This window comes from Pan troglodytes, chromosome 20 (genome assembly GCF_028858775.2).
Source record: "Pan troglodytes isolate AG18354 chromosome 20, NHGRI_mPanTro3-v2.0_pri, whole genome shotgun sequence".
NCBI classification, from domain to species: Eukaryota; Metazoa; Chordata; class Mammalia; order Primates; family Hominidae; genus Pan; species Pan troglodytes.
This window is the reverse complement of record NC_072418.2, coordinates 23,858,965-24,003,143: the sequence shown is the minus strand read 5'-3', so window position 1 is coordinate 24,003,143 and position 144,179 is coordinate 23,858,965. Positions and strand designations below refer to the sequence as shown.

The 144,179-nt window shown below is 42.8% G+C and overlaps 1 protein-coding gene and 1 long non-coding RNA gene across 2 annotated transcripts; both read right to left on the bottom strand.

Moving 5' to 3' along the window:
- Positions 1-29,227: 29,227 nt before the first annotated feature.
- On the bottom strand, positions 29,228-64,852 carry ZNF429 (zinc finger protein 429). The gene is given in 5 exon segments (XM_024351789.3): positions 29,228-29,557; positions 29,559-31,174; positions 39,902-39,997; positions 40,802-40,928; positions 64,760-64,852. Coding segments are annotated over 4 exon segments (1,953 nt in total). The 5' UTR covers positions 40,836-40,928; positions 64,760-64,852; the 3' UTR covers positions 29,228-29,350.
- Positions 64,853-67,612: 2,760 nt separating this feature from the next.
- On the bottom strand, positions 67,613-79,640 carry LOC129135341 (uncharacterized). Its single transcript, XR_010153782.1, has 6 exons — positions 79,552-79,640; positions 77,227-77,265; positions 76,684-77,125; positions 76,201-76,412; positions 72,164-72,314; positions 67,613-69,243 (listed from the first exon to the last, which is right to left on the bottom strand). It is a non-coding gene; the product is annotated as an uncharacterized LOC129135341 (long non-coding RNA).
- Positions 79,641-144,179: the final 64,539 nt, after the last annotated feature.

The following is a 144,179-nucleotide window of genomic DNA, read 5'->3' as shown; positions in this document are numbered from 1 at the left end:
AAACATTTACAAAAAAATATATATACGTTTGAGCATACACACTCCACAGGAGACTGATTTTTTTTCCCCTGAATTTTTTAAATGTGTCCCAAGTGCGGTCTCAAGTCTACCCCTCATCCCCCATTCCTCCAGCCTAACTTGGGCTTGAAGTAAAATACTAAATTTCCAGTTCCTTCTGACAATCCCAAATGCCAGCCTCCTTTCCCTAGTTCACATTGTCATCTATTTGTCCTCTAGTGTATATTTTCAATACTGTATTTTTTTTTACAAACCATTGGATGGCACATTTTAAAAGATTTGTTTTCTGTTTGTAAATATTTCCCATGAGAAGAAAGCAAAGAATAACCCCTGACACTGTGTTGTGTAAAATCTCTGTGCCTCTTTTCCTTTTACCTTCCCTAGGCAGAGAGATCTTACCAGAATGCTTTGGGGTAAAGGTTTTTTTTTGGCGGGGGGAAGCTTTATTGGGTGATGTGTCCTCAACCACCCTTTAGTTTTTTCTTGGTCATCGGTTTCAGTACTGTCTGTGAATAAACCATTATATCAGCCATGGCTATGTCTGCTAGAGTGTCTAGGGAATCTCAGGTCCTGGGTCATTTTCTTTCATAGGACAGCCTGACGTATGGAGTGTAGCCTCTCAAGGAAGCAGATGGATGCACTGGGGCTGAGAGAAATCTGCTGGTGTGCTCTTCCTTTAAAAAAGTAACCCCTTGAGACATTAACATTGTTTTCACCCAACCCAGCTTTCATATCTTGGTGACACATTGCTTGTCAGCCAATCAGAGGCTGGTATTAAGGGGAAAACAGAAATAATTTCTGTCCCCTGGATTCTCTAAGATTTGTGAAAGAAAAAATAGTATCCCCCCTAAAAAAAAAACAAAAGAAAACCTGACCCCAGAGAGATGCTGCAAAAATTTCCGAAAGTAAAACCTGGGACACTCACTGGAACATAGTGCAGTGTCTCCTGAGAGGTTAGTCATTGAGCAGTTAAGTGAGCAGGCTGGGGTGGGAGAATCTCTCACGTGATTGGATGACCTGACTTGACACATGAGTCAGACATATCTGTTTTTTAATCAGCACTGCTACTCCCTGGGTTCGTCACCTTGAAAAGATTTGTTCACTTATATTGATTTCAATTTCTTAAACTGTAAATTGCATTTTATTAGTAGAGCTTGAAAGGTTCAAAAACATTTACAAAGGGCATAAAAGTGGTGGGTTTCAAAAAATATTAATATCTAATCATATATTTCGTATGTTAAAAATTCTTACTTACCTTTTTCTTTCCCAGAGAGAGTTTAGGAATTTTCTCAGGTGTGTTTTCTGTAGGTGATTTCAAGCAGAATTCCAAGGCTCAGCTTTTAGAATGCTACCAAGGAAAATAATAGGGAAAATCTCCTTCGATTTTGGCTGTAGAAAATGAATACATTTCCACGAGGAAATATTGTAGATAATTGGTGAGTTACATAAATTTATAAAACATTAGTTACTCTTTCTGCAGGGTAAATTTCTGAGAGTGAATATCTCTGTTCTGTATCCTGTTATCTTGATTTCTGAGTTTCATACTAAATTTCATGAGATGAAACTTGGTACCTCCTAGAAGTTTTTCCCTATGACTAATTGTTTACTACATTATTTTTAATAGAAATAATACAATAATAAATTTATTATCTGAAAGAAATAGATACTTTTGCTGTTCTTATTGAGGTATAAAATGTAGGCCAGGTGCGATGGCTCATGCCTGTAATCCCAGCACTTTGAGAGGCCAAGGCGGGCAGATCACGAGGTCAGGAGTTCGAGACCAGCCTGGCCAACATAGTGAAACCCGTCTCTACGTAAAATACAAAGTTAGCCAAGTGTGGTGGCATGCACCTGTAGTCCCAGCTACTCAGGAGGCTGAGGAGGCAGGAGAATCACTTGAACCCAGGAGGCAGAGTTTGCGTTGAGCCAAGACTGTGCCATTGCACTACAGCCTGGGTGACAAAGTGAGACTCTGTCTCAAAAAAAAAAAAAAAAAAAAAATGTAAGCACCTTATAATTTATTTTCCATATGTGAACACTGTGTTTGAGTAATTTTACTGAATTTTTCAAACACTTAGTTTCAAAAATCAAGTGTATAACTCTGACATGGAAATTAAAGCCTGAGCCCAGTGACTCCAAGAAAAAGCTAATATTGAGCCTGCAAAAGGAGGTTATTAAAGGCCCAGTTAGTTCTTTCTGGGGAGCCTCCCCTGCAGAAGTCCCAGCCTGCTCAGCCCAGCTATAAAAGAAGCCTTAATCCTGAGGGAAGCTACAGAGCCCTGGAAAGCTGGGGACCCACAGGCAGATGCTAGTAAGGTTAAGATAAAAGGAGACTGGGAGAATATTACCAAAGATGAACTTGTTACTGTTTTGAGGCAGTTTCTTGACTTTTAAAAATAAAGTTGGATTTATGTAAGAAAATTCAGTGTACAAAGGAGCATTGCAACAGGAGGAAGTACCAACTATAAGATCTTTAAGGATTGCAAAGTTTAGGCAGACAAGGGCTTTCTTCATAGGGAGGAGCAAACAAGATTAGAAAGAAGTTGGGAGGGCAATGGCAAGTGGAGGGTAAAAAAATCAGATTTTAGATCAGAGAATATTTTTCCCTGAAGTCAGCATGTTCTTAGGAGGGATATAAAATGAAGTTTTATGTTGACTCAAAGTGAAGGTAGCTCAAAGTTCAGGAATCTGTGGGAAGGAGATAAACTTAACTGAAGTTTGCTTTATAAGTGTTTTATTTTGACCACTGAGGACAAATTCGCCTCCTCTTTTTTTTTTTTTAAGATGGAGTTTTGCTCCTGTTGCCCAGGCTGGAAATGCTATCGCGTGATCTTGGCTCACTGCAACCTCCCCATCCCAGGTTCAAGCAATTCTCCTGCCTCAGCCTCCCGACTAGCTGGGATTACAGGCATGCGCCACCACGCCTGGCTAATTTTGTATTTTTAGTAGAGATGGGGATTCTCCATGTTGGCCAGGCTCATCTCAAATTCCCAACCTGAGGTGATCCACCCGCCTTGGCCTCCCAAAGTGCTGGGATTACAGGTGTGAGCCACTGTGTCCGGCACCTTTTTTTTGAGGACAAGAAGAAAATGTGCAGAGTCTGTGTCTGGCTGTGTGATAGGTAAGAAAAGAGAGCACCATCTAAGTCATAATGGGAAGGCTGTTTCTTTCCATAAGCTGTTCCTGGAGCACACGATGGATGGATAATTTTATTAATCACAGCTATTTTCTAGGATTATGTATAAGCTTCATTTTTTCCCAGCTCTTTTTTTGGTCCTATATGTTTTTTCCATTTGACTTTTTCTGGGTTGTGGCTTTTACAATAAACTGGTAAACATGCTGAGTTCTGTGAGTAGCTCTATCAAATTATTGAACTTCAGGGAGCTTATGGGAGTTCTGAATTTTTAAACAGTAGCTTACAAGCACAGATGGGCCCAAGGGGTTTGTGATTGGCATCTGCTGTGAGGTCAATGTATTGAGACTAAGCCTGGAATCAGGTTCTGTGCTGACTCTGGGTAGGGTCAGAATTCAAATGTTAGACAATTAGTTGGTGTTGCAGAATTGCTTGGTGTACAGCTAACTCTACAGATTTGGTGACAGAGAAAAGATATGGAATCCTGGCTTGGACTAATCGCTCGGTGTCTGGGAATAGGAGGCTCTGCTCTCCTGTACACAGGCTGTCACGCTGCCCATTGTCCTGTGATTCTAGGTCTCCTCCCAGAGTGAGAGAGGATGAAAACTTAAGGAGCTCTGATGACAGTCCCCCTTTTCCCACAGCTGCCACTACAGTATTCCCACCCACTCATAAACATACCCACTAGACATTGACATGTCCACACCCCTCCCCGGACTAGACACCACCATCACGAACTTCACCATGGCATTTTTCATTCTAGTGTTTCTTGCCAAAAACCCACAAAAGTGTCTATAAGTCTGGCATATCCCCACACCCAGACACTGAATCTGCAGCAGAAACCTGTTTTCTCCACCTAGGGTTCTGGGCCACCTGTTCATAACCTCATCAGTCTACATGGACCCAGAAATAGCACAAACCAGTTCTTCTACCTACATTAGACTCTCCCCACTAATGGAGTTTTTACTTTTTAATGTTTATTTTTGGTTCAGGGGTACATGTGCAAGTTTATTATATAGATAAAACTGTCATGGAAATTTGGTATAGATTATTTTATCACTGAAGTACTAAGCATAGTACCCAACAGGTATTTTTTCTGATCTTTATCCTTCCACTCTCTACTCCAAACTGGGCCTCAGTGTCTGTTCCTCTCTTTGTGTCCATGGTTTCCTTTTCTTTTTCTTTTTTTTTTTTTTTAAGACAGATTCTTGCTCTGTCACCCAGGCTGGAGTGCAATGGTGCCATCTCGACTCACTGCAACCTTGGCCTCCTGGGTTCAAGTGATTATTCTGCCTCAGCCTCTCAAGTAGCTGGGATTACAGGCATGCACCACCATGCACGGCTAATTTTTGTATTTGTAGTAGAGATGAGGTTTTGCCATCTTGGCCAGGCTGGTCTTGAACTCCTGACCTCTGGTGATCTGCCCACTTTGGCCTCCCAAAGTGCTGGGATTACAGGTGTGAGCCACCGTGCCCAGCCTGTGTCCATGTTTCCTTTTCTTTTTTTTTTCTTTTTCTTTTCTTTTTTTTTTGAGACAGAGTCTCACTCTGTCTCCCAGGCTGGAGTGCAGTGGCACGATGATCTCGGCTCACTGCAAGCTCCGCCCCCCGGGTTCACGCCATTCTCCTGCCTCAGCCTCCTGAATAGCCTCCCGAATAGGCGCCTGCCACCATGCCCAGCTAATTTTTTTTTTGTATTTTTTTTTAGTAGAGACGAGGTTTCACTGTGTTAGCCAGGTTGCTCTTGATCTCCTGACCTCGTGATCCACCTGCCTCAGCCTCCCAAAGTGCTGGGATTACAGGCGTGAGCCACCGCGCCTGGCCTCATGTTTTCTTGTTATTATCTCTTAACTTATAAATAAGAACATGCGTTTGGTTTTCTCTTTCTGTATTAGTTTTCTAAGGATAATGGGCTTCAGCTCTGTTCATGTTGCTGCAAATGACATAATCTTGTTCTTTTTTTATGGCCACATAGTATTCCATGATGTTTATGTACCATATTTTCTTTTAAATATTTTATTTTATTTTGAGGGGAGACCCAGGCTGGAGTCTGGGCGCCAACTGTCCTGTGATGGGCACAATCTTGGCTCACTGAAGCCTCAACATCTTGCATTTAAGCAATCCTCCTACCTCAGCTCTCCAACTAGCTGGGGCTACAGGTGCACGCCACCACGACTGGCTAATTTTTCTTTCTGTATTTTTTGTAGACCAACAAATGTTGCCTTGGTTGGTCTCAAACTCCAACTTAGGCAATCCATCTGTTTTGACCTCCCACATTCTGGAATTATAAGCATGAGCCACTTTGCCCAGCCATATCATATTTTCTTTATCCAGTCTGCCATTTTTGATGAGCATGTTGATTCCATGTCTTTGCTATTGTGAATAGTGCCACAGTGAACATGCATGTGCATGTGTCTATGACAGAATAACTTATATTTCTTTGGGCATATACCCAATTATGAGGTTGCTGGGTCAAATGGTAATTCTGTCTTTAATTCTGTGAGGAATCACCACACTGCTTTTCACGATGGTTGAACTAATTTACACTCCCACCAGCAGTGTATAAGCATTCCCTTTTCTCCACAACCTTGCCAGCATCTGTCATTTTTTAACTTTTGAGTAATAGCCATTCTGACTGGTGTGAGAAAGTATTTTGCTGTGGTTTTTCTTTGCGTATCTCTACTGATTGGTGATGAGCATTTTTTCATATGCTTTTAGCCACACACATGTCTTTTTTTAAAAAGCATCTGTTCAGGCCAGACGTGGTGGCTCATGCCTGTAATCCCAGCACTTTGGGAGGCCGAGGCAGGTGGATCACGATGTCAAGAGTTCAAGACCAGCCTGGCCAACATGGTGAAACCCTGTCTCTACTAAAAATACAAAAATTAGCTGGGCATGGTGGTGCATGGCTGTAATCCCAGCTACTCCGAAAGCTGAGGCAGGAGAATTGCTTGAACCGGCACCCGGGAGGCGGAGGTTGCAGTGAGCTGAGATAGCGCCACTGCACTCCAGCCTGGGAGACGGAGCAAGACTCCGTCTCAAAAAAAAAAAAGATCTGTTTGTGTCCTTTGCCTACTTTTTAATAAGTTTTTTTAAGTTCATGGATTCTGGATATTAGATCTTTGTCAGAAGCATAGATTGCAAATATTTTATTTTATTCTGTAGGATGCCTGTTTACTCTGTTGATAGTTTCTTTTGCTGTGAAAAAGCTCTTCAGTTTAATAAGGTTCCATCTGTCAATTTTTGCTTTTGTTGCAATTGCTTTTGGTATCTTCTTCATAAAATATCTGCCAGTTTCTATGTCTGGAATGGTATTATTTAGGTTACCTTCCAGGGAATTTTTTTTTTTTTTTTTTTTTTTTGAGATGGAGTCTCACTCTGTCACCCAGGCTGGAGTGCAATGGCGCAATCTCAGCACACTGCAACCTCTGCCTCCCTGGTTCAAGCAATTCTTCAGCCTCAGCCTCCTGAGTAGCTGGGATTACAGGTGCCTACCACTCCCGGCTAATTTTTATATTTTTAGTATAGACACAGTTTCGCCATGTTGGCCAGGCTGGTTGCGAACTCCTGACCTCAGGTGATCCGCCTGCCTTGACCTTCCAAAGTGCTGGGATTACATGCGTGAGCCCCACACCTGGCCTATTTTTTTTTTTTTATAATTTTAAATTTTACATTTAAGTCTTTAGTTTATCTTGAGTTGATTTTTGTATGTGGTGTAAGGAAGCGGTCCATTTTCAGTCTTCTACATAGTGCTAGCTAGTTATCCCAGCACCATTTATTAAATAGAGAATTCTTCACACATTCCTCTCATCAGCTTTGTCAAAAATCACATGGTTGTAAATGGGTGGCATTTCTGAGCTCTCTCTATCACATTGGTCTGTAAGTCTGCTTTTGTACCAGTACCATGCTGCTTTGGGTTTCTATAGCCTTGTAATATAGTTTGAAGTCAGGTAATGTAATGCCTCTAGTTTCGTTCTTTTTGCTTAGGATTGGTTGGCTATTTGGGGTTTTGTTTGTTGGTTTGTTCCATGTAAATTTTAAAATAGTGTTAGTTCTGTTCAGAATGTTTTGGTAGTTTGATAGGAATAGCATTAAATCTGTAAATTTCTGACCACACTCTCCACAATGTCTGTAGAAATATATTCGCTAAACACGAACTTTTCAGTCAGCTGGGTTAAGAGCTTCTGAGCAGTAGACATTGTCTCCTCACAACAGGAGGGGACAATGGATGTTCCAGAAGAAGGTGTTGATTATGCCAGTGTGGCTGTTCTCAGTGCCCTGGTGTCCCCCAAGTTTCCTGCAGTCCTGAGGCCAGCAGCTTAAGCAGCAGCAGTAGGAGCCCATCTTAGGCCGGGCTCCTAGGGTCCACCTCAGGTGCATGTCTCCATGCCAGCAGGTGGAATGTGGTGGCATCATGGGGCAGGGAGAGAGCTGCACACAGGGCTGGGCTGCCACAGGCTCAGCAGAAACAGTAAAATAATCAAGTGCTGCACACTACACCTTTGCCCACTACTGCTGCCACCACCTATAATGTTTAAATAAACATCTTTTAGAGGGCTCATGTAATCCTTTATCAAGATAAGAACTCCCTGGCGGGGCATGGTGGCTTATGCCTGTAATCCCAGCACTTTGGAGGCAGAGGTGGGCGGGTCACCTGAGGTCAGGAGTTTGAGACAAGCCTGGCCAACATGGTAAAACTCCGTCTCTACTAAAAATACAAAAATTAGCCAGGTGTGATTGCCAGCACCTGTAATCCCAACTACTTGGGAGACTGAGGCAGGATAATCGCTGGAACACAGGAGGCAGAGGCTGCAGGGAGCTGAGATTGAATTAAATTCTTTTTTTTTTTTTTTTTTTTTTTGAGATGGAGTCTCACTCTGTCACCCAGGCTGGAGTCCAGTGGCATGATCTCGGCTCACTGCAACCTCTGCTTCCTGGGTTCAAGTGATTCTCCTCAGCCCCCTGAGTAGCTGGGATTACAGCCATGCACCACCATGCCTGGCTAATTTTTGTATTTTTAGTAGAGATGGGGTTTCATCATGTTGGCCAGCCTGGTCTTGCACTCCTGACCTCAAGTGATCCACCCGCTTCAGCCTTCCAAATTGCTAGGATTACAGGTGTGAACCACCATGCCCAGCCTGAATTTAATTATTTTAATTAGAATGCTTTCAAAATTTCTCAGTGTGGAATATTCAAAGCCAAACTTATAATATCCTCAGGAAGCCTTATACCTAGAAGTTAGATGGAGTTGTCAGAAAGAGGAGTTGTCTAAACCACTAATCAATAAATTTTTAAGTATAAAATAAAATCTTAACTAGTGAATCAACAAAAAAAATCAAGTTCATACTAACAATAAAAGTTAAGAAAGTTGATGGATGGCATATATTGATTGGTAAAAGTTTTAGACACTGAAAGCTCCAAGGCCAGTAGAATATCTAGGGTAGGTGCAGTGGCTTATGCCTGTATCCCAGCACTTTGGGAGGCCAAGGCAGTTGAATCACCTGGGGCAAATCACCTAAAGTCGGGAGTTCAAGACCAGCCTGACCAACATGGAGAAACCCCTTCTCTACTAAAAATACAAAAATATAGCCAGGTGTGGTGATGCATGCCTGTAATCCTACTACTTGGGAGGCTGAGGCAGGAGAATCACTTGGACTGGGGAGGTGGAGGTTGTGATGAGCTGAGATCGCACCATTGAGCTCTGGCCTAGGCAACAAAAGTGAAACTGCATCTTAAAAAAAGAAAAAAAGAATATTCTTGATCACCCAGTTAGAGCAGGTAGTCAGATAGTAATGAGTGGGGTAAGGTAGAGACCCTGGGAATGTGCCCCAGGAATGTCAGGTGATTATCAGGTGGTCAGCTCAGGATTGACAAATGGTCTCAGCTGGTACCAGGGAGGGGGAAACCTCCTAAACACAGAACACATCCTGAGCTCAGGGGCAGCAGCTGTTTCATAAAATCTCAAATATTGGGCAAGACACCCAAGCATGCACACTGAGAGGCCAAATATTGGAGTTTAACTGGTATATGACCTTTCTCTGGCACTTGATCTCTCAAGTCACACCCTTGGTTCTTTCCCAAGGGTACTTTTTTTCCTTTCAACAACCCCCCACTTATGCTTCAAACCCACTCTTCGTCTCTGGGCTGGATTATTTCTTTTGAGAATGGAAGAACCAAAATCACTGCAAACCTATATGGACCAGCCATTAGTAACACAGTAACGGTGATGAATGATTTATTTTTTATTGCTGGCAATTTATTAACTTCTCCAAATTAAAAATAAAAACTGATTTACATTTGAGAGTCTATTGTTTATTATATGAAGCTTTTCATGTCTTCAGAAATAATTGTCAATTCTTTTTCTAAGGATTAACAATTAACAGGTAGTTGTAACAACATTGCTGTGTTTATATCTCTTCAGATTATTAGATGCAAATAAGTTTTTATAAACAGAATTCTCTGAGGTAGAATTTCTCATATTTTGCAGCCCACAAATCAACATATCCCAAGATAGCTGTGAATTTGGGAACTGCAAGAACTGAGTTCAGATTTGTTCACCCTGGAAATTACAGAGGCAACTTTGCTACCCTTTAACCTTCTGTTGAAGGGCCACTGAGAAGCTGTTAATTTCAACCTGCAAGAGTTTTACCATTTTAGGGTTAGCACTGAAAATAAGAAAAAGGCAATTTTCTTATATTCACCCTATGTAATTAAGTGATAGTAATAGTTACCAAAACAAAGCAAAATGTGAATGGTGACTATTCAGACCATCTGCTCTATCTTCTCTGGATTCCCTGAAGTTTCTAGATTTCTTTTTGAATTCAATAGTATTATGATGTTAATTCTGTGCTTTTGCAATCTACAATATGAGTTCCAGCCAGGAAGTAGAGTTGAAGTTTTTTGTTTGTTTGTTTGTTTGTTTTTAATTTGTTTGTTAGTTTGTTTGTTTGAGATGGGGTCTCACTCTGTCACCAGGCTGGAGTGCAGTTGTGTAATCTTGGCTCACTGCAACTTCCACCTCCTAAGTTCAAGTGATTCTCCTGCCTCAGCCTCCCGAGTAGCTGGGACTACAGGCTCCCGCCACCATGCCCAGCTAATTTTTTGCATTTTTGTAGAGACGGGGTTTCATCATGTTAGCCAGGATGGTCTCAATCTCCTGACCTCGTGATCCACCCGCCTCGGCCTCCCAAAGTGCTGGGATTACAGGCATGAGCTACCGCGCCAGGCCTAGAGTTGAAGTTTTTTGAACTAATCACTGTTGGTAAAGCCTTTCCCTCCTGCACAATTTTTAAAGGTAGATTTGGCCAGGCATGGTGGCTCATGCATGTAATCCCAGCAATTTGGGAGGCTGAGGCAGGTGGATCACTTGAGGTCAGGAGTTCAAGACCAGCCTGGTCAACATGGTGAAACCCCATCTCTACTAAAAATATAAAAAGTACTTGGGTGTGGTGGCAGACGCTTTTAATCCCAGCTACTTGGGAGGCTGATGCAAGAGGATCCCTTGAACCTGGGAGGCAGAGGTTGCAGTGAGCTGAGATCATGCCACTGCACTCCAGCCTGGGTGACAGAGCGAGACTACACCTCAAAAAAAAAAAAAAAAAAAAAAGGTAGTTTTGATCAGTGATTAGTGCTACCCTGCCAGAAATGTGCAGTTTAAAGACAAGTAAATGAATTGGCTAAAAGCATAACTACTAAGTAGTGAGGTCACAGCAGGATCACTGCTGATTCCATTTTCTCCCTTCGGATATTTTCAAGCCTTCATACTCTGTTTCAATGTAACATTAAGAGCATATAACCTGAAGAACAATTCATGTTTCAGCTGTTTCTAGAAGTTATACTTCATTATTGGAGCAGGGGAAAGCAATTTGAAAAGTGTTATTAATTAGCCAATTTAATCTAAATTTCGCCAGAAACTCTTTAAATTCCAAATATAGGGTCCACTTGCTATGCAAATTTAGATCGTTGTTCTTATTATAATCTAGGCAAAGATGTACAAAAAAAAGAAGATAGCAGCTATTTGGATGAAATAAAAATAAAAGATGATTTGGGGGACAGGGTCAAGAGGGCCGAATAAACAGTTCCAGTCTGCAGCTCCCAGCGAGACCCATGCAGAAGACAGGTGATTTCTGCATTTCCAACTGAGGTACCCAGTTCATCTAACTGGGACTGGTTAGGCAGTGGGTACAACCCATGGAGGGCGAGCAGAAGCAGGGTGGGGCATCGCTTCACCCACGAAGTGCAAGGAGCTGGGGGACCTCCCTCCCCCAGCCAAGGGAAGCCGTGAGGAACTGTGCTACCCGGCCAGGTTACTATCCTTTTCCCATGATTTTTGCAATCTGCAGATCAGGGGATTCCCTGGTGTGCCTACACCAGCACAGCCCTGGGTTTCAAGCACAAAACTGGGTGGCTATTTGGGCAGACACCAAGCTAGCTGCAGGAGTTTTGTTTTGTTGTTGTTGTTTGTTTGTTTTGTACCACAGTGGCATCTGGAACCCCAGCAAGACAGAACCCTTTACTCCCCTAGAAAGGGGCTGAAGCCAGGGAGCCACGTGGTCTCGCTCAGCAGGTCCCAATCCCATGAAGCTCAGCAAGCTAAGAACCACTGGCTTGAAATTCTCACTGACAGCACAGCAGTCTGAAGTTGACTTGGGACGATCGAGCTTGCTGGGGGGAGGGGCATCCCCCATTACTGAGGCTTTAGTAGGCAGTTTTCTAGTGCTAAGGAGGCTGGGAGGATTTGTGGGCTGCCAAAATATGGCCAGACTGCTTCTCTAGATTCCTCCTCGCTGGGCAGGGCATCTCGGATGGAAAGGAGACAGCCCCAGTCAGGGGCTTACAGACAAAATCCCCATCTCCCTGGGACAGAGCACCTGGGGGAAGGGGTGGCTGTGGGCACAGCTTCCATAGATTTAATCCTGATTGCTGGCTCTGAAGAGAGCAGGTGACCCTGACAAGAGGGATTCTCCCAGCACAGCACATCAGCTCTGCTAAGGGACAGACTGCCTCCTCAAGTTGGTCCCTGACCCCTGTGCCTCCTGACTGGGAGAGACTTCCCAACAGGGGTCGATAGAAACCTCATACAGGAGAGCTCCGGTTGGCATCAGGCTGGTGCCCCTCTGTGATGAAGCTTCCAGAGGAAGGAGCAGGGAGCAATTTTTGCCATTCTACAGCCTCTATTTGTGATTCCCAGGTGAACAGGGTCTGGAGTGGACCTCTAGCAAGCTGCAACAGACCTGCAGAAGAGAGGCCTGTTAGAAGAAAAACTAACAAACAGAAAGCAACAACATCAACATCAACATAAAGGACCACCACACAAAAACCCCATCCAATGTCATCAGCCTCAAAGATCAAAGGTAGATAAGTCCATGAAGATGAGTAAAAACCAGTGCAAAAACACTGAAAATTCAAAAAATGAGAATGCCTCTTCTCCTTCAAATGATCACAACCCCTCTCCAGCAAGGGCACAAAACTGGATGGAGCAGGCTGGGTGCAGTGGCTTAAGCCTGTAATCCCAGAACTTTGGGAGGCCAAGGCTGAGGCAGGTGGATCACTTGAGGTCAGGAGTTCAAGAGCAGCCTGACCAAGATGGTAAAACCCTGTCTCTACTAAAATACAAAAATTAGCTGGGTACGATGGCAGGTGCCTGTAATCCCAGTTAATTGGGAGGCTGAGGCAGGAGAATTGCTTGAACCCAGGTGGCAGAGGATGCAGTAAGCCAAGACTGCACCACTGCAATCCAGCCTGGGCGACAGAGCGAGACTCTGTCTCAAAAAAAACAAACAAACAAAAACTGGACGGAGAATGAGATTGACGAATTGACAGAAGTAGGCTTCAAAAGGTGGGTAATAACAAACTCCTCTGAGCTAAAGGAGCATGCTCTAACTCAATGCAAGGAAGCTAAGAACCTTGACAAAAGGTTAGAGGAATTGCTAACTAGAATAGTCAGTTTAGACAGGAACATAAATGACCTGATGGAGCTGAAAAACACAGCATGAGAACTCTGCGAAGCATACACAAGTATCAATAGCCAAATCAATCACGCGGAAGAAAGGATATGAGACTGGAGATTAACTCAATAGAATAAGTCGTGAAGACAACATTAGAGAAAAAATAACAAAAAGGAATGAACAAAGCCTCCAAGAAAGATGGGAGTATGTGAAAAAACCAAACCTATGATTGATTGGTGTACCTGAAAGTGATGTGGATAGTATCCAGAAGTTCCCCAACCTAGAAAGACAAGCCAACATTCAAATTCAGGAAATAAAAAGAACACCACTAAGACACTCCTCGAGAAGAGCAACCCCAAGACACAAAATCATCAGATTCTCCAAGGTTGAAATGAAGGAAAAAATGTTAAGGGCAGCCAGAGAGAAAGGCCAGGTTACCTACAAAGGGAAGTCTATCAGACTAATAGCGGAACACTCTGTAGAAACACTAAAAGACAGAAGAGAGTAGGAGCCAATATTCAATATTCTTTTTTGTTTGTTTGAGACAGAGTTTTGATTATTGCTCGGGCTGGGGTGCAATGGCACGATCTTGGCTCACCATAACCTCCAACTCCTGGGTTCAAGCGATTCTCCTGCCTTAGCTTCACGAGTAGCTGAAATTACAGGCGCACGCCACCACGCCCGGTTTTTGGGCTCACGCCTGTAATCCCAGCACTTTGGGAGGCCAAGGAGGGTGGATCACCTGAGATTGGGAGTTCAAGACCAACCTGGCCAACATGGTGAAATCCTATCTCTACTAAAAATACAAAAATCAGCTGGGCATGGTGGCAGGCACCTATAATCCCACCTATTCTGGAGGCTGAGGCAGGAGAATCACTTGAACCTGACAGGCAGGGGTTGCAGTGAGCCAAGATCATGCCACTGCACTCCAGCCTGGGCAACAGAGCGAGACTCCATCTCAAAAAAAAAAAAAAAACAAAGAAAAGAATTTTCAACCCAGAATTTCATATCCAGCCAAACTAAGCTTCGTATGCAAAGGAGAAATAAAATCCTTTACAGACGAGCAAATGCTGAGGGATTTTGTCACCACCAGGCCTCCCTTAGAAGAGGTCCTGAAGGAAGCACTAAATATGGAAAGGAAAAACCGGTACCAGCCACTGCAAAAACACATCGAACTATAAAGTCCAATGACACTATGAAGAAACTGCATCAACTAATGTGCAATATAACCAGTTAGCATCATGATGACAGGATCAAATTCACACATAACAATATTAATTTTATATGTAAATGGGCTAAATGCCCCAATTAAAAGACACAGACTGGCAAATTGGATAAAGGGTCAAGACTGCGCTGTATGCAGGAGACCTATCTCACATGCAGAGAGACACATAGGCTCAAAATAAAGGGATGGAGGAATATTTACTTACCAAGCAAACGGAAAGAAAAAAAAAAAGCAGGGATTGCAATCCTAGTCTCTGATAAAACAGACTTTAAACCAACAAAGATCAAAAAAGACAAAGAAGGGCATTACATAATGGTAAAGGGATCAATGCAACAAGAAGAGCTAACTATCCTTAATATATATGCAGCCAATACAGGAGCCCCCAGATTGATAAAACAAGTTCTTAGTGACTTACAAAGAAACTTAGATGCCCACACAATAATAGTGGGAGACTTTAACACCCCAGTGTCAATATTAGACAGATAACAAGACGGAAAATTAACAAGGATATTCAGGACTTCAACTCAGCTCTGGACCAAACGAACCTAATAGACATCTACAGAACTCTCCACCCCAAATCAACAGAATATACATTCTTCTCAGTGCCACATAGCACTTATTCTGAAATCAACCACATAATTGGAAGTAAAACACTCCTCAGCAAATGCAAAAGAACTGAAATCATAACAGTCTATCAGATGACAGTGCAATCAAATTAGAACTCAGGATTAAGAAATTCACTCCAAACTGCACAACTACATGGAAATTGAACAATCTGCTGCTGAATGACTACTGGGTAAATAATAAAATTAAGGCAGAAATACCAGTGCCTGCAATTGCAGGTGCACGCCGCCACGCCTGACTGGTTTTCGTATTTTTTTTGGTGGAGACGGGGTTTCGCTGTGTTGGCCGGGCTGGTCTCCAGCTCCTAACCGCGAGTGATCCACCAGCCTCAGCCCCCCGAGGTGCCAGGATTGCAGACGGAGTCTCGTTCACTCAGTGCTCAATGGTGCCCAGGCTGCAGTGCAGTGGCGTGATCTCGACTCGCTACAACCTCCACCTCCCAGCCGCCTGCCTTGGCCTCCCAAAGTGCCGAGATTGCAGCCTCTGCCCGGCCGCCACCCCGTCTGGGAAGTGAGGAGCGTCTCTGCCTGGCCGCCCATCGTCTGGGATGTGAGGAGCCCCTCTGCCTGGCTGCCCAGCCTGGGAAGTGAGGAATGCCTCTTCCCAGCTGCCATCCCATCTAGGAAGTGAGGAGCGTCTCTGCCCGGCCGCCCATCGTCTGAGATGTGGGGAGCACCTCTGCCCCGCCGCCCCATCTGGGATGTGAGGAGTGCCTCTGCCCGGCCATGACCCCGTCTGGGAGGTGAGGAGCGTCTCTGCCTGGCCGCCCCGTCTGAGAAGTGAGGAGCCCCTCCGCCCGGCAGCTGCCCCGTCTGAGAAGTGAGGCGCCCCTCCGCCTGGCAGCCGCCCCGTCTGAAAAGTGAGGTGCCCCTACGCCCGGCAGCCACCCGGTCTGGGAAGTGAGGAGTGTCTCCGCCTGGCAGCCACCCCATCCGGGAGGGAGGTGGGGGTCAGCCCCCGCCCGGCCAGCCGCCCCGTCCGGGAGGGAGGTGGGGGGGGCCAGCCCCCGCCCGGCCAGCCGCCCCGTCCGGGAGGGAAGTTGGGGGACAGCCCCCGCCTGGCCAGCCGCCCCGTCCAGGAGGGAGGTGGGGGGCCAGCCCCCGCCCGGCCAGCCACCCCGTCCGGGAGGTGGGGGGTGCCTCTGCCCGGTCGCCCCTTCTGGGAAGTGAGGAGCCCCTCTGCCCGGCCACCACCCCGTCTGGGAGGTGTACCCAACAGCTCATTGAGAACGGGTCATGATGACAATGGCAGTTTTGTGGAATAGAAAAGGGGGAAAGGTGGGGAAAAGATTGAGAAATCGGATGGTTGTTGTGTCTGTGTAGAAAGAAGTAGACATGGGAGACTTTTCATTTTGTTCTGTACTAAGAAAAATTCTTCTGCCTTGGGATCCTGTTGATCTATGACCTCACCCCCAACCCTGTGCTCTCTGAAACATGTGCTGTGTCCACTCAGGGTTAAATGGATTAAGGGCGGTGCAAGATGTGCTTTGTTAAACAGATGCTTGAAGGCAGCATGCTCGTTAAAGAGTCATCACCACTCCCTAATCTCAAGTACCCAGGGACACAAACACTGCGGAAGGCCGCAGGGTCCTCTGCCTAGGAAAACCAGAGACCTTTGTTCACTTGTTTATCTGCTGACCTTCCCTCCACTATTGTCCTATGACCCTGCCAAATCCCCCTCTGCGAGAAACACCCAAGAATGATCAGTAAAAATAAAAATAAAAAAATTAAGGCAGAAATAAAGAAGTTCCTTGAAAGCAATGAGAACAAAGAGACAAAGTACCAGAATCTCTGGAACACAGCTAAAGCAGTGTTAAGAGGAAAATTATTGCACCAAATGCCCACATCAGAAAGCTGAAAGGATCTAAAATCAACACCCTAACATCACAATTAAAAGAACTAGAGAAGCAAGAACAAACAAATTCAAAAGCTAGCAGAACACAAGAAATAACTAAGATTAGAGTAGAACTGAAGGAGATAGAGACACAAAAAACCCTTCAAAAAATCAATGAATCCAGGAGCTGTTTTTTGAAAACATAGACAAAATACATAGACTGCCAGCTAGACTAATAAAGAAAAGAGAGAAGAATCAAATAGACACAATAAAAATGATAAATAGGATATCACCACTGATCTGACAGAAATACAAACTACCATCAGAGAATACTATAAACACCTCTATGCAAATAAACTAGAAAATTTAGGAAAAAATGGATAAATTCCTGGACACATACACACACCCTCCCAAGACTAAACCAGGAAGAAGTCAAATCCCTGAATAGACCAATAACAAGTTCTGAAATTGAGGCAGTAATTAATAGCCTACCAACCAAAAAAAGCCCAGGACCACATGGATTCACAGCCAAATTCTATCAGAGATACAAAGAGGAGCTGGTATCATTCCTTCTGAAACTATTCCAAACAATGGAAGAAGAGGGACTCCTTCCTAACTCATTTTATGAGGCCAGCATCATCCTGATTCCAAAACCTGGCAGAGACACAACAGAAAAAGAAAATTTCAGGCCAATATCCCTGAATAACATTGAAGTGAAAATCCTCAATAAAATATTGGCAAACCAATTCCAGCAGCGCATCAAAAAGCTTATCCACCATGACCAAGTCGGCTTCATCCCTGGGATGCAAGGCTGGTTCAACATATGCAAATCAATAAAATAATCCACCACATAAACAGAACCAATGACAAAAAACACATGATTATCTCAATAGATGCAGAAAAGACTGTTGATAAAATTCAACACCCCTTCATGCTAAAAACTCTCAATAAACTAGGTATTGATGGAACATATCTCAAAATAATAAGAGCTATTTATGACAAATCCATAGCCAATATCATACTGAATGGACAAAAGGTGGAAGCATTCACTTTGAAAACTGGCACAAGACAAGGATGCCATCTCCCACAACTCTTTCGTTTTTTGAGACAGAGTTTCACTCTTGTTTCCCAGGCTAGAGTGCAATGGCATGATCTCGGCTCACCACAACCTCTGCCTCCTGGGTGCAAGTGATTCTCCTGCCTCAGCCTCCCGAGTAGCTGGGATTACAGGCATATGACAACATGCCTGGCTAATTTTGTATTTTTAGTAGAGACAGAGTTTCTCCATGTTGGTCAGGCTGGTCTTGCACTCTCAACCTCAGGTGATCCACCCGCCTTGGCCTCCCAAAATGCTGGGATTACATGAGTGAGCCACTGCACCTGGCTCCTCCACTCTTATTCAACATAGTATTGGAAGTTTTGGCCAGGGCAATCAGGCAAGAGAAATAAATAAGGGGTATTCAAATAGGAAGAGAGGAAGTAAACTTGTCTCTGTTTGCAGATGACATGATTGTATATTTAGAAAACCCCATCGTCTCCACCCAAAAGCTCCTTGAGCTGATAAGTAACTTCAGGAAAATCTCAGGATACAAAATCAATGTGTAAAAATCACAAGCATTTGGCTGGTCATGGTGGCTCATGCCTGTAATCCCAGCACTTTGGGAGGCTGAGGCAGGTGAATCATCTGAGGTCAGGAGTTCAAGACCAGCCTGGCTAACATGGCAAAACCCCATGTCTACTAAAAATACAAAAATTAGCTGGGCATGGACGCATGTGCCTTTAGTCCCAGCTACTCGGGAGGCTGAGGCAACAGAATCGCTTTAACCCAGGAGGCAGAGGTTGCAGTGAGCCAAGATCATGCCACGGCACTACAGCCTGGGTAACAGAGTGAGACTCTGTCTCAAAAAAAAAAAAAAAAATCACAAGCATTTCTATACACCAGCAATACACAAGCAGAGGGCCAAATCATGAGTGAACTCCTATTCACAATTGCTACAAAGAGAATAAAATACCTAGGAATACAACTTACAAGGGACGTGAAGGACCTCTTCAAGAAGAACTACAAAACACTGCTCATGGAAATAAGAGAGGACACAAACAAATGGGAAAAAATTCCATGCTCATGGATAGGAAGAATCAATATCATGAAAATGGCCATACTGCCCGAAGTAATTTATGACTCAATGCTATTCCCATCAAGCTACCATTGACTTTCTTCACAGAATTAGAAAAAAACTACTTTAAATTTCATATGGAACCAAAAAACGAATCTGTATAGTCAAGACAATTTTATGCAGAAAGAACAAAGCTGGAGTCATCACGTCACCTGACTTCAAACTATACTACAAGGATACAGTAACCAAAACAGCATGGTACTGTTACCAAAACAGATATATAGACCAATGGAACAGAACAGAGACCTCAGAAATAACACCACACATCTATAACCATCTTATCTGCCACAACCTTGACAAAAACAAGCAATGGGGAAAGGATTCCCTTGTTAATAAATGGTGCTGGGAAAGCTGGCTAGCCATATGCAGAAAACAGAAACTGTACCCCTTCCTTATAACTTATACAAAAATATACTCAAGAAAATTTAGAGACTTAAATGTAAAACCCCAAACCACAAAAACACTAGAAGAAAACCTAGGTAGTACCATTCAGAATATAGGTATGGGCAAAGACTTCATTACTAAAACACAAAAGCAACTGCAACAAACGCCAAAATTGACAAATGGGATCTAATCAAACTAAAGAGCTTCTGCACAGCAAAAGAAACTATCATCAGAGTGAACAGGCAACCTACAGAATGGGAGAAAAATTTCGCAAGATACTCATCTGACAAAGGTCTAATATCCAGAATATACAAGGAACTTAAAAAAATTTATAAGAAAAAAACAACCCCATCAAAAAGTGGGCAAAGGATATAAAGAGACATTTCTCAAAAGACATTTATGTGGCCAAAAAACGTATGAAAAAAAGCTTATCATCACTAGTCGTTAGAGAAATGCAAATCAAACCACAATGAGATACTATCTCATGCCAGTTAGAATGGCAATTATTAAAAAGTCAGGAAACAACAGATGCTTGTGAGGCTGTGGAGAAATGCTTTTACACTGTTGGTAGGACTGTAAATTAGTTCAACCATTGTGGAAGACAATGTGGCAATCCTTAAGAATCTAGAACCAGAAATACCATTCGACCAAGCAATCCCATTACTGGGTATGTACCCAAAGGATTATAAATCATTATACTATAAACACACATGCACACATATGTTTATAGCAGAACTCTTTACAGTAGCAAAGACTTGGAACCAACCCAAATGTCCATCAATGATAGACTGGATAAGAAAATGTGGCACATATACACCACAGAATACTATGCAGCCATAAAAAAGAATGAGTTCATGTCCTTTGCAGGGGCATGGATGAAATTGGAAGCCATAATTCTCAGCAAACTAACACAGGAACAGAAAATCAAACACCACATTTTCTCACTCATAAGTGGGAACTGAACGATGAGAACACATGGAGACAGGAAGGGGAACATCACATACTGGGGCCTGTCAGGGTGTGGGGGGCAATGGGAGGGAGAGCATTAGGACAAATACCTAATTCATGTGGGGCTTAAAACCTAGATGATGTGTTGATAGGTGCAGCAAACCACCATGGCACATGTATACCTATGTAACAAACCTACATGTTTTGCACATGTATCACAGAAATTAAAAAATTTAAAAACATAAAAAATAAAATCATCTATATATTTTTATACATATATATATATACACCACGATTTGAACCCCGTTGAAGACCAATTTTACACAAAAGTCCCCTAATTAACATTGTTTCTAGGATATAAAAACTTGTGCATACATTGAGGACATTTTGCAGAAACAAAAATCCTTACAAAACTCTGTTAATTCCAATATTACAGTTTGAAATTAGCCTGCACTGACAATAACTTAAAATAAGTAAACAAAATTTCCAAACTTAGTAATAAAATATAAAAGTAATTTTAAAAAACTGAAGCAAAGATAATTGTTATAAAGACAGTACCATATATCCTACACAATAGAGTATTTCTAGTTGTAGTTTTTTTTGTTTGTTTGTTTTTTGTTTTTGTTTTTTTGAGACAGAGTCTCACTCTGTCTCCCAGGCTGCAGTGCAGTGGTGCTATCTTGGCTCACGGCAACCTCCACTTCCCAGGTTTAAGCAGTTCTCCTGCCTCAGCCTCTCAAGTAGCTGGGACTACAGGCGCATGCCACCATGCCTGGCTAATTTTTATATTTTTAGTAGAGCTGTGGTTTCACTATGTTGGTCCAGCACCAGCTGGACCGCAGGTGATCCACCTCAAACTCCTGACCGCAGGTGATCCACCCGACTCAGCCTCCCAAAGTGTTAAGATAACAAATGTGAGCCACTGCACCTGTCCTGTATATTTCTTTAATTTGAAAACTGTCAAAGATGTCTACACTCAAAGAAAAATCTGGAATAGTCTTCATATTCTCTATCCAAGGCTTCTTTGAAGAGCTCAACAATAGGATGTGTGTTGCCTTCCATTTATATAGCAAAGATGGAAGCAAAAAAAAATGGCAAAAAGTAGAATATTCAGAAGAATATTGAAATATTAAAACGAACTAGGAAACTTTTCAGAAATAATTTGGGTTTTTGCCTACTTGAGGTCACAACTTACCTGATTAATATTTTCTGTGTGTCTGTGTGTGTGTCCATATGACTGAGTTCTTATAGCCTTAGTACCCTTTTAAATTGACAAATGGTCAATTTAAAATTCCTTAAATTGCATTCAGGAAATAAAATTCCTTAAATTGCATTCAGGAAAATAAAAAATTTAGGCTTGGAGGCTGGGCGTGGTGGCTCACGCCTGTAATCCCAGCACTTTCGGAGGTGGAGGTGGGCAGATCACTTTAGGTCAGGAGTTCGAAACCAGCCTGGCAAACATGGTGAAACCCATTTCTACTAAAAATCCAAAAAATAGCCAGGCATGGTAGCTCACACCTGTAGTCACAGCTACTCGGGAGGCTGAGGCAGGAGAATCGCTTGAACCCCGGAGGCAGAGGTTGCAGTGAGCCAAGATTGCACCACTGCACTCCAGCCTGGGCAACAGAGCTAGACTCCATCTCAAAAAAAAAAAAAAAAAAAAAAAGGGCTTAGAGGCTTTAATTCGCTTAATATTTCCAGAATCTGCATAATGCGCCTCACAGAATATTCCAGGAAAACATTTTTATTAGAATCTACTAAAATTTCTAAATAGATTCTTTAGGGATTGGATTTTAAGAAATATTTGTCGGGCATGGTGGCTCACGCCTGTAATCCCAGCACTTTGGGAGGCCGAGGCGGGCGGATCAGGAGGTCAGGAGATGGAGACCACGGTGAAACCCCGTCTCTACTAAAAAAAAAATACAAAAAAATTAGCCGGGCGCGGTGGCAGGCGCTTGTAGTCCCAGCTAGTCGGGAGGCTGAGGCAGGAGAATGGCGTGAACCTGAGAGGCGGAGCTTGCAGTGAGCCGAGATTGCGCCACTGCACTCCAGCCTGGGCGACAGAGTGAGACTCCATCTCAAAAAAACAACAACAAAAAAAACAAAAAACAAGAAATATTTAATACTCTAGGTAGATACCTGAAATACTGTAAAACTCAATACATTCATTCTTCCAGAGTGTTCCTAGCATTTATAAGATGTCCAGAATAATATTTGTAGAAAATAAGCCTAAATGTATTTAGAAATGTATGTAGAAAATTATGGTATTTTGCTAAGCAGGTATATTCAGGATAAATGCATTACAAAATTCTTGCTGGGCACAGTGGCTCATGCCTGTAATCCCAGCACTTTGGGAGGCCAAGGCGGGCAGATCACTTGAGGTCAGGAGTTTGAGACCTGTCTGGCCAACATGGTGAAACTCCATCTCTACTAAATATACACAAATAAGCTGGGTGTGGTAGCGCATGCCTGTAATCCCAGCTACTCAGAAAGCTGAGGTAGGAGAATCACTTGAACCCAGGAGATGAAGGCTGCATTGAGCCGAGGTTGCACCACTGCACTCCAGTCTGGGTGACAGTGAGCGTCTCAAAAAAACAAACAAACAAAAAAAACTATGAATTTGTTTTAAACTATATGGTGAAATCGACTCCTAATTTTTATCTTTTTTTTTTTTTTTTTTTTTGAGATGCAGTTTCACTCTTGTTGCTCAGGCTGGAGTGCAATGGCATGATCTCCACTCACCACAACCTCTGCCTCCCGGGTTCAAGCGATTCTCCTGCCTCAGCCTCCCGAGTGACTGGCATTACAGGCATGAGCCACTACACCCAGCTAATTTTTGTATTTTTAGTAAAGACAGGGTTTCTCTGTCAGGCTGCTCTTGAAATCCCAACCTCAGGTGATCCTCCCACCTCAGCCTCCCAAAGTGCTGGGATTATAGGCATGAGGCATTGCGCCTGGCCTAATTTTTACTTTTTAGATACATAAACTAGTCGACACATAAACTATTTTAAATTTGTTCCCCTTTATTAGTCCTTTCAGTTTGTTATGTTTGGTACTAGAACATCCAGTTTCACAGCATCTGCTGCTTTGGGGGCTCTCAATTTGCTCATTCATTCATTCATTCATTCAGAGAAGTTTTGCTCGTCGCCCAGTTTGGAGGGCAATGGAGTGATCTCGGCTCACTGCAACCTCCTCCTCCCAGGTTCAAACGATTCACCTGCCTCAGCCTCCCAAGTAGCTGGGATTACAGGAATGCACCACACACCCAGCTAATTTTTGTATTTTTAGTAGAGACGGGGTTTCACCATGCTGACCAGGCTGGTCTTGGGACTCCTGACTTCAGGTGATCCACCCGCCTCGGCCTCCCAAACTGCTGAGATTACAGGCCTGAGCCACCGTGCCTGGCCGCAGTTCTTTATACAGCCTAGTTCTTCTCCCCCTCTCAGTTTTTAAATCGTTCTTTCTCCATTTGAACCTAAACCATATAAGCTCTACAAATTACCCTTCAATACTAACATACACTTGAGAACCACTTTTCTGTCAACTTCCCTTCCCCATCCCTCTAGTAATTTGGAATACTAATAGTGTAATTTTTACCTAAAACTGTAGTCAGTAAACGCTGCAAAGTGGTTAACTATCGTTCACTACAGATCCAAGCAGTATACATTGATTTTATCAACTAGTTAATACAAATTTAATAATTATTGCAGTCCATATTAGTCCATTTTATGTCTAATGCTAAGTCTTGCTGAAATACCTCCTCTTAACTTACACTTGCCCTAAAATATTTTTCATTTGTTTAAAAAACTTTAAATTATCTCTGGGTTACATTTTTTTCCCTGCAGATGTCTCTCCTGCTGATCACCTTCCTCCTCCTCTAATTTGCTGTCTCTCTGGACAATGTGAAGTTTGACCTGAGCTCCCCTCCTCACACCCTGTATGCATGTTCTGTCTCTGGGTCTTCTGCTGTTGTGTTCCGCTCTCGTTTTGCTTGCTGACTCCACAGAGAGTTTGTGTCCTGGTGTCCACAAAGAGTGCACGTCGAGGTCAGGAGCTCGAGACCAGCCTGACCAACATGGTGAAACCCATCTCTACAAAAAATACAAAAATTAGCTGGGTGTGGTGGTGAGCACCTGTAATCCCAGCTACTTGGGAGGCTGAGGCAGGAGAATTGTTGAACTGGGGAGGTGGAGGATGCAGTGAGTCAAGATCATGCCACTGAACTCCAGCCTTGGCAATACAGCGAGACTCCATCTCAAAAGGGGAAAAAAAAATCTAATTTCAAAGATGGTTCCTGGCCAGGTATGGTGGCTCACGCATGTAATCCTAGCACTTTCAGAAGACAAGGTGGGTGGATCACTTGGGGTCAGGAGTTCAAGACTGGCCTGGCCAACATGGTGAAACCCCATCTCTACTAAAAATACAAAAATTAGGTGGATGTGATGGCGCAGGCCCATAATCCCAGCTACTTGGGAGGCTGAAACAGGAGAAGCACTTGAACCCAGGAGGTGAAGGTTGCAGTGAGCCAAGATATTGCCAGTGCACTCCAGCCTGGGCAACAGAGCAAGACTTCATCTCAAAAAAACAAAAACAAAGAAACAAACAAAAAAATGGAATACAAAATGATAGTTTCTAACAAAATTGATATTTACCACACTTTGTGTAAGAATCTAATAGATTTTTCCAGCCAGGCACAGTGACTCAATCCTGCAATCCCAGCACTTTGGGAGGCTGAGGCGGGCAGATCATCTGAGGTCAGGAGTTTAGACCAGCCTGGCCAACAGGCTGAAACCCCATCTCTACTAAAATACAGAAATTAACCAGGCGTGGTTGCGGGTGCTTGTAATCCCAGCTATTCAGGAGATTGCGGCAACATAGGAGGCAGAGGTTGCAGTGAGTCAAGACTGCATCACTGCACTCCAGCCTGGGTGACAAGAGCAAGACTCCATCTCAAAAAAAAAAAAATACATAAAGATTTTTCTTTTACAGACAAACAATGCTAAGTGATGTAATTCTCTCACCCAGGAAAAACGTGTGCCTCTTATTTTATCAATCCAAAAGTTATATTGTTAAGCAAATTCCCCAGTTAAAACCACTTTTTCAGTGCATTAAAAAATAAACTTTCAGCCAGGTGTGGTGGCTCACTCCTGCAATCCCAACACTTTGGGAGGCCAAGTCACTTTGCGCGAATCACCTGAGGTCGGGAGTTTGAGACTAGCCAGACCAACATGGAGAAACCCCGTCTCTACTAAAAATACAAAATTAGCCAGGCGTGGTGGTGCATACCTGTAATCCCAACTACTGAGGAAGCTGAGGCAGGAGAATCGCTTGAACCCGGGAGGTGGAAGTTGTAGTGAGCAGAGATCGTGCCACTGCACTCCAGCCTGGGCAACAAGAGCGAAACTCCATCTCAAAACAAAACAAAACAAAACAAAACAAAACTTTCTCATTAGAACCTTCAAAGTACCATGTGAAATGAAGACAACAGTGAGAAAACTGTTGCCATAACACAGTAAAAGAAGTACTGTAGTTCACTGTAATGCATATAACCTTGGAATACACATAAGACAAACAAAACAGGATAAGAAACAAGAGAAGCAAAATTTCTCTTTAAATTCATTAAGAGTCAGCTTTGCAGCCTGGACAAAAATGCCTTCGCCACATGAAGATTTCTTCACCATGGATATTTTTCATCTCTGACTTGAAAATACAAACTAACTCCAGCAGGAATATTTATGGCTTATTATGGAGCGTCTGTGACACAGGAGGAACTTTCATATTTGTTTGCTACATTTATATATAAAAACATCCTCATGACTTATGAAGTCTCCCTAGTACTTACCTGAACAAATTGACTCAATTAATAAATTTACTTGTCACTTATAAAAGTGAAAAGAAGCAATAATTTTTTTAAAATGCTTATATAGGGTTCTCCAGTTAATAAAATGGAATGCCCTAACTAAATAAAATGTAAATACACTATTTTAAAATTATATCTAAAAATTATCTTGTGTGCATTACTCAATTTTATAAAATTTATTATAATCTCTGACCAGCTCACATAATGAATACTTCATAAACTATACAACAAAAAATATATAAAACACACAAAAAAATTAAGGGCCTAGCATGAGTACCAGGCAAATAAGTACAGAGAATTTGCATGGGGAGATTCTGAACTATAGCCATAAAATTTTACAGTAATAAATTCAATAAAAAGAGAGTATAGATTTGCTTTCAGCATTTTTGAGGTTTTTTGTTTTCTAGTATATTAGCAACCTTAATAAAATGATTCTTTTTGTTCCAATATTACTCTTTTCTTCAAAAAAATTAGGGGTATTCACACAAAGACACTTAATAACTGTATAATTTTCTTACATCTAAGATTTATCTTTACAGCCACACATGTGTACATTTAACTCTATGTAAATCAAAACTAAGTCTGTGTGTGTTTGCAGGCAGAGAGGCCAAATGTTCAAATAAAAATATATTACAAATAATTGAAAATATCTATTTAAGACTCAGAAATGAGTTTATTTATACTTATATATAAATTTTTATACCACAAAAATAACCATGCAGTCAATAGCAATTTAATTGTACACTTTAAAATAACTAAAAGTGCATAATTGAGTTGTTTGTAAAAGATAAATGTTACAAGTAATGGCTACATAATTTACCCTGATGTAATTGATGTAATTATTACATATTGTATGCCTGTATCAAAATATGCCAGATTTGCATAAATATATACACATATTATGTACCCACAAAAAAATAAGAAAAAAATTTAAATATCAAAAAAAGGATAAATATTTAACCTATGGGAACAATATTAACTTATCTGCCAGTTAAAGCTACTGGCAAAAGAGATTACTAGAGATGCTATTCCACTATGTTACTAAATAGCATACTGCTACCTTCATTTAGCTACACCCTTGAGTAACGTGGGATAGGTTAAAGTTGATAGCATAATAATGCTTCATTAAATGCACAATAGTCTTAACATGGTAAAAAATAAAATCAAATTTACACATAATTTAAAAATTTTGAAATATACTGCATTTTATAATATAAAAGCTCAATCACTAAAATGATTTACAATTTTATTATAAATTCGCTTTTAACTAAAAAATATTTTCTATCACTATAATACAGAGGCATATTACTCTGAACATCGACCTCATACATCACTCAATAAGTTAACCACAAAGAGCCTCTCCACTTAGATTTTCATCAAGCATCTTACATTTTAATGTCCTTACTTTTTTACAGAAGAGGCCATAATTTCCACCTAATGAGTCTATATGTGATGCAGCAATAATTGATCACATGCTTTCACATGTGAATAGGAACAATGAAACAGCATGAAGTAATTTGATACTGAATTATATCATAATTTGCTTTTCAAAAATTTTATATATATACATATTTTTAAAAGCATACTTTGGGCTGGGTGCAGTGGCTCATGGCTGCAATCCCAGCACTCTGGGAGGCCAAGGTGGGCAGATCACTTGAGATGAAGAGTTTGAGACCACCCTGGACAAAATGGTGAAATCTCATCTCTACTAAAAATACAAAAAAAAAAAAAAAAAAATTAGCCAGACATGCTGGTGTATGCCTGTATTCCCAGCTACTCAGGAGGCTGTGGCAGGAGAACTGCTTGAACCTAAAGGTCGAAGTTGGCAGCAAGCTGAAATCGTGCCACTGAACTCCAACATAGGCAACAAAGTGAGACTCCATCTCAAAAAAATAAATAAAAAGTACACTTTGAATATAACTTTGCAAAATATCTTCCACTCTTTTAAAAGTTATATACAAATAATTTAACAACTTTAGTTTTAGATTATTTTCTATACTCAGCACTTTAGTGTAATGTCTCAAGTGTTTGTGTCTTAGTTGTTTCTACTGTAAATTCTGATATTCATGTAGACTTTTCTATGTATTAAATATCATATTCTATGTATTTAATACATGTATTCAATATCATACATATCTATGTATGATATTTATGTAGACTTTTTAAATTCAATTTTGAATTAAATATTTTTATACATATGGCCATATGCAAAATATATGTTAATATAAACTCTCCAGTGTTTTCTGAGGTATAGTTTTTGGGGAAAAAAAAGTTTTTCCAAATTTATTACACTTGCTGGATTTTTCTCCAATATAAATTTCTGATGTTGAACAAAGTTGGTGCAACTGCTTCAGGGTTTTCCTCTAGTATAAAATGTGTATAACAAGATCTGTGATACAAGTAAATGCACTATAACCCTCTTTACATTTGTAATGTTTTTCCTCAGACTAGTCTCATTCACTTTAAAGGATGATATTTTCTACAAGATTGTTTGACAGTAATTGCACTTACAATGCTCTTATTAAGTATCAACTCTCTGTTGTTAAGATGTGAACAGATTTTAATGGCTTTTCCACATTTTTTAAATTTGTATACCTTTTTTCAGGTATAAATGCTTTTCTATGCAATAAGATGTGAGCATTGGTTAAAACGAGTTTTGCCACATTCTACACATTTGTAAGGTTTCTCTCTACTATGAATTTTCTTTTTATTTATTTATATATTTTTTAGACAGAGTCTTGTTTTGTCATCCAGGCTGGAGTGTAGTGGCGTGATCTCAGCTCACTGCTACCTCTGGCTCCCAGGTTCAAGCAATTCTCCTGCCTCAGCCTCCCAAGTAGCTAGGACTACAGGCATGTGCCACCACATCCAGCTAATTTTTGTATTTTTAGTAGAGATGGGGTTTTACCATGTTGACCAGGCTGGTCTTGAACTCCTGACCTCGTGATCCACCCGCCTCGGCCTCCCAAAGTGCTGGGATTACAGGCATGAGCCACCATACCTGGCCTATGAATTTTTTCTTTTTTTTTCTTTTTGAGATGGAGCCTGGCTCTGTCACCCAGGCTGGAGTGCAGTGGTGTGATCGTGGCTCAATGCAAGCTCCACCTCCGGGTTCAGGCCATTCTCCTGCCTCAGCCTCCCGAGTAGGTGGGACTACAAGTGCCCACCACCACGCCTGGCTAATTTTTTTTTTTTTTTTGTATTTTTAGTAGAGGCGGGGTTTCACCATGTTAGCCAGGATGGTCTCGATCTCCTGACCTTGTGATCCGCCCACCTCGGCCTCCCAAAGTGCTGGGATTACAGGCATAAGCCACCACACCCATCCTATGAATTTTCTTATGTTGAGTAAGTCTTGAAGACCGGGTAAAAGCTTTGGCACATTCTTCACATTTGTAAGGTTTCTCTCTAGTATGAATTTTCTTATGTTGAGTAAGTCTTGAGGACCGATTAAAAGCTTTGCCACATTCTTCACATTTGTAGGGTTTCTCTCCACTATGAATTTTCTTATGACTACTAAGGTTTGAGGAGTGGGTAAAAGCTTTGTCACATTGTTTACATTTGTAGGGTTTCTCTCCAGTATGAATTTTCTTATGTTGAGTAAGTCTTGAGGACCGGTTAAAAGCTTTGCCACATTCTTCACATTTGTAAGGTTTCTCTCCAGTATGAATTTTCTTATGTTGAGTAAGTCTTGAGGACAGGATAAAAGCTTTGCCACATTCTTCACATTTGTAGGGTTTCTCTCCAGTATGAATTTTTTTATGACTGTTAAGGTTTGAGGACTGCTTAAAGGCTTTGCCACATTCTTCACATTTGTAGGGTTTCTCTCCAGTATGAATTCTCCTATGGCTAGTAAGGTGTGAGGACCGGTTAAAAGCTTTGCCACATTCGTTACATTTATAGGGTTTCTCTTCAGTATGAATTCTCTTATGTCTAGTAAGTGTAGAGGAATAGGTAAAAACTTTGCCACATTCTTCACAATTGTAGGGTTTCTCTCCAGTATGAATTTTCTTGTCTTGAGTAAGTGTTGAGGAACAGGTAAAAACTCTGCCACATTTTTCAAATTTGTAGGGTTTCTCTCCAGTATGAATTTTTTTATGTCGAGTAAGTCTTGAAGACTGGTTAAAAGCTTTGCCACATTCTTCACATTTGTAGGGCTTCTCTCCAGTATGAATTACCTTATGTTTAGTAAGAGTTGAAGACCAGTTAAAGGCTTTGCCACATTCTTCACATTTGTAGGGTTTCTCACCAGTATGTATTCTCTTATGGCTAGTAAGGGTTGAGGACCGGTTAAAGGCTTTGCCACATTCTTTACATTTGTAGGGTTTCTCTTCAGTATGAATTATCTTATGTTTAGTAAAGGTTGAGGATATGCTAAAGGTTTTGCCACATTCATCACATTTGTAGGGCTTCTCTCCAGAATGAATTCTCTTATGGGTAGTAAGGGTTGAGTACCTGCTAAAGGCTTTGCCACATTCTTTACATTTGTAGGGTTTCTCTCCAGTATGAATTCTCTTATGGTTAGTAAGGGTTGAGTAGTGGTTAAATGCTTTGCCACATTCTTCACATCTGTAGTGTTTCTCACCAACATAAATTCTCTTATGGTTAGTAAGGGCTGAGGATTGATTAAAGGCATTGCCAAATTCTTTACATCTGTAGGTATTCTCTCTAATATGAATTTTCTTATGTTGAGTTAGTTGTGAAAGCATGCAAAATGGTTTGCCACATTTTTTACACTGGAAAGGTTTCTTTCCAGTATGTCTTGTCTTGTATCTATCTGCATTTGAAAATGCATAAAAGACTTTTACATATATATCACAGTGATACATTTTGCTCTGGGTAAGTGTCAAACATTGGTTACGTCCATTATAACCTCCTTTGTATAGCTTACAATCACCTACAGTTTTATAGCCTTTTCTTAATTGTAAGTTCTCATGTCCACGTTTATCGTATCTCCTCAGTGTCACTTTTTGGAAAGAATCTTTTATGTCTTGCTCTGGCCAAAAGTCTTCAGCAAAATGAGAACACACAACTAAAATAAAATTAAAACAACAAATTACTTCACTTACTAGACTCAGATATATATACGTCACAAACAAAACCTCTAAAGTTATAAAAACTACGTAAGCAACACAGCATAGCAAAATACCAGATTCTAATTTCTTCATAAACATATAAATATAACAAAGACATACTAACCAAAATATATTAGTGGATAATTTATCAATAAGTTATATGTGTGCAACGCCCCAGGTGAGTACAATGCAAAGAGTCACATAGAATGAAAAACATTTCTGTTACGGTTACCCAACACAGCTCTTCCTGTTCCCCAATAAAACACAGTGCCTTTGGAAGTAAATTGCCAGCTCCTGGTTTTGTTTTTAAAAGACAAGAAATATATTGGCACATACATCTTTATTTCTGGCTTCTAGGATATTACCAGATGCTGGATTTAGCTTCCCACAACATAAACTGCTGAAAGAAATGGTGGTATACTTTGGTCAGGCACGGTGGCTCATGCCTGTAATCCCAGCACTTTGGACGCCAAGGCGGGCAGATCATAAAGTCAGGAGTTCGAAACCAGCCTGGCCAACATGGTGAAACCCTGTCTCTACTAAAAATACAAAAAATTAGCTGGGCATGATGGCAGGCACCTATAATCCGAGCTACTCAGAAGGCTGAGGCAGGAGAATCACTTGAACCCAGAAAGTGGAGGTTGCAGTGAGCTGAGACCGTACCACTGCACTCCAGCCTGGGCAACAGAGTAAGACTCTGTCTCAAAAAAAGAAAAAGAAGGAAAGAAAGAAAGAAAGAAGAAAGAAGGAAAGAAAGAAAGAAGAAAGAAAGAAAGAAAAGAGAAGAAAGAAAGAAGAAAAGAAAAGAAAAGAAAGAAAGAAAGAAGGAAGGAAAGAAATGGTGGTATACTTCACAATGAGAGTTTGAGTCTGCTGAGACCAAAGGTAAATGTTACAGGAGTGGAGTGACTGCAGTACCACAGACAGGGAACAGGTGTAGCAAGTGATTACTGACTATTAGGATGATACATGAATACACTTCTTTAAAAAATAAAAACAAAGTTTCAGACAAGACACATCCTAACTACATATTTGAAAGACTGCCAGAATCTCTAACCAAGACAACTGATTTCAGACTATGCCAGGAAAAAGCTGCATTATCAAGATTGTGAGAGATAGCTTTTTTTAAATGTCCAAATCTCAAAGATTACAATGTATACAAAATATTAGGGCACCATGGCCCCATCAAAAAATTTATAAAATTTTTAGAAAGCAAAACCATTAAAAAATAGAGATGTAGAGATCATTTTTTAAAATTTAAGATAAATTGAATAACACTAAATGAGTAAAATAGGAATATAATCTACTACTGAAAATCAGAAAAATGATAACAAAAATATTAAAATTATCACAAAAACAAAATTGTGGAGATAAAAAATAAATAACTGAAAAATTATAAAAGTAAAAAAATATTAAAATGAAGCTCAATGAAGTAGGATACACACAGAAGATATTTATAACAAAACATATATAAGCACAATTGTAAAAGTCACAGACAAGAGAATCTTGGAAGCTGCAAGACAAAAGTGATGTGTCACTTATAAGCATAGTCTCATATAATAATCAGTGAATTTGTCAGCAACAATATTGCAGGTCAGAAGTAAACTGTGTGGTATTCTCAAAGTTCTGGGGGGGAAAAACAGCTGTTAAGTGAATATAATACAGTCAGCAAAACGGTCCTACCAAATACAAATTAAAACACATTCCAAAATAATCAAATCCTGAGAAAATATATTGGCACGGTATATACTCTACATATACCCTATATATCAAAGATGCTGAAAGGAGTTCCTGCTGCTGAAAATAACATGATACAAGAAAACAACACATAGGCCGGGCGCGGTGGCTCACGCCTGTAATCCCAGCACTTTGGGAGGCCGAGGCGGGCGGATCACGAGGTCAGGAGATCGAGACCATCCTGGCTAATACGGTGAAACCCCGTCTCTACTAAAAATACAAAAAATTAGCCGGGCGTGGTAGCGGGCGCCTGTAGTCCCAGCTACTCGGGAGGCTGAGGCAGGAGAATGGCGTGAACCCGGGAGGCGGAGCTTGCAGTGAGCCGAGATCGTGCCACTGCACTCCAGCCTGGGCGACAGAGCGAGACTCCGTCTCAAAAAAAAAAAAAAAAAAAAAAAAAAAAAAAAAAAGAAAACAACACATAATCATATAAAAATACCTAACTTTCTGGGAATGATATGCACATACACAAAAATCAACTTCCTTAAAATTCTTTATTCTATTTATTTCCTTAGAATTATTCCTTAGAATATTTTTATTCCTTAGAATTATCATAATGGTGTACAAAACATTTTAAATTATTATCTAAAAGTTGAAAGATAAAAGCATAGAAATTATTCTAGAAATCTGTTAATGAATATACAACATAAAAAGATAATTAGTAACATGAATAACAAAGTTGAGGGCCGATGTAATGAGGAAGAATTTTTGTATGTAACTGAAGTTAATGTTTTACCAAATTAAAATATAGTTTTATCGTTGAGAGGTTTTAGGTAATACCCAAGGTACCACAAATAACGCATCTGTGTAGACAGACACACACAAACACAAAAAGAAAGAAGTGAAAGCATATATCAATACAAAAATTAAAAAGATACAAAGCAAAATAGAAAGAGAAAATGATGGACAAAGATACAAAAATCAAAAACAATAAAACAACATTAGTGTTTTTCTTTCAGAAAATTATTTAAATATATATAAATTTAACTTTCCAATCAAGAGACATATTTTCAATAAAGGGATTTATACAAAAAATTTTAAAAATCAAGATCCATCTTGCCTTTCTACAAGAGTCAGTGAAGATCTAATGATAAAAAAAGACTGAAAGTGGCAAGATGGAAATAGAAATTTCATGTAAATATTAGCCAAATGAGAGAAGTCAAAATAATATCACACAAGCTACTGTGATATTTTATATATAAAATATACTTAAAGTTTATTTCAAAAACTGTCATATTTTATAAAATGTACTTGAAGTTAAAACTCCAAAGAGACAAAAAACAACATTAAACAATACTAGATTCATTCACTGGGAACCTATGACAAATTTGTACATGTGTATGTCTGTGTGCATGTGTGTATCTCACCTTAGGTTCCCAATATGTACAGCAAATACTGACAGAATTGAAGAAACACATAGAAACCAATATAATTAGCATAGGATATTTCTATACCCCACCTCCTGTAATAATAAGACAAGACAGAACATTAGTAAGGGAACAGAGGACTTCAAGGTAATATAAAATTATTATTTCTAACAGAGGTATAGAGACCACTCCTAAACAACATCAGGATACACACCCTTCTCAATTGCTCATATAAAATTTTTCTTGCTAGATCACCTGTTAGGCTAAAAAAGAAGTCTTAACACATTTTTTAAAACTGAAATCTTACGGATTACTTTCTATGACCAAAACGGAATGAGAGTATACAACAACAATAGAAAAAACTAAAAAAATCACAAATATATAGGAATTAGGTTACAGTGAGCCGAGATCATGCCACTGCACTCCAGCCTGGGTGACAGAGTGAGACTCCATCTCAAAAAAAAAAAAAAAAAAGTAATTAAGCAACACACTCTTGAGCTCTTGAGCATGCTTAGTTCAAAGGTTTAAATAACTAATATTGTGAAGACATTCATACTACTCAATGTAAATTTACAGATTTAATGCAATGTTTTCCAATTTCTCAAATAGAAACAGCAACCCCCAAAGTATAAGAAATATCAAGAGACAGACAACAAAATACCCAACGATCTTTAAAAAAGGAACAAGAATTACAGTTCTTGATTTCAAAACACATTACAAAGCTACAGAGTTAAAACAAATTGGCATGAGTATCAATGTGAAAAAGTAGACTAATCAAATAGAATGCAGCACATATATAAACATATATAAACTTTCACATATATGTTCATATGAAGAGTCATTTTCACACCCATTATATTGTAACATCGTTATTAAAGCCAATGGGCTGAACCAATGCAAATTTCTGTCAGCAAATTATTCAGTAGATATAATTTGAAATATAAAAATACTAAAATATCACCCACGTTTGAGGAAGCAGGAAATATTCTAACAACCATAAAGATAACAACCATAAAGATAAAGCTCAATGACATTATGTAAAATGAAATGAGCCAGCCACTTTGGAGAACATAAACATTCAAACCATTATTATAGAACAACTAGGCTTAACAGACTCCAACAAAACTTTCCAGCTGAGGCCGGGCATGGTGGCTCACGCCTGTAATCCTAGCACTTTGGGAGGCTGAGGCGGGTGAATCACAAGGTCAGGAGATCGAGACCATCCTGGCTAACATGGTGAAACCCCATCTCTACTAAAAAAAAAAAAAAAGAAAAAACACAAAAAATTAGCCAGGCGTGGTGGTGGATGCCTGTAGTCCCAGCTACTCGGGAGGCCGAGGCAGGAGAATGGCGTGAACCCGGGAGGCGGAGCCTGCAGTGAGCCGAGATCACGCCACTGCACTCCAGCCTGGGCGACACAGCGAGACTCTGTCTCAAAAAAAAACAAACAAACGAACAAAAAAAAAAAACACAAAAAAAACAACTTTCCAGCTGAAAGCAAGAGATTCTCTCCAGTCAAAAGCAAAATATCCTTATTTGCACCTGGTGTATTCTGTTAGGACACAAATCAAGTCTTACTAAATTTAGGAATATTGGCTGGGTACAGTGGGTCATGCCTTTAATCCCAACACATTAGACACCAAGGTGGAAGGATCACTTAGAGCCAGAAGTTTGAGACCAGGCCTGGGCAACATAGTGAAATCCTGTCCCTACAAATAATTAAAAACTGCACTAGCCAGACATGGTAGTGCATGTCTGTAGTCAGGAGGCTGAGATGGAAGGATCACTTGAGCCCAGGAGGTTGAGGCTGCGTTGAGCCAAAATCATGCCACTGTACTCCAACCTGGGTGACAGAGTAAGCTCCTGTCTCAAAACAACAAATAAAATTTAAAAGACCAAAATTACACACTGTGTTTTCTGGCCAAAACTAAATAAAACTAGGAACTAAAAGCAAAAGTAAAACTGGAAAATCCAAAAATATATGAAAATTAAAACATGCTCTTCAACATTTTCTTGCTTAGGGGTCAAAAATTTAATTTTTCAAATATGTCAATACAACATACAGTGATAAACACATTTAATATAATCCCTAAACAATCCCAATAGCACAGTTTTTTACAGAAATATTGTTTAAAATTGTAAAATTTGATCATAAACTATAGCCAAACACCCATGAAAAAGAACAAAGAGGCATTATACTTTTTGATTTCAAAACATATTAAAAGCTACAGTAACAAAAACAATGTGGTACTGACAAGACAGATGAAAGATGAAAGAATAGAATACACAGCACAGAAATATACCCTTCTGTATATGATCTGTTGTGTGCCATGAGCACACAACAGAGAAAAGAAAATCTCTTTAAAAAATAATATTGGAAACTGGATATCAATACAGCCTAGCCAACATGGGGAAACCCCATCTCTACTAAAAATACAAAAAAATTAGCCAGGTGTGGTGGCATACACCTGTAATCCCAGCTACTTGGGAGGTTGAGGCAGAAGAATTGCTTGAACCCGGGAAACAGAGGTTGCAGTGAGCTGAGACTGCACCAGTACACTCCAGCCTGGGCAACAGAGCAAGACTCCGTATTGAAAAAAAACAAAAGAAACACTGGTAAAATAAAGTTGGGTCCTTTCCTTGAACCATATACAAAAAACATTTTAAATAAAATACTTGGACATTAAAAAAAAAAAGAACCACTAACAAATCCCTTAGAAAAAAATATAGAAGAAACACATGACATTGGACTTGGCCGCATTTTCTTAGATACAACATTAAATGTATGAGCAAGAAAGAAAATAGAAAAATTTAACTGCACCAAAAAATTTCTGCACATCAGAGAAAACGTTCAATACAGTGAAAATGTCTCTTAGGAAATGGATGAAAATGTATGCAAATCACATGTGATATGATTTAATATTCAGAATATATAAACACCTCTTGAAACTAAACAATAAAGTTGAATAATGTGATTTTAAAATGGGAAAACAACTGAACTAAATTTTCATCAAAAAAGACGCACAACTGGAAAAAAAGCATTTAAGAACACAAGATCACTAATTTGTAGAGATATGCATGAAAATAACAATGAAAACCAAAATCACCTCACATCCATTAAGAATGGCAACTGTAAATTTTTTTAAAAACACCAAAGCTGTTGATGATGCAATGAAAATGAAACCCATGTTCATTGTGGAAAACAAGAATGCAGCCATTACTTTAAAATGTTATGTTTCTCAAATACTTAAAAATGAAAAAAAAAAATTTGGACCGGGCAAGGTGGATCATGCCTGTAATCCTAGCACTTTGAGAGGCCGAGGCAGGCAGATCACCTGTCAGGAGTTCAAGACCAGCCTGGCCAACATGGTGAAACCCTGTCTCTACTAAAAATACAAAATTAGCCAGGTGTGGTGGCACACGCCTGTAGTCCCAGCTACTTGGGAGGCTGAGGTTGGAGAATCGCTTGAACCTGGGAGGCCGAGGTTGCAGTGAACCAAGACTGCACCACTGCACTCCAGCCTGGGTGACAAAGCGAGACCCCCATCTCCAAAAAAAAAAAAAAAAAAAAATCCTCTCACATAGAGGCATCTTCTGTCTTATGCTTTTATATTTTTTAAGGATTCTATTTTCCCCTCAGTGATCTTTGTTCAAGCTTACAGTGAGCCAAAACCCTCTTCATGGCATATAATATACTGCATAATGTGACTGCTTTTTCATTGTTTTGGGGGACAAACAAGTATCTGCCTAATTTTGAAAAACTCTTTGTTAAACTACTTTTTAGATTCTCTTTTTGTATTATGTCTAAAATGTTTGAGAGTAGTGGTTTCTGTTCCAGTAGTGTTTTTTTGTTAATTTTTCTGCACATTCCACTATGTTTGTATTACTATAGTGTTGAAATATAGTTTGACATTATAAAGTATGATGTTCTTTTGCTTTGTTCTTTTTCCTCAAGATTGCTTTGGCTAGTCAAAGTTTATTGTAGTTTCATGTAAATTTTAAAATTGCATTTCTGTGAAAAAAAAAAACACTGAAATTTTCATTGGGAATTCACTGAATCTATAGATCACTTTGAATAATATGGCACTTCAAAAATATTTATTGTTTCAATCCATAGATATAAAATATTTTAAAATTTACGTCTTTTTAAATTTCTTTCATTGATATATTTTTAATTGTAAATACTTTTTACCTCCTTGGTTAAATTTGTTTTCAGAAATTTATTATTCTAATGCTATTGTAAATAAGATTGTTTTCTTCCTCTCTTCTATCAGATAGTTTAAGTGTATGGAACCATAACTTATACTTGTATGTTAATTTTGTATGTTTCTAATATACTAAGGGCATTTATTAGTTTAGACAGGTTTTAATGTACTGTTTATGGTTTTTTAAATGTCAGATTACATAATCTACAAACAGCAACTTTTTACTTGTCTTCAATTTCAATGCTTTTTTTTTTTTTTTCTTTTTTTGAGACAGAGTCTCATTCCATCACCCAGGCTGGAGTGCAGTGGCATGAGCTTGGCTCACTGCAACCTCCGCCTCCTAGGTTCAAGCAATTCTCCCTGCCTCAGTCTCCCAAGCAGCTAGGATTACAGGTGCCTGCCACCACGCTCAGCTAATTTTTGTATTTTTTAGTAGAGACAGGGTTTTGCCAAGTTGGCCAGGCTGGTCTGGAACTCCTGACCTCAGGTGATCCAGCTGCCTTGGCCTCCCGAAGTGCTGGGATTATAGACATGAGCCACCGTGCTCAGCCTATTTTCTATTTTTTGACTAATATTTATGCCACATACTTCCAGTACTATATTAAAATAGAGGCATTAACAATGGGTACAATACAGTTTTGCATTGGTGTCTGTGAATGTGAAGAAGCAAACACCTCTTCAATTTTTTATAAACTGGCCTCAGGAGTTAAGCCTCTTTTGTTGGGTCCCCAGGGTGCTGAGATGCCCTATGGATTTGTAATAGAGAGGGGTTGTAGCTTGGTCACAAGGCTGCGGGGTCTGTACTAGGGTCCACCTTTAGTTGGCTTGTTACAAGGGGTTTTGGTAGTTGTTAATCCCCATTTTATTTTTCAACAGAATGAATATTCTTCAGGACTTTGCTCTGTAGGGCAGTCATCAAGACGGGTGTTTTTTTTTGTTTGTTTTGTTTTTTTTGAGATGGAGTTTCGCTCTTGTTGCCCAGGCTGGAGTGCAATGATGTGATCTCAGCTCACTGCAACCTCTGCCTCCCAGATTCAAGCGATTCTCCTGCCTCAGCCTCCTGAGAAGCTGGGATTGCAGGCATGTGACACCACGCCCAGTGAACTTTTGTACTGTTAGTAGAGATGCAGTTTCATGATGTTGGCCAGGCTGGTCTCAAATGCCTGACCCCAGGTGATCCGCCCACCTCAGCCTCCCAAAGTGCTGGGATTACACGTGTGAACCACTGTGCCAGGCTGAAAGTTTTTTAGAACACAGTTTTTCAGAAAATATTTTCTTTGAAACATAGCTTCCCAAATCACATTGTAAGGACTGGCTTTCTTATTGGCCTTGGGACCTCTCATCTGTGTTGTCTGTTGTGTTCACTCTCACCTACCTGGGGGTTCATCCACCATTTCATGTCGCTTCATCTTGCAGGGTTCTTTTTCTTTCTCTAGACAAGTGATTAGGTCTGGCTTAGAAACAGCAATACCTGTTTTATTAAAAGTAAAGAAGATGAATCTTGCTTATATTCTGTAACTACCAATTTAGTAATGTGCTCAGTAAAGAGGATGTAATACAATATTCTAGTAAATTAATGCCCAAATGCCAATTTATAAGAGAAATTTCTAAATCTTTAGAAAATATTTTAAATTTTTAGGTTCTTAATTTCATTGCCCAGTACTACTTAATAAAAAATCGATTGTGACAATTAGATTTTAAGGTGTGGGCAACAATATTTTAGGCCACCAAATTCCTGAAATTATCACTAATCAAGAGTACATAATACAAATCAGCTCAGGAATATGGAAAGTTCAGGTGAAGATAAAACATCTTGAAGAAATTCTTTTCTACATGAACAAATCCCCAAACTTTTTTTTTTTTTTTTTTGAGATGGAGTCTCGCTCTTTTGCCCAGGCTGGACTGCAGTGGTGCTATCTCCGCTCACTGCAAGCTCCTCCTCCCGGGTTCACGCCATTCTCCTGCCTCAGCCTCCCGAGTAGCTGGGACTACAGGTGCCTGCCACTGTGCCCAGCTAATTTTTTGTATTTTTAGTAGAGATGGGGTTTCACCGTGTTAGCCAGGATGGTCTCCTGACCTCGTGATCCACCCGCCTCGGCCTCCCAAAGTGCTGGGATTACAGGCGTGAGCCACGACACCCGGCCCCAAACTTTTCTTAAAAGCAGGAATCTGAAACTCATTTACGCAAAGCATAAATTACCAAAAAACATTCTACAAAGAGGAGAAATGAAACATTTAGGGTATATTAGGAATGTTGTACTGAAGTTATTCTCACCCAGGAAGACCAAGTTTCTGTAGTTCTCTAACATCACATTTCTATATAAGTTCTGTTGTGCTGTGTCCAGGCACTGCCACTCCTCCAGAGAGAATTCTATGGCCACATCTGTAAATGTCAATGGTCCCTGAAACACACACACACCAACAGAAGGAGAGAGAAAGAGAGAGAGAAATATATTGACCAAGTGCCCATGGGTAGAATTTTTTATTTAATTCAAGGTGAAATGAGAGAGTAAAGAGAACTGCTTCTGACTTATACAAGTGACTGAAATTATTCAATAAACTAATTTATAAACAGAAATGTTCTCTAATATATTCTCTAACTTTGAGAAAATAGTGGCATAAGATCCACAACATCAGTGGACACATGACATTTTTCTAAGTGATAAAGTATAAAATTAAGGGCATGAACACAAACATACATTTTTGAGTGCTATGTTTACATCTTACAGAATGAGTTGTGTATATTTTTCAGATCAAAAAGACATGTTGAGTTAGAATTTACCTCTCACATTTTAATGTGTTCAATGAACTGAAGATTTTGTTAATGCAGATTATTTTTTCAGAAAATCTGGAATAAAGTCTGAGTTGCTGAATTTCTAACAAGCTCACCAGTAATGCCAATGTTTTTGATCCAAAAAGAATATTTTGTCAAACATTCAGTAAATGAAGGAACCTGTGTTTTTCCCAGTTTTTTTGTCCTGTAAACAAAGATGAGAGCTTTCATTTTCCAAAGACAGATATATGCAAAGAAAACCTAAGGAAGAAGGGCAGCTGCCAGATTAAATGTGATGGCATCAGCTGCATAAAGATAGTTAATAATAAAGAAAAAATAATCAACTCTATAGTAAAACAGTCTGTCAGAGAGTTCTTTAACCAAGTGAATCATTAATATCAACTGCACTAGGACAAATTTTTATGATGTGCTGGTGCATACAGAAAGACATAGCCTCACTGATGTGATCTTGCTACCTAAAAGTACATTACAGTCTGAATTTAACCATAAAGAAACATCAGTTTTATTCAAAGTTTAAGGTACTGATGACTCATGGGTTCTGTAATTTTTTTTTTTCTTTTTTTTTGAGACGGAGTCTCACTCTGTCCCCCAGGCTGGAGTGCAATGGCACGATTTCGGCTCACTGCAACCTCCACCTCCTGGGTTCAAGCGATTCTCCTGCCTCAGCCTCCACAGTAGCTAGGATTACAGGCACCTGCCACCACGCCCGGCTAATTTTTGTATTTTTAGTAGAGATGAAGTTTCACCATGTTGGTCAGACAGGTTTTGAACTCCTGACCTCAAGTTATCCACCCACCGCGGCCTCCCAAAGTGTTAAGATTACAGGTGTGAGCCACTGCACCCAGTCAAGTGTTCTGTAATTTTTAGTAGTGATTTAAAGTAGTCTTTTTTTAGCACTCTAGAGAACAGGTACCTCCTAATATATATGTATTTTTTAGAACTTTCTGGGTGATAAATGCCATCCTGTTTAAATAAGCATTTTGAAAATCCTGTTCTGCATAAAGCCAATGGAGAACACAGATGGAACCTCAACATTACATGTTCTCCATCTTTACTGAGGACCCCCACCTTTCCCTAATAGAAACCTTGAGTATCCACACCTCCTGTTTCACAGCCACAAGGGAACATTTTTAATATTGCAGATTAATTTATAATCTTGGTGAGAATTCTGCATGGCACATAAAAAGCTATGATGTAGAGAATGTAGAGAAAGATCTGGTATGTAGGAAGGAAATATTTTTCAGAGACCCTTGACTATCATAAGAATTTTAAAAAGTAGTTAAACTCATTAGGGAGGAAAAATACAAGTAGAGAAGTAAAGGCTTGCAAGTACTAAATGCATGACAGTCCAGGAGGCAGAGTGGACACAGCTCTTGATCTGGGACATGATTAGCTGAAAAATCGCCATTTATTCTTCTTTTTCCAATTTCTGTAAAATTCCTGCTCAGATGACATGCTCCAAACAAATCACACCTGCATCTTGAGACTATGCCTTTTAAAATGTCAACAGAACCTGTTTACCTGCTGCCACCACACCCACAGGCAGAAGAATCAAGACTTGCAAAAAAAGTCCACCCATTTCTGTTCTTAATAACAGACATTTAGGAACAATGCACTGTTCCATGGAGATACATTTCTTCTTTCCTGTCCTCAGGTGCCCTCCCCTGCCACAGACAACAGCAGTTTCTGCTACAATATTGGTAGTATGGACCGCACTGCCCCGTCCCTACTAAACCCAAACAAAACAGGCCCTGTAACCACCCTTTAGTGCAAAGGTGGAACTCTCATGAATGTGTCTTGAAGCTTTCATACTTGATTCTGGCCTCACTTTAGAATCACATGAGGCACTTAATTAAAACAACATGGATGCTTCTATGCAGAACCTGTTGAAAGGGCACAAGTAAACAGATTTTTGTAAATTGGCTGTGGAATTCTAATTAGAAACCCCGGCTGATAACCACTTGGCAAAGCATTGCCCCTCCAGCTGTAATGAGCTTATAAATCACTTGGTAATTTTGACCCCATTCTACATAATGTGATTCTGCAGGTCTGAAAAGGGTCCAAAATGAGTGTTTTAAACAAGTCCCATCGGTGCTGATGTAACTCCCCCTGGGCTCACCATTAGTATTAGTTAGACAAAGCAGGCACAGCACAGAGTCCCTTCCACTCAGGACTCTTGTCACAACACAAAAACTTCTGATACAAATGAAGACAACTCATCTGTACACTAAAGTATCATATTCTTTGCTGACTCTTTAAAGTTTACAGAACAGGTGGCCTACTTACTTAAAGAGCCAAAGTGGAATGGGCTCAGTCATGGCGGATGGGAGGCAGGACTAGATTGCAGCTCCGACTTGGACAGAGAAGTGTGTGGAGGTTCACAGTGTGAATTTTAGCTCCAGATTGACTGCAAGAACAAACTAGCAATCCCAAGAGGACCCACAGACCATCTGAAGGAAGCAGACTGCTCCTGCAGGACCTGAGAGACACCCCCAAGTGGGCTGATACAAGGTTGTCTGTCAGAAATTATTTATTTACAAAAAAAATTGATTATTAATTGGGTATACATCGTTAAGGTTTAGAGTATGGGTTATAGTGCACAGTGCAGCACTATTAAATTTATAGCCACTGGTGGCAATAGTAAACAGTTTCAAGAGATAACTACATAGTTCAAAGAGGAAAGACGTAATTGTGTTCTCACTTTAATGTCTCTCTGAGTTTGACAACTATTAGGTTGGTGCAAATGTAATTCTGGTTTTTGCCATTACATTAAAAGGTAAAACCACAATAACTTTTGCCCCGACCTAACAAGAGGATTTGCATTCCTCAGATAAAAGGTTTTCTGTTCTCACTGATATGTGGGAGCTAAACTACGAAAACACAAAGGCATAGGAATGGTACAATGGACTTTGGGGACTTTGGGGGAAGAGTGGGAGCAGGGCAAGGGATAGAAGACTACAAATGGGTGTAGTGTAAACTGCTTGGGTGATGGGTGCACGAAAATCTCACAAATCACCACCAAAGAACTTATGCATGTAACCAAATACCACCTGTACACCAGTGACTTATGGAAAAAAAAAAGTCAAAGTGAAGAAACCTCTCTTTTCATAACAGATTAAAGTAGCTTCTCAAAAACCTGAAAAAAAAATAGTAAAATAAAGTTTACAGAACAAACAGAAGGCAGCAATGTCTGAATGAGTCTGCATTTGAAAAATAGCATATGCACAGGTACTAATGCAATGTTTGTTAAGCAGGTACTATGTGCTCAAGAGTATGTTACAGAGCACTGTGCTGGGCATAACATACTGTGTGATTTCATCCTCATAACACCCTGGGAGTTGGTACTAAGTGTTTAATAATTCCCAGGATTTAGATAAAGGACGCAGAATTTTAATTTTTCTGTTTCTCTGTCATTGATTTTTTAAAAATAAAATGTATAGAATAAAAGCTAAATATAGACAGATGAGAGGAATACAGAAATTGAGAGTTTAATGTAGTTTAGAGGAATTTTTATTGTGTTTATATTTAATTTATTGTGACTTGTGGAGCAACTACTGGATCTGCAGGAATAGAAAACAAGTTGCTAAATGGAATGTCTTGGTAAGCACTGATTTTAATAAAAAATTAAAAATACATATTTTTCCACTTATCTGCTTTTGAGTTTCACGAAATCAGAGCACCAGCTCTAGAAAGGTAGCAAAATATACCACCCAAAACTCTGATCTCTTCTAATCAGTTCTGTGAGGCAAGGCTCCAGAGTGGGGCCAGACCAAAATAAGGCATCCAAAAAGGGTGAATCTGAACAGAACTGGGCCAAAGAGTGGACCCTGTGTAGAATTCTGTTCTCTATGCCAGTGGGGGTACTTCCAGTTCTGTTTTTCCTAGACTTACCTAAGAAAAACTTAAATTCCAGAGTTTGTGTAATTTTAATTTTTTTGAGCTACTGTCCTGTCAATTTTATAACATATACTAATAAGCAATTTAAGCAAATCTCTTAAGGTTTTCTAGGGTAATTTTATTAGAAGATAAATATATATTCTTAACAAGGTAAGAAAAATAGAAATAATAATAAAAATTCTTCTGTCCATAAATATCCCTTCAGCTGATGACATCAGAAGTTACAACAATGTAAAGAAAGTGGCCCAAATAAAGCCCAAGTTTTTTTGCACACACCTATTCATTGTACCAACCATATGATGCTTCATTCAACCATTTATCCAGTTGATAGTCTAAACCAAGAGTTTTTGGATGGTAGGGACCATGACTGCTTCATTTTTTTTTCTAATGGTCATATTAATGAAGCAATTAGTTTATCTGCTTTGAGTCTCCAGACCTCCTCCTCGTCTTTTACCCAAAGTACCAGAAAACTAGAGAAACTCTCATCTGGGTACCAACCAAACATGTCTCTTGTATGAGGAAAGAAACAAACACAAGATGATTCATTTCTCTTACATTGAAACAGAAGCAGAATTAACCACTCTTATCATCCTGACACAGTTCTGCTCTGGACATCATCAAATGTCTGAAATATACCTAGCTAATTGAGAGAGGGTTCCCAGTGACCCTGTGCTGATGGCCCAATAATAAGAAAGGCAGAAGAGACTCAGGCTCATTCTAAATAGAAAACGGAACTGCCCTGGCAGAGCTCCAGAACCTGGATCACCTGTCCTGATTTGCTAGCTCTTGGGTAAGAGGAAGGACAAGAATACTCTACTCCAGTGTTCACTTTTTTTTTTTTTTTTTTGAGATGGAGTCTCGCTCTGTCACCCAGGCTGGAGTGCAGTGGCATGATCTCAGCTCACTGTAACCTCTGCCTCCTAGGTTCAAGCGATTTTCCTGCCTTAGCCTCCTGAACAGCTGGGATTACAGGCATGTGCCACCACACTCGGCTAATTTTTGTATTTTTAGTAGAGATGGGGTTTCACCATGTTGGTCAGGCTGGTCTCCAACTCCTGACGTCGTGATCCATCTGCCTTGGACTCCCAAAGTCCTGGGATTATAGGCGTGAGCCACCACGCCCGGCCCAGCATCACATTTTACAGGTAGGTATAGTTGTGTTATGGCTCTGGATACTTTGTGGCCTTGATCTCACTCCTACGATGCTTGTTTACACTTACTGAATCTGACATTAGATTCTATTTATACCAGAAGCCTCTCACACAACTGAAGCAGGTCATTGGACAAGATCTGAAAAGCTCAAAGAGCCACACTCTCAAAAGATGTCTTTAAAATGCCCATGTTGACATCTCACAATGCAGAAGATGCCTCCTGTTAGTTTTCTTTACATTCTGAATCCAAAGTGTGGCCTTGTCTTGTAAATCCCAAGAAGAGGCCCGACCTTATGTGCAGATCCTAGATGGGATCAACCTGGCTCTGCATCCTTGGGTATTAGAGCAAGCACACAACAATCAAAGGAGAGATCTCCTCATAGAGGCTGCTCTGGCACACTCTAGATTATATATCTATCCAGAAGGTAGAAGCTGAGGCAACATGAACAGAAGTAGGCAGTTTATTTGGGCCAAGCTTGAGGATTGTAAACTGCGGGCAAAGATTCAAGTTGCCTGGAATCTACACTTCAATTAGCAGCACTTACAAGTGGATTTGCAAAGGCAAAGAGAGAGGGACAGAGTATGGCCTGATAAAAGGTTGTCTGCGAGAAATTCTTATTTATTTACAGAATTAACATTGATTACTGATTGAGTGTACGTCGTTAGGGTTTAGAGTATGGGCTATAGTGTCCAGTGTGGCACTATCAGTTTAATTTATAGCCACTGGTGGCAATAGTAAACAATTTCAAGAGATAACTATATGGTTCAAAGAGGAAAGAAAGACATAATTGTGTTCTCATTTTAATGTCTGAGTTTGACAACTATTAGGTTGGTGCAAATGTAATTGTGGTTTTTGCCATTACATTAAATGGTAAAACCGCAATAACTTTCGCCCCGACCTAAAAAGAGGATTTGCATTCCTCAGATAAAAGATTTTCTGTTTTCCAAATCTCATGACCTAGATTCAGAATTTCCAGCTGCAGATTTAGGTCCTGAATAGGTGGAGTAGCAGTAGCAGATGTTACCTGAACATTTGTGAGCAGTTTACCAAGAGGAGGAAGGGGAAAGTGGAGATTCTCATGTCCACATGTCTACTCAATGCACACGTGTTACTCTGATTTGGTTTCTTGGCTCCATGGTCTCTTAATCAGTTTCAGGTTTGAAGACACAAGAGTCATTGAAAGAGGTAAAATGGTTGATTTCCACCCTGTAACATTTGTACAAATCTAATCCCTCTAGAAGTGACTGTAGAGGACTATAGATAACAAAGAGACACGATTCTGCCTGCATATTTACGGGACAGTATACACTTTTTTTTTTTTTTTGAGACAGAGTCTCACTCTGTTGCCCAGGCTAGAGTGCAATGGCATGATCTTGGCTCAATGCAACCTCTGCCTCCTGGGTTCAAGCAATTCTCCTGTCTCGGCCTCCAAGTAGCTGGGATTGCAGGCACCGGCCATCATGCCCGGCTAATTTTTGTATTTTTTTAGAGACGGGGTTTCACCATGTTGGCCAAGCTGGTCTCAAACTCCTGACCTCAAGGTGATCTGCCCATCTTGGCCTCCCAAAGTGCTGGGATTAGAGATGCCCAGTGACAGCATGCACTTTGCAGCACAACTGTGAGTTGACTGGAAGCCTGAGAGGAAAAGTACCCTCTAGAGTAAAGCCTGGCTGGCACCTAATATGTTTATATCATGTATGGTAATTCTAGATAGTGTTTGGAAAATATAATTAAAAGAAAAATTGTATCCAGCTGCAGAGAAACTCCATAATGATAGAACAAAAGAGTTTTTATACACAAGTAAACCAGAATGTGACATGCACCACAGTCAATTTGCTTAAGAGACTGCAAAGACAGAAAAATAGTCATTATAATTAGTCCACAAGTGGAAGAACTTACAGCACCATGTCATACAGAGTTTATCCTAAATTCACCTGGTAATTTGAGAGGCCATCTGTGCATGCCAATGGGTTATAGTCAATGACAAAATAAACTTTTCCTATCTTCACGACAGGAGGTAATGTTCCAACTTAAAACCAGGTGGCTGCTGAAGGTAGGCTCTCACTCTCCTGCAGAAATGGCTGGATGGGGTGCTATCTTTTTGGCTATTTACATTTTAAAGCAATGGCTCCTCTACTCCCTAAGCACTGGGCTAGAGCACTCCTGCTTACCCTCTCCTGATGACGAGTGTCCTCTCGACTCCTACCATCTGCCACTGAAACACAGCTCACAGCACAGGGCTCACAGCTGGCAGCTCACATCATACATGAACCCCAATTGCCATAGCAGCACTCCAGTGCCACATCAGAGAGTAAAGCCTGAGCTGCATGAGGAGATCCTGTAGGCCTCCTGGGTAGAATTGTGCCTTCATAATAATGGGAATGGGAGCAGTGTTTCAGCCTCAGTTTCTAGTTATAATTGTGACATTAAAAAATACTGCTGGATTTCCAGGATAAGTGCAGATGCTCCAAGAGTTCTCACTGTGACAGCCCACCTAATTCACACAAACCACAGGATATTAATAGGCCTTCTGAAACAGACACCCAAAGCATGAGAGAGAAAAGCAGCTCTCCATCTCAGCAAGATTCTACTGAGAACAAACTAAGTTAAAAGCATCTTAAGAAGAAAACTCAGATTAGATACAAGATTGATCAAGTAGGCCAGAAAATATTCCCCTAAAAGGAATTTCTCTGAAAACACCCAAAATGCACAGCTATTGTCAGCATGAGAAACATGAGCATTATGAAGAAAAAGGGCATATTCTCAGTAGAATTTCATAAGGTTTTTCTTTCATGTCTGTTGCTCTTTTATCTCCTAGCCATCAAATGGGGGATCTATTGTGAAATACATGTGACAACTTCCACTAGAGCTTTTTGATAAGAACTGGAACCTGACTTTGTTTATATAGTGGAATGTATTTGAGATTGAAACATAGTTAACTAAAGAGCTATTATGGTTTTGGGTGGCCACATCACTCATCATGTTGATCTGTCCTGTAATAGCAGCATTCAAATTTAGTGAAATAAGACACTGAAACCATGCTCACATATAATTAGTCCTTTTGGGGAAATTAATGAGCATTTCAGACTAATATCTACTGTAACAATTTTGTAGTGAGTTTTCCTTTGATGTTAGATACAAATATCTATGTATAAATAATTTTTGTGTACTAGTCATGATGTCTGTAGAACTTTTAAAAATTGTCTGTAACCATAATTCAGTTAAAACACTTTATATTTCAAAAGTAAAAAGAACAATATTGAAGTGCCTATTTAAGGTATTCAAAGTAAATATTGTGGCCTTATATTCATACTATTATAGAAAATGCTATTAATATGAGTGCAGGTTGTTGACAAACACTACACATAATAACTATGTTAATTGTTCTGAAGTAATAAATAGAAACCAAAGTACAACTACAGATTCCACTTTTCAGTTTATACACTGAACTGCTCTTGCTTTTTCTGTGTAAGTACTTCGGACTGCAAATATCAGATAATTACCCTGGATAATCAGTTTTCTCTCAAAGGAACTTAGTATTTTCTAGTCTTTATTATCTTTGTGCTCAACTTTTGTGTACTCTTAAAATGAGCTTTAATCTAAACAACTCTGTGTCTACTTTACAAGACTAAAAATGAAAAAATAAAATAAAACCTTTCCCAAAGCAAAAACAAAGCAATGGTTATGAGGTCCTAGAGAAAGACAACCCTGAGTCAAAAAAAATGACAAATGGTTTATTTAGCTGTTACTATGATTTACATATATTTCCAAAAATCAGAGAAAAATATCTACATATAATCTAAATGCTTTAAGAAAAAAGAACAAAATATCTTCCATTATTTTCAGGTAGGAGAATAAAGCCTCTTATTTCTAATTTATATTTTCTCCTACAACAACCAAGTCTCTGGACATGTCCCTGAACCCTTGGACATCTGAATTTTAGTAGACACTGGATTCAGGTATCTAAGGTGTAGCCTTGGGCACCCTGTGTACACTTGAAAGAATGTTTATGAAGGAAAAAGCAGAAGAGAAAAAGGTGTTCTAAAAAAATCCATGGGTGTTAGCCGGGCGCAGTGGCTCACGCCTGTAATCCTAGCACTTTGGGAGGCTGAGGCAGGTGGACTGCCTGAGCTCAGGAGTTTGAGACCAGCCTGGCCAAGATGGTGAAACTTCATCTCTACTAAAATACAAACAAAAACCAGCCAAACATGGTGGCAGGTGCCTGTAATCCCAGTTACTCAGTAGGCTGAGGCACGAGAATTGCTTGAACCCAGGAGGTTGCAGTGAGCTGAGTTCATGCCACTGCACTCCAGCCCAGGCAAAAAAGTGAAACTGTCTCAAAAAAAAAAAAAAAATTCATGGGTGCACATGAATACAGCAAGTTCTTAGAAGACCTATAAAGAGATGTAGATTCTGACACAATAGTAGGAGACTACAACACTCCGCAGACACTTAGATCACTGTGTTGTGGGAATTAGGAGACTGGAAAGACCGATAGGTAGAAAAGGAGGATTTTATTGAGTGCACTCAGACCCAGTGGATTAACATCCAGAGACTGGGCCAAGGACAAAGACAGCATTTAACTTTTACATACACTTCTAAAGAGGGTGGGCTAACTTGAAATAAGCCTACAGTGGCACAAAGCGCAGTGATGTGAAAGCAAGGATACAGAAACAGAACAAAAGTAGTTAATCATACTATGACAGGTTTATAACTCAGACTTATATATGACTCTTACTATGCGGCCCAGATGGCTGTTACCTAGGCTTGCTCTAGTGCCTTGCATGGGCTTATCTTATAACCTTCACTATGGTGCCTAGGTGGCTGCAATCCAGGCCTGCTCAGGTATCTCATGACCTTCACTGTGCTGCTTAAATGAAAAACAGGAATCATAAGAGAAAGGAAAATTTGTTTCTCTTCTCCCTATGTTGAGGGAATGCTGGGAGAGTCTCCAGAGCACATTCTTTCCAGCCCTGGCTTCTTAAATAGTGTTATCAAGACTTTTCCTGGATGTGGGCTGTGCCTGTTACTGCCTCTAGGATAAGTCAGCCTAATACAGGAAACCTTGTTTCTTTCTCTTTTTAATTTAATTTTATTTTCTTTAATTTCCCACCTTGAGGCAGAAAATTAACAGATATCAGAACCTAAACTCAACACTTGACCAAATCATTCTAATAAACATATATGAAACTCTTCATCTGAAACCAACATAGTATATATATCGTTCTCATCACCATGTGTCACATACTCTAAAATTGACCACGCAATCAGAAACACAACAATCCTCAGCAAATTCAATAATCCCAAAATCATACCAAATGCTCACTTAGACCACAACTTGATAAAGATAAAGATATAATACAGGGCTGGGCACGATGGCTCATGCCTGTAATCCCAGCACTTTGGAAGGCTGAGGTGGGCAGATCACGATGTCAGGAGATCGAGACTATCCTGGTTAACACAGTGAAACCCTTTCTCTACTAAAAATAAAAAAATAAAAATTTAGCTGGGCGTGGTGGCGCACATCTGTAGTCCCAGCTACTCAGGAGGCTGAGGCAGGAGAATCACTTGAACCCGGGAGGTGGAAGTTGCTGTGAGCCGAGATGGTGCCATGCACTCCAGCCTGGGCGACAGAGTAAGACTCCATCTCAAAAAAAGAAAAAAAAAGATATAATTCAGTACAAAGAAAAACACTTGAAAACATGCAATTACATGAAAATTAAACAATCTTCATCTGAATGACTTTTGGGTAAATAATGAAATTAAGGCACAAATCAAGAAGTTCTTTAAAACAAATGAGAACAGTGATACAACACACCAGAATCTCTCCAACACAGCTAATGTGAGGTTAAAAGGGGAATTTACAGCACTAAATGCTCACATCAAAAAGGTAGAAAGATCTCAATTTAACAACCTAACATCATAAATAAAAGTATAAGAGAAGCAAGAGCAAACCAGCCCCTGAGCTAGCAGAAGACAAGAAATAACCAAAATCAGATCAGAACTGAAGGGGATTTAGACATAAGAAGTCATACAAAAGATCAAGAAATCCAGGAGTTAAATCTTTTAAATAAATCAATAAGATAAACCACTAGCAAGTTTAGTGAAGTAAGAAGAGAAGATTCAAATAAACACAATAAGAAATGACAATGCCTGTAATCCCAGCACTTTGGGAGGCCGAGGTGGGTGGATCACAAGGTCAGGAGATAAGAGACCATCCTGGCTATACCCTGTCTCTACTAAAAATATAAAAAAAAATTAGCCAGGCATGGTGGCAGGTGCCCGTAGTCCCAGCTACTCGGGAGGCAGACGCAGGTGAATGGCGTGAACCTGGGAGGCGGAGCTTGCAGTGAGCTGAGATAGAGCCACTGTACTCCAGCCTGGGTGACAGAGCAAGACTCCATATCAAAAAAAAAAAAAAAAAGAAATGACAAAAGGGTCATTACTACTGACCCCACAAAAATACAAATAACTACTGAAGTCTACTATAAACATCTCTATGCACACAAACTAAAAAAAAAAATCTAAAAGAAATGGATAAATTTCTGGGCAAATACATTCTCCCAATACCAAACAGAAAGAAACTGGAGCCCAGAACAGAACAATAACAAGCTCTAAAATTGAATTAGTAAATAGCCTACCAGCCAAAAAAAAGCCCAGGACCCACAGATTCACAGCTGAATTCTACTAGATGTACAAAGAAAAGCTGGTATTATACTTTCTAAAACTACTAAAAAAAATTGAGAAGAAACTCTTCCCCTGCTCATTATATAGTAACAGCATCATTCTGATACCAAAACCTGGCAAACATAAAACAAAAAAAAGAAAACTCAGGCAAAAATTCTTCATGAACACTGATGCAAAAATCCTCAATGAAATACTGTAAAATTGAATCCAGCAGCACATCAACAAGCTAATCTGCTATGATCAAGTAGGCTTTATCCCTGGGATGCAAGGTTGGTTCAACATACACAAGTCAATAAATGTGATTCATCACATAAACAGGACTAAAGACAAAAAACACAAGATTATCTCAATAGACGTAGATAAAGCTTTCAATAAAATGTAACATTCTTCATGTTTAGAACCCTAAACAAACTAGGCATTGAAGGTACATACTTCAAAATAGTAAGATATCTGTGACAAATCAACAGCCAACCTGCTGAATGGACGCAAGCTGGAAGCATTTCTTCTTAAAAACTGGCACAAGAAAAGGATGACTTCTCTCACTACTTTTATTCAACATAGAATTGGAAGTCCTGGCTAGAGCAATCAGGCAAGAGAAATAAATAACAGGCATCCCAACAGGAAGAGAGGAAAGGAAACTAACCCTGTTTGCAGATGACATGATTCTATATCTAGAAAACCCTATAGTCTTGGTGCAAAAGCTCTTTAGACTGAAAAACAACTTCAGCAAAGTTTCAGGATACAAAATACATGTACAAAAATCAGCAGCATCTCTGCACATCAACAATATCCGAGCCAAAAACCAAATCAAAAACATAATTCCGTTCACAACTGCCACAAAAAGAATAGAATATCTAGAAGTACAGCTAACCAGGGTGGTGAAAAATCTCTACGACAAGAACTACAAAACACTTCTTAAAGAAGTCAGAACTAACACAAACAAATCAAAAACTATTTTATGCTCAAGGACAGAAAAAAATCAGTATCATTAAAATAACCATACTGCTCAAAGAAATATACAGAAATAATGCCATTTCTATCAAACTACCAAAAACATTCTTAACACAACTAAAAACTGTTTTTAAATTCATATGGAACAACAAAAAAAGCCCAAAGAGCCAATGCAATCCTAAGCAAAAAGAACAAAGCGGCTGGGCATGGTGGCTCACACCTGTAATCCCAGCACTTTGGGAGGCTGAGGCGGGTGGATCACAAGGTCAGGAGATTGAAGCCATCCTGGCTAACACGGTGAAACCCCGTCCCTACTAAAAATACAATAATAATAATAATAATGATGATGATAGCAGAGCATAGTGGCACATGCTTGTAGTCCCAGCTACTTGGGGGGCTGAGGCAGGAGGATTGCTTGAACCCAGGAGGCAGAGGTTGCAGTGAGCCAAGATTGCTCCACTGCACTCCAGCCTGGGGAATTAAGCGAGACTAGGTCTCAATAAAATAAAAAAAACAAAAAAATTTAAAAAAACAAAAAAACAAAAAACAAAGCTGGAGGCACTGTATCACTTTACCCCACTTCAAACTATATTGCAGGGTGATAGAAACCAAAGCAGCATGGTACTGGTACAAAAGCAGACTCATAGACCAATGCAACAGAATAGAGAGCCCAGAAATAATGCTGACACCTACGACCATCTGATATTTGACAAAGCTGACAAGAGGAACGTAAGAAGAATTTTCTGTTTAATAAATAGTGCTAGAATAACTAGCTAACATTATGTAGAAGACTGAAACAGCACGCCTTTCTTATACCATATACAAAAATATACTCAAGATTAAGTAAAGACTTAAAAAATACTGGAAGATGACCTAGGAAATACCATTCTAGACATAGGAACTGGCAAAGTTTTATGATGAAGATACCAAAAGCAATTGCAACAAAAGCAAAATTTGATGAATGCGACCTAATTAAAGAGCTTTTTCACAGCAAAAAAACAAAAAACAAAAAATACCACACACACAAAAAAATCAGAGTAAACGGACAATCTACAGAATAGAAGAAAATATTTGCAAACTATGCTTCTGACAAAGGTCTAATATCCAGAATTCAAAAGGAACTTAAACAAATTTACAAGAAAAAACAACCTTATTAAAAAGTAGGCAAAAAACATGAACAGATGCCATTCTAAAGAAGATATACATGTGGCTAACAAGTATTTGATGAGTATTTCTTTCTTATCACTAATCAGTAGAGAAATGCAAAGAAAAATCACAATGAGATACCATCTCACACCAGTCAGAATGGCTACTATAAAAAAGTAAAAAAAAAAAAAAAAAAAAAAAAAAAAAGGCCAGGCGCAGTGGCTCACAGTTGTAATCCCAGCACTTTGGGAGGCCAAGGCACGGGGATCACTTCAGGTCAGGAGTTCGAGACCAGTCTGGCCAACATGGAGAAACCCTGTCTCTACTAAAAATACAAAAATTAGACAAGCGTGGTGGTGCGCACCTGTAATCCCAGCTACTTGGGAGGCTGAGGCAGGAGAATCACTTGAATCTGGGAGGTGGAAGCTGCAGTGAGCGGGGATCACGCCACTGCACTCCAGCCTGGGTGACAGAGTGAGACACCATCTCAAAAAATAAAATGAAATAAAACAAAATAAAATAATTTAAAAAAATAAAAATATATATGGTGGCCAGGCACAGTGGCTCATGCCTGTAATCCCAGCACTTCGGGAGGCTGAGGTGGGCAGATCACTTGAGGTCAGGAGTTCGAGACAAGCCTGGCCAACATGGCAAAACCCCGTCTCTACTAAAAATACAAAAATTAGCTGGGTGTGGTGGTGCGTGCCTGTGATCCCAGCTACTTGGGAGGCTGAGGCAGGAGAAATCACTTGAATCTGGGAGGTGGAGGTTGCAGTGAGCCCAGATTGCAAAACTGCACTCCAGCCTGGGTAACAGACCTAGACTCCATCTCAAAAATAAAATAAATAAAAAATATATATGTGTGTGTGTGTATAAAATATATATGGTATATAAACATCACGGAATGCTGTGTGGTTATTTTAAAAAAAAAAGAACAAGATCATGTCCTTTGCAGCAACATGAATGGAGGTGAAGCCCATTATCCTCAGAAAACTAATGCAGAAAAAAGAAACCAAATGCATGTTCTCATTTATAAGAGCTAAATAACAAGCACACATGGACACAAAGAGAGGAACAACAAGCACTGAGGCCTAGTTGAGGGTGGAGGGTAGGAGGACAAAGAGAATAAGAAATACCTGTTTGATGCTATGCTTAGTACCTCAGTGACAAAATAATCTACACTAAACTTCCATGACAATTTTATCTATATGATAAACCTGCATGTGTACCCCTAGACCAAAAATAAAAGTTAAAAGGAAAAAACTTCATTAGTTGGGGGAGAGTGCTATGTAGGTGAAAAGACTGGTTTGTGCTACAGATAATGGCCCAGGTGGGGCTGTACTGATTTATTTCTAGGTCCATGGAGGCAGATGAGATTACAAACAGGTGGCCCAGAACCCTAAGGTGGTGGAGAAAAACAGGTTGCTGTTGCAGATTGTGTCTGGGAGTAGGAATATTCCAGGAGACTTGTAGACACTTTTGTGCATTTCTGGGAAGGAACACTGGGATCAAAAATGCTGTGGTGAAGTTCCTGAGGGTGGTGCCTCATTCTGGGAGGGATGTGGACATGTCAATGTCTAGTGGGTGTGTATGTGAGTGGGTGGGAATCACGTGGTGGCAGCTGCAGGAAAAGGGAGTCTGTCATCAGAGATCGTTCCCTCTAAGTTTTCATCCTCTCTTACCCTAAGAGGACACCTGGAATCACAGGACAATGGGCAGTGTGAAAGCCTGTGTACAGGAGAGCAGAGCCTCCCATTTCCAGATACCAAGAGTTCTATTCCAGGACAGGCCTCTGTGATATCTTTCTTCTGGCACCAAATCTGTAGTTTGCTTAACACCAAGCAATTCTCCAACAGCAACTCAATGTCTAACATTTGAATTCTGACACCACCCAGAGTCAGCACAGACCCTGATTCAGGGCTTGGTCCCACAACTTTGTCCTTACTGGAGATGCCAGTCACAAACCCCATGGGCCCATCTATGCTTCTGAGCTACTGTTTAAAAATTCAGGACTTTCATAACCTCTATGAAGTTTAATAATTGGACAGAGCTAATCAGAGAACTCAGCAAACACTGTAGTTATGTTTACTGGTTTATTACAAAAGATAAAATCCAGGAGAAGTCAAATGGAAGAAATGTATAGGACAAAGAAAAGAGGTGGGAAAATAAAAAGCACGTGGATAATCTGAGAAAACAGCTGTGATTAATAAAATTCTCTATCCTTTGTGTGCCAGAAACAGTTTATAGAAAGAAACCCCATTTCCATTAAGACTAAGGGCCGGGTGCAGTGGCTCATGCCTGTAAACCCAGCACTTTTGGAGGCTGAGGCAGGTGAATCATGAGGTCAGGAGATCGAGACCATCCTGGCTAACATAGTGAAACCCCATCTCTACTGAAAAATAGAAAAAATTAGCCGGGCATGGTGGCAGGCGCCTATAGTCCCAGCTACTGGGAGGCTGAGGCAGGAGAATGGTGTGAACCCAGGAGGCGGAGCTTGCAGTAAGCCGAGATCACGCCACTGCACTCCAGCGTGCAAGACAGAGTGAGACTCCATCTCAAAAAAAAAAAAAAAAAAAAAAGACTTAGATGGTGCTCTCTATTCTTACCTGTCACATAAGCCAGACACAGACTCTGCACATTTTCTTCTTGCTCTCATAAAAATGGTAGCTGAATTTGTCTTCAGTGGTAAAAATAAAATACTTCTGTCAGAGGCATTTAAACCAGAGCCTATTGGGCTGCATTCCCAAACAGTTAAGGCATTCTTTCCTCTTTTTTTTTTTTTTTTTTTTTTTGAGATGGAATCTTGCTCTGTCGCCCAGGCTGGAATGCGGTGGCGTGATCTCGGGTCACTGTAACCACCACCTTCCCGGTTCAAGTGATTCTCCTGCCTCTGTCTCCCAAGTAGCTGGGATTACAGGCGCCCGCCACCATGCCCAGCTAATTTTTATACATTTTTTTTTAGTAGAGATGGGGTTTCATCATGTTGGTCAGCCTGGTCTCGAACTCCTGACCTCAGATGATCCACTCGCCTCAGCCTTCCAAAGTGCTGAAATTACCGCGCATGGCCCACAGTTAAGGCATTCTAAGTTGCATAATAAGAGGTTGGCACAAGATACAGGTCATAAAGACCTTGCTGATAAAACAGACGGCAGTAAAGGAGCCAGCTAAAACCCACCAAAACCAAGATGGCCCTGAGAGTAACCTCTGATTGTCCTCACTGCCACACTCCCATCAGTGCCATAACAGTTTACAAATGCCAATGCAATATCAGGAAGTTACCCTGTATGGTCTAAAAAGGGGAGGCATGAATAATTCACCCCTTGTTTAGCATATAATCAAGAACTTACCGCTCTCCCTCTCCCTCTCCCCACGGTCTCCCTCTCCCCACGGTCTCCCTCTCCCTCTCTTTCCATGGTCTCCCTCTGATGCCGAGCCAAAGCTGGACTGTACTGCTGCCATCTCAGCTCACTGCAACCTCCCTGCCTGATTCTCCTGCCTCAGCCTGCCGAGTGCCTGCGATTGCAGGCGCACACCGCCACGCCTGACTGGTTTTCGTATTTTTTTTGGTGGAGACGGGGTTTCGCTGTGTTGGCCGGGCTGGTCTCCAGCTCCTAACCGCGAGTGATCCGCCAGCCTCGGCCTCCTGAGGTGCCGGGATTGCAGATGGAGTCTCGTTCACTCAGTGCTCAATGGTGCCCAGGCTGGAGTGCAGTGGCGTGATCTCGGCTCGCTACAACCTCCACCTCCCAGCTGCCTGCCTTGGCCTCCCAAAGTGCCGAGATTGCATCCTCTGCCTGGCCGCCACCCCGTCTGGGAAGTGAGGAGCGTCTCTGCCTGGCCGCCCATCGTCTGGGATGTGAGGAGCCCCTCTGCCCGGCTGCCCAGTCTGGAAAGTGAGGAGCGTCTCTGCCCGGCCGCCATCCCATCTAGGAAGTGAGGAGCGCCTCTTCCCGGCCGCCATCCCATCTAGGAAGTGAGGAGCATCTCTGCCCGGCCGCCCATCATCTGAGATGTGGGGAGCACCTCTGCCCCACCGCCCCGTCTGGGATGTGAGGAGCGCCTCTGCCCGGCCGCGACCCTGTCTGGGAGGTGAGGAGCGTCTCTGCCCAGCCGCCCAGTCTGAGAAGTGAGGAGACCCTCCACCCGGCAGCCGCCCGTCTGAGAAGTGAGGAGCCCCTCCACCCGGCAGCCGCCCCATCTGGGCAGTGAGGAGCGTCTCCGCCCAGCAGCCACCCCATCCGGGAGGGAGGTGGGGGTCAGCCCCCCGCCCGGCCAGCCGCCCCGTCCGGGAGGGAGGTGGGGGGTCAGCCCCCCACCCGGCCAGCCGCCCCGTCCGGGAGGGAGGTGGGGGGTCAGCCCCCCGTCCGGGAGGGAGGTGGGGGGTCAGCCCCCCGCCCGGCCAGCCGCCCCGTCCGGGAGGGAGGTGGGGGGTCGGCCCCCCGCCCGGCCAGCCGCCCCGTCTGGGAGGGAGGTGGGGGGGTCAGCCCCCGCCCGGCAAGCCGCCCCGTCCGGGAGGTGGGGGGCGCCTCTGCCCGGCCACCCCTACTGGGAAGTGAGGAGCCCCTCTGCCCGGCCACCACCCCGTCTGGGAGGTGTACCCAACAGCTCATTGAGAACGGGCCATGATGACAATGGCGGTTTTGTGGAATAGAAAAGGGGGAAAGGTGGGGAAAAGACTGAGAAATCGGATGGTTGCTGTGTCTGTGTAGAAAGAAGTAGACATGGGAGACTTTTCATTTTGTTCTGTACTAAGAAAAATTCTTCTGCATTGGGATCCTGTTGATCTATGACCTCACCCCCAACCCTGTGCTCTCTGAAACATATGCTGTGTCCACTCAGGGTAAAATGGATTAAGGGCGGTGCAAGATGTGCTTTGTTAAACAGATGCTTGAAGGCAGCATGCTCGTTAAAGAGTCATCACCACTCCCTAATCTCAAGTACCCAGGGACACAAACACTGCGGAAGGCCCCAGGGTCCTCTGCCTAGGAAAACCAGAGACCTTTGTTCACTTGTTTATCTGCTGACCTTCCCTCCACTATTGTCCTATGACCCTGCCAAATCCCCCTCTGCGAGAAACACCCAAGAATGATCAATTAAAAAAAAAAGAAAAAAGAAAAAAAAGAAATTACCATAAAGTGGTCAACCAGCAGCCCTCTGGGATGCTATGTCTGTGAAGTAGCAATTGTTTTATTCCTCTATTTTCTTAATAAACATGCTTCCACTTTACTCTATGAACTCACTCTAAATTCTTTCTTGCGTGAGATCAAAGAACCCTATCTTGGAGCCTGGATTGGGACCACTTTCCTGTACTTCCATATCAGACCTCGCTGAAATTTATCTCCTTCCCAGAGGTTCCTGGACTTTGGGCTGCCCTCCGTCTGAGCCAACATACAACCCCATTCTACTTCCCTTCTAAGAACATGCTGACCTCAGGATAAAACATTCTCTGATCTAGAATCTGATGTTTTTACCGTCCATTTGCCATTCCCCTCCCATCTTTTTTCTAATCTTGTTTGCTCACCCCTATGAAAGAAAGCCCTTGTCATCACCTGAGGTAAGGACTTCCAGACCAGCCTGGCCAACATGGTGAAACCCCGCCTCTACTAAAAATACAAATGTCAGCCGGGCATGGTCGCGGGCACCTGTAATCCCAGCTACTTGGGAGGCTGAGTAATGAGAATTGCTTGAACCCAGGAGGTGGAGGTTGCAGTAAGCAGAGATCGTGCCACTGCACTCCTGCCTGGGCAACAAGAGCAAGATTCCATCTCAAAAAAAAAAAAAATTATTAAAAAAAGAAAAGAAAGGCTTTGTCTGCCTAAACTTTGCAATCCTTAAAGCTCTTATGGTTGGTATTTCCTCCTGTTGCAATACTCCTTGGTAATTCAATTTTCTTTTTTTTATACAAATCTAACTTTGTTCTATTTTACAAAGTCTAAAAACTGTCTCAAAACAAGGACAACTTTATCTTCATTAAGATCCTCCCAGTTCCCTTCCACCTTAACTGTAACTGTATCTGCCTGTGGGCTCCCAGCTTTCCAGGGCTCTGTAGCTTCTCTCAGGATAAAGCCTCCTTCCATGGCTGGGGTGAGCAGGCAGGGACACCTGCAGGGGAGGCTCCCCAGAAAGAACTAACTGGATCTTAAATAACCTTCTTTTGCAGGCTCAATATTAGCCTTAGCTTGGAGTCACTGGGCTCAAGTTTTAATTTCCATGTCAGAGTTATTCACTTGGTCTTTGAAACTAAGTGTTCGAAAAATCCAGCAAAATTACTCAATGTTCATATAAAACAAGGCAATTTTACAATGCTTACATTTCATACCTCAATAAGAAAAGCAAAAGTATCTATTCCTTTATAAATGTATTATTTTATTATTTCCATTAAAAAATCATGTAGTAGGCCGGGCACGGTGGCTCATGCCTGTAATCCTAGCACTTTAGGAGGGGCAGATTGCCAGAGCTCAGGAGTTCGAGACAAGCCTGGGCAACACGGAGAAACCCTGTCTCTACTAAAATACAAAAATAGGCTGGCGCGACAGTGTGCGCCTGTAGTTCCAGCTACTCGGGAGGCTGAGGCAGGAGAATTGCTTGAACCCAGGAGGCAGAAGTTGCAGTGAGCCAAGATTGCACCACTGCACCCCAGCCTTGAGCAAGACTCCATTTCAAAAAAAAAAAAAGTAGTAAACAATTAGTCATATGGGAACACTTCTAGGAGGTACCAAGTTTCATCTAAAAAATACAGCATTAAACTCTGAAATAAAGATAACAGGATATAGAACAGAGATATTCACTGTCAGAAATTTATCTGGCAAAAACAACTGATGTTTTCATGAATTCATGTAACTCACCTATTATCTACAACATTTTCTTCTGGAAATGCATTCATTTTCTACAGCCAAAATGGAAGAGATTTTTCCCTATTCTTTTCCTTGGTAGCATTCCAAAATCTAAGCCTTGGAATTCTGTTTGAAATCACCCAGCCATAAAAAAAAAAAGCCTGAGAAAATTTCTAAACTCACTCTAAGAAAGAAAAAGGTACATGAGAATTTTTAACAAAAAAAAAAAAAGATTTTTCTGAAACCCACCTCTTTTATGTCCTTTGTAAATATTTTCTTACCTTTCAAGCTCTACTAAAAAATTGCAATTTAGAGTTAAAAAACTGAAGTCAATATAAGTGAACAAATCTTTTCAAAGTGACAAACCCAGGGAGTGGCAGTGCTGATAAGAAAACAGATGTGTCCGACTCATGTGTCAAGTTCAATCACTTGAGAGATTCTCCTACCCATCCCGCTCACTTAAGTCACTTAAGTGCTCAATAACCACCCTCTCAGGAGACTGCTCTATGTTCCAGTAAGTGTCCCAAGTGCATTTTACTTTGCAATTTCTCGCCTCATCTCACCGGGGTCAGGGTTTCTTTTGTCTTTTGAGATATCACTTTTTTTTTTTTTTCAGATGGAGTTTCACTCGTGTTGCACAGGCTGGAGTGCAATGGCACGATCTCGGCTCACCGCAACCTCCGCCTCCCGAGTTCTTCTGCCTCAGCCTCCTGAGTAGCTGGGATTACAGGCATGCACCACCACGCCCGGTTAATTTTCTATTTTTAGTAGAGACGGAATTTCATCATGCTGGCTAGGCTGGTCTCGAACTCCTGACCTCAGGTGATCCGCCCACCTTGGCCTCCCAAAGTGCTGGGATTACAGGTGTGAGCCACCATGCCCGGCAGAGATACTAGTCTTTTTTCACAAATTGTAGAGAATCAAGGGGTCAGAAATTATTTGTTTTCAACTCAATACCAGCATTTGATTGGGTGACCAGCAATGTGGCCCAAAGAAAGGAAAGTCGGGCTGGGTGAACACAGTCTTAACATCTGAAGGGGTTAGCTTTTCAAACGAAAAGTACACCAGGAGATTCCTCTCAGCCCCAGGGAATCCACCTGCTCCCTTCAGAGGCTACACTCCATACCACAGGTTGTCCTATGGGAGAAAATGACCCAGGAATTAATATTCATTAGACAGTCTTGCAGACATAGCCATGACTGATATCTTGGTTTATTCACAGACAGTACTGGAACCCAGGACCAGGAAAAAAACTAAAGGGTGGCTGAGGACACATCACCCCACAAAAATTCCAAGAAAAACCTTGATGCCAAAACATTCTCATAAAATCTCTATGCCTAGAGAAGATAAAAGGAAAAGAGACAAAGATTTTTTTACAATACAGTGTCAGAAGATTATTCCTTGCTTTCTTCTTATGGAAAATATTTATAAACAGAAAACAAATCTTTTAAAATGTGCCATCCAATGCTTTGTCAAAAATGTTTAATTAAAATACAGTATCAAAAATGTACACTAAAGGACAAATAGTTAGTAGTGTGAATTAGGGAGTGGGAGTTGGCATTTGGGATTGTCAGGAGGAAATGGAAATTTTGTATTTTACTGCAAGCCAGAGTTAGGCTGGAGGAATGGGGGGCGTGGGAGTAGACTTGAGACCCTGCTTAGGACACCTGTGAAAAACGCAGGGGAAGATCAGTTTTGTGTAGGGAGTGAAAATAGTTAAGTGCTAGGCAATTCGACTGAGGTGGCTGTAGTGCCTGAATTCCTACTTTTAAAAAATCTAACTCAAGCCGGGTGCCGTGGCTCACGCCTGTAATCCCAGCACTTTGGGAGGCCGAGATGGGCGGATCACCCGAGGTCGGGAGTTCAAGATAAGCCTGACCAACACGGAGAAACCCCGTCTCTACTAAAAATACAAAATTAGCCGGGCGTGGTGGTGCCTGCCTGTAATCCCAGCTACTCAGGAGGCTGAGGCAGGAGAATTACTTGAACACGGAGGCGGAGGTTGCAGTGAGCCGAAATCGCGCCACTGCAGTCCAGCTTGGGCAAGAAGAGCGAAACTCCGTCTCAAAAAAAAAAACAACCAACTCAAATGCTTTTTTTTTTTGTAAATTACTACACTGGGGAAAACAAATACAGGGTTAACTATTAACTGGAATTAAGCTCTGATTACATAACCAGGAAATTTTGTAAGCTGAAGATGGAAATTAAGAAACTACGTAACCCTACCTAACCAATAACTGAATTTGCGTTTTTGTACCATGCGCAAAGTCTTTCCTTCAAGCTCCTCCAAAGGACCACAAACTACATCCCACAGCTGGGTGCTTTACAATTTTAGAACCACTCTTTAATTAAATTCTTTAATATTTTGCAGTGACTCCCCCCCCCTTTTTTTTTTTTTTTTTTTTTTTTTGTTTGAGATAGTCTCACTGTGTCAACCAGCCTGGAGTGCAATAGCACAATCTTGGTCTCCTGGGTTTAAGCGATTCTCGTGCCTCAGCCTCCCACATAGCTGGGATTACAGATGCCTGCCACCACACCCGGCTAATTTTTGTATTTTTAGCAGAGAGGCGGTTTCACCATGTTGGCCAGGCTGTTCTCGAATGCCGGACCTCAGTGATCTGCCCGCCTCCCAGCAAATTGCTGGGATTACAGGCATAAGCCACCGCGCCCGGCCACTCCCATAGATTTTTAATAGGAGAGAATGGGAACTGGGAACCCCACGGACCAAAGCTCTTCCCGCTCATGAACCCGCATCCCGAGTCACTATTCTCACCTGACGCCCCTCCCATGGTTCTTGCACAATCTGGGAGAGACTGCGGAATTGCGCGTGCAGAGCTCCCCAGACAGGGCTACACGTCAGGCACAGTCACTGCGGAGGGAAGACAGGACGCCCGGGGCCCGGCTGTCAGCACAGTCGCCATCTTATGGCTGAAGGGGACTGAAGCCGAGCTGGGCAAGGAGAATTCCGGGCGCAGATTGTGGAGCTGACTGCCGGGAGACCTAAGTCCGCCACGGCCACTTCCCACGGTTCCGACCAGCCCCTCCCCCTCTCTCGGGATGTCAGACTCGGCACTCTCACCATTTCTAGGCTTCCAGGGGGTCCTGGAGTCTTAGCCGTGTATCTCCCAATATCTGCGGGTCACAGGGCCACACAGGCTGGGCCTCTAAGAACAGAGGACACAGAAATGAAGACGAGACCTGGAGCTCTGGCTGCAGCGAGAGCCAAAAGCCCCGCCATATTCCGGAAACCGTCCTGTCCGCTCCAGCTGCGTGCCTGATTGGATAATGTTTAAGACCCGCCCTCTCAGGCCCTGAGTGACGGAGGGTGATCAGTTGCTGGGCAGAATGAAGCGTGACAGCCTAGCTGCAGCCTTTTCAGGCAGGCTTTCCTCCGAGCTGAGCCAGGCCCACCCTAGAGGGTGTTTGCATTGAACCTTGTGTGTAAGGTCATATGCATTTATAAATATACTATATGGCTAGTCACAAATGAAAAGAATATAATAACAATTACTTTTAAATTTTAGCTTTTATCACCTTCCTAGCTTCTGGTCCTTTGAGCAGGCAGCCTGAGATTTTAAAAAGGAGGCAGTCCTCTGAAATAAAATGTGAGCCACATGTGAATTTTTAATTTTCCAGTAGCCAAACTTTAAAAAGAAACATGAAACACGTGGAATTGATTGTAATAATGTAACTAACCCAATATGTTTAAAGTATTATCATTTTAATATGTGAGCAATGTGAAAGGAAAATATCTTGGGCCCCCAAAATTACTAAGGAAAACTCAAGCTGGGAACTAAAGGCCAATCAGAAACTCAAAAGAATTTGAGTCCACCTATCTGTGACCTGGAAGCTCCCTCCAGCTTCGTGTCTTCCTGCCTTTGCTTCAAGTTGTCCCACCTTTTCAGACTGAACCAATGTACTTCTTACATATATTGATTGATGTCTCATGTCTCCCTAAAATGTATAAAACCAATATGTTCCCTGACCACCTTGGGCAGGTGTCCTCAAGACTTCCTGAAACTATGTCATAGGCGTGTTCTCAACCTTGGCAAAATAAACTTTCTAAATTAACTGATGTCTCAGATTTTCTGGGGTCACAGCAATATGTAATTATTAAGGCACTATATATATTTTTGGAACTAAATCTTCGAAACCAACTCTGTATTTTACTTTTCTAGCAAATTGCAGTTCAGACCAGGCACATTCCAGGCACCCAGGAGCCACACATGGCCAACAGCCGCCACGTTGAAGTGCAGCTCTGATGTCAGGTGGGTGGAGGCCCTGAACATCCCTTTTCTGCCAGAGGTGAGGAGACAGCCTCTCTCTACTAACATCTATCTTCGGTTCTGAGGGTGGGACAGATAGTGGCCATAGCAAGGGCAGAGGGCAGCACAAATAAAATAACCACAGGTAGACCACTCTTTGCCACCTGTTGTCCACCTTTCATCCAGAGATCAGACAGTGAACAAAAAATTCTGGGGCCACAGGAGAAGAAAACTCTATGTCTTCGGGTCTGTCCACAGTCTTAACCTCTAACTTTAAGATATGAAGAAAATAAATTAAAGGCAAACTTATTTTGCTATTTGGCCTTGGCTCTAATGGTCAGGCTGTGGTTATCTGTTTTTTTCCTGTGGTGTGGGGTACTGTGTGAGTATAAGCACCAATCACACACATACATGTCTACCTGTATTTCTGCATTACTCAACATTGTCTTAGGAGACATCCAACTTCAAATCGGGAAAAAAAGAAAAGAAAAGTCAGTATCTTTAGGGTGTCCACTGTCAGAAGGTAACTAGTAATCAACCTGTCATTAAATCCTGGCATTCCATCTGCACAGGGTGCATGTATTAGTTAGCTATTGCAGCATAACAAACCATCCAAAACTTATTCGCTCGTAATTGAGATGGTCAGCCATTTAGGCTGGGCTCAACTGAGCTCCTTCAGACTTGTATCATCAGCTGCCTTTTCACTATTTTTATTATTATTTGGGAAATTATTGTATTATTATTTATTATTATATTATTATTATTTGGGAAAATAGCTGTGGGATGATTTTAGAAAATCAAAGCTCAATAACACATTATTTATTTTCATCATAAAAAATTTGAAAATTTGTAAAAGAAGAAAACTTTAGAAAAATTAAATTTAACAGTTTAAATGAGCAAATCATGATTTGCAAATCGGGTAACCTATGGATCCAGAGTAGGCTCAGAGAGACTCCAACACAGCCACATGTTGGTAAAATTTTTATGAACCAGAAAAGCAAAATGACATACAGAAAATGGAAGTGAGGTACAGAAACAGCCAGATTTATTACAGCTTAAGATATGTGCTATTTGAACATTAAGTTTACTATGTAAAAAAAACAAAAAACAAAAAACAAATCCTATTAGCCAAAATTAAACATAAGAGGGAAGCTTTAGGCTACAACTAATTTAACAATTTCTCCCTTTTGTCATCTTCTCAAGTTTGAGACCAAAACTTTAGACATTAATATCACTTTGTCACCATCAAAAATGTACTTATTTAGACTCAAATCTCACTGTGAAACAGCAGAACTGTGGGTTTGTAAAGTGGAAATAAAAACCTCAGTTTATTATTTTGAAATTATTTTTATTTGTTTTTTAAAGTGTTAGAGTACAGGGGACCTCCTTGTGTTGAAATCTGCTATTTAGAGAAGAAAAACAAAACCTGGCCAGTTTTAGAATCTACCTGTTGCCTTAAATTTTTAGTTTAATTATGTCACATCCAGCATGAGTGACTCATTTTGGTTTGGTTTGTTTGGACCTAGTGCATAAGCTCAGTCCAGAATTATGGCCTCCAATAGTTTTCTTTAAAAAATTCCCCGTTTGGTTAAGTTCTTACATAGGTCACAGTGTAACCAAAACTCGGGGCTTTAGTGCCACTCTCAGTTTCCATTATTTTTGTTTTTTGTCCTTAGCATGTCATTCATAGGTTGTGCTGTCTTCATAGTCACATATGTCTTTGAGTTTCTGTCATTCCAGTTAAAGAGAGACCATTTGACATTCTACAGATGACTACATTCAAACGTTTATATCTTTTGAGAGAATACAGTGCAGTAGGAAGATTACCATTTTGAGTATCAGGAGGATAATACCAAGAGTTTGAAGCATGCTTTTTAGCCAGGGTCCCCATGAACAACCAATTAAAATTAAATAGATCAAATAGTTAGCTAGATAAATGATCTACTCATTTCATCTAATCAGCCTGTTCATGAATCATCTACAACTGCATCTCTGTAATACCGGCTGTAGTTCTCCATGGGCAACTATTAGCAACTGCACAGATATCTATTTATCCAGTAAGTAATCAAAAGAAATTATATTTAGCATAACTTTGTGAGAAAACTTAAAGTCTATTGTGTAAGCATAGTTTTTATGGTATAATCTGCTATAGAGCCCTATTGAGAGGGATCAATTTGTAACCATTGCCTCATTTACTCTAAACAGTGATACCCATTCAGAAGAGTAATGGCCTCCTGGCAATGCTCTTTAACCTATTCTGAATAAGTTCTTTTTAACTTATGAAATAGGTTAAGAGCAGTGGACCAATATTCTGTTTTTGATATTGTGAGAAAACAAATGTTTCATTAAAACTTCTCACCTACATTGGCCCTTCTTCTTTTACCTTTCAAGGAATAAGTTTCCTCATACATAATGTTGGCTGCAAAATTCTCTACATATAAGTATACCCCCATGACTGCACACAAGAGACCACTTTTTAAAATTTCCGTGGTTTGTAGAACCATAAACAAACTGTGAACTAAGAGTGTCATGATAACGAGATGTCTTGATTTTTGATCTTGTGAAAAAAGCTATCTACATGGAGACGGCCATCTGCTTTTGAGGACAAACTTTCCTGGTTAGCTTTACCTTAAAATCTCCTATGGGTTTACAATTTCAAGAGTTTGAAGGGGCCCTTCTAAGTTGTGAGATTATCAATCCAATGTTCAAGGTCTTGAAGTCTTGCATCAGTGTAGGTGGCAGGCAGATTCAATCTCTGAGTTCTTGATTATAAAGGGTTTTACTCTCCTCAGTCAGTAGACTAGTAAAGGCTTTCCTCACCTGGTGAAAATGTGCTTTGCCATAATGCATTAAAGCCTGGTTGAATTTAGTAATGTTAGACTTTAGTAGCAGAAGACACATGAGGTTCTATTACGCACATAGGCCTTCTAATCACTATTTTATAAGGGCCAACATATTTTTTCCACTCTAAGTGAATCTGATTGTCATCAATCTGCAATTACAAAAGCAATCCAGTCAATTTAGTTAGCTTTGCTCAATACGATTGTATCTATAATACTGTGGCAGGCCAGACCTCACTAACAACTGTTTCAGTACTGACTGAGTGGTTAAGTTAAATATTAAAAGCCAGTGACCAGCCGGGCGCAGTGGCTCACACCTATAATCCCAGCACCTTGGGAGGCCGAGGCAGGCGGATCACAAGGTCAAGAGATCGATACCATCCTGGCCAACATGGTGAAACCCCGTCTCTACTAAAAATACAAAAAAATTAGCTGGGCGTGGTGGCATGTGCCTGTAGTCCCAACTATTTGGGAGGCTGAGGCAGAAGGATGGCTTGAACCCTGGAGGTGGAGTTTGCAGTGAGCCGAGATTGTACAGCTGCACTCCAGCCTGGTGACAGAGTGAGACCCCGTCTCAAAAAAAAAAAAAAAAAAAAAAAAAAAAAGCCAGTGACCTTATACAAAGGCTGGGATGTAACAAAAGCCCATCAAGAGTTTCGCCTAGGCCTTTCTTGGGCCTTATAGGATTAAACAAGTTTTATTGGGGGTCTGAAGCAATTCCCCAGGCCTCCACAAACAGGTTTATTGGAGGTCTGAAGGAATTCACCAAACCACTGTGATTTAGCAGGAGACAAGATAAGGGTAATTACCCCAGCACCTGGACCCATTTAGATTAAGTAAATTTACTGAGGCTGCAGGGGAAGGTCTTCAAGACTCAGACCTTAGTTACAGATTAAATAAAAGAAGTTAATCACTTATCTCTTTAGATGAAAGCACACTTACATGTAGACATATAGCTTAGAAGGTATATAGGCTCTGGAAAACGTTGTAATTTTGAGTTGGTCTGGTGATAATTTCCAGGCCTTCTCCCTGTAACCGGTTGCAGAAATAAAACTCTCTTCCTCCCCAGTTCATCTGCATCTCGTTATTGGGCCATGAGAAACAGCAGCCCAACTCTCAGTTTGGTCCAGGAACAATACCTTATTTAACAGTTTTACAACTTGTCTAGTGAAATAAGTATCTTGATCATTAGAGACCTTTCAGAAATGTCCCATGAAAAAAAAACATATTTTCTAATATTCTTTTAGCTACTATTATAACATCAGCCTTCTTGCATGAGAAAGCTTTTATACTATCAGAAAACATGCATTAAAAATGACAACTGTATAAAATTTCTGTATAAATGCTTAAATAGCCTATTAGGTAACAGAAATGTACATAAAGTATTGATTGTTTCTCAGAATTATATGTTTGACATAAAAAATTGGCCTTAATCTGTTTAGTAATTTAGAATAATCACCACACACACACACACACACACACACACACAACTTAATTCATATTTAATTTAGATTATTTTCTCTTCTGTGATGAGTAATGGAATGCAGAGCTTTTAATAATGGAAGCTTTAAGAAATCAAGAATAAACAAATGGCTTGGTGGCTGTCTAGGTTCTTTATGAGTCCATACTTAACATTAAATTTATGTCCTTTTCTTTTTTTTGAGACAGAATCTCCCTCTGTCACCCAGGCTGGAGTGCAATGGTGAGATCTCGGCTCACTGCAAACTCTGCCTCCTGGGTTCAAGCAATTCTCTGCCTCAGCCTCCCGAGTAGCTGGGATTACAGGCACCTGCCAACACACCTGGCTAATTTTTGTATTTTTAGTAGAGACAGGGTTTCACCATCTTGGCCAGGCTGGTCTTGAACTCCTGACCTTGCGATCCACCCTCCTCGGCCTCCCAAAGTGTTGGGATTACAGGCGTGAGCCAGCATGCCCAGCCGCTTATTTTATCTTATTTTTTGAGACAGAGTCTCACTCTGTCACCCAGGGTGGAATGCAGTGGCATGATCTTGGCTCACTGCAACCTCCACCTCTCGGGTTCAAGCAATTCTCCTGCCTCAGCCTCTGAAGTAGCTGGGATTACAGGCACCCGCCACCATGGTCAGCTGATTTTTGTATTTTTAGTAGAGACAGGGTTTTGCCATGTTGGTCAGGCTTGTCTCAAATTCCTGACCTCAGGTGATCCACTCCCCTCGGCCTCCCAAAGTGCTGGGATTACAGGCATGGCCGCCACACCCCACCTAGTGTATCTGTTTAGACAGAATAAAACAAGGTATCTGTTCATAAGTAACAAATATAGGTTAATAGAAAACTCAAACACAAATATAACTAATGCTATATCTTTCAGAATAGCCCATTCTAATTATTTCATTTCTCATTTGCTAAAATTCAAATAAACTTTTTTCATAATTTTACAGTGTATCTTAATGTCAGAGGCATTTAAACCAGAGTGACTCTATTTTGAATAGTGGCTGGGTAAATTGAGGTTGAGACCTACAGGGCTGCATTCCCCGGCAGTTAGGCATTCTTGGTCACAGGCTGAGATAGAAGGTCAGCACAAGATACAATGCACTTAGCAATTTGTCACAATCTTCTCTGTTAGCAGGGTACAGGCAGAAAAGAAGGGTCACATATTTAGGCCATGTGTCATAGGCGGTCATAGCAGAGATATGTCATTTGTGGGAATGGTCAAGAAAGGAGCTCCCCAACTGCTAGGTGTTGAGCCCAGCTATACATCACAATACCCAAAATATGTGAGGCCCAGAAAAAAAGGAGAGCCACATCACCTAGGTGCTGGGTCCAGTAATATGTCACAATCACCCTTTTTGGCAGGTTCCAGTCAAAAGACAAGTCACAAAGTGATGAACAAAAAGATATGTCATAATACCCTTCTGAACAGAGCCTATGCAGGAAACTCATATTACTTATGTGCTGGGTCCAGTGATAGGGTCACAATCCCCCACCTTTTACAGGATTCAGGAAGAAAAGGAGAGTAACATCACTTAAGTGATAAACAAAACATATGTCATACATCCCCTATTAGCAAGGCCTATGCAGGAGAGTCACATTACCTAGGTGTTGGACCAGCCGTATTTCAACAGACACAATGTAAGCAGGGCCCAAGGAGGAGAGGAGAGTCACATCACCAAGGTGCTGGGTCCAGTGATATGTCACAATCACCCTTCTTGGCAGGTTCCAGTGAAAAGACAAGAGTCATAACACCTAAGTGAGGAACAAATGATACGTCATAATACCCTTCTGAACAGAACCCATGAGTTAGAGTCATATTACCTGGGTCTTAGACCCAGTCATATATCACAATACACAATGTATGCAAAGCCCAGGGGAAAAAAAAAAGTCACATCTCAGGCAGAGCCCAAGCAGAAGAGAGTCACATCACCTAGGTTCTAGGTCAAGAAATGTCACAGTATCCTCTGAGAAAAGAGCCCTGGCAGAAAAGTCACATCATCTAGATGAGAGCCCCAGAGATATGTCACAATGTCCCCTGTGAGTAGTGTTGGGAACAGGCCCCCAAATCTGGCCATAAACAGGCCCCAAAACTGGCCATAAACAAAATCTCTGTGGCACTGTGACTTGTTAATGATGGCTATGACACCCATGCTGAAAGGTTGTTGGTTTACTGGAATGAGGGCAAGGAACATCTGGCCCACCCAGGGCAGAAAACTGCTTAACGCGTTCTTAAACCACAAACAATAACTTGAGAGATCTGTGCCTTAAGGACATGTTCCTGCTGCAGATAACTAGCCAGAGCCCATCCCTTTATTTCCACCCATCCCTTTGTTTCCCACAAGAAATACTTTTAATCTGTAATCTATAGAAACAATGCTTATCACTGGCTTGCTGTCAATAAATATGTGGGTAAATCTCTGTTTGAGGCTCTCAGCTCTGAAGGCTGTGAGACCCCTGACTTCCCACTCCACATGCTATATTTCTATGTGTGTGTGTCTTTAATTCCTCTAGCTCCGCTGGGTTAGGGTCTCCATGACCCAGCTGGTCTTGGGAGAGTAGGGCTCAGGAGGAAGAGAAAGATCACCTAACTTAAGAGCTGGGCCCAACTACATATCACAACCAACCAGTGGGCAGGGCCAAAGCATGAGAAAAGAGTCACATCACACAGGTGCTGGGCCAAGTGATATGTCACAATTCCCACTGTGGACAAGTCCCAGGGAGAAGAAGAACGGGACCAAGAGATACGTCACAATAACCCCTGTAGACAGGGACTAGGCAGAACAATTACATAGCCTGTGGGCTGATCCCAGGGATAAGTCACTCTCTTTTATGGGAACATGGCCATGGAAGGAAAGAAGCGTCACATTATCTAGGTGCTGGGCCCTGTGATATGTCACAATCTCTCCTATAGGAAAAATCCAAGTAAGAGAGTCACATCACATAGACGATGGATTCACAAATATGTCACTATTCTTGTTGGGCAAAAGGTGTTGACTCTTGAGCAAGGTTCAGGCAGAAGGATCACATCACCTTGGTTCTGAGCCCAACAATATGTCACAATGCTTGATGAAAAGAAACGCCAAGGCAAAAATGTAACATCACCTTGGTGTTCAGCCCAGCAGTATGTCACAATGTACACTGTAAGCAGAATATAGGTAGAAGAGTCACATCAGCTAAGGCACTGGGCCCATTGATAAGTAACAATCCTTTCTTTGAACAGGGACCTGGGAGAAAGAGTCACGTTACCTGGATGATGAATACACAGATAGATCATAAAGCTTCCTGTAGGCAGGACCCAGCAAGGAGAGTTACATAACCTGGATGTTGCAAATGGCAATATGTCACAATGACCCATGAAGGCAGGGCACAGGTAGGAGAGTCACATAACCAGGGTGAGGGGCCCAGTGATATGTCACAATGTCCCATGTGGGCAGTGCCGAGGCAAAAGTACAGAGTCGCACCACCTAGTGTTAGGTCCAGCAATGTATCACAATCTGATCTGTGGACTAGGCACCACGCAGAAAAGTCAAATCACTCAGGTGCTGGGCAGAGGTGTATGTTACAGTCACAGTTGAAGGAAAAGGTAGGGATAAAATTAACAATCCTGCTGGGTGTGGTGGCTCACACCTGTAATCCCAGCACTTTGGGAGACAGGCAGGTGGATCACATGAGGTCAGGAGTTCAAGACCAGCCTGGCCAACATGGTGAAACCCCATCTCTACTAAAAATACAAAAAATTAGCCAGGCATTGTGGTGGGCACCTGTAATCCCAGCTACTCAGGAGGCCTGAGGTAGGAGAATCGCTTGAACCCAGGAGGCAGAGGTTGCAGTGAACCGAGATCGCACCATTACACTCCAGCCTGGGCAACAAGATTGAAACTCCGTCTCAAAAAAAAAAAAAAAAAAAAATTAACAATTCCACACATGTCCCATTTCTAGGTATTAGAGTCAACACCTTTTGTATGTTGAGTCTGAGTACACAAGTCACAATCTCAATGGTGGACTGGATACCTGCATGACAGCCTCAATCTTTGCAGTGGACTGTGTCCCCTTAGTGGACTCACAGCCTCACAGATACGCTGAATCTTGGTCTGAGAGTCACCAGCCCACATGTGGACTGAATCCATGTGTGAAAGTCAATTTTTCAACTTTTGGCTATCTCTAGGTGTGAGATTCAGAACTTCAACAGTGAACTGTGTTCATATGAAAAGATGACAATCTTTACTGTTGGCTGAGTGTGTGTATGAGTATCAGAATGTCACCTGTGTGCTGGGCCCTGTTACAAAACTCTCTGTTACCATCTTAGGGTTTTATACAATATGCATGATAGTCACAATTTGCTCTGAGAATTCTGTTCTAGTATGAACTGATAATCGTAGCTATGGACCTAAGCCCATGTGTTAGAGTCAACATCTCTCCAATTGGCTAGGACCAGAGAGAAGAGTCCTCATCTGCCTATAAGCTTTGTTTTGAAATGAGTCACCATCTTGACTGTGGTCACATGATCACATATGACAGTCACAATTTTTACTGTGGACTGCATCCACGTGTGAAATTCAGGATCTTTCCAGTGAGCTCTGTCCATGTGTGAGGGTGTTGGTACGTTTGCCAACATTTGGTAGGTTGTTCATATGAGAAACACAGTCTCACCTGTGTGCTTGACCCTGTGATGACACTCTGTACCATCCAAAGACTTTATACAAACTGTGAAAGAATGGCTATGCTTTATAATGTTCTTACCTAGAGAAGACCCAATAATTTACCTGTTTCTCTAAGTTTAGCTACAAGTGCCAGTATCTCTCCTACTGACTGATTTGTGGTATGAGTGTCATTATCACAACTGTGAGCTGGGCTAAAGTATATGTCACAATCCAACCTGTGAGTAGAAAGCAAATGAGAGAATAACATCGCCTGGGTGCTGGGTCAGGAATATATCACAATTTTTCCAGGGAAGAAACCAGGCATATCGCCTGGTTGCCTGGCCAGGGTTCTGTTGCCCTAAAATTCCCTCCTGAAAGCAAGGCACAGTCATCAAAGTCACATCACTTGGGTAGTGGGCCCAGCTATGTCTCTCTGCAGGCAAGGCCTGGGCACAAAAGATATACCACCTGGTTGCTGAACCCAGAGATGTGTCACAATTTTCTGTATGGGCATGGTGCAGATGGAAGAGAGTCACACCTCCGAAGTAATGGATGCACAGATATGTAACAAAGGCCTCCTGTGGGCCCCTAAGTTCTTGGTCCAGTAATATTTCACAATACCCCCTAGGCATAAATGTCGTATTACCTAGGTGAGAGGCCTAGATATGTCACAATGCCCCCTGTGGGTAGGGCTTATAAACAGGAAAGTCACATTACGTAGCTGTGGGGATCAGCTTTATGTTCCAATCACCCCAGAGGGAAGGGACCAGGCATGAGAGAAGAGCCACATCACATAGAAGCTACGTCAAGTGATATATCACAATTCTCACCGAGGACAAACCCTGGAAGAGGACAGTCATATCATCTAGGTGATGGGCCCAAATATATAGCACAGTGACTCCTGTGTGCAGGGAACAGGCAGAATAATTACATCACTGGTGTGCTTGGCCCAGGCAGAAGAGGAGTGTCACATCACATAGGTAAAATAGGGCATTTACCTGGGCTTTGTCCATAGGAGAGATTGCAGTGGGTCAAGAAATATGTCACAATGCTCCCTGTGATCAGGGTTCAGGCAGAGGACTCACATCATCTTGGTGCTGGGCCCAGCAGTGTGTCTCAATGCCTTCTAAGGACATAGCCAAAGCAGAGAAGTAACATCACCTTAGTGTTAGGCCCAGCAGTATGCCACAATCTCCTTTGTGGGCAGAACCTAGGAAAAAGAAAACGGTCACATCAGCTAGGAGCTGGGACCAGCAATATGTCACAATTACCCCGTTGAGTAGAGAACAGGCAGCAAAAGAAAGTCACACTCCCTAGGCCAGCGACCATGGCTCACGCCTGTAATCTGAGCACTTTGGGAGGCCAAGGTGGGCAGATCACCTGAGGTCAGGAGTTCGAGACTAGCCTGGCCAACATGGCGAAACCCCTTCTCTATTAAAAGGCAAAAATTAGCTGGGCGTGATTATATGTCATAATCTTACCTGTGGATAGAGAGTGAGCAGGAGAGATACGTCATCTGCATCATCTGGGTGCTGGGCCAGGGATATGTCACAATCTTCCCTGAGAACAGGCACCAGGCAGAAGACTTATCACCTGGGTGCTTGGTCAGAGATATGTTACAATTTCCTCCTGAAAGCAGGGGACAGGCAGTAGAGTCCCATCACCTGGGTGCTGGGCTCAGTGATACGTCACAATGCTCCCTGTGAGCAAAGCTCAGGCAGGAGAAACACATTGCCTGATTTCTGGGCCAGAAGATACATCACGATCTCCCCTATGAGCAAAGCCTTGGTATAAAAGGAGAGTCACATCAAATAGCTGATGCTCCCAAAGATATGTCACAATGCTCTCTGTTGTCAATGTCCACACAGGATCTCTCGTCACCTTGTTGCTGAGCCGAGCAATACGTCACAGTGCCTTTAAGGTCTGGGCCAAGGCAAAACAGTAATGTCACATTGGTGTTGAGCCCCACAATATGTCCCAATCTCCCTTGAAAGCAGGACTTATGATGAATAGAAGAGTCACACCTGCTTGGTACTGGGCCAAGTGATATGTCACAATTCCCCCTGTGAGCAGAACAACGCAAAAGAAGAGAGTCACATCACCTGGGTAATAGGTGAAAAAAATACCACAATGTTCCTTGTTGGCAGTAGAGTTACATTACCAGGGTGTTGGACCCAGCAATATGTCACAATGTGGTGAGGGCACAGGCATGAGAGTCATATAACCTGGATGTAGGCCCAGAGATATGTCACAATGCCCCAGTAGGCAGTGCCAAGGCAGGAGAGGAGACTCACATCAACTAAGTGCAAGGTTCAGTGAGATGTCACAATGTCCTCTACAAGCAGCACCAAGACAGAAGAAGAGTCACATCCCCTCAGTTCTGGGTTCAGCAGAACTATCCCACCTGTGGGCTGGTCCCAGACAAGACAGTCAGATCACTCAGGTGCCTGGCATAGAAAAATGTCACAATTGGGCCGGGCACGGTGGCTCACGCCTGTAATCCCAGCACTTTGGGAGGCCGAGGCGGGCGGATCACGAGGTCAGGAGATCGAGACCATCCTGGCTAACACGGTGAGACCCCGTCTCTACTAACAATACAAAAAATTAGCCGGGCGTGGTAGCGGGCGCCTGTAGTCCCAGCTACTCGGGAGGCTGAGGCAGGAGAATGGCGTGAACCCGGGAGGCGGAGCTTGCAGTGAGCCGAGATCGCGCCACTGCACTCCAGCCTGGGCGACAGAGCGAGACTCCGTCTCAAAAAAAAAAAAAAAAAAAAAAAAAAAAAAGAAAAATGTCACAATTGGGCCGGGCACGGTGGCTCACGCCTGTAATCCCAGCACTTTGGGAGGCCCAGGCGGGTGGATCACCTGAGGTCAGGAGTTTGAGACCAGCCTGACCAACATGGAGAAGCCCCGTCTCTACTAAAAATACAAAATTAGCCCTGCATGGCGGCACATGCCTGTAATCCCAGCTACTCGGAGGCTGAGGCAGGAGAATCGCTTGAAACCAGAAGGCGGAGGTTGCAGTGAGCCAAGATTGTGCCATTGCACTCCAGCCTGGGTGATAAGAGTGAAACTCCATCTCAAAAAAGAAAAAAAAAAAAAGAAAAATGTCACAGTTAAAAGTGCAGGAAGGTCCAGGGATGACATTAACAATCCCACACATGTCCCGGTGTTAACCTCCTACATGTTGTGTCTAAGAACAGGAGTTACAATCTCAACGGTGGATTGAACTTGTGCACAACAGCCTCAACTCCTTCTGCATGCCACGTATAAATAGTAAAGTCACAGCCACATAGGTGTGCTGAATCTTGCTCTGAATGTCACCAACCCACCTGTGGACTGAATCCACATGAGAGTCAAGTTTCCAGCCTTTGACTGCCTATAGGTGTGAGATTCAGAACCCCAAAAGTGGGCTGTGTTCATGTGGGGAAATGATGATGTATACCGTTGGGTGGGTGTACATACAACTGTCAACATCTCCCCTGTGTGCTGGGCCTTGTTAATACACTCTCTATACTATCCAAGGGGCTTTATGTAGTATGAATGCGGGTCACAATTCACTCTGACCCCTTCATGTTTATATGCCCCCATGACCATACCTGTGGCCCTAAGCCCAGGTGTGAGAGTCAACATTTCTCCAATTGGCTGGATCCAAATAGTAGAGACCTCATCTGCCAATGATTTTGAGTTTAGAAATGTGTCACCATCCCAACTGTGGCTGGATGCTCACATATGACAGTCACAATTCCAACTGTGGACTGTTTGCATGTGAGATTCAAGACCTCAGCAGCGGGCTCTTTCCATGTGTGAGGGTGATAATACTAATGGTTGGTGAGGTTTGCTGTGCCCTGTGATGACACACTCTAACACTTGAGGGCATTATACTATGTGTGGGGGTGTGGCAATCTTTTATAACCTTCATACAAAGAGAGACCCAGGATGTCGCTCATTTTTCTGAGCTATGAAAGGTATTTCTTCTTTTTTTTTTTTTTTTTTAGATAGAGTTTCGCTCTTGTTGCCCAGGCTGGAGTGCAATGGAGCGATTCTCCTGCCTCAGCCTCCCAAGTAGCTGGGATTACAGGCATGCACCACCACGCCCGGCTAATTTTTTTTGTATTTTTAGTAGAGACGGGGTTTCTCCATGTTGGTCAGGCTGGTCTTGAACTCCTGACCTCAGGTGATCCACCCACCGTGCCTGGCCAGTATTTCTTCTAATAGCTGACTTGAGGCATGAGAGTCATCATGACATTTGTAAGCTGACATGAGAGTCATCATCACACTTGTAAGCTGACCACAGCCTATGTCGCAATTCTACTTATAAGAAGGGAGCTAGCAGGGGAGTCACATCACCTGGATTTCAGCCATGGATATCTCATAATCTTCTCTGAGGGAAGAAGCCAAGCAGGAGTGTCACATCACCTGAGTGCTCAGCCAGGGATATGTTACAATTCTGTCCTGAAAGCACAGCACAGGCAACAGAGTCACATCACCTGGGTGCTGAGCTCAGCACTATGTTACAATGCTCCCTGTGGGCAAGACAGAGGCAGAAGAGCCACATCACCTGGTGTCTGGTTCCAAGGATATGTCACAATCATTCCTGTGCAGGGCAGGGTGCAGGCAAAAAATAAATGTCACATCTTCTAGATCATGGGTGCAGATATATGTCACAAGGTCCCTGTGGGCAGAGACAAGGTAGGAGCATGCAATCCCATAGGTGGTAGGCCTAGTGATATTTTACAATACCCAAAACATGAGAGGCCCAGGCCAAACAAGAGAGTCACATCACCTAGGTGCTGGGTTCAGTGATTTGCCATAATCTCCCACTTTTTGGCAGGGCCAGGCATAAGAGGAGAATTATATTACCTAGATGATGAATGAAAATATATGTTGTAATACCTCTGTGGGCAAGTCCCATGCAGGAGAGTCACATCACCAAGGTGTCAGGACCAGCCACATGTCACAATATGTGCAAGAGGAACCAGGCAGGAGAGGAGAGTCACATCACCTAGGTTCTGGTCCCAGCAATATATTACAATCCCTTCTTGGGAAAAGCCCAGGAAGTAGAGGAAAGTCACGTCACCTGGGCACTAGGCCCAGTGATGTCTCAATGCCCTCCGTGAAAAGCAATAAGGCAAGAGAATAGACTCACATCACCTAAGTGCTGGGTCCAGCAATGCGGCACAATCCCATCTGTACGCTGGGCCCAAGCAGAAGAGTCAAATCACTCAGGTGCTGGGCAGAGGTGTATGTAACAATCACACCTGCATGAAGGTCAAAGCATAAGATTAACAATTCCACACATTTTCTTGTTCTAGGTATGAGATCTAACACTTCCTGTATGTTGAGTCTAAGTAAATGAGTCACAGTCTCAATGATGGTCTGGATCCATGTATAAGAACCTCAATCCCTCCTGCAAACTGTGTCCCCTTAGTGGAGTCACAGACTCACAGGTGTGCCAAATCTTGGTCTGAAAGATGCCAACCCCCGCATGGAGCGAATTCACATATGAGATTCCATTTTCCAACATTTGACTGCCTCTGGGTGTGATATTCAGAACCTGAATTGTGAGCTATGTTTATATGGAAGGATGAAATATTTACTGTCGGCAGGTCATACATATGAGTGTCACAACCTCACCTGTGTGCTGAGTTCTGTTAGGACATCCGCTGTACCTTTTGACAACTTTACACAGTATGTGAGAGATTCTCCATGACTTTCACACGAAGAGGAGACCCAAGATATTACCCATTTTCCTAACTCTGGCTATGAGAGACAGTGTATCTGCTATTGGTTGTTTCAAGGTATGAAAGCAATCATTGCACCTGTAAGCTGGGCCAAGATATGCATCACAATCCCACCAGTGAATAGGGACCGACCAGTAGACTCACATCACCTGGGTTTCGGGGCAGTGATATGTCACAATCTTCTCTGAGGGCAGGGACCAGGCAGCAGTGTCACATCACCTTGGTGCTCCATTAGGAATATGCTACAATCCCCTCCTGAAAGCAGAATACAGTCAGAAGAGTCACATCACCTGAGTGCTGAGACCAGGGATATGTTACAATGTTCTCTGTGGGCGAGGACCAGGCAAAAAAAACAAATCCCCTGATTGCTGAGACCAGTGATTCGTCACAATCCTCCTAGTGGTCAGGGTGCAGACAGAAGAGGGGAATTAAATCTCCCAGATAATCCCATCCAATGGGTGTTGAACTCAATGATATGTCACTATACCCAAAATATGCCAGGGACATGGAAAATAAAATGGTCACATCATCTAGGTGATGAAAAAGAGGTATGTCGGCCAGGCACAGTGGCTCATGCCCATAATCCCAGCACTTTTGGAGGCCACGGTGGGCGAATCACCTGAGGTTGGGAGTTTGAGACCAGCCTGACCAGCATGGAGAAACCCCATCTCTACTAAAAAAAAATAAAAAATTAGCTGGGCGTGGTGGCACATGCCTGTAATCCCAGCTACTCGGGAGGCTGAGGCAGGAGAATCACTTGAACCCGGGAGGTGGAGTTTGCCGTGAGCCAAGATCACACCATTGCACTCCAGCCTGGGCAACAAGAGCAAATTCTGTCTCAAAAAAAAGAAAAAGAAAAAGAAAAAGAGATGTCATAATACTTCTGTAGGCAGTTCTCATGACATAAAGTTGCATCACCTGGGTGCTGAATCCAGGTATATGTCACAATACACAATGTATGCAGGGCTTAGGCAGAAGAGAAGAATCACAACAGCTAGGTGGTGGGCCCAGAAATACATCACAATCCCTGTTTGGGCAAAGCCCAATCCATAAAGGAGAGTCACATCACCTACATACTGGGTTCAGCAATATGTCACCCTACCCCTTGTGGGGAGGGCCCATGCAAGAGTCACATCACATAAATGATGGGCCCAAAAATATGTCAAAGTTTTCACTGTGGGTAGGGCTCAGGAAAAAAAAGAAGAATCGCATGACCTAGGGGCTGGGCCCGGCTATATGTAACAAACACCCCAGTTGGCAGGGCCCATGCATGAGAAAAGAGTCACATCACCTAGGTGCTGGGCTCAGTGATATGTAACAATACTTTTTTGGCAGGGCCCAGGCAAAAGAGGAGTGTCACATCACCTAGGTGATTAATAGAAAGATGGCTCATAATACCCCTATGGGCAGGCCCCATGCAGGAGAGTTGCGTTATCTAGGTGTTGGACCCAGTGATATGTCTCAATACACACTGTATGGAGGTCCCAGGCTGGAGAGGAGAGTCACCTCATCTAGGTTCTTGACAGAGTGATATGTCACAATCCCTTTTTGGGTAGAGACCAAACAGTAGAGAAGAGTCACATCACCTAGATGCTGGGCTCAGCAATGTCACAATATCCTGAGAAGAGGGCCCAAACAAAAGAGTCGCATCACCTCATTGAAGGTCTCAGAGATATGACACAATGCCCCCTGTGGGTAGGGCTCAGGAAGATGTGTGGAGTCACATAACCTTGGGGCTGGGCCCAGCTACATGTCAAAATCACTCCAGTGGGCAGGGCCCAGGCATAAAAAGAGAATCACATCATGTAGGTTCTGAGCCAAGCAACATGTGACACTCCCCACTGTGGACAGGTTCCAGGAAGAAAAGAGTCACATAACCTCAGTGATAGGCCCAGATATATGTCACAATGACTTCTGTGAGCAGGCAGAAGAATCCCATCACTTGTGTGCTGAACTCAGTAATAAGTCATTCACTCTTCAGTGGGCAAGGAAGAGGCAGGAGAGGAGAGTCACATCACCTATGTGTTGGGCCCAAATTTATGTCACAATCTCTTTTTGGGCAACATCCAGGTAAGAGAGGAGAGTCACATAAAATAATTAAAGGTCCCAGAGATATGTCACAATGCACCTTGTAGGCAGGGTCCAGGCAGGAGACTCACATCACATTGGTTCTGGGCCCAGCAATCAATCACCATGCCTTCTAGGGGCAGTGTCAAGGCATAAGAGTATGTCAGCATAGACTGCTGCCATCTCGGCTCACTGCAACCTCCCTGCCTGATTCTCCTGCCTCAGCCTGACGAATGCCTGCGATTGCAGGTGCGCACCACCATGCCTGACTAGTTTTTGTGTTTTTTTGGTGGAGACGGGGTTTCGCGGTGTTGGCCGGGCTGGTCTCCAGCTCCTAACCGCGAGTGATCCGCCACCCTTGGCCTCCTGAGGTGCCGGGATTGCAGACAGAGTCTCATTCACTCAGTGCTCAATGGTGCCCAGGCTGGAGTGCAGTGGCGTGATCTCGGCTCGCTGCAACCTCCACCTCCCAGCCGCCTGCCTTGGCCTCCCAAAGTGCCGAGATTGCAGCCTCTGCCCGGCCGCCACCCCGTCTGGGAAGTGAGGAGCGTCTCTGCCTGGCCGCCCATCGTCTGGGATGTGAGGAGCCCCTCTGCCTGGCTGCCCAGTCTGGAAAGTGAGGAGCGTCTCTGCCCGGCCGCCATCCCGTCTAGGATGTGAGGAGCGCCTCTGCCCGGCCGCGACCCCGTCTGGGAGGTGAGGAGCGTCTCTGCCCGGCCGCGCCCATCTGAGAAGTGAGGAGACCCTCTGCCTGGCAACCGCCCCGTCTGAGAAGTGAGGAGCCCCTCCGCCCGGCAGCCACCCCGTCTGGGAGATGAGGAGCGTCTCCGCCCGGCAGCCACCCCGTCCGGGAGGGAGGTGGGGGTCAGCCCCCGCCAGGCCAGCCGCCCCGTCTGGGAGGGAGGTGGGGGGGTCAGCCCCCCGCCCGGCCAGCCGCCCCATCCGGGAGGTGAGGGGCGCCTCTGCCCGGCCGCCCCTACTGGGAAGTGAGGAGCCCCTCTGCCCGGCCACCACCCCGTCTGGGAGGTGTACCCAACAGCTCATTGAGAATGGGCCATGACGACAATGGCGGTTTTGTGGAATAGAAAAGGGGGAAAGGTGGGGAAAAGATTGAGAAATCAGATGGTAGCTGGGTCTGTGTAGAAAGAAGTAGACATGGGAGACTTTTCATTTTGTTCTGTACTAAGAAAAATTCTTCTGCCTTGGGATCCTGTCGATCTATGACCTTACCCCCAACTCTGTGCTCTCTGAAACATGTGCTGTGTCCACTCAGGGTTAAATGGATTAAGGGCGGTGCAAGATGTGCTTTGTTAAACAGATGCTTGAAGGCAGCATGCTCGTTAAGAGTCATCACCACTCCCTAATCTCAAGTACCCAGGGACACAAACACTGCGGAAGGCCCCAGGGTCCTCTGCCTAGGAAAACCAGAGACCTTTGTTCACTTGTTTATCTGCTGACCTTCCCTCCACTATTGTCCTATGACCCTGCCAAATCCCCCTCTGCGAGAAACACCCAAGAATGATCAAAAAAAAAAAAAAAAAAAAAGAGTATGTCGGCATAGTATTAGGCCCAGTGACATGTCACAATATCCTCTTTGGGCAGAACCTAGAAAGAAAGAGGCAGAGAGTCATGTGAGCTAGGTGCTGAGCCCAGTAATACATCACAATCCCTTCTGTAAGCAGGGGCCAGGCAGGAGAAGAGAGCCATATTACCTGTGTGATGGGTGCAGGGATATGTCACAAGATCTTCTGTAGGCAGGACCTAGGCAGTAGAGTTACATCACCTGGGTGTTGGACCCAGCAAAGGTCACAGTGGCCCACATGGGCAGGGCACAGGCAGGAGAGTCATATAACCTATGTGTGGGGCCCAGCGATATGACACAATGTCCCCTGTGGAAGAGCCAAGGCTGGAGAGAAGATTCACACCACCTGGGTACAAGATGTAGTGATGTCATAATGTCCCCTGTGGGTAGTGCCAAGGCAGTAGAATAGTCACACCACCTCGGTACTGGCTCCAGGGATATGTCACAATCCCTTCCATGGGCTAGGCCAGGGCAGGGGCACCAAATCACTCTGGTGCTGGGTAAAGTCATATGTCATAATGACACCAGCAGGAATGTTCAGACATGAGATTATGCATCTGGACTGGAAAGAATCAACACATCAAAAACATGACCAGACCGTGCACAGTGGCTCACACCTGTAATCCCAGCACTTTTGGAGGCCACGGAGGATACCTGGAACCCAGGAGTCCAAGACTATCCGGGGCCAACATGGTGAGACAGCATCTCTATTAAAAAATAATAATTAAAGTTAAAAAAGAAATATATATCCAGAGCATGGACAACATAGCAAGATCACATCTCTACTAAAAAGATGATACATGCTGGGTGCCAGTGGCTCACGCCTGTAATCCCAGCACTTTGGGAGGCTGAGGTGGGCGGATCACAAGGTCAAGAGATCGAGATCATCCTGGCCAACATTGTAAAACCCCATCTCTACTAAAAACACAAAAATTAGCTGGGCGTGGTGGCGTGCACCTGTAGTCCCAGCTACTCAGGAGGCTGAGGCAGGAGAATCACTTGAACCCAGGAGGTGGAGGTTGCAGTGAGCTGAGATCATGCCACTGTACTCCAGCCTGGGTGACAGTGTGAGACTGTCTCAAAAAAAAAAAAAAAAAAAAAAAAAAGATGATAGATAGATAGATCAGAAAGACAGAGACAGAGCCAGCCAGATAGACAGAGCCGGACAGACAGAGAGAGATGATAGACAGATAGATAGATAGATAGCCAGCCAGCCAGGCAGGATGGTGCATGCCTGTAATCCCAGCACTTTGGGAGGTCAAGGCTGGTGGATTGCTTGATCACAGGAGTTCGAGACCAGTCTGAGAAACATGGCAGAACCTCATTTCTACAAAAATAAAAAGTAAAAAATGCAAAATAAAGAGCCAGTGTGGTGGTACGTGACTGTAGTACCAGCTACTGGGAGAACTAAGACGGAGGATCCCCTGAGCCCAACGAGGTCCAGGCTGCAGTGAGCTGTGATCACACACCTGCACTTCAGCCTGGGGACTGAGAAGACCTCATTTAAAAAAACATACACACACACACACACACACGTATGAAAGAAGAAATTCAAAACAGCAACTTCAGTGTGCAGGAAGGTGCTTAAGAGAGAAAACAAAACAAAACAAAACAATAGTAACTCAATGTACCGTGGAAACAAACTCAAAGTGGGGCTAGAAAAAAAAACCCAGAAAGATCCTGAGCCTCAGCTACTCTGGAGGCAGAAACAGGAGGATGGGGCCGGGCATGGTGGCTCACACCTGTAATCCCAGTGCTTTGGGAGGCCGAGGTGGGCGGATCACCTGAGGTCGGGAGTTCCAGACCAGCCTGACCAACATGGAGAAACCCCATCTCTACTACAAATACAAAATTAGCTGGGCGTGCCGTGGAAACAAACTCAAAGTGGGGCTAGAAAAAAAACCCAGAAAGATCCTGAGCCTCAGCTACTCTGGAGGCAGAAACAGGAGGATGGGGCCGGGCATGGTGGCTCACACCTGTAATCCCAGTGCTTTGGGAGGCCGAGGTGGGCGGATCACCTGAGGTCGGGAGTTCCAGACCAGCCTGACCAACATGGAGAAACCCCATCTCTACTACAAATACAAAATTAGCTGGGTGTGGTGGCGCACGCCTGTAATCCCAGCTACTCAGGAGGCTGAGGCAGGAGAATCGCTTGAACTCGGGAGGTGGAGGTTGCAGTAAGCTGAGATTGCCCCATTGCACCCCAGCCTGGGCAACAAGAGCGAAAACTCAAAGAAAGAAAAACACACAGACAGAAAGAAGAAAGAGAAAGAGAAAGAGAAAGAGGAAGAGGAAGAGGAAGAGAAGAGAAGAGAAGAGAAGAGAAGAGAAGAGAAGAGAAGAGAAGAGAAGAGAAGAAAAGAGAAAAGAAAAAAGAAAAGGGAAGATGACCTGGGTGAGTCCGGGCAGGTGGAGGGCGCGTGAGCCGTAATCGCACCCTCTGCTGGACCTAAGCGGTACTGCCGCGGGCGAGAGCTATCTAGTCCGTCTTAAACATCTCAAGCTGGAGGCCAAATCCTAACCTTGGGGCTGACATCTGGTCGACCCAGCGGCTGGACAGAGAAGCCAGCCGGTGGCGAGGGCAGAGGCCCACCGGGTCCACACTACGCGCCAAGTGTGGCCGAGTGTGGCGCGCGGGGCCTGAGCCCGTCCGTCTGGAGTATAACTCCGCCAACCTTCCTTCCCAGCGCTCTCCCACACTGTCTGCTGGTCCACTAAGACGGGGAAGAGCTCGAGGAGGGGCGACCGGCCCCTACTCCCCGCCGACCCCTCCTCCCCGCTGCTGAGTGGGAGAGGCCCAGGACCTGGACCGCCACTTCCAGACCACACAGCCACCCCTGAAACGGGGGTTGCCGGGCCACACCCTCTGACGCCCGCGCCTCAGCCATCCCACTACGCTCCCACAGCCGCGTCCCAGCCAGGGCGACGAGCCACCCGCAGGGTGGGAAGAGGAGGAAACTAGAGGGGGTGGACACCAAGCAAGGGAGCCCCACGAACCTGCGGCACCCTCAGAGCAGCATGTGGCCCCTTCGGCGCTCGGAAAGCCCACGGGCGGACCCTTCCAGGCTCTCGGAAGATGGCACAGGACGGTCCCTGACTCTCCATGGGGACTTGGGAAAAAAAATCGGCCAGAGCCTCAAACGGCCAGGACGCACATGGGCCCGCGACCGGGCCTGGGGGGTGTCCCCGGCCCCCTGCATCATGCCTGGTGGGTCCCCAGGGTCGGGCCTCCGCAGCTGCGGTGAGCTGGGGACCAGCCCGGGCAGCCCCACACTAAGCTCATGCCGGGAGCACGGTAACAGCCTCCCCTCCACAGCCCTACACGCCAGAGCTATGACTCACAAGGGACGCGCCAGAGCTCTGGCACCATCGGGACTGTTCTGCTGAAGTCTGCAGGACTCCCGAGCTCTGCTCAGCTCACAGCGGGGGCTGTCCCTCCCTCGGCAGCTGCCACTGGAGCTCCAGAGGACAAGAGAACTCTAGAAAGGTGGCCGCCCCTGTGGGCCACAAGCCGTGCCGTTAGCCCAAGCGGCCTCTGGAGGAGGCCTGTACTGCTAGCCGGCCGCTAGGAGGCGCCAAACAACCACCCACGCAATAATCAGCCAGGAAAGAATGAAAAAATACATATATATGCATATACTGATCAAAGAACAATCATACCCAGTCAGGGCGACGATTTTCTAGGCAACAAGGGAGAAGCCAACTTTGAGGTAGGGACAGTAGAGAAGACACAGTTGACCCAGTCTGTGCACAGGCTTCCTTTTCTGTGAGACCTTGGTTTAGGGGACATAACTGTATTTCTTTGTAACACAATTACTTATTATAAACGTTATGTTTGTTTATTTACTTATTTGCTTTTTGAGATGGAGTCTTTTTTTTTTTTTTTTTTTTTTTGAGACGGAGTCTTGCTTTGTCACCCAGGCTAGAGTGCAGTGGGGCAATCTTGGCTCACTGCAATCTCCGCCTCCCGGGTTCAAGCGATTCTAGTACCTCAACCTCCTGAGGAACTGGGATTACAGGCACGCACCACCTCGCCCGGCTAATTTTTTATTGTTAGTAGACACGGGGTTTCGCCATGTTGGCCAGGCTGGTCTCGAACTCCTGACCTCAGGTGATCCAGCCGCCTCAGTCTCCCAAAGTGTTGGGATTACAGGCGTGAGCCACCACGCCCAGCCGATTTTTTTTTATTTCTTATGTGTATGGTCCTGTGATAGACCAGGGGACTTGTAACCTCAGAGTCCATGAGGCCAGAAGTTAACGTCCTAAATGTCTATTTAGAATGAACTTAAATGAACCAAACTCTCTGCCACGAAACTCTCAGAAAGACAAGAGATTAAAAAAAAAATTGCAGCCTGGCAATGAATCACGCCTGTAATCCCAGTACTTTAGGAGGCCAAGGCAGGTGCATCGCTTCATCCCAGGAGTTCGAGACCATCCTGGGCAACATGGTAAAACATCATCTCAACCCAAAATACAAAAATTAGCCAGTTTCATAACCTGATCTCAAAATACATAAATAAATAGATTAAAATTCAAAAATAAAATTTAAATTTTAAAATGCTGAGTTCTGTTCATTTTGCTTCCTACCCAGAGAAGGGCATAAAATATCTGTTGTTTGCTTGTTTGTTTTTGACAGGGTCTCACTCTGTCACCCAGGCTGGAGTGCAGTGGCACCATCATGGCTTACTGCAGCCTCAACCTCCCCAGACTTAGATGATCCTCCCACCTCAGCCTCCCAAGTAGCTGAAATCACAGGTGTGTGCTGGCACACCTGGCTAATTTTTGTATTTTCGGTACAGACAAGTTTTCCACATGTTTCCCAGTCTGGTCTCAAACTCCTGGGCTCAAGTGATTCTCCCGTGTTGGCCTCCAGAAGTGTAGGGATTGCAGGAATCGGCCACCACGTCTGGCCTTACTTAATACATCTGATCTCACTACATTCTGACACTAAAGCCTCATATCAAAAAGTTAGGAAGATCTCAAGTTAACAACATAACATCACAACTAAAAGATCTAGAGAACAAGGCCAGGCACGGTGACTCACGCCTGTAAACCTAGCACTTTGGGAGGCCGAGGCGGGCGGATCACAAGGTCAGGAGATCGAGACCATCCTGGCTAACATGGTGAAACCCCATCTCTACTAAAAATACAAAAAATTAGCCAGGTGTGGTGGCACATCCCTGTAGTCCATCCCAGCTACTTGGGAAACTGAGGCAGGAGAATCGCTTTAACCTAGGAGGCGGAGGTTGCAGTGAGCCGAGATTGCACCACTGCACTCCAGCCTCGGCAACACAGCGAGACTCCATCTCAAAAAATAAATAAAATAAAATAAATAAATAAAAGAACTAGAAAACCAAAAGCAAACAAATCCCAAAGCTAGAAGAAAACAAGAAATAATCAAAATCAGAGCTGCACTGAACAAGACAGTGACATGAAAACACATTCAAAAGACCAACAAATCCAGGAAGTGTTTTTTTGGAAAAAATAACTAAAAAGACCACTAGCTAGACTAATAAAGAAGAAGAGAGAGAAGATTCAAATAAACATAATCAGAAACAATAAGGGGGATATTACCACTGACCTCAGAGAAGAGAACCATCAGAGAATATTATGAACAACTCGATGCACATGAACTAGAAAATCTAGAAGAAATGGAAAAATTTCTGGAAGCATACACCCTATCAAGACTGAACCAGGAAGAAACTGAATCCCTGAACAGAACAATAGTGAGTTCTGAAATTGAGGCAGTAATAAATAGCCTACCAATCAATAAAAGTCCAGGACCAGGTGGACTCACAGCTGAATTCTCCCAGATGTACAAAGAAGAGCTGGTACTGTTCCTACTGAAACTATTCCAAAAAATGGAGGAGAAGGGACTCTCCCTAAACTCATTCTATGAGGCCAGGACCATCTTGACATGAAAACCTGAAAAAGATACAACAAAAAAGAAAGCTTCATGTCAACATCCTTGATGAACATTGATGTAAAAATCTTCAACAAAATACTAGCAAAGCAAATTCAGCAGCAAATCAAAAAACTTATCCACCATGGTCAGGTAGGCTTCATCTCTGGGATGCAAGTTTGGTTCATCATATCCAAATCAATAAATATGATTCATTACAGAAACAGAACTAGGGGCAAAAACCACATGATTATTTCAATAGACGCAGAAAAGACTTTCATTACAGTTCAACATCTATTCATGTTAAAAACTCTCAATAAACTAGGTATAGAAAAAAAAGACACTTCAAAATGATAAGAGCCATCTATGACATACCCACAGCCAACATTATACTGAATGGGCGAAAGCTAGAAGCATTCTCCTTGAAAACCAGAATGAGACAAGAATGTCATCTCTCATCATTCCTATTCAACATAGTACTGGAAGTTCTGGTCTGGATAATCAGGCAAGAGAAAGAAAGGGCATCCAAATACGAAGAAAGGAAATCAAACTATTCTTGTTTGCAGATTACATGATCCTATATATAGAAAACCCCATAGTCTCAGCTCAAAAGCTCCTTAAGCTGATAAACAACTTTGGCAAAGTCTCAGAATGCAAAATCAATGTGCAAAAATTACCAGCATTCCTATACACAAACAACACTCAAGCCGAGAGCCAAATCATGAACAAACTCACATTCACAGTTGCCACAAAAAGAATAAAATATCTAGGAATACACCTAACTAGGGAGGTGAAAGATCTCAAGGAGAACTACAAACTGCTGCTCAAAGAAATCAGAAATGACACAAACAAAACACATTCCATGCTCATGAATAGAAAGAATCAATATCATTAAAATGTCCATACTGCCAAAAGCAATTTATATATTCAATGCTATTCCCAATAAACAACCGCTAACATTCTCATAGAATTTAAAATAATTATTTCAAAATTTATATGAAACCAAAAAAGCCTGAATAGCCAAGGCAATCTTAAGCAAAAATAACAAAGCTGGAGGCATCACGCTACTCAACTTCCAGCTATACTACAGGGCTACAGCACCAAAACAGCATGGTACTAGTACAAGAACAGAAACATAGATCAATGGAACAGAATAGAGGGCCAGAAATCAAGCTGCACACCTGCAACCATCTGACCTTTGACAAAGCTGACAAAAAGAAGCAATGGGGAAAGAATTTGCAATAAATTGTGCTGGGAGAACTGGCTAGTCATATGCAGGAAATTGAACCTGGACCCCTTCCCTACACCATACACAAAAAATAACTCAAGATGGATTAAAGACTTAAATGTAAAACCCAAACTATAAAAACTCTGAAAGACAACCTAGGCAGTACCATTCAGGATACAGGCGCAGGCAAAGACTTCATGGCAAAGATGCCAAAGCAATTGCAACAAAAGGAAAAATTAACAAACGGGATCTAATTAAGTTAAAGAGCTTCTGGCTGAGCGTGGTGGCTCAAGCCTGTAATCCCAGCACTTTGGGAAGCTGAGGGAGGTGGATCACCTGAGGTCAAGAGTTCAAGACCAGCCTGGCCAACATGGTGAAATCTCGTCTCTAATAACAATAAAAAATTAGCCAGGTGTGGTGGCATAGGCCTGTAATCCCAGCTACCCGGGAGGCTGAGGCAGGAGAATCGCTAGAACCTGGGAGGCAAAGGTTGCAGTGAGCCGAGACTGCACCACTGCACTCCAGCCTGGGAGACAGAGTGTCTGTCTCCAGTAAATAAATAAATGAAGAGCATTTACTGGACAAGTGGAAGATTATGTTTTATAAACAAAATCATCTTTGAAATTACTGGCTGATTCCTCTTTAAAAGGTACAAATAGGTCTTTTTAAAAACTTTTAAGTGTTAGGGTACAAGTGCAGGTTTGTTACATAGGTAAACTTGTGTCATGGGGTTGTATAGATTATTTAATAACCCAGGTATTAAGCTTAGTACCATTATTTCTCCTGATCCTCTTTCTCTTCCCACCTTCCACTTTTTGAAAGACCCCAGTGTGTCATTCCCCCCCCCACCCGTGTCTGTGTTCTCATTATTTACTTGTCACTCATAAGTGAGAACAAGTAGTATTTGGTTTTCTGTTCCTGTGTTAGTTTGCTAAGGATAATGGCCTCCAGCTCCATGCAGATCTCTGCAAGGGGCATGATCTCATTTTTCTTATGACTCCATAGTATTTCATGGTATATATGTACATTTTTCTTTGTCCAGTGTATCATTGATGGAAATTTAGGTTGAGTCCATGTGTTTGCTGTGGTGGATGGTGCTGCAGTGAACATACATGTGCATGTGTATTTATAATAGAATAATTTATATTCCTGTGGGTATATACAGTAATAGGTTTGCTCATCACACTAGGCTGGGCATGGCAGTTCACACCTGTAATCCCCACACTTTAGGAGGCTGAGGCGGGCAGATCACCTAAGGTCAGGAATTTGAGACCAGCCTGGCCAATGAGGCGAAACCCTGTCTCTACTAAAAATACAAAAATTAGCTGGGTGTGGTGGCACGTTCCTGTAATCCCAGCTACTCAGGGGGCTGAGGCAGGAGAATCGCTTAAACCCGGGAGGTGGAGGTTGTAGTGAGCTGAGATCGTGTGATTACACTCCAGATTGGGCAACAAGAGCAAAACTCTGTCTCAGGAAAAAAAAAAAAAAAATCAACACACTGTCTTCAACAGTGGCTAAAGTAATTTACACTCCCACCAACAGTGTATAACCATTTCTTTTTCTCCACAACCTCGCCAGCATCTGTTATTTCTGTAACTTATTAAAAATAGCCTTTCTAACAGGCATGAGATGGTATCTCATTGTGGTTTTGATTTGCGTTTATTTAATAATCAGTGGTGTTGCGCTTATTTTCATATGATTGTTGATACACGTCTGTTCATGTCCTTCCCCCACTTTTTTTTTTTTTTTTTTTGAGAGGCAGTCTTGCTCTCTTACCCAGGCTGGATCCCAGCTCACAGCAACCTCTGCCTCCCAGGTTCAAGGAATTCTCTTGCCTCAGCCTCCCTAGTAGCTGGGATTACAGGTGTCCACCATCATGAGATGGAGTTTTGCTCTTGCTGCCCAGGCTGGAGTGCAATGGTGCACTCTTGGCTCACCACAACCTCTGCCTCCTGGGTTCAAGTGATTCTCCTGCCTCAGTCTCCAGAGTAGCTGGGATTACAAACATGCACCACCATGCCCGGCTAATTGTATTTTTAGTAGAGATGGGGTTTCTCCATGTTGGTCAGGCTGGTCTCGAACTGCCAACCTCAGGTGATCCGCCCACCTTGACCTCCCAAAGTGCTGAGATTACAGGTATGAGCCACTGTGCCCGGCGATATTTTGTATTTTTAATAGAGATGGGGTTTTACCATGTTGGCTAGGCTGATCTTGAACTCCTGACCTCAAGTGATCTACCCACCTTGGCCTCCCAAAGTGCTGGAATTACAGGCATGAGCCACTGAGCCTGGCCCTATTTCGTCCACTTTTTTATGGAGTTGTTGTTTTTCTTTTTTTTTTTTTTTTTTTTGAGATAGAGTCTTACTCTTTGACACAGGCTGGAGTGCAGTGGTGCACTCTTGGTTCACTGCAACCTCCGCCTCCTGGGTTCAAGCGATTCTCCTGCCTCAGCCTCCCCAGTAGCTGGGATTATAGGCATATGCCACCACAGCCAGCTAATTTTTGTACTTTTAGTAGAGACAGGGTTTCGCCATGTTGGCCAGGCTGGTCTTGAACTCCTGACCTCAAGTGATCCAAACGTCTCGACCTCCCAAAGTGCTAGAATTACAGGCATGAGCCACCACGCACAGCCAGGGTTGTTGTTTTTCTACTGTAAATTTGTTTAAGTTCTTATAGATGCTAGACATTAGACCTTCGACGGATGCATAGTTTGCAAAAATTTTCTCCCATGCTGTATGTTATCTGTTTACTCTGTTGATAGTTTCTTTTGCTATGCAGAAGCTCTTTTTTTTTTTTTTTTGAGATGGAGTCTCGCCAAGATCACGCCACTGCACTCCAGCCTGGGCGACAGAGACTCAGTCTCAAAAAAAAAAAAAAAAATTAAAGACTACGTAAGAGACATTATGACATTTTTCAAACATTACCTTCAAATAAAGAGTGTTCTTCTCACATAATTATACAGATTCAAAATATAAGTAGATTGTGAATTTAAGATTATTTTCCCGACTACTCACCTAGACAGAATAATCATTGAAAACCATGGAAAGAGTATGTCATAAACGAAGTAGTGGCAACACAGATGAAAAACACATCGATATTTCTATAGATGACATACGGCTAATTCATATATAAATTAAGCATCACATTGTCTAAAATTGTACAGAGTTGAAAATTATCATTCAATTCATAATATCAAGCTTTGAAAGCAAAAATACAATTAACTGATCTAAAAAAACATACCCCCTCGAAAAGAAACACTAATGTAGAAATAAAAATAAGAGAGATTTTATTTATTTATTTTTTTGAGACGGAGTCTCGCTCTTGTCACCCATACTGGAGTGCAGTGGCGTGATCTTGGCTCACTGCAACCTCAGCCTACCGAATTCCAGCGATTCTCCTGCCTCAGCCTCCCGAGTAGCTGGGATTACAGGCACCCACCACCAAGCCTGGCTAATTTTTGTATTTTTCTTTTAGTAGAGAAGGAGTTTCACCATGTTGGCCAGGCTGGTCTCCTGACCTCAGGTGATCCACCCGCCTTGGCCACCCAAAGTGCTGGGATTACAGGGGTGAGCCACCGCGCCCGGCCAAGAGAGATTTTAACGCATAATATGCTGAATAAAACATAGATATTAAAAATAATTCTTTAGATATCTACAGTTTTTAGCTGTGTGTACTCTTGCAGAGCAGGCATTCTGAATCATTGGCATTCAATGAATGGCAGCAAAATTTCACAGAAAAATGCATTACAATCAATAATAGGCTCTAATGAGAAAATTTAATAAATACGAAAAGTACGGCGGAAAAATTTCTTCGTGGCCGAAAAGGACGGCGGAAAAATTTCTTTGTGGCCGGGCGCGGTGGCTCACGCCTGTAATCCCAGCACTTTCGGAGGCCGAGGCGGGCGGACCTTCTGAGGTCAGGAGTTCAAGAGCAGCCTGGCCAACATAGTGAAACCCCGTCTTTACTAAAAATACAAAAAATTAGCCGGGCATGGTGGCGGGTGCCTGTAATCCCAGATATGCGGGAGACTGAGGCCCGAGAATCGCTTGAGCCCAGGAGGCGGAGGTTGCAGTGAGCCGAGATCATGCCACTGCACTCCAGCCTGGAGACAGCAGCGAGACTCCGTCTCACAAAAAAATAATAATAATCAGAAAAGACTTAAGACCCCAGGGGCAGCAGCCCCTCCAACGCACACACCGAGTGGGGATTCTGCCCTGATGACCCGCCTGTCTTCCCTGAACAACCTGGGAAATACTCGGGATTGCGGGTGCAGAGCTGCCCAGAGAGCCCCGGACTGGCGCCGCGCAGAAACTGGCGGGACGCGGGGGTCCTGGCTGCGAGTCCAGCCGCCATCTTGCGGCCAGAGTGGCCTGGAGCGGAGCTGTGCCAGCGGGGACTCAGGTCGGCGACCCAGGAGCGGACTGTGGGGAGGCCGGTCCAGCCGGTTTCACAGGCCGCTCTCCCATCTCGGGATGCTCAACCCGAACACCCACCGGCTGTGACAAAGTCACCTGGGGCTCCCGAGGTGGAGGACGCAGAATAGCAGAGACAGGCAACTAAAACTCTGGCAGGAGCGAGAGACAAAGGGCCCGCCAAATGCCGGAGGCCACGCCCTCCTCTCCAACTCCGCGCCTGATTGGGCGGTTCCCGCGCCAGCGCCATTGATTGGATAAAGCTTCAGGACCCTTTCCCCAGCATTAGCGCATTTTATGAGCAGGGAAACAGGCTGAAGTAGGCAGGGTCACCTGCTCAGGGAATTACAGCTAATTAAGAAGTGAGCTGAGGCTTGAAATGCGCTTGCTCTTTCCCTTACCTGGGTCTGCTTGTATAATGCATCTTAGTAGTTACTTTAGGGTAAAAAGAAAATTTGGACATCTTTTTAACAACTTTTTAATCATTTTGATAATGCAGGAAAAACCTTCATCCCATCCCTGAGCCCCTCTCTCACCATGCTGTACCACACTGCTGACCACATCGTGGGATGGCCATTAGGAATGGGGCGGGGGGGAGGTGGGCAGAGGGGGCTGGGAATGGGTAAGCATGAATTATATTGGCCAAACGTGCTCATCTTAGAAAGGCTCCTCAAGCATTTTGTGTGAAGCGGCTATCCTTGGGGTAATTGTGCCCTGACTGCGCTGCATCTCAGTCTGACTTCTCCTTTTGAAAATCACTGGATTACTTTCATTAACGGGTGTGTTTCATTTTCTATTTGAAAATGGCCAGGCTGGGCGCTGTGGCTCACGCCTGTAATCCCAGCACTTTGGGAGGCCGAGGCGGGCGGATCACCTGGGGTCAGGAGTTCAAGACCAGCCTCAACATGGAGAAACTCCATCTCTACTAAAAATACAATTAGCCAGGCGTGGTGGTGCATGCCTGTAATCCCAGCTACTCAGGAGGCTGAGGCAGGAGAATTGCTTGAACCTGGGAGACGGAGGTTGCAGTGAGCCGAGATCGCGCCATTGCACTCCAGCCTGGGCAACAAGAGTTGAAACTCCGTCTCAAAAAAAAAAAAGAAAGAAAGAAAATGGCCAACGGTTTTCTGTAGGTGTCCTGATTTGATTTGCTAGTTTAGACCCTGGAGGTAGAGGTCAGAAAGCACTTGAGCCACATCAGAACACCTTCTTTTCAACTGGAGGATATATAGGAATTCTTTAATAATATCTAACAGTTTTCTCAATACCCATTATATTTAACAGTGATAGCTTGGAGGGTAGGGAGGGGACACAGATGACACAACCTTATTAGTTCAATTTTGTTATAAGTTTTTGTGTTTTGTTTTTGGAGACAAGGTCTCACTCTGGTGCCCAGGCTGGAGTGCAGTGGCACATCATAGCTCATTATTTGGTTGTAACAGTTCTTTAAAAAATATTTTTGAGGGCCGGCTGCAGTGGCTCACGCCTGTAATCCCAGCGCTTTGGGAGGCCGAGGCGGGTGGATCACCTGAGGTCAGGAGTTCAAGACCACCCTGGGCAACATGGTGAAACCCCGCCTCTACTAAAAATACAAAAAATAGCCGGGCGTGGTGGCACATGCTTGTAATCCCAGCTACTCAGGAGGCTGAGGCAGGACAATCGCTTGAACCTGGAAGGCACAGGTTGCAGTGAGCCCAGATCATGCCATTGCACTCCAGCCTGGGCAACAAGGGAAAAACTTCGTCTCAAAAAAAAATAAAAATTTTAAAATATATATTTTTGAGGCCGGGCATGGTGGCTCACGTCTATAATCCCAGCACTTTGGGAGGCTGAGGTGGGCGGATCACAAAGTCAGGAGTTTGAGACCAGCCTGGCCAACATAGTGAAACACCGTCTCTACTAAAAATACAAAAATTAGCTGGGCATGGTGGCAGGCGCCTGTAGTCCCAGCTACTTGGGAGGCTGAGACAGGAGAATTGCTTGAACCCGGGAGGCAGAGGTTGTGGTGAGCCGAGATCGTGCAGCTGCACTCCAGCCTGAGCAATAGAGCGAGACTCTGTATCAAAAAAAAAAAAAAAATTTTTTTTTTTGCCTGGGCTTGATGGCTCACACCTGTTTTCCAAACACTTTGGGAGGCAGGCCAAGGTGAAATGATCACTTAAGCCCAGGAGTTTAAGACCAGTCTGGGCAACATTTTAAGCCTCAGTCTCTACAAAAAAATTTTAAAATTGGCCAGGTGTGGTATTGCATGCCTATAGTCCCAGCTACTCGAGAGGCTGAGGTGGAAAAATCACTTGAGCCTAAGAGTTTGAGAGTGCAGTAACCCATGATTCAGCCACTGCAGTCCAGCCTGGGTGACAGAGTGAGATCTCTGAGTGTGTGTGTGTGTTATATAATTTATTTTTAAAAATAATATGTATGTTAAAAAAATTTCAAGCACAGAAAAAAAGTGAAAGACCTTGGGGGTGGGGGGATGTGAAGAAAGGTGAGTGTGGGCTGGGCGCAGTGGCTCACACCTGTAATTCCAGCATTTTGGGAGGCCAAGGTGGGCGGGAATCGCCTCGGGTCAGGAGTTTGAGACCACCCTTGCCAACATGGTGAAACCTTGTCTCTACTAAAAGTACAAAAATTAGCTGGGCGTGGTGGTGGGCACCTGTAATCTCAGCTACTCGGGAGGCTGAGACAGGAGAATCGCTTGAAATCGGGAGTCGGAGGTTGCAGTGAGCTGAGATCACACCACTACACTCCAGCCCGGGCGACAAAAGTAAAACTCTGTCTCAAAAAAAATAAAAATAAATAAATAAAAAAAAAGAAAAGTGGCTCCTGCAACTCGGTGAGACTTGGTTTTCTATTTTGAAAAACTGCCCATCCACACAGGAACCATCACCTAGCTCATACCAATTCTCTCTCTCTCTCTTTTTTTTTTTTTTTTTTTTTTTTTGAGACAGGGTCTGACTGACTGTGTAGCCCAGGCTGCAGTGCAGTGGCGCAGTCTGGGCTCACTGCAACCTCTGCCTCCTGGGTTCAAGCGATTCTCCTACCTCCGCCTCCCAAGTAGCTGGGGCTACAGGTGCCCACCATCATGCCTGGCTAATTATTGTATTTTATGGTAGAGATGGGGTTTCACCATGTTGGCCAGTCTGGTCTCAAACTCCTGACCTCAAGTTATCTGCCTGCCTCACCCTCCCATAGTGCTGGGATTACAGGCATGAACCACCACTCCCAGCCACATGCCAATTCTCACACTAAGCCTGCTGACATACCACTATTTACCCATTTTTAAAGAAAAATTGAGGCCGGGCACGGTGGGTCATGCCTATAATCCCAGTAGTTTGGTAGGCCTAGGTGGGCATATCACCTGAGGTCAGGAGTTTGAGACCAGCCTGGCCAACATGGTGAAACCCCGTCTCTACTAAAAATACAAAATTAGCCCGACATGGTGGCACGTGCCTGTAACCCCAGCTACTCGGGAGGCTGAGGCAGGAGAATCACTTAAACCCAGGAGGCAGAGGTTGCAGTGAGCTGAGATCATGCCACTGCACTCCAGCCTAGAAAACAAGAGCGAAACTCTGTCTCAAAAAAAAAAAAGAAAGAAAGAAAAGAAAAATTGAAATATTTCACCTAAAAAAAACATGGAGGAGAAAAAGGGGAATTGATATTTAAAGACTTTGTTTCCTTTATAAAACTACAGCCCCTTGTTATTTGATTTGTCCAAAGGTGTCTGACAGCACTAATACACTTAAGGAATCAATCAGGAAAAATGGGCCTCTCAGGTGACAAGGAGTTACAATGTACCTAAACCCAATCCATTCTCAGCTTTACATGGTGTCGCCCTCAAGAAGTGGTGTTCCCCACGTGAACCATATTCACTGGACAAGGCCAGAGGAAAGCATGTTTAGGACAACACAACCATGAGGCTGCAAATCAAACTGGGGGCAGGAAGCACGCAGGAGGCTTCCATGGCCAAGACACTGGTGGCTATCCTTGGGTATCACTTAAAACTTCAAGGTGAAGGATATCTTTTCCCACTTGGCTCAGAGGAACTAACAGACATTAGGATTGGAATATTTTTGTTTGTTTTTTCAGAATTTCTAAGACATGAAGGACTCTCCAAACACTCCAAAGGGCATTTAGCTATACATGAGGCTAATTGGCCAGGTGTGGTGTTGCATGCCTATAGTCCCAGCTGCTTGAGAGGCTGAGGTGGAAAGATCACTTAAGCCTAAGAGGTTGAGGCTGCAGTAACCCATGATTCAGTCACTGCATTCCAGCCTGGGTGACAGAGTGAAATATACGTGTGTGTGTGTGTCTGCTCTGGAGAGGGATGGCTGAGCAGCAGCCACCAGCTATAATAGCTGTGAACTCCCCCTCTTATAGGGTCAGGCCACCTCCACACACCCCCTCTTACTTCACAGGCTCTGTCCCTCAGGTCTGGAATATTGCCTTCCTCCCATCTCATTAGCTCTCCAAGAGAGCCCAGCTTGCTCTAAAACCTACCCTAGAATGGCAAGTTGTAGACCCTCCTCCATTCTCCCAGTACAGTGGGACTTCTGGAGAGTGCTGCCTAATTTCCTTACCTCTACTGACCTGACAAGGGCAAGTGCCTTGGCAGTTAGATGTTCAGTGACCTAACAGGTCCAGCATGCCCAGTGCTTAGCCCCACAGCCTAGCATCTCTCCTCCACCTGGCCTTCCCTCCAGCATTTTTTCTTTTCGTTTTCTTTTTCTTTTCCTTTCCTTTCCATTCCTTTCTCTCTCCCCTCCTTCCTTCCTTCCTTCCTTCCTTTCTCTCTCTCTCTTTCTTTCTTAGATGTAGGCTTGCTCTGTTGCCCAGGTTGGAGTGCAGTGGCACGATCTTGGCTCACTACAACTCCATCTCTGGGGTTCAAGCAATTTTCCTGCCTCAGCCTCCCAAGTAGCTGGGATTACAGGCTCACACCACCATGCCAAGCTAATTTTTGTATTTTTAGTAGAGACAGGATTTCACTATGTTGGCCAGGCTGGTCTCGAACTCCTGATCGAGGTGATCAGCCCACCACGACCTCCCAAAGTGCTGGGATTACAGGCTTGAGGCACTGCGCCCGGCCTTAGCCTTTTTTCTTCTGTCACCAATGACAGGTGATATTCACCTGTGCCACACTTTCATGAGCCTAGTAAGTGGTGTGGGCAAACCCCAGCTGAGTCCCTGTGACTCCACACTCTTACTTCCCACTCAAGTGGCATTATAAGCATAACCTTAAATATGATCTAATTTATACATATTTCTCTCTTAGCAACATTTCTGACAACAGTCCTCACAATCAAATCAGACTGGGTTACAAAACACACGGGTGAGGCTGGAGCAGCAGTTTATAAAAACTTACTTTATTCTAATGTGATATGAAAATATGATGGGTTAAAAACAAGAAAATGTTATTAATCAGTGGTGGGGATGCTCCACTTGCTAGCTTATGGCCACTCCCTTTAAAACAAGATATCGGCCGGGCGCGGTGGCTCACACCTATAATCCCAGCACTTTGGGAGGCTGGGCAGGCGGATCACGAGGTCAGGAGATCGAGACCATCCTGGCTAACACGGTGAAACCCCATCTCTACTAAAAATACAAAAAAAAAAAAAAAAAAAAGCCGGGCGTGGTGGCAGGCACCTGTAGTCCCAGCTACTGGGGAGGCTGAGGCAGGAGAATGGCGTGAACCCAGGAGGCAGAGCTTGCAGTGAGCCGAGATCACGCCATTGCACTCCAGCCTGGGCACAGAGCAGGACTCCGTCTCCAAAAAAAAAAAAACAAAAAACAAAAAACAAGATATCTAGGCAAACCATATTCATAGGTATCTTTTTGCAAAATCCCAGGCAGAAGCCCCAGTCAGACACAGCTCCCTCAGGCTCACAGGGTGGCAACCTCCTTCTCCATGTTAGGGCTCTGACAGTAGGCAAGAGAAGTAGCACCGGCAGGTGGGGACAGAGAGCAGCCTGGGCCTATAGGGTCCCTAACTACCCCCAGAGCTAGTCTCCGTTTAAGGGGCTGTGTGGCCAGGACCAGGTAGGAAGCTGGGCTCAACAGAGCGGTGACAACCACTCCTGTATCTTTAACATTCCCCCGGGATTCATGATTCAGCCCTGGTTCTCCCCAGGCCCCAAACCTACTCTACCCTCAGTGTGTGTTAGGGAGGTCTGGTTAAGACAGGGAGAATAATACATTCAGATTGTAGCCTCCAAGGTATTCCCATCTGGGGTGCACAGAGTAGGGAGGCAAGTCAGAGCCTGTGGTGTTGCCTTTTTGCTGGTACTGAGGGCAGGCAGGCCAGGCCTAGGCACATGGATGTCTGGGGGACCACCACTGCTGACTCCCTCCCTGTCACCCAGAGTTACAACCAGGCCAGGCCAATCACAATTATAATCACTGCAGTTCTCATCCTGCCACAAAACTAAAGTGTACCCAAAACCCTAGCCCTACCACAGGTCTCTGACTTTCCATCCCAGAACACAGGGAGGCCCTCGATCTTTTTTACTTAAAGCCTGAACTTCAAACCAGGTTGGGCCTGGGGGTAGTGGCAGCAAAAGCAGCAGCCATAATATGAAGCATACAAATGACTCGAGAAATCCCATCTGCATGTCATTCACTTGGAACTGACCTGGAGTTGTGTACAAGTTAAGAAGGACAGATCTATACACTCATTGGCATGGACACATTCCACAGTTGCTGGGAAGAATGAGGGACCTGAGAGGCACCTTTTTCCCAGCTGCAAGCTGATGTCCACATACACCATTCACATGTCTTCATTTATGCCTCTGCATTGTATATTCATTGAGCCAATGCAAACACATCTCCTGGGGGGGCATCATTCAATGCAGCACCAGCCCCCACTTGTCCTGGGGGGCAGTCAGTAGGGATCTGGTCAGCTCATAATCTCCTAGGACAATGGTGCTGCCCCCTTTCCAGCACTCACATCCAGCAGCACCATCTTGGGATGGTTTTCATCAAACATGAACAGCGTGAGGTAGCAGGCATGGTGTGACAGGCTCAGGGCCATGGACAGCTGGCTGCTGGGGAAGCAGCATAGGGCAGGGGCATCTGTGGGTGGCACCATGACAAGCCCCTACCCCCACACAGCCCCTACCCCCACACAGCCTGAGTCCAAATGCCATTCAAATCTTCCTGGGTGGTACTGGGGTGCTCGATGTCCATTTCTCACCTGCTCATTAGCACTGCCTTGTGTAGGTTACTCAGGACCTGGGGAGAGGGGTGGGGGCTGTTGATCCAGGATGGGCAACACCTCACACCCAGAGTCCACGTGGCTGCAGGCCAGCAAGCAAGCCCAAGTGGCTCAGCTCTAGACACTGAGCCTCGGCACCTCTGGCTTGCACTTTCTATTTATACTTTGCACAAAGGCAACAGAAGGAGGTCAACATCCGCTGTTGTGACATGGAACTCTATGCGCCACGGAGACCTTCTAAAAATGTTGTCTTAAGTCCTTTTCTTTCTAATAAAATCTATACCAATACACACATGCAAGCCTGAAACTACTATAAATGAAATATTAAGTGTTTTAAAACCCATAAACAAACAAACACAAAAACAGCCACTTTGATTGAGGAGAGAGTGGGACCCTAAAGCAGCTGACCCCCCACAAGCCCCACCAAGCCTTAGGACAGGACAGGCAGCCTGAACACTACAAGGCCACATGGTGGTTACAGAGGATGACAGCTCCCACAGGTACTTGTCAGGCACTGTGGTAGCTTCTCACTCAGAGTCTCAGAACGCCTCCTCACCAATACCCTGTGAGGGGAGGTCCCGCCTCACTAGAGCACAGGAGTTTCCTGAACTCTCCCAAGGAAATGGTTAACAAAGGGTGGAACTAGGGGAAGCCCAGACAAAACAAGTGACTCCCCAGTGTCTCCCTAGACTCCATCCACCCCTCCACATGGGGCCCGGAGGGGAAGTGAACAGCCTCTTAACTCCCTCGATAGGGTTCCAGTCCTGCAGGCCTGGATTCTCCCATTTCCTGCTACCATAGAGGGTGACAATGAAACTCCAGACTCCTCATTTGCCATCCCTCATTTGCCAGGCCAGGTCCAAAGACCTTTGATGACACAGCCCAGAGGGTGCTCGAGGCCCACCTCAGCATAGTCACCGGTCATATAGTGGGGAGGAGCAAGGAGGTGCGCAGGGCCTCAGTGATGAGCTCACAGCCCTCCTTTAGGAGGCCTGCAGAGCACACTCCCAGGGAGCAGTGCTCAGATGGGCAGACAGGCCAACCAGCACCGAGGACTCAGAACCCCCCCTTGCCCCACCTGCCACCCGGCCACATGAGGCTCTGTCCCACTTTCAGGGCTTCTGCACAGGCCAGTCCCCACTGCTTCTGTGGTGAGATATCAGAGTTGAAGTGAATGTTGAAGTGAGTGTTGAAGGCCGTGCAGCTGATGGAGCTTACTGCCTTGCACACACTGTAAATCACCTCCTGGCTCCAAGGGTCTGCTGTGGAAGAGACACAGCCTGATGGAATGTAGCCCCACTCCACCACCAGTGGGGCTTGGCTGTCCTGAGCTGCAGCCCGCAGCTCCTTGCAGAGATGTCTACCTGCTTCTCTCTGGAGCTGGGGCATAAGCCATCCCTGGCAAGGACCGGCTGCCAGGACAGGCTGGGAACTCTCCCCCAGCATCCTCAGGAGCCCCACCTGTGCTGGCATCTGTGCTGGTGATTTCCATAATAAGATTATGGAAGATTTTTAAAGCAACTTTCCCCCCTCGTTTCTCTATCTTAATAACAGCACTGATAACTTCTAAGCCCCAGCAGGCTGAAAGTGTAAGACAAATGAGCTCCTGCCTAAGAAGGGCCATAATTGGGCAGTGTGTGCTCAGGAGGGCACCCCATGGTTGTTAGTGGAGGGTGGGAAGCTGGATGGCCCTGGCCACTCAGTCCAGTGGAAAGGAGGGCCCTCTCCCTCCAGGAAATCAAAGTCTCAAAGAGACCAGAATAAGTGCTTGGCCAGCCTGCCAGGAAGCAGAAGGCTAGATGGCCTTGCAGGCAACCCCAGGCAGCCTTTAGGGTGCCTGATAGGGCTGAGCTCATTCCAGCTTTCCTTGCTTTCATTCTGTCTACAAGAAAACCTGCCTGCTGGCTGGGCATGGTGGCTCATGCCTGTAATCCCAGCACTTTGGGAGGCCGTGGCAGGTGGATCACAAGGTCAGGAGTTCAAGACCAGCCTGGCCAAGATGGTGAAACCCTTTCTCTACTAAAAATACAAAAATTGCCAGGCGCAGTGGCAGGTGCCTGTAATCCCAGCTACTCGGGAGGCTGAGGCAGGAGAATCGCTTGAACCTGGGAAGCGGAGGTTGCAGTGAGCTGAGATCGCACCATTGCACTCCAGCCTGGGCAACAGAGCAAGAGTCCATCTAAAAAAAATAAACTAATTAAAAATTTAAAAAAGTTTTTATATCTTTGATATTTCGCTCATTATTTCTAAATCTCATTTAGTTGTCTATTTGTGTTTTATTTTTGTTCATTGAGCATTCTAAGATGATGATGATTATTATTTATTTATTTATTTTGAGATGGAGCCTCGCTCTGTCGCCCAGGCTGGAGTGCGGTGGTGCGATCTGGGCTCACTGCAAGCTCCGCCTCCCAGGTTCACGCCATTCTCCTGCCTCAGCCTCCAAGTAGCTGGGACTACAGGCGCCCGCCACCACACTCGGCTAATTTTTTGTATTTTTTTTCAGTAGAGACGAGGTTTCACCATGTTAGTCAGGATGGTCTCGATCTCCTGACCTCGTGATCTGCCCGCCTTGGCCTCCCAAAGTGCTGGAATTACAGGCGTGAGCCACCACGCCCGGCCTATTATTTTGTATTTTTAGTAGAGACCAGGTTTCACCACATTGGCCAGGCTGGTCTCGAACTCCTGACCTTGTGATCCACCTGCCTCAGCCTCCCAAAGTGCTGGGATTACAGGCATGAGCCACCGTGCCCGGCCAAATATTTTGAATTCTTTATCAGATATGCAAAAACTTCATTTCTTAAGATTCAATTTCTGGATATTATTTTCCTCCTTCAAGTGGGACATATTTCCTGTCTTTTCTCTATGCCCTGTGATTTTTTTTTTAAGTGATATCTGAGGATTTACACAACAGCCATCGAATCTAGCATTTAAAGACCTGCTTAGTAAAGGGGAGATACTGACAGTAATCAGCCAGGCTATGAATGCTGGGTGTTTCACATTCTCAGATACGTTTTCTCTGAAGTTGTGTGTGTGTTTAAGTTAAAGAGATTTTTTTTTCTTTTTCTTTTTTCTTTTTTTTTTGAGGGAAGTCTCACTCTTGTCCCCCAGGCTTGAGTGCAATGGTTCGATCTCGGCTCACTGCAACCTCCGCCTCCCGGGTTCAAACGATTCTCCTGCTTCTGCCTCCCAAGTAGCTGGGATTAAGGCGCCTGCCACCACGCCTGGCTAATTTTTGTATTTTTAGTAGAGACGGGGTTTCACCATGTTGGCCAGGCTGGTGTCGAACTCCCGACCTCAGGTGATCTGCCCGCCTCGGTCTCCCAAAGTGCTGGGATTACAGGCGTGAGCCACCATGCCCCGCCTTTTTCTTATTTCTTTTTGAGATTCTATAAACTTTTTTTCTTCTTGGTGCCACCACTCCCGGCCCTGTTTTTCTTTTAAAATCCCAGGTTGCCTACTCAAAAGACTAAAGGCCAGAAAGCTTATGAAATGTTAAATTTTAAAATAATTGTTATTATAGTGTTTCCATTTGTGAACAACATATATGTGTGTATGAATAAAATTTATAAATGGACATAACCTTATACACAAGATTTAAAATAACCCCTGGGCACATGTGGGCCCAACCCAGAGATAGCCCTTCCTGAAATGACTGGAGCCAAGAGCCTGTCACGCTCGCGGTATTCAGTGCAATGTCTGGTCGCGTCTTCTGTCACTCAAGGCCTGAGGGCGCGGAGCCTGGAGCTCTATCCATTAAGGGCGCTGGGGTGGGAACTGTCCAATCAGGTTCACAGTCAGAGAGGAAGGGGTGGCTCCCGGTACCTGGCGGGGTCTTTGTCTCTTGCTCCAGCCAGAGCTCGAGGTTAGCTCTTCACTGCCCTGCGTCTTCTTTCCAAGGGTCTCGGTGATTCGGCCACAGCCTCAGCCTCCATCACGCGGTGAACTGATGGTGTTGGAAGATTCATAGACTCCAGGACATTCCTGAAGCCGAGAAAAGGTGAGTGTGCGGGGCAGGGCGTTTGGAGACGGGGGAGGCCTCTTTGGGACCCGCCAGAAATGGCGGTGGCGGGACGGTCTTGTGAGCCTGAGTGCCCCGCAGCTCAGCCCTCACTCTCCTCCGGTGCAGGTACCCCGGGGCGTCCTTTACCGTTTCAGCACAGCGGCTTTAGCCCCAGTCTGTAGCCCTCTTTGCGGAGCTCTGCGCTCGCAGCCCCTCATCTTCCCCAGGTTGTGAGGTCATCAGGGAAAGACGCCGACTGGGTGTGCGGGTCTCCTGCGTGGAAGGAGCTGCGGTCTGTGGGGTCCCCAGTTCCTACTTTACCCTGTTCAAAAATAAACTGAAGCACCATTAAAGAGTTAATATGGCCGGGCGCGGTGGTTCACGCCTGTAATCCCAGCACGTTGAGAGGCCGAGGGGGACGGATCACAAGGTCAGGAGTTCAAGACCAGCCTGACCAACAGGGTGAAACCCCGTCGCTTCTGAAAATACAAAAATTGGCCGGGCGCGGTGGCTCACGCCTGTAATCCCAACACTTTGGGAGGCCGAGGCGGGCGGATTACCTGAGGTCGGGAGTTCCTGACCGGCCTGACCAACACGGAGAAACCCCGTCTCTACTAAAAGTACAAAAAAAATTAGCCAGGCATGGCATGCCTGTAATCTCAGCTACTCGGGAGGCTGAGGCAGGAGAATCGCTTGAAGCCGGGAGGCGGAGGCTGCGATGAGCCAAGATCGCTCCACTGAGCTCCAGCCTGGGCGACAGAGCGACACTCCGTCTCAAAAAAAAAAAAAAGACTTAGTATGCACAAACAGTGATTAATCAATGGGACAGTCCCCAGACATGGTTTGTGGGGGCTTTTGTTTTGTTTTGAGATGGAGTTTCGCTGTTGTTGCGCAGGCTGGAGCGCAATGGCGCGATCTGGGCTCACCGCAACCTCCGCCTCCCGAGTTCAAGCGATTCTCCTGCTTCAGCCTCCTACTTAGCTGGGATTACAGGCATGCGCCACCACGCTCGGCTAATTTTGATTTTTAGTAGAGACGGGGGTTTCTCCATGTTGGTCAGGGTGGTCTCGAACTCCCAACCTCAGGTGATCCGCCTGCCTGGGCCACCCAAATTGTTGGGATTACAGGCCTGAGCCACTGCGCCCGACGTTTGTGGTTTTGGGGCTACCAGAGGGTCTTGAAGAAAAGGCTTCTGTAAGGTGTGTGATGAAGCAAAGCAAATTAATCGATTGGGTACAGTTAGGTAGTCCCTTCATTTGCAGTGTCCAGGAGAAAATTCTTTCGTTATGTAATCAGATTAATTGGAGATTTGTGGTTGATTAAACCTGAATTTTGTTTTCTCTTAAGGTAGTAACTTACAAAAAATACATTTGAGCTAGATTTTATTGTTGTTGTTGTTGTTACATAGGAACCTAGACCACTAACGCCGCTTCAGTCCAAATATTGCTATTTAATTATTTTGACTTTAATCAGAGGCTCTGGTGTCACCCTGTATTTTCCACATGTGTGGCAAGCAGGGTCTCAAATCCACTACTCTGTCCTGTTCAGCCTTGCCAGTAAAATCCTTGCCAGGCTTGCAGTAAAATCTTAAATTCCCAGTTTCTTTCCAACATTCCCCAAAGCCAACTTCTCCCCTTCAATTCACAACATTATCAACTATTTTTGTCCTTTATTGTGCATTTCAGAAACAGTATTTTAATTAATCACTTTGTCACAGAGCACTGGATGACACTTTTAAAAATACTTGTTTTCTATTTGTAAATATTTTACATGAGAGAAAGGTAAAAAATAATCCCCTTACATTCCACTGTCAAAAATTTTCCCGCTTTTTCTCCTTTTATCTTCCATAGGCACAAATGCCTTGCCCAGACATCTTTGAATTGAGGTTTTCCTTTGGAAACTTTATTGGGCCATGTGTCCTCAACCGCACTCTAGTCTTTTTCTAGTTTTAGAATTGTCTTTAGTCTTTCTTTTTTTTTTGAGATGCAGTCTCACTCAGTCACCCAGGCTGGAGTGCAGTGACACAATCTTGGCTCACCGCAACCTCTACTTCCCGGATTCAAGCAATTCTCTGCCTCAGCCTCCCAAGTAGCTGGGATTACAGGCGCCTGCCACCAAGCCCAGCTAATTTTTGTATTTTTAGTAGAGATGAGGTTTCACCATCTTGGCCAGGCTGGTCTTGAACTCCTGACCTCGTGATCCACCCGCCTCAGCCTCCCAAAGTGCTGGATTACAGGCGTGAGCCACCAGGCCTGGGCTAGTCTTTCTTAAGTGCTTTCTTTTATATTAGATACTTTCCACGTAATATTTAGATTTCTATAGTGATTGTTCATGTTTTTAAAGTTACTAACTTGTTTCTCTAGGCCTTATAATATACATCTTAACTTACCAGAATCTGCTTCATATTTATATTAATTCAGCTGGTCGCAGTGGCTCACGCCTGTAATCCCAGCACTTTGGGAGGCCGAGGCGGGCGGATCACGAGGTCAGGAGATCGAGACCATCCTGGCTAGCACAGTGAAACCCTGTCTCTACTAAAAATACAGAAAATTAGCCAGGTGTGTTGGCAGGTGCCTGTAGTCTCAGCTGCTCTGGAGGCTGAGGCAGGAGAATGGCATGAACCCGGGAGGCGGAGTTTGCAGTGAGGTGAGATTGCGCCACTGCACTCCAGCTTGTGGGACACAGTGAGACTACGTTTCAAAAAATAAAAAATAAAAACATATTTATATTAATTCCAATGAGATATAAAATATTACCTCTATATGGTTATTTCCGCTGATTTAGACTGACTTTTCTATCAAAATTCATATGGTAAGCCATAACCTCCAATGTGATTCTATTTGAAAACAACAATTTTAGAAAGTGATTAAGGTTAAGTAAGTTTATATGAGTTAGATGGAAAAGCCATAGGCACTCAATGCCAGCTTGTGAAAGTAGCTGCAGGGGCTGTGCTCTGCAGATTACAGGGGTGGAGCTGCCTAAGGCCTCGGGAGCTCACCCCTTGCATCATGGTGGCCTAGATATGAGACATGGAGTTGAAGGGAATTATTTTGGAGCTTTAACATTTAATGACTGCCCTTGGGGGTTTTGGAGTTGCATAAGACCTGGAGCTCATTTGCTTTGGCCAATTTCTCCGTTTTGGAACAGGAGAATTTACCCAATGCCTGCATAACCATTGTATCTTGGAAGTGACTAAGTCGTTTTTGATTTTACAGGCTCATAGGTGGAAGAGAATTGCCTTGTCTTAGATAGAATTTGGACTGGACTTTTAAGTTTATGCTGAAATGAGTTAAGAATTTGGGGGAGCAGGCCAGGCACCGTGGCTCACTCGTATAATCCCAGCACTTTGGGAGGCTGAGGCAGGCGGATCACTTGAGGTCGGGAGTTCGTGACCAGCCTGGCCAAAATGGTGAAACCCTGTCTCTACTAAAAATACAAAAATTAGCCAGGCATGGTGGTGGGTGCCTGTAATCCCAGCTACTCGGGAGGCTGAGGCAGGAGAATTGCTTGAACCTGGGAAGTGGAGGTTGTGTTGAGCCGAGATCATGCCATTGCACTACAGCTTGGGTGACAAAGTGAGACTCTGTCTTTAAAAAAAAAAAAAAAAAGATTTTGGGGGACTGTTGAAAATGGATGATTGTGTTTTGAAATGTGACTAGGAGGCTGGGCATGGTGGCTCACACCTGTAATCCCAGGATTTTGGGAGGGTGAGGTGGGTGGATCACCTGAGGTCAGGCATTCAAGACCAGCCTGACCAACATGGCCAAACCCCATCTCTACTAAATACAAAAAATTAGCCAAGAATGGTGGCACATGCTTGTAATCCCAGCTACTTGAAAGGCTGAGGTGGGAGAATTGCTGGAACTCGGGAGGTGGAAGTTGCAGTGAGCAGAGATTGTACCACTGCACTCCAGCCTGGGCAACAGAGTCAGACTCCATCTTAAAAAAAAAAAAAGAAATGTGACTAGGACGTGAGGTTTGTTGTGAGGGCCAGGAGCAGAATGATGTGGTTTGACTCTGAATCCCCACCCAAATCTCATGTCAAATTGTAATTGTATTAATACAGGTAGGGATCTAGTTGTATTACCCATATGATTAGCCTTAAACTTTTTTTTTTTTTTTTTTTGAGACGGAGTCTCGCTCTGTCCCCCAGGCTGGAGTGCAGTGGCACGATCTCGGCTCACTGCAAGCTCCGCCTCCCCGGCTCACGCCATTCTCCTGCCTCAGCCTCCGGAGTAGCTGGGCCTACAGTTGCCCACTACCATGCCTGGCTAATTTTTTTGTATTTTTAGTAGAGACGGGGTTTCATTGTGTTAGCCAGGATGGTCTCGATCTCCTGACCTCGTGATCCGCCCGCCTCGGCCTCCCAAAGTGCTGGGATTACAGGCATGAGCCACCGCTCCCAGCCTTAAACTTTATTTTTAAAACAACAAAAAAAGCCAATTTTGAATGATTTAGTTATTTTGCTTTTTTTTTAGTTTTGAGAACCTCTAGCATATTTATAATATTTTAAGATTAAATTTATGATATACTACATGAAATAATGAAAATATTTTGTAATAATATCACTAGTATAATTTTGTCTTATTTTGTTATAAAAATACCTAATAGATAATTTTATTTTTTCTGGTCATCACAAAACTATTTGAAAATGTCATATTTGCCATTTATCAAATCTTCATAGAGTTAATAAAACTTTATCTGAATGGGCCGGGCAATGTGGCTCACGCCTGTAATCCCAGCAGTTTGGGAGGCTGAGGCAGGTGGATTACCTGCGGTTGGGAGTTCGAGACCAGCCTGGCCAATATGGTGAAACCCCATCTCTACTAAAGATACAAAAATTAGCTGGGCGTGATGGCGTGTGCTTGTAGTCCCAGCTACTCGGGAGGCTGAGAGAAGGGAATTACCTGAGCCGGGGAGGTGGAGGTTGCAGTGAGCCAAGATGGCACCACTGCACTCCAGCCTGGGTGACAGAGTGAAACTCCATCTCAAAATAAATAAATAAATAAATAAACTTTATCTGAATGGGGACTTGTAATATTTATTATACTTGTTCATATTGTCTTAAAATAAATTAATTCAGTTTTATTATTTCATTTTGTAAAAGTTCTAAACTGGCCAGGCATGGTGGCTCACACGTGTAATCCCAGCACTTTGGGAGGCCGAGACCAGTGCCTCACTTAAGGTCAGGAGTTTGAGACTAGCCTGGCCAACATCTACTAAAAATACAGATCAGCTGGGTGTGGTGGCAGGTGCTGGTAATCCCAGCTACTTGGGTGGCTGAGGCAGGAGAATCGCTTGAACCTGGGAGGTGGAGGGTGCAGTGAGCTGAGATCGTGCCACTGTACTCCAGCCTGGGCAACAGAGTGAGGCTCCATCTCAAAACAAAACAAAACACCAATATATGCAGTATATTAGTAAAGTGATTAGTGATTTCTATATAATTACTAAGTCGTTATTTATAAAATAATATTCTGTGTTCAACTAAAGCAGAAATTGAAAGGAGAAAAACCTAAGTTCCTCCCTGTACTGGGTTGACTCACTCCAAGGGCCTGCGAGGACTAAGATAATGTTATCTGCAAAGCCAGGCAGAGCCCAGAAGGAATGGACTCCAGGAACAGGGATGAGAATAACAAGTTCTTATCAGCTTCCCTCTCTTGAGATTCCTTCCCAGACCAGCATTTCTTTGTTCTGCTCTCATAACTATTTTTTAACTATTTCTGTAAGTTTGTAAAGATTTTGTAAGTTCCTATTTTCCATCGGTGCAACACTGTGAAGGTCACAAGACATACATGAGCAAACCTAAGATAGTGACCATCTGCTGAGAGTCTGATGATCAGCCCAGCAGAGGTCACTAGATATGTTTGAGTCACATACCTTTCACTGTTTGATTAACTGCCTTCGTTCTGCTTCTGTAAGCATGCTAAGCCCGCCCCTGAGTTTCATGCCACTGCATGCTTAAAAGCCAAGCCTCATCTTTGTTTGGGGCTCAGCCTTTTGGATGTGAATCCACTGAGCCAGTGGCCACCTTAATGAAATTCTCCTGTCTCACCCATTGGTCTCTCCAGTCTCCTGAATCCCACAACACAACTATTGCTTTTCTTTTTCTTTTTTTGAGACAGAGTCTCACTCTGTCACCCAGGTTGGAGTGCAGTGGCACAATCTTGGCTCGCTGCAACCTCTGCCTCCCAGGTTCAAACAATTCTCCTGCCTTGGCCTCCTAAGTAGCTGGGACTACAGGCACATACTATCATGCTCGACTAATTTTTTTGTTTGTTTGTTTTGGTTTTTTTTGAGACGGAGTCTCACTCTGTCACCCAGGCTGGAGTGCAGTGGCATGATCTTGGCTCCCTGCAACCTCTGCCTCCCAGATTCAAACAATTCTCCTGCCTTGGCCTCCCAAGTAGCTGGGACTACAGGCACACACTACCATGCCTGACTAATTTTTTTTTTTTTTTTTTTTTTTTTGAGATGGAGTCTCGCTCTGTCGCCCAGGCTGGAGCTCAGTGGAGCGATCTTGGCTCATCGCAGCCTCCGCCTCCCGGCTTCAAGCGATTCTGTGCCTCAGCCTCCCAAGTAGCTGGCATTACAGGCGCCTGCCACCACGCCCAGCTAATTTTTTGTATTTTTAATAGAGACAGGGTTTTACCATCTTGGCCAGGCTGGCCTTGAACTCCTGACCTCATGATCTACCTGCATCAGCCTTTCAAAGTGTTGGGATTACAGGCATGAGCCACTGTGCCCAGCCTTTTTTTATTTTTAGTAGAGACAGGGTTTTACCATCTTTGCCAGTCTGGTCTTAAACTCCTGACCTTAGGTGATCTGCCCACCTAAGGGATTTATGTGTCCTGAGCAAGGCGGTGAGAAAAGTAGCTCAGAGCAGTCTCCGCTCTTTGAGTTCTGCACAATTTATCAAGCCCAGAGAGATGAGAGTATGAGACTTCAATCTTACCCCACATCTGTGCACAGGGGCAACTGTTTAAAGACATTTTGTTTCTGACTAGCTGTCTCAACCATTATTTCGTTTTTCATAAAATATGTAAAACAAATATATATAGCCAATCAATACCCAATCAATTTACCAGTAATTTTAATGTCAGTTCTTGGTAAACAACTTAGAAACTGCCTTCGCACTGTTTCAAAAAAGACCGGCTTGTAATGGCTACTAATTGGAATATATATTCAGGGCTACTTAAATCTGTTATTTGGTGGCTGTCCTTAATATTTGAACTTAAATAAATTATTTTCAAATTAGATTCTGACCTTTTTAATTATTTTAGGTTAAGTAGGGTCTGGCCTGGAATACTCTCCTAGATGAAAATAGCCCAACCATGAGCCACCTTCTCAGCAGATGAGATGAAATTAAAGCTCTTCAACTCCTCAAGGCCCAGAGACTATCACAAAAGAGGTGGGCATGCGAGATCATAAGAACTGATTTTGAGAGAGAAAATAAGTTCAGTTTTTCTATACATTAATCATTAATGTCAAAGGCACACTAATGCAAGACCAGAATAGGGGCCCCAGTGTTAGATTAACAAGGTTTTCTTGAAGCATTAACAGACTCCTTAATAAAGGCTTATAGAAGTTATATCTCATGGTCAAGATTAGAATTTTATAGATTGTTCATAACATTTTGAAAAACAAATTTAATTGGCTTTATGCTGTTTTATTGAAGATTATTGTTTGGAAAATTAAGTCTCCTCTCCCAAAGAATGAAGGTTTTTTTCTTTTTTTGTTTTTGAAATCTTTATTACTTTGGTCAAATTGATGACTTATTTTACAATGACCTGTGACATCAAGTGTTTTAAACCTTTGATATTTGACTGAGATTCTTTCTGTGGAACAAAGTTCCATCAAACTTTCCAAAATCAAATTATAAATTATGTATTTTTCTTACCTAATCCTTTAAAATATTATGTTCCCTAAAGTTTAAAAATGACATAATTTTGCTTATTTCTTATAAAAATTATACAGAGAGCGTTGTTGAATATGAAATGGTGTTTGGTTTTTTTGGGCTGTGTTTGTATAAATATATTATTGGTATTTGTTCTAAAATTATGGGAAACTCCTATAATTCTTATATGACTTAGTGTACATTATTAGCAGTAATTATAATTGCTATGTTAAATTATTGCCACAGAGGTAACAAATTTCCTTGTCAATTGTGTCTTTGACTTTGGTTGCCTTAAAACTTTTTGTCATTCACAGACAATTGTTGTATTGTTTTGGTCCTCTTTAGAAGGTGGTTTTATAATCAGCTATAAAACTCTTAACAGGTGGTCTTGAATGCAAGTTTCTGGTAACTTTGGAGATGGTGACATCAGAGTAGAGGAAAAAAATTCAGAACTCATGGAGAGCTGAAATGTTCATGAATATTAAGCAGAACAAGGATTAAGTGCATGCATTGAACTATTAGAAGACTGAAGTAATCTTTTTTTCTTTTTTTGAGTCGGGGTTTCACTCGGTCTTCCAGGCTGGAGTCCAGTGGTGTGATCTCAGCTGAATTACAGATGCATGCCACCACACCTGGCTAAGTTTTGTATTTTTAGTAGAGACGGGGTTTCACCATCTTGGTCAGGCTGGTCTCAAACTCCTGACCTCGTGATCTGCCTGCCTCAGCCTCCCAAAGTGTTGGGATTACAGGCGTGAGCCACCGAGACCAGCCAATCTCTTTGACTTTTTACTTAAAATGTTGCTGATCCTTTCTTTTGTTTTCTGAGTCAAGGAAACCTACCTTTTGATCTATTTACAGCTTTTAACAAGTTAGTATACTCCTGTGAACAAAATTTAAAGCATATTTAATTCTCTCTACTTGATTTCTCTAGAATTTGGAAACTATTTGTGAGTATTCTTAACTTATGGCAATACATTTATTTGCATAAGTGCAATAAGAATGTTTTTTTTGTTTGTTTTGTTGTGTTATTTATTTTTTGAGACAGAGTCTCACTCTGTTGCCAGGCTAGAGTGTGGTGGCATGATCTTGGCTCACTGCAACCTCTGCCTCCTGGGTTCAAGCAATCCTCCTGCCTTGGCCTCCCAGGTAGCTGGGACTACAGGCGAGCGCCACCATGCCCAGCTGATTTTTTATATTTTTAGTAGAGATAGGGTTTCAACATGCTGGCCACTATGGTCTTGATCTCTTGACCTCATGATTCACCCATCTTGACCTCCCAAAGTGCTGGGATTACAGGCATGAGCCACCACGCCCTGCCAAGAATCTGGTTTTTATAAGTAACAGGACACAATTGGAGAAACTGGTTATTTTACCAACACTTTGACTGGAATGGTGTTCCTTTTCTAAGGAATCAAACTTGATTTATGGAGCCAATTAAAAGCCCCTCGGGAAAACTGGATTCAAATCTTGTCTACATATTCCCTGTACTATGACACTTTTACTTACCACAGGTCAGAAATCCTGAAGGTCACTTTCTGACAAACTCAGGAGCCCCAGGTTTATCTTGGAGCCTCAAGAGGAGATAAATTCACCCAACTCAGGTATTTGATGGTACAAATCCATGGCTGGGGTTGGCTTTTAAAAAGTCTTATCTGAGATTCCTTCTATGGAACAAAGTTCCATCAAGGCCAAACATCAGGGACTTTATATTGAAGAAAAATTGTGCAAATGTAATAAATTTGGAAAAACACTTTTTCAAAAACTACAGCTTACAAAACAACAGAGAGTTCATACTGGAGTATACTTTTGCAGATGCAGTACATGTAAAAAAATATTTAATCCATAATTAAGTCTATGCAAATATCAGAATTTATGGTAGAAATATATAAGGCACTGAAACACTTCACGTATTCTAAATCAGAGTGCTCAGTATAGGAAATCTAAAACTAAAGTTGGCAGAAAAATTATTTGTATGTAACTTTCAGAGGATCAGAAGGTTTTTTGCAGAATTATAATTACATTCAAAGTATATTTCTTGAAAAAAATACCAATTTTTTGAAAAGTGAATAATGATGTCATTCAACTCTGAAATTATTTCCTGCTGTTTCTTCATTCCTATTGGAGTCACATGTGAAAGCATGGGATCAATTGTTGCTGCGTCAAAGATGTGAGAGATTCTTTTTATTTTGTTTTGTTTTCTGTTTTTTTGAGATGGAATTTCGCTCTTTTGCCCAGGCTGGAGTGCAGTGGAATGATCTTGGCTCACTTCTATCTCTGCCTTCCAGTTTCAAGTGATTCTCCTGCCTCAGCCTACTGAGTAGTTGGGATTACAGGTGCCTGCCACCACACCCAGCTAATTTTTGTATTTTTAGTAAAGATGGGGTTTCACCATGTTGGCCAGGCTGGTCTCAAACTCCTGATGTCATGATCTGCCTGCTTCAGTCTCCCAAAGTGTGATTACAGGTGTGAGCCACCATGCCTGGCAAGGTATTCTTTTTTATTAGGGGGGCGTTGTTTATTACCTTTTCTATAGAAAAGTAGAGACATTAAAATGTAAGATGCATAATAAAAATCTAAGTGGAGAGGCTCTTATAACCTATAATATTGAGTGATGCATGAGGTAGGTGTTCAGAGTAATCTGCATTATCATGAGAAGAAAACGTTTAATTTTATATAAAATTAAATGAGTAGTATATTATTGTACTAATTGTACTAATTTTTTTTGAGACAGAGTTTTGCTCTTGGTGCCCAGGCTGGAGTGCATTGGCACGATCTCTGGCTCACTGTGACCTCTGCCTCCCAGGTTCAAGCGATTCTCCTGCCTCAGCCTCCTGAGTAGCTGGGATTACGGGCATGTGCCCCCATGCCTGGCTAATTTTGAATTTTTAGTAGAAACAGGGTTTCTCCATGTTGGTCAGGCTGGTCTTGAACTGCCAACCTCAGGTGATCTGCCCACTTTGGCCTCCCAAAGTGCTGGGATTACAGGCATGAGCCACCGAGCCTGGCCTGATTGTACTTTTATATAATAAAATGCAGTACATTTATAAATTTTAGATTATGTGTCAAGTTAATAGTTTAATTCAACATTTTTAACATGTTAAATACTATTGTGCATTCAATGAAGCGTTATTATGCCACAAACTTTAACCTCTTTCACCTTACTCAAGGGTATAGGTAAAAGATGGTAACAATATACTGTTTAGTAAGATAATAGATTAACATCTCTAGTGATTTCTTTTTTTGCCAGTGGCTTTCAACTGCAAATAAGTTAAAGAATATTGTTTCTGTAGGTTAAATTTTTATTCTGTTTTTAATCATTTAAATTTATTTTAATTTTGGTGGCTGCATGAGTATCTATTTATGCAATATATGGCATGTTTTAATACAGGAATACAATATATAATAATAATATCAGCATTAAGTGAGGCATCCTTCACCTGTAGCATTTATCCTATGTTTTACAATCCAATTCTACACTTTTTTTTTTTAATTTAAAATGTACAATTAAATTGTTATTTACTACAGGGTTATTTTTATGGTCATAATAAAAATTATATATGAGTATAAATAAAATTCATTGTTAAATTCTTAATATTTTTTCAAATTTCTTATATATTTTTCTTGGAACATGTGGCCTGTCTGCCTGCAAACACATAAGATTTTTAGTTTTGATTTACATAGAGTTAAATATTTATTAATCTAAAGACAAACCTTAGGTGTAAGAAAATTATGGAGTAAGTGTGTTGGGAGTTTGAGACCAGCCAGACCAACGTGTATTAACCCCGTCTCTACTAAAAACACAAAATTAGCCGGGCGTGATGGCATATGCCTATAATCCCAGCCACTCGGGAGGCTGAGCCAGGAGAATCGCTTGAGCATGGGAGGTGGAGGCGGAGGTTACAGTGAGCCGAGATCGCGCCATTGCACTCCATCCTGGGCAGCAAGAGTGAAACTCTGTCTCAAAAAAAAAAAAAACAAAAAAAAAAGAACTACAAAACGTTACTGAAGGTAATCAGAGACAATGCAAATAAATAAAAAAAATTGTATGCTTATGGATTTGAGGATGAATATAAAATATCCGTGCTTCCTAGATCAGCCTACAAATTAAGTATTATTTTTATGAAACTGTCAATTACTTTTTTTTAAAATGAGACAGAGTCTCGCACTGTCGCCTAAGCAGGAGTGCAGTGGTGCAATCTCAGCTTGCTGCAACCTCCACCTCCCAGGTTCAAGTGATTCTCGTACCTCAGCCTCCCACGTAGCTGGGATTACAGTTGCCCACCAGCACACCTGGCTAATTTTTGTATTTTTAGTGGAGAGGGGGTTTTGCTGTGTTGACCAGGTTGGTCTTGAACCCCTGGCCTCAAGTGATCCACCTGCCTCAGCCTCCCACCACCCTTTGCTGGTGTTACAGGCATGAGCTACCACACCCGTCCCAACCCCATATTATTTCTGATAACAAAGCACAGCAACACAATTTGAATTTTGCTTGGATCTTAATTCATAAAAGAAAGTTGAATGCCATTAAAAGGTGTTTAATACACTTGCACCAGAAACAAGAGCAAGGCAAGCCATGGGGGGGGGGGTGCCTCACAAAGGCTGTCTCATGTAGGGATGGGAAAGCAGAGTTACCAGGGAACTGGGACTATTTCTTTATGACTGTGATGGTTGGAAGCAAAAACGTGGGGCTTTTCCCTATTGAATAAAAAGTAAAATAATGCATGTTGGTGTTAGTGGTTGGGAATAATATAACATTTGCAGGCTCATAAGAACTGCCTGACAAAAAGCATGTAAACAACAGTGATTAATCTATGGCCCCGTGATTCAGCAGGCTTATAGAGCAGTTAAGAATAGCAGATGTCAGCCAGGCATGGTGGCTCATGCCTGTAATCCCAGGTGCCCACCACCATGCCCAGCTAATTTTTGTATTTTTAGTAGAGATGGGGTTTCACCATGTTAGCCAGGCTGGTCTCAAACCCCTGACCTTTGTGATCCACCTGCCTTGGCCTCCCAAAGCATTGGGATTACAGGCATGAGCCAGCATGCTCAGCTCAAGCTGTTCTCTTATAATAGATGTATTTTTTATTTTTGTAAAATTAAAAACATAAATTTTAGATTTCTTATTTACCTTTTTTTTTTTTTTGAGATGGAGTCTTGCTCTGTCACCCAGGCTGAAGTGCAGTGGCATGATCTCGGCTCACTGCAAACTCCGCCTCCCAGGTTCAAGCAATTCTCTGCCTCAGCCTCCTGAGTAGCTAGGATTACAGTCGCCCACCACCATGCCTAGCTAATTTTTGTATTTTTGGTAGGGACAGTGTTTAACCATGTTGGCCAGGCTGGTCTTGAACTCCTGACCTCGTGATTTTCCCAACTTGGCCTTCCAAAGTCGTGGGATTACATGTGTGAGCCACCACACCTGGACTCTCTTTTATTTCTTCTTTAGTCACTTTTTGCCACATACCTTTCTGGAAAAATAACAATTGTATCTAATTTTTAAAAATATAATGACATAAAATTGTTTAAAACAATATTATGTTTAAATCTTTTTTTTTTTTTTTTTGAGACAGAGTGTCACTCTGTTGCCAGGCTGGAGTGCAATGGCATGATCTTGGCTCACTACAACGTCCACCTCCTGGGTTCAAGCGATACTCCTGCCTCAGCCCCCCAAGTAGCTGGGATTACAGGTTCCCCCCACCACAACCAGCTAATTTTTGTATTTTTAGTAGAGACGGGGTTTCACCAGGTGGGTCAGGCTGGTCTTGAACACCTGACCTCAGGTGATCCTCCCACCTTGGCCTCTCAAAATTCTGGGATTACAGGCATGAGCCACCCTGCCTGGCTTCTATTTTCTAAGGCTACCAAATGGTTGGCATATCATGTGTGCTCAACACACATTTAGGTTAAAAGAATGAATACATATTCTTTGTAAACTGAAACTGCAAATCAAGATTATATTTTTACTTCCTATATTTTAGTTAGCAGAATCAAATAGAAAATAAAGTGTAGAATTCAGAAAGCACTATTGAAAGTTTAATGTTAAACCAGCACTTGTGGGCAAAAATATATTAAAATTTTTTAGTTTCTAAATTTGTGACCATTATAATTACTTTTAAATTCCCACATGAGGATGGAACATGACTTCAGGAGAGCACAATTTAAGAGGAAAAGGCAGGAATAAAAAGAAAAAGAATAAAAATTTGATTAGGTTAGATATGCAAGTTCTTCTGCATATTATTTTTTATACTATTTTTTGTTTTTTAGAAAATAATTTTTTTTCAGCCAAGTGGGGTGGCTCATGCCTGTAACCCCAGCAATTTGGGAGGCTGAGTCGGGGTGATCACGAGGTTAGGAGTTCGAGACCAGCCTGGCCAATATGGTGAAACCTCATCTCTACTAAAAGTACAAAAATTAGCCGGGCGTGGTGGTGGATGGCTGTAGTCCCAGTTGCTTGGGAGGCGAGGCAGGAGAATCACTTGAACCCGGGAAGCAGAGGTTGCAGTGAGCCTAGATTGTGCCACTGCACTCCAGCCTGGGTGACAGAGCGGGACTCCATCTCACTTTAAAAAAAATAATAATTTTTTCCTCTGCTGGTTTAGAGTGAGGCTGGCTGGAGGAGCCTGGGCTCCTCTGTCCTCCCCGAGGTGGCAGTGGTTGATGTCTGCTCAGGTGTGAGGGGTGCTGCCATGCTCTGGGCCTGAGGCTGCCTGGCCCAGCCCCTCCTAACTCCCTGGACTCTTCCACGGTGTCTTCAGGCCCCTACACCATCCTTTGTATAAGGGGAGGTGGCAGCATAGACATGATGGGGGAACTGCCCCATGTGCCAAGGAAAGCTCACCCATCTGTGCGAAATGCTCTGGTTGACATTGGGTTTTTGCGCACCAAACTGGGCCATGACCAAGGTTTATAACCAAGGTGTCTCCGGGCATGGGCACTTTGGCTCTTGTAGAAACCACCCCACTGGCAGGAGACAGTGGTAGCTGTGGTCATTGAAAACAAGCTCCTGCTGATAAATCTCAGACACCAGACACAGAAGAACCTGGAGACCCTGCCAGAGAGCTTGAGGCAAATGGATGGACTGTTGGAGCAGCTGAGGGTGAAGCAGCACAAACTCCTCAAAGTTGAATAGCAAAGCAGCCACCAGAGATGGACAAGAAAAATGAACAAAGAAAATTAGCAGAAATCAAAGGCAGATGCTAAAGCAGTGCAAAATCATTCACTCAATGATAGAAATGAAATTGATGAAGGAGTCTGGGAAATGAATGACAGAAGAGAATAAACAGCAGTGACCATAGTAAGGTCCTGACGATTCTGGTCCACTAGATCCCATCATCCCTAGGACAGTAAATATCATCACAGTCACCACCAGCAAGTTACCACCACAGCATTTCCTGTTTGTTCCAAAATGAATAAAGATGATTCTCATCACAAGGGCAAAAACAAAGTAGTTTAGTATGTTTTTAACTAAATTTCAGGTGTTTGGTTTACTTTTTCTAAGTTCTCATAATTCTGAAAATGCAGTTGACACGTGTGGCTCATGATGTTTGTAATAGTCTGATGCTACTTGAATTGTTCAAAAACTACTGTATTTTAAATTAAGATGAATAAACGGTCCTTTGAAAACTGGCACAAGACAAGGATGCCCTCTGTCACCACTCCTATTCAACACAGTATTGGAAGTTCTGGCCAGGGCAATCAGGCAAGGGAAAGCAACACAGCATATCAAAATAGGAAGAGAGAAGTCAAATTGTCTCTGTTTGCAGATGACATGATTGCATATTTAGAAAACCCCATCTTCTCAGCCCAAAACCTCCTTAAGCTGATAAGCAACTTCAGCAAAGTCTCAGAATACAAAATCAATGTGCAAAAAATCACAAGCATTCCTATACATTAATAACAGACAGAGAGCCAAATCATGAGTGAACTCCCACTCACAATTGCTAGTAAGAGAATAAAATACCTAGGAAAATACAACTTACAAGGGACATGAAGGAGAACTACAAACCACTGCTCAAGGAAATGAGAAGAGACAAATGGGAAAGCATTCCATGCTCATGGATAGGAAGAATCAATATCGTGAAAATGGCCATAGTGCCCAAAGTAATTTTATAGATTCAATGCTATCCTCATTAAGCTACCATTGATTTTCTTCACAGAATTGGAAAAAACTACTTTAAACTTTATATGGAACCAAAAAAGAGCCTGCACAACCAAGACAATACTGGGCAAAAAGAACAAAGCTAGAAACATCAGGCTACCTGGCTTCAAACTATACTACAAGGCTACAGGAACCAAAACAGCATGGTACTGGTACCAAAGAGATATGTAGACCAGTGGAACAGAACAGAGACCTCAGAAATTGATATCACTCTGTCACCATCAAAAAATACTTATTTAGTGTCAAATCCTACTGTGAAATAGCAGAACTGTGGGATTTGTAAAGTGGAAATGCAGAATTCAAAACAGATATATACCAATGGAACAGAGCAGAGGCCTCAGAAATAACACCACACAGCTACAACAATCTGATCTTTGACAAACCTGACACACACAAGCAATGAGAAAAAGATTCCCTATTTAATAAATGGTGTTGGGAAAACTGGCTAGCCATATGTGGAAACTTGAAACTGGACCCCTTTCTTACCCCTTTTACAAAAATCAACTCAAGATGTATCAAAGACTTAAATGTAAGACCTAAGACCATAAAAATCCTAGAAGAAAACCTGGGCAGTACCATTCAGGACATAGGCATGGGCAAAGACTTCATGTCCAAAACACCAAAAGCAGTGGCAACAAAAGCCAAAATTGACAAATGGGATCTAATTAAATTAAATAGCTTCTGCACAGCAAAAGAAACTCATCAGAGTGAACAGGCAACTACGGAATGGGAGAAAATTCTTGCAATCTATCCATCTGACAAAAGGCTAATATCTAGAATTTACAAAGAATTTAACAGATTTATGAGAAACAAACAAACTGCCGCATCAAAAAATGGGCAAAGATATGGACGGACACTTCTCAAAAGAAAACATTTATGCAGCCAACAGACATATGAAAAAATGCTCATCACTGGTCATTAGAGAAATGCAAATCAAAACTACAATGAGATACTGTGTCACACCTGTTAGAATGGCGATCATTAAAAAGTCAGGAAACAACAGTGCTGGAGTGGATATGGAGAAATAGGAACACTTTTACACTGTTGGTGGGAGTGTAAATTAGTTCAACCATTGTGGAAAACAGTGTGGCAATTCCTCAAGGATCTAGAACTAGAAATAACATTTGACCAATTTCATTACTGAGTATATACCTAAAGGATTATAAATCATTCTACGATAAAGACACATGCACACGTCTGTTTATTGTGGCACTATTCACAATAGCAAAGACTTGAAACCAATCCAAATGTCCATCAATGATAGACCGGGTAAAGAAAATATGGCACATATACACTGTGGAATACTATGCAGGTGTAAAAAAGGATGAGTTCATGTCCTTGGCAGGGACATGGATGAAGCTGGAAACCATCATTCTCAGCAAACTAGCACAAGATCAGAAAACCAAACACTGCATGTTCTCACTCATAAGTGGGAGTTGAACAGTGAGAACACATGGACACAGGGAGGTGAACATCACACACTGGGGCCTGTCAGGTGCTGGGGGGCTAAGGGAGGGATAACAGGAAAAATACCTAATGTAGGTGACAGGTTGATGGTTGCAGCAAACCACCATGGCACATGTGTACACTTATGTAATAAAACTGACATTCTTAACATGTAACCCAGAACTTAAAGTATAATAATAAAAAGAAGAATAAATATTTGTTTTATATATTTAAAGCTTAGAATCACAAATAATGCTCCTGTTTATGATTTGAAAACTTCAAAGTTTGGTTTTCCTTCTGTACATACACAAAACATTGTATTGTGCTGAAACATTTGTTTTTTAAAGTGGCATCATAGTTCCTGTCTGTCTGGATATATATATGTATATATGTTAAGCATAACATAAGAAAGAAATTTCATTAGCTGGGCATGGTGGCTCACTCCTGTAATCCCAGAACCTTGGGAGGCTGAGGTGGGTGGATTGCCTGAGGTCAGGAGTTTGAGACCAGCCTGGCCAACATAGTGAAACCTCGTCTCTACTAAAAATACAAAAAATTAGCTGGGGGTGGTGGCAGGCACCTGTACTCCCAGCTACTAGGGAGGCTGAGGCAAGAGAACAGCTTGAACCTGGGAGTCAGAGGTTGACGTGAGCCGAGATCACACCACCATTGCACTCCAGCCTGGTGACAGAGTGAGACTCTGTCTGAAAAAAAAAAAAAGAAAAAAGAAAAATTTTATTTTGTTTTCGGTAATCTAAGATTGTTGTACACAAAAAACTTTACAGATTATGGTAGGGTTTAGCAAACTGTGTCTATAACGTAACATTAATATTGCTATTTTCTGATGTCTAACTTTTAGAAAAGATTTTTTGTTTACAAATGTCTCCACAAATTCTGGCTTATTTTATAAAAATAGCAGAATACTAAAGAAATGGTTGGTTTGCCACACTACATGAATACTGGCATTCAATTAAAATAGCAAATATTTTCCTCAAAATTTAGATGAAATAATTTGATTTTTGAGTGCAGTGATAGACATTCACAAATATTTCAGAAATCAAAGCTGTATTAGGTTTTACTTAGTAGTAATATGTATATAAGATCAAGGATCTGTTCAGAATAGATATTTTTCATCAATAATTTGGTGCTTTCAAATACCCAGAAGTCTTGTTTTAATCAGATGAAGTCTGAGGATAGTTTAGTAATTTTATTTTTTGTATGATGTGTTCACAATTTTCTAATTTAACCTAGTATTGATTGATGATGGGTAAACCAACTTTTTTTTTTAATCTCATAGGTTTATTATGTTGTTGAAGATGTTTTTAGTTAAAATTCTGTCTTTCAAAATTGTTTAGAGAAATTTAGGTCTAGTTGAATTTGCTCAACCTGTTAATCAGTGTCAGCTGCCAGATTCTAATTCATTTTTAGTGTGCCTGTACTTTTCTTTCTCTAAACTAAATATTTTTTTTTTTTTTTTTTTTTTTTTTTTTTTGAGACGAAGTCTCGCTCTGTTACCCAGGCTGGAGTGCAGTGGCGCGATCTCGGCTCACGCCAAGCTCCACCTCCCGGGTTCACGCCATTCTCCTGCCTCAGCCTCCCGAGTAGCTGAGACTACAGGTGCCCGCCACCACACCCGGCTAATTTTTTGTATTTTTAGTAGAGACGGGGTTTCACCGTGTTAGCCAGGATGGTCTCGATCTCCTGACCTCGTGATCCGCCCGCCTCGGCCTCCCAAAGTGCTGGGATTACAGGCGTGAGCCACCACGCCCAGCCTCTCTAAACTAAATTTATATTCTCTATATTACTTGTTCAAATGTGATATAATACAGCTCACACACTTAAAACCATGAGGACAAATTAATTCTGGCTTAGTATAAAGAAGCTGTTACCAAATTAGTGTTACATATGCAGATGGATGCGGCTCAACAAAATTTTACACAAAAATATTTGAATTGAACTACACGTGTTGCCATGACTTAGCCTCTAATGACCTTGTGAATAAAGACAAATTTCAACACATTTATTCATTTGCTTTCATTATGTCTAATGGTAGTATGTCAAAAATTCTCATGCTACTGTCTGAGAAAACACATTCTACTGTTACTTATCAACTGAATGGCATTTTTATAACCTTGCACCACATAAGGAAAAACTGCAGTGTAGTCTGCATGGAAAAGGATAATCCAGAATGCCACTTTCAATATTTAAGTATTTAACCTTTTGGTTGAAAAACGTAGTAAAATACCGATGCCAAGCCGAGGCTGGACTGTGCTGCCGCCATCTCGGCTCACTGCAATCTCCCTGCCTGATTCTCCTGCCTCAGCCTGCCAAGTGCCTGGGATTGCAGGCGCGTGCCGCCACGCCTGACTCGTTTTTGTATTTTTTGGTGGAGACGGGGTTTCGCCGTGTTGGCCGGGCTGGTGTCCAGCTCCTGACCGCGAGTGATCTGCCCGCCTGGGCCTCCCGAGGTGCCGGGATTGCAGACGGAGTCTAGCTCACTCAGTGCCCAATCTTGCCCAGGCTGGAGTGCAGTGGCGTGATCTCGGCTCGCTACAACCTCCACCACCCAGCCGCCTGCCTTGGCCTCCCAAAGTGCCGAGATTGCAGCCTGTGCCCGGCTGCCAACCCGTCTGGGAAGTGAGGAGCGTCTCTGCCTGGCCGTCCATCGTCTGGGATGTGAGGAGCCCCTCTGCCCGGCTGCCCAGTCTGGGAAGTGAGGAGCGTCTCTGCCCGGCCGCCATCCCACCTAGGAAGTGAGGAGCGCCTCTTCCCGGCCGCCATCCCATCTAGGAAGTGAGGAGCGTCTCTGCCCGGCCACCCATTGTCTGAGATGTGGGGAGCACCTCTGCCCTGCTGCCCTGTCTGGGATGTGAGGAGTGCCTGTGCCTGGCTGCGGCCCTGTCTGGGATCTGAGGAGTGTCTCTGCCCGACCGCCACCCCGTCTGGGAGGTGAGGAGCGTCTCTGCCTGGCCACCCCGTCTGAGAAGTGAGGAGCCCCTCCGCCCGGCAGCCGCCCCGGCTGGGAAGTGAGGAGCGTATCCGCCCGGCAGCTGCCCCATCCAGGAGGTAGGGGGCAGCCCCCGCCCCCGCCCAGCCAGCTGCCCTGTCCGGGAGGTGGGGGGCAGCCCCCACCCGGCCAGCCGCCCCGTCCGGGAGGGAGGTGGGGGGGGGCGCCTCTGCCCGGCCGCCACCCCGTGTGGGAGGTGTACCCAACAGCTCATTGAGAACGGGCCATGATGACGATGGGGGTTTTGTCGAATAGAAAAAGGGGAAATGTGGGGAAAGGAAAGAGAGATCAGATTGTTGCTGTGTCTGTGTAGAAAGAAGTAGACATGGGAGACTCCATTTTGTTCTGTACTAAGAAAAATTTTTCTGCCTTGGGATGCTGTTAATCTATAACCTTACCCCCCACCCAGTGCTCTCTGAAACATGTGCTGTGTCCACTCAGGGTTAAATCGATTAAGGGCGGTGCAAGATGTGCTTTATTAAACAGATGCTTGAAGGAGTCATCACCACTCCCTAATCTCAAGTACCCAGGGACACAAACACTAGTCAGGGTCCTCTGCCTAGGAAAACCACAGACCCTTGTTCACATGTTTATCTGCTGACCTTCCCTCCACTATTGTCCTATGACCCTGCCAAATCCCCCTCTCCGAGAAACACCCAAGAATGATCAATAAATACTAAAAAAAAAAAAAAAAAGTAGTAAAATAGAGCTCTTGGTAAGTTTTGTGTAGCTTAACGTCAGCATAAAGTAGGAAAAAATATCTTTAAAAATGTTAACGGACAAAAACTTACACCAAAAAAACAAACATACACCAATGCGTACATATTGACTGAAGCTCCAGGGATGTAAAATAATTTCTTCTGGGTACACAGCTAGTGACCCAAATCAAGCTCAAATATGTTTGATTTTAAAATTGTCATTTTCTCACTTTTGACAATATTGACATAACAGGTAAATCTTTGTCTCAGAGTTGATAGTTGAAAAGAAACTAAGATAAGTATTGAAGCTGGCTAGGTAGCCAAGAAGGTCACCATGTCCTCAGGATGCAGCAGCCATGGCGATTTCATGGTGACAGCATATTATCAACACAATAAACCCCAACATTTGCATTGCGTTTCAGCTCATTCAAGCAAAGCTCTCTAGTAGGGATATTCCCCCATAAAGAGCACGCACATTTTGATTTTACTTGTCCTCTGATCTTTTACTCATCGTAATACTAAAAAACACACACGTGAGTGGAGTTTTTGCTAATGAGATGCTAATGAGATATGTGACATATGCTAATGAGATATGTGACATATAAACAAGCATGTACAGCCACTGTGTCTGTGCACCAAGAGGACCACCCAGAACATGCTTACTAATAACACCACTTTCTAACTCTTTGTAAATAATTATGTAAGACTCCCATAAATGGAGTCTGTCTATTTCCAGTCTTTGCTGTCTCATTCTTATAAGCAGCCCATCCTGAATTGCTTTTCTCTCGGGGGTGTTTTGCACCGAACTTTTAAAATAGTGTTTCTACTTTGCAATAAATCCATCTATGCTGCATCCTCATTTTTTTGTGTCTCGTTTAAATTTTGAAACTAAGAACCGAGGTCTCACAACAGCCATCAGGACTATTGTGCTTTGTTTTGTTTTCTTAACATTATTTTATGTGATATTTCATATTTACATTTTCAACATAGCCAAAACTGCTAAATTAAAAACTTAAATCATCATGCTTTTAAAGTGATTTGTCTTAAAAGCATGTATATTTTTCAAGTTTCAGCTTTATGTATTCAAATTTTTAAAAATTCTGACACACATATATCAAATTTAATATTTTAAATAATTTGAATTCACTTCCAAAATGATTTATATTCATTGTTATATTTCATTTTGACCAAATTTGGCTTTCCAAGCTAAAGAAATGCTCTGTAGTAAAATTAAATAAAGGCTCATGTTTTTATCAATAATGTCTGAGGACTTAAGCATCAAGGACAGAAATCTGGATGATGTTGAGTGAATATTTAAATTGATAAAGTAGAAATTATCAGAATCAAATAAGGAATGGATACAGAAACATAGTACTTAATAAAACCATTCAGGGTATGTTTGACAAACAAGAAGATTGCATAGGATCTGCACTGCACTACTAATGTAAAGCGTTCTCTGTAACTTTATTCTCCATGTACTCATACACAAAATGAATAAGATTAACTCCTTTTCCTGTAAGGCAGTGATTCATCTTTTATTCTGTTACATCTGTTCCACATTGCTGCGATAATGCTGTTGAAGTGCACCCCCTTACACCAGAAGATCACCTGGGTGAATGTGAATAGACTGACACTGGAGAGGACCAGCTCAGCACAGTCACTTGAACTGCCCCTTTGCATTTCAGGCAGGTAAAATGCCTTCGAAGAGTGAAAATAAAGTTACTGCTGATTAAGCAGAGTTTGACTTGCTGATCAATTTGATCAGAAGCCTCTCTCTTAATGAGGTAATTATTGCATTTATTTATTTCAAGAAAAGTAAAAGCCAAAGCCCAGAATATGGCAAGGCAAGAGTTGAAAAGAAAAGAACAAGTTTTTCTTTGCCTAGCAAGCTCACTTCAAGGACAGTTAGTTATAAGATAATGCCGTTTGAGAAGTTGAAACCAAAGAAATAGGCTCCAGACACTCCCCTCCGAAGCAAGGGTGAAGGAAACAAAGAAAAACAAACAAATGTCTGTATTTAGCCAGTTCTTGTTTTTTCTTTCAATGCAGCTACAAGGCCACCAGCTATTAAAGGCCACAAGTTATGCCAAGAATTCAGTTATGCTATAAATTACATAAACTGGTCATTATATAATTAACTGCCTTTGTTTTGCTTCTGTAAGTTTACTTATTAAAATCTCGCTCAGTCTTTGTTCAAGGCTCAGCTTTTTGGATGTGAATTCACTGAGCCAGAGCATACCTTAAAATAAATATCCTCCTTTATTGACTCATACTGGTCTCTCTAGTCCTCTGTGTCCCACATTTCTTGGCGAGCCAGCCAGGAGCAGAGACTGTCTCCTTTGCCTTGAAATCGGGGCTGGAGCTCCGGATTCAAGGGAAAATCGGGGCTGGAGCCTTGATTCAAGGGAAACCTGGGACCCAGGCACCGCCGGGAGAACTTCATCCCGGAGGGGAAATCAGCTCTCCCATGACCTGGCATCCCTACCCAGCAGTGCAACAGAGCCTGAGAAGGGCTACAGGATGATTCCAGAAATAGCGCACTTTAGGAACCACGGTAAGTTATTGGGGACCAAGGCAGGACCCGTCCCGTAAGGACGGAAGGGGAGCCTGATCACCTCCTGGGGTGTAACTAGTAGTCCAACCCAGAGAGGCTTGGGGCGGCGAGACGGGCATGCCAATTCAGAAGAATCTCACACCTCAGCCAACACAGGATGCGAGAGTGGCTGGCTTAGTCGGTTAGGTAAAGGAAACTGGAGGTGGTGAGAGTTGCTTGCCACCCCAATTAGGAACACAGGAACTGGGAACAGGGACGTATATAAAAGTGTGTGAAAGAGATGGTTCCAGGAGAAAACAATGCAAGGAGTGACGTGGGGAGTCACAGATCTCAGCATTGACTGTGTGCTCCGAGCAAAGTATGGGGCTGCCCTGGACTAGTGGTGAACTGTATATGTCCAATAGGAGTTGCCTCACAGCTCAGAGTTGTGGGAATAAGGACCTCTCCAAAGCCAAGCAGCATCTGAAAACTCCCGTAATTGGGGATGGTCTGGTCAGTCTGAGGCAAAAGGAAGAGTGGGTGTGCTGCGTAGTAAAGGGAGGAAATGGGAGTAAAGTCATCAAAGTCCACTCCATTGGAGCGCATGTTACAGAACTTTAAAGAAGGTTTTACAGGGAATTATGGAGTTAAGCTAACCCCCCAGAGGTTAAGAACTCTCTGTGAATTAGAACTGCCTTCTTTTAGTGTTGGATGACTGATTGAAGGAACTATAGATAGGAGAATAATTGGCCGTGTATTTAAGGTGGTGACAGGTCAGAGGACAGCCTCGGTATCCAGATCAGTTTCCTTATATTGACTCATGGTTAAATCTAGCACAAACAAGACCAGCCTGAATCCAGCCCTGTTTAGCAGCTTATTGCAAAACACTTGTGGCCTAAGCCAAGCCAAAAAATGAAAGTAAGAGCAGCTTCGCTAGCAGATACAGAGTTAAAGAAGAAGGCCCAGAGGGAGCAAGAAAAGCCAGTTTTGCAGGAGCCACCAGAGGGAATAAAGATTCCTACTCCATATGTCACAGCCTACCCCAGTTTACCAAGGCCAGCAGCCCCCTGGGAACCAGATTCAGGAGCTAGCACACCCCAACTCTCACCCTGAAGTGAAAGACTGGAGACTTGAGAGGTCAGGGAAAGAAGTCAAGATAGTCAAGCAGGCCATCTCAGATCTGGCTGTGCTTGAGATATGCAAATGCCTCTCAGGGAGACACGAGGACCCATTTATTAAGATAACCAAGGCCAAGTCCAAGGGTGGGAACGGACTTTCATCTGTCAGCCCTTTTCAACCACTGATCTCTTAAACTGGAAACACCATACTCCCTCCTATATGGAGAAGCCCCAAGCTCTTATAGATCTGATGCAGTCCATCTTTCTGACACAGAATCCAACCTGACCAGACTGCAGGCAGCAGCTTCTCATGCTGTATAACACTAAGGAGCACAGGATAGTAACCTAGACAGCTCTCTGCTGCCTAGAAGCCCATGCACGAGCAGATGCAGTAAATAGGCAGGCTGGCTGCAGTGGCTCATGCCTGTAATCCCAGCACTTTGGGAGGCCGAGACAGGTGGATCACGAGGTCAGGAGATCGAGACCATCCTGGCTAACATGGTGAAACCTTGTCTCTACTAAAAATACAAAAAAATTAGCTGGGTGTGGTGGCGGGTGCCTGTAGTCCCAGCTACTTGGGAGGCTGAGGCAGGAGAATGGCGTGAACCTGGGAGGCAGAGCTTGCAGTGAGCCGAGATGGTGCCACTGCACTCTAGCCTGGGTGACAGAGCGAGACTCCATCTCAAAAAAAAAAAAAAAGAAAATGCTCAGGCATATGCTCAGGGCCAGTTCCCAGACCAAAATCCCAACTGGGACTCAGAAGATGCGACTCAGCTTCAGCATTTGCAGAGTTACCAAAAGGCACTTATGCAAAGGCTAAGGGATGGTGGAAAAAAGGCTATCAATATAAGAAAGATCTCAGAGGTGCTTCAGGGAAGTAAGATCACTAGCCAGTTTTATGAAGGACTCTGTGAGGCATGCCGGCTTTTCACCCCGTTTAACCCTGAGGCTGCTGAAAATCAGCATATGGTAAATACATCATTTGTAGGACAGGCCCACAGTAATATTAAGCAAAATCTTCAGACACTGGGAGGTTTTGCAGCCATGAATGCCACCCAGCTTATAAAAGTAGCCACCAAAGTGTATGTTAACCATGACCAGGGGGCAAAGAAGGAAGTCAAACAGAGGCTTTAAAAAAAGCCAATCAAGGCTGGGCATGGTGGCTCATGCCTGTAATCCCAGCACTTTGGGAGGCCGAGGTGGGTGGATCACCTGACTTTGGGAGTTTGAGACCAGCCTGATTAACATGGATTAACCCCCTCTCTACTAAAAAAATACAAAAATTAGCCAGGCATTGTGGCGCATGCCTGTAATCACAGCTACTTGGGAGGCTGAGGCAGGAGAATCACTTGAACCTGAGAGGCGGAGGTTGCAGTGAGCCAAGATCATGTCATTGCACTCCAGCCTGGGCAACAAGAGCGAAAATCCGTCTCAAAAAAAAAAACAAAACAAAACCCAATCTATAAGCAGCAGCCCTCATAGAGAGAGAAGCTAGTAATGTGAGAGGATGCAGACATGGACTTGGAAGAGGTCAAGTTAGACAGGGATTCGAGAGCCAACCAAGGTTAGAGAAGGATCAATGTGCGTGGTGCAAAAAGAAAGGACACTGTAAAGATGAATGTCCAGAAGGCAATGAGGGAAATGGCTAAGGCCGTGTGACAAAGAGGCCATTGGTGAGGGGCTGCCAAACCCTAAAGCAATGCAATACTGATCTAATTGGGCTGGTGGGGCTAAAAGATATGAGAACTAGGACAAACTGGGCTCCTTCTCATTGGGCCTCCAGGAGCCTATGGTTGCATTAGAAGTTGGGAGGCCAATTAATGGACTTTATGGTAGATACTGGGGCTGAATACTCTGTAGTAACTTGACCCATAGGGCCACTATCCAAGAACTATACAACGATTGTAGAGGCTACTGGTGTCTCAAAGAAGAGGCCGTTCTGTTGGTCAAAGAGGTGTGTTATAGAAGGACGAGAAGTCCAGCATGATTTTCTGTACCTCCAAAATTGTTCAGTTCCCTTGTTAGAAAAAGACTTACTCCAAAAACTGCAAGCACAAATTACTTTTGGCCCACAGGGAGATATGACTTTAAATCTGACTCACCCAAAGGCCATGGTGTTAACCCTTACCATCCCACAGGTTGAGGAGTGGAGACTTTATAAAAATAAATCACAGGCACCAATGCAACCTCAATGCAACCTCATATGCCCTCATAACCAATGAGGGCATCATTGGTTATCAAACCCAAGAATGACTCAGTACTAAGGGCTTCTATGTAAGAGAAAAATTATTATTTCAGTTAAAGAAATTCCTGGAGTGTGGGATGAGGACAACTGACCTGTGTTAGCTGTAAATCATGCAGCAGTAGTAGTAAAATTAATACCAGGAGCAACTCCTGTTTGGGTTCATCAGTACCCAGTTCCCCCAAAAGGCTGTACAGGGCACTTATAAACACTTAGAGTGGCTCCATAAACATAGGATTTTAGTCCAGTGCCAGTTGCCGTGGAATATTCCACTTTTGCCTGTACAAAAACTGCTGCCAGGACCAGGGTCTAATAAGTATAGACCAGTACAGAACTTGTGTGCCGTGAACCAAGCCATGGTACCTATCCATCCAGTGGTACCCAACCTGTATGCTTTAATGGAACTCATTCCAGCAAGTACTGCCTGGTTTACAGTCTTGAAGGATGCTTTCTTTTGTATCTGCTAGGCACCAGTTAGTCAGCCTATCTTTGCATTTCAGTGGGACAAAGAAGCTACACAGCTCACCTGGACTAGGCTCCTGCAAGGGTTTAAAAACTCTCCCACAATCTTTGGGGAAGCGTTGGCCTCAGACCTTAAGGCCTATACCATGCCAAATGATAAGTGCACCTTGTTACAGTACATGGACAACCTTCTTTTGGCAGCCCCAACCCGAGAGGACTGTTATCATAAAACCCGAGACCACCTCCATCTCTTATTGAAAGCAGGTTACAAAGTATTTAAAAAGAAAGCCTAAATTTGCCATGAAGAGGTTAAATGTCTAGTTTTCATAGTAAGCCACGAGGAATGCCAGCTTAGGTATAAGGAAAAGCAGTCCATTTGTGTGCTTCCAACCCCTGAAACTAATCAGGAAATAGCATTCAAACAAATCAAAGAGGCTTTAACTCAGGCCCCAGCCTTAGGACTACCAGATATAAGTAAACCTTTCTTTCTATATATTCAAGAACAAAAGGAAATTGCTACGGGGTTCTGACTCTAAGTTATAGGATCACAGCATCACCCAGTGGCATATTTATCCAAACAACTATACTCCGTGGTGCTAGGAAAGCCTTCTTGCTTTAAAACCTTAGCTGCCACTGTCTTGTTAACACAAGAGGCTAGTAAATTAACTCTGGGACAGCAGCTAACCATCCAGGTGCCACACTCAGTTATAACTTTAATGGATCAAAGAGGGCATCATTGGTTATCAAACCCAAGAATGACTCAGTACTAAGGGCTTCTATGTAAAAACCCTTACATTATTTTAAAAACAGTAAACATCCAGCCTGGGTGTGGTGGCTCATTCCTGGAATTCCAGGACTTCGGGAGGCCGAGGAGGGAGAGTCAAAAGGTCAGGAGTTCGAGACCAGCCTGGTCAACATAGTGAAACCCCGTCTCTACTAAAAATGCAAAAGTTAGCTGGGTGTGGTGGCACGTGCTTGTAGCCCCAGCTACTTGGGAGGCTGAGGCAGGAGGTGGAGGTTGTAGTGAGCTGAGATCACAGAATGTGATTCTGTCTCAAAAAAAAGTAAACACCTAAATCTGGCTACTCTGCTCCCCATCAAACCGGGAGCTCCTCTCCATGACTGCGTCAAAACCACAGATAAGGTATCCTCCAGTCGGATAAATTTTATAAACCAACCCCTCAGAAACCCGAATGTCAAAACATCAGCTCAAAAAGCAAAATTAATAGCCCTAACAAGAGCACTGTTGTTGGCAAAAGATAAGAAGGTCAATATTTACACTGGCTTTAAATTTGATTTTACCACACTGCATATTCATGGAGCTATAAAAAAAGAAAAAAAGCAAATAAAAAACCCTTTCAACAGCTGGAGAAAAAAAAAATAAAGTATAACAAAAAGATTCTACAGCTCCTAAAGGCTGTATGGGCTCCAGAAAAAGTAGCTGTAATACACTGCAGAGGGCACCAAAAGGCAGGAACACCGGAAACCAAAGGAAACAAAAAGGCAGACAGAGAGGCAAAACAGATAGCAATAATTACGCTGCATTTTTTTTTTTTTTAAATCAGAGGAAGCCTTAGCTATGGCTCTCCTCCCAGAACCTCCTCTCCAAGAAAACCCAAGTTATACGCCAAATGAAAGACCCTGGTTTGCCCAGGAGGCTGAAAAATATATTCAAGGAGGGTGGTGGAAATTCTTCGATGGGAGATTAGCCATTTCAAAGATTGAAGCTCATATGTTTGTAAAGCAAATTCATCAAGGAACTCATGGAAAAAATGGCAATAGAAACGTTACTAAAATGCCATTTCTATGTGCCACGGCTCTCTGCCATCACTTGAGCCATTTGTAAACAGTGCTTAACCTGTGCTCAAAACAACCCGCAACAGGGGCCCACTTGGCCCCCAGGAATTCGGGAAGTAGAAGCCATGCCTTGTAAAAGCGTGGTTACAGACTTAACAGAACTGTCCATGCTGTGGGCTACCAGTCCGTGCTAGTGCTTGTTTGCACCTTTTTAGGATGTGTTAAGGCTTTCCCCACCGGGACAGAAAAAGCATGAAAAGTAACTAAAGTACTTTTAAAAGACATTATCACCAGGTTTGGACTGCCTTTAACTTTAGGATCAAACAATGAGTCATCATTTGTGGCTGAAATAGTGCAAGATTTAACAAGACTATTAAAAATAAAATGGAAGTTACACACAGCCTATCGGCCATGAAGTTTAGAAAAAGTGAAATGTATGAACAGGACACTCAAGCAGCTACTTAAAAAATATCAGGAAATTCATCTAAGATGGAATCAAGTCTTGCCTATGGTCGTCCTCTGAGTCAGGTGCACCCCCAGCAAACAAACTGGGTATTTGCCCTATGAAATTTTGTTCGGTCAGCCTCCCCCAATCATAAGCGAAATAAAAGTTGATCTCCAGGAACTAGGGGAATTAACTTTAAAAAGCAAATGCAGGCTCTACGGATAGCTATGCAAAGTGTCCATTACTTGGTACATTAAAAAAAACCTGTAAGTCTGACAGACCCAGTACACCCCTTTAAACCTGGAGACTGTTTGGTTTAAAAAGTTGAATCCAACTGCTCTAGGACCCATATAGGATGGGTCCTATACTGTAATCTAGTCCACTCCCACTGCTGTTAAAGTTTCAGGTGTTGTGTCTTGGATCCACCACAGTTGGCTAAAACCAGCAGCCCAAGACAAGTGGACCAGCCAGCAGGACCCAGATCATCCAACCCGGCTGATCCTGAGACGAGACCAAGCTGCTGCTAAAGACAACTGCCCTGCTCTGGTCATTCTGGAAGCTGACCAGTCTATGAATGGCGGAAGCATAAGAAGACAACAAGCCCTACTCTAGTCACACACAGGAATCTGACTAGTCTATGCACAGCCAAAGCTTAAGAACTTGTCAAGCAAGTAAATGTGGTTAAAAATCTTAAAAGTAGTGGTTTTCCTTGTAATACTGTTTTCCTATTGTTCTGTCACTGTGCTCAGTCTCCTCCCCCAAATAAAGACCTCTTCCATCCTTGCTGAATATAAATATGCTGTATATTGTTTTGCTGTTGTTACCCCCTTAACCATGCTAGAAGAAGCACCTATAGAAGGGTGTCCCCACTGTACACATACTACCTGGTCAGGGACTGGTATAACTAAAACTCTATTGTACCATAGTTATAAGTGTACAGGGACTCACTTAGGAACTTGTACTTATAATCAGACTACCTGCTCAATTTGTGGCCCAGAAAATAACAAACCTTATGTATTCTCTGACTCTAAATTTTCGCCTGGTGAATGGTGTAAGATTCATGCAATGTCAAAGGAAAATTTCCTCTTAAACCAAACCAAGGTCCCTCCCTTTTACCAAGGGCCTGTTTCTCTGTACTTGGATGCCTATCAGGCAGCATACTAGACTCACCCGTCTGTGGTAACTTACCCTTAAATACTATAGAAATAACTACAAATATATATGCATGCCAAGAGTAACTCCTCCTTGTTCCGCTGGGATCCCAAAAAAGGATTGTTGGTATTGCATATCATGGCACCTTAGCATACAACAGAGGCCAATTATGCTTACCAAAATGCCAGTAAAGCCAGATTGCAAAATAAAAACCTGTAATCCTGTAAACTTCACCATTCTAAAGTCAGACTTACCCATGTGGACTACAGGTTACTCCATACATGTCTACATAAATACATACCCAGCAACCTACCTATATGTTATCAAAAAAGAAACCTGGACCTGTCTGGCTCAGCAACAATTACAAGTCTTTAAATCATTCTATAAGCATGTAAACTAGAAGTTACCAGAGTCTCTTCCTTTAGCTGAGAACCTGTTTGCTCAGCTGGCTCAAAACATTGCTGGCAGCCTAGGCATTTCTTCATGTTATGTTTACAGAGGAACTAACATGGGAGACCAATGGCCTTGAAAAGCAAAAAAGTTAATGCCACAAGATAATTTTACTTTAACTATTCCCCTGAACCAATGCCTGTAAGTTCAAGTCTCTGGCTCTGAAAAACTTCTGTCATTGGAAGATACTGTGTTGCTCGCTGGGGAAAGGCTTTTACAAACCCAGTAAGAGAACTAACCTGCTTAGAACAGCAATATTATAATGAAACACTAAGAAAAACTTTGTGGCAGGGCAGAAATGACTCCAAATCACCTCATCCAAATCCGTTCTCCTGTTTCTGTTCTCTAAATCACACCTGGTATCAGCTTGAAGCTCCAAATACCTGACAAGCACCCTCTGGTCTTGATTGGATCTGTGGGCCACGGGCCTACCAACAGTTACAAGGAAAATAGATAGGGGCTTGTATATTCAAGACAATTAAGCCATATTTCTTTTTACTCCCACTGCAACAAGGAAAAACCTTAGGGTATCCTGTTTATGATGAAATTAAAAGAAGAAACAAAAGAAATATAAACATAAAAAAAGACATACAAATAGGAGATTGGGGGCCAGGCATGGTGGGTCATGCCTGTAATCCCAGCACTTTGGGAGGCCGAGGCAGGTGGATCACGAGGTCAGCAGATTGAGACTATGCTGGCTAACATGGTGAAACCCCGTCTCTACTAAAAATACAAAAAGGTTAACCAGGCATGGTGATGGGCACCTGTGGTCCCAGCTACTCGGGAGGCTGAGGCAAGAGAATGGCGTGAACCCAGGAGGTGGAGCTTTCAGTGAGCCAAGCGGCACTGCACTCCAACCTAGGTGACAGAGCGAGACTCTGTCTCAAAAAAAAAAAAAAAAAAAAAGGAGATTTGAAGGATACAGATTGGCCACTGAAAGAATGATTCAATAATGTGGGCCAGCTACCTAGGCACAAAATGGGTCATGGGGGTACTGCACCTCAATTTACATGCTTAACTGCATCATAAGGTTGCAGGCAGTCCTTGAAATTATCACTAATGAAACAACAAATGCATTAGACTTCTTTGCCCAGCAGCCCACAAAAATGAGAAAGGCCGTTTATCAAAATAGCCTGGCTTTAGACTATCTCCTAGCCCAGGAAGAAGGAATATGTGAAAAGTTTAATCTAACTAATTGCTGCTTAAAAATTGATAACAATGAGAAAGCTTTGTAGAAATAACTGCAAGAATGAAAAAATTAGCCCATATTTCAGTCCAGACCTGGAAAGGGTGGACTCCTGATTCCCTCTTTGGAGGCTGGTTTTCCTCCTTTGATGGATTCAAAACCTTAAAAGGACTAGTTCTAACCATACTAGGAGGTTGTTTGATACTTCCTTGCCTTTAATCCTTCCTTATTAGGAGCATTCAATCAACTATAGAGACAATTGTAGCTAGGCAAACTACCACTCACCTAATGCTCTGCATAAATATCAACCTGTTCCTAAAGAAGAAAACCTGCTGTCTCTTAATGAATCAAGTAATAGTGATGCTTTCTATTAAAATTTTGTTTATAAAAAGCATCAAAGGGGAGAAACTGAGGCAGAAATTTAAAATAATAAGTACTGCATTCATTAACTCCAAGAAAAGTAAAAGCCAAAGCCCAGAATGTGGCAAGGCAGGGGTTAAAAAGAAAAGTTTTCCTCTGCCTAGCAATCTCACTTCAAGGAAAATTAGAAGATAACCTTGTTCAAGAAGGCAAAAGCAAAGAAATAGGCTCCAGACAGTCCCCTCCGAAGCAAGGGTGAAGGACACAAACAAACAAACAAATGTCTATATTAGCCAGTTCTTTTTTCTTTCAACGCAGCTCCACGGCTACCAGCTATGCCAAGCCACAAGTTATGCCAAGTCATCAGTTATGCTATAAATTACGTGACCTGTCATTATATAGTTAACTGCCTTTGTTTTGCTTCTGTATGTTTGCTCAGTCTTTGAGCTCAGTCTTTGCTTTTTAAGTTTGGATGTGAATCCACTGAGCTGGTGCCTACCTTAAAATAAATATGCTCCTGTATTCACCGATACTGGTCTCTCTAGTCCTCTGCGTCCTGCAGCACTTAGAACTGGGAGAGATGATACAAAGATGGTGCTTGCATGTTGGGTGGGAGAGGAAATGATTACCAGGGACTAGATCATAGCTGTTTCACTCATCAATGTTGACTTTCATTGCTATTTTGTCTCAAAATTACGTTAATAAAGTAATGGCTTTGGTCCAAGAAGTTTTCTTAAAACATGTTGTCAATCAGCCATATTAACCAAAAAATGCACAGATATGAAGGTAAACAGTCATAATTTACATTTTAAAATTAAAATATTTCTGGAAATTTTTAACGTTTCCTAGGTAGAGCATTATATCATCAGTGAAGATAATTTAACTTCCTTTTTTTCTATTTAGATGCTTTTAATTTCTTTATTTTGTTGGATAGCTCTGACTAGGACTTCTAGAATTATGTTGAATAGGAGTGTTAGACTGGATATTCTTGTCTTATTTTTATTCTAACGTTCTGATTTGCTTATGAACTCAGATTGCTCGTATTTCATGGAGGATTTTTGTTTCAATGTTTGCCAAAAATATTGGCCTGCAGTTTCCTTTTTTTGTTGTGCCTTCACTAGATTTTGGAATTAAGATAATATTGATATTATGAGTTAGGGTGGAATCCCACCTGGATTTCCTGGAGTATATTCAGTAGTAGTACAAGCCCATCTTTGTATATGTGGTAAAATTTGGCTGTGATTTTACATAATCCAGGGCTTTTACTGTTGGTAGGTTTATTACTAATTTAATTTCATCATATGTTTTATACATTTTTGCCCATTCTAGACTTCTGTTTCTTCCTGGTTCAATCTTGGAAAGTTTTGTGTATCCAGGAGTTTATTCATTTTCTCCAAATTTTCTAGTTTGCATGCATAGAGATGTTCATAGTAGTCTCTGATGATTTTTTGTATATATGTAAAATTAGTTGTGATTTTACATCTCTAACATGTAAATAGATGCAGAGTACAAAAGAATAGATGCACAATGGAAGTTTGACAAAATTTGACATTCCCTTATGATAATCTCTGAAAAACTAATTATAGATCAAATTATTGGCACCTCAGCCAATAAATGTCACATATTAGCAAAAAATACACAGCTAACAACATATTAAACAGGGATACCTTGCAAGATTTTACTCTAAGAGCTAGTATAAGGCAAGGATGCCACTCATCCTTACTAAAGTCAGTCTTGCTAAACATAGTACAAATCCAAGACAAAGGAATTAGGGAATAAAATCAAAAGCATCCAGATAGGACAAATGGAAGTTAATTATTCCTGTATAATTATCTTTTATCCCTATGCATAATCTGAAGTATAGAAAAACCTAAGTAAGACTGGCTGGGCGCAGTGGCTCACGCCTGTAATGCCACTACTTTGGGAGGTTGCGGCAGGTGGATCACCTGAGGTCAGGAGATCAAGACCAGCCTGGCCAACATGGTGAAACCCAGTCTCAACTAAAAATAGAAAAAAAAAAAAAAAAAAGTAAAAAATTAGCCAGGCCTGGTGGCACAATACCTGTAATCCCAGCTACTTGTGAGGCTGAGGCAGGAGGATTGCTTGAACCTAAGAAGTAGAGGTTGCAATGAGCCAAGATCATGCCACTGCACTCCAGCCTGAGTGACAAGAGAGACTCAATCTCAAAAAAAAAAAAAGAAAAGAAAAAAGAAAAGCCTAAGATTTTACTAAACAAATTTATTAAACTTTCAAAATACAAAAGCAACATCAAAGTCAGTAGCATTCCTATGCCTTAACAACTATCTCAAAATGAAAATTAAGAAACACTTTCATATACAATAACTCTAGTAATAAATTCAATACAAAGCAGAGTATACATTTGCTTTCAGCATTTTTGAGGCTTTTAGTTTTATACTAGTCACCTTGTTAAAATAATTTTTCCCCAATATTTCTTCTGAAAATAAGTACAAACTTCTACTCACACAAACTCACTTACTTTATAATTTCCTTACACCTAAAGTTTATCTTTTAGAGTAATGTATATTTAACCCAAATTAAGTCGGTATGTGTTTCCATGCAGACAGGACACATGTTCAAATATATATATGTATAAAATTTTAAGATATCTACTCAGGACTCAGAAATGTATGTATTTTATTTATACTTGTATATGATTTCTTTTATAACCATAAAAATAACCCATTAGTCAATTACAATTTAACTGTTAATTTTTTTTTTTTTCGTGAGACGAAGTCTTGTAATGTCGCCTGGGCTGGAGTGCAGTGGCACGATCTCAGATCACTGCAACCTCTACCTCCCAGGTTCCTGGCCATCTCGAACTCCTAAGCTCAGGTGATTCATTCGCCTGGGCCTCCCAAAAGTTCTGGGATTACAGGCGTGAGCCACTGCACCCAACCATAACTGCACATTTTAAAATAATTTTTATTATAACCATAAAAATAAACCAGTAGGCAATAACAATTGTATATATATTTTTTTTTCCTGAGACAGAGCCTCACACTGTCACCTGGGCTGGAGTACACTGGCATGATCTTGGCTCACTGCAACCTCCACCTTTCAGGTTCCCTTGATTCTCCTGCCTCAGCCTCTTAAGTAGCTTGGATTACAGGTGCCTGCCACCACACCCAGCTAATTGTTTGTATTTTTAGCGGAGACAGGGTTTCACTATGTTGGCCAGGCTGGTCTTGAACTCCTGACCTGGTGATCCACCTGCCTCAGCCTCCCAAAGTGGTGGGATTACAGGCATAAGCCACCACACCTGGCCATAATTGTACATGTTAAAATAAGTAAAAGTGTAGAATTGGGTTGTTTTTAATACAAAGGAATAAGTGCTAGAGGTGATGGATACCACACGTATCCTAATGTGATTATTACATATTGTATTTGTGTATCAAAATATGCCATATATGGCATAAGTATATAAACTCATGTACCCACAAAAATTAAGAAAAATAAATTTAAATGATTAAAATAAAAATAAAAATTTAATCTATAAGAACAATATTCTTTAACTTATTTGCAGTTCGAAGCCACTGGCAAAAGAGATGACTACAGATGTTAGTCCATTATGTTACCAAATAGTATATTGTTACCATCTTTTACGTATGCCATTTGGTAAGGTGGAAAAGGTTAATCTTTGTGGCATAACAACACTTTATTGAATGCATAATAATATTTACCATGTTAAAAATGTTGAAACAGTTACCTTCACACAGAATTTAAAATTTTAAAAAATGTACTGCATTTTATTATATAAAAGTACAATTGGGGGGAGGGGGGACGGATAGCATTGGGAGATATACCTAATGCTAGATGACGAGTTAGTGGGTGCAGCGCACCAGCATGGCACATGTATATATATGTAAC